General features: G+C 39.2%; 6 protein-coding genes and 2 long non-coding RNA genes across 14 annotated transcripts; 4 read left to right on the top strand and 4 right to left on the bottom strand.

Moving 5' to 3' along the window:
* Positions 1 to 1,303: 1,303 nt before the first annotated feature.
* LOC144651183 (uncharacterized) lies at positions 1,304 to 14,182 on the bottom strand. Its single transcript, XM_078511082.1, is given in 6 exon segments — positions 1,304 to 6,778; positions 6,781 to 7,029; positions 8,048 to 8,404; positions 8,881 to 9,476; positions 11,219 to 11,414; positions 14,076 to 14,182. Coding segments are annotated over 5 exon segments (5,127 nt in total). The 5' UTR covers positions 11,242 to 11,414; positions 14,076 to 14,182; the 3' UTR covers positions 1,304 to 2,876.
* A 5,360-nt stretch (positions 14,183 to 19,542) lies between these two features.
* On the bottom strand, positions 19,543 to 38,529 carry LOC144651347 (uncharacterized). Its single transcript, XM_078511293.1, has 5 exons — positions 38,311 to 38,529; positions 34,873 to 35,064; positions 31,226 to 31,821; positions 26,547 to 27,071; positions 19,543 to 26,005 (listed from the first exon to the last, which is right to left on the bottom strand). The coding sequence occupies exons 2-5, from the start codon at positions 34,893 to 34,895 to the stop codon at positions 21,795 to 21,797; spliced, it is 5,355 nt and encodes a 1,784-aa protein (XP_078367419.1). The 5' UTR covers positions 34,896 to 35,064; positions 38,311 to 38,529; the 3' UTR covers positions 19,543 to 21,794.
* Positions 38,530 to 41,189: 2,660 nt separating this feature from the next.
* LOC144651182 (uncharacterized) lies at positions 41,190 to 64,646 on the bottom strand. Of its 5 annotated transcripts, XM_078511081.1 has the most exons (7): positions 64,475 to 64,646; positions 52,529 to 52,720; positions 49,926 to 50,521; positions 49,110 to 49,336; positions 48,962 to 49,046; positions 48,749 to 48,814; positions 41,190 to 47,125 (listed from the first exon to the last, which is right to left on the bottom strand). In XM_078511081.1, the coding sequence occupies exons 2-7, from the start codon at positions 52,549 to 52,551 to the stop codon at positions 43,029 to 43,031; spliced, it is 5,094 nt and encodes a 1,697-aa protein (XP_078367207.1). In that variant the 5' UTR covers positions 52,552 to 52,720; positions 64,475 to 64,646; the 3' UTR covers positions 41,190 to 43,028. The 5 variants fall into 5 exon arrangements, with proteins under 5 accessions (XP_078367207.1, XP_078367206.1, XP_078367204.1 ...); XM_078511080.1 differs by having other exon boundaries at positions 48,962 to 49,336; XM_078511078.1 differs by having other exon boundaries at positions 48,749 to 49,046.
* On the top strand, positions 53,213 to 58,831 carry LOC144649227 (uncharacterized). Its single transcript, XM_078508682.1, has 2 exons — positions 53,213 to 54,915; positions 56,851 to 58,831. Exon 2 carries the CDS (start codon positions 57,616 to 57,618, stop codon positions 58,435 to 58,437), a length of 822 nt encoding a protein of 273 aa, XP_078364808.1. The 5' UTR covers positions 53,213 to 54,915; positions 56,851 to 57,615; the 3' UTR covers positions 58,438 to 58,831.
* Positions 64,647 to 65,130: 484 nt separating the features above from the next.
* Positions 65,131 to 68,968, top strand: LOC144649226 (uncharacterized). 2 transcript variants are annotated; one of them, XR_013569860.1, is made up of 3 exons: positions 65,131 to 65,269; positions 65,462 to 65,530; positions 67,658 to 68,968. It is a non-coding gene; the product is annotated as an uncharacterized LOC144649226 (long non-coding RNA). The 2 variants fall into 2 exon arrangements; XR_013569861.1 differs by having other exon boundaries at positions 65,462 to 65,534.
* A 17,269-nt stretch (positions 68,969 to 86,237) lies between these two features.
* LOC144651284 (sulfotransferase 1C2-like) lies at positions 86,238 to 92,141 on the top strand. Its single transcript, XM_078511224.1, has 4 exons — positions 86,238 to 86,451; positions 88,906 to 89,250; positions 90,911 to 91,005; positions 91,732 to 92,141. Exons 1-4 carry the CDS (start codon positions 86,268 to 86,270, stop codon positions 92,011 to 92,013), a joined length of 906 nt encoding a protein of 301 aa, XP_078367350.1. The 5' UTR covers positions 86,238 to 86,267; the 3' UTR covers positions 92,014 to 92,141.
* A 2,177-nt stretch (positions 92,142 to 94,318) lies between these two features.
* Positions 94,319 to 98,424, bottom strand: LOC144649225 (uncharacterized). The gene is made up of 3 exons (XR_013569859.1): positions 98,151 to 98,424; positions 97,265 to 97,385; positions 94,319 to 95,759 (listed from the first exon to the last, which is right to left on the bottom strand). It is a non-coding gene; the product is annotated as an uncharacterized LOC144649225 (long non-coding RNA).
* Positions 98,425 to 99,257: 833 nt separating this feature from the next.
* Positions 99,258 to 109,460, top strand: LOC144651297 (sulfotransferase 1C4-like). 2 transcript variants are annotated; one of them, XM_078511237.1, is made up of 4 exons: positions 99,258 to 99,510; positions 102,962 to 103,309; positions 108,464 to 108,558; positions 109,034 to 109,460. In XM_078511237.1, the coding sequence occupies exons 1-4, from the start codon at positions 99,330 to 99,332 to the stop codon at positions 109,301 to 109,303; spliced, it is 894 nt and encodes a 297-aa protein (XP_078367363.1). In that variant the 5' UTR covers positions 99,258 to 99,329; the 3' UTR covers positions 109,304 to 109,460. The 2 variants fall into 2 exon arrangements, with proteins under 2 accessions (XP_078367363.1, XP_078367364.1); XM_078511238.1 differs by lacking the exon at positions 99,258 to 99,510 and adding an exon at positions 99,558 to 99,743.
* Positions 109,461 to 115,837: the final 6,377 nt, after the last annotated feature.

Here is a 115,837-nt window from a genome sequence, read left to right as displayed (position 1 = left end):
TAGGTAGATAGGTAGGTAAGTAGGTAGGTAAGTAGGTAGGTAGGTAGGTAGGTAGGTAGGTAGGTAGGTAGGTAGGTAGGTAGGTAGGTAGGTAGGTAGGTAGGTAGGTAGGCCGGCAGGCAGGTAGGTAGGTAGACAGGAAAGTAGGGAGGCAGGCAGGCAGGTTGGTATACAGGTAGGTAGGTAGGTAGGTGGGTAGGCAATCAATCGATACTCGTCGTCGTGCCCAATGCCACACTGGTTAAAAATTTGACCAATCAGAAATAAATGTGCTCGTAGCAAAGTTGTCATGGCAACACGTGCAAGGCCAACTTCGGCCTCAAACGTCTTTGTTTTTGATTGGTCAACCAGAGGTTCTTTTGTAGAAGTTCACAACAAAACAATTCTCAGTGTCATCCAAATATTTTATTTTATTCTACAATACCGTTAAATGTGATACTTTTTTCTAAAAGTAGAAGCTCGTAACAACTGTCACATATGTTGTATTTATAAAAATAAAGTTATGAAGAATGTAAAACTATCAACTTAACAAAATATTTAGTACTACCTATTTTACTGCTTCTAAGCCTTAACACGTCATACATATTTAATTATCTAGCTGACTTTAACTTAGGTTTGAAAAAAATTTCAGTCCTCTCAATTGTTCCCACGATGCATGCTTCGTAAATTATATCTCTAAAAATATTCTAGTAATACAGTCGAACCTCATTATTTCGAACCGTCAGGGAAAACCGTGCAAATTCAAGGGAAATGGGTTTTAGCTCGAAATAACGGGTAATTGGAAGTAACCGAGTTCCAATTAGTGAGGTTCAACTGTATATTTTAAATGTATAATCTGCTGTAAGTTATCAATGTACCTAGATAAAAAATACTTTATCTACGGTGCTCGAGGCACCTGACAATTTTAAAACATATCAGCCCATTTACTATAATAATAATAATAATAATAATAATAATAATAATAATAATAATAATAATAATAATAATAATAATAATAACAACTTTATTTAATGAGGGTTACACATTACAGTTAAAAACTGAAAAACCTGTGGCCCTGCCCTAGAATAAAAGTTAATACTACTACAAATATATTATCAATAAAAAATGAAAACAGATAAAATAGATAAAAACTAGATAAAAATACAAACAGTAATTTGGGTGTGACAGTATAAAAATTTAAAAAATTATGACATGGGAAAGCTATCTAAGTCGGCATAACCTTCCTTAATAAAGTTACTATAATTATGTTTAAAGGCCTTAATGCTAGTGCTAGTTCTAATGTATATAGGCAAATATATTACAGGCATAAATCTTAAAACTAAATTAATGGTAATGTTTATTAAACTTTTTTTGTTGTCCCCTAACACTAATATGCCTGCAGTAAAAAAACTGCACCTTCTAGTTATACAGAATTTACTTCAGCGAAGCCTTTAATTTACTCAGTTGACAATTAAAATATATTAATTTAGGGATGAACTATTTTCTATTGGCTCTAGTTCTCAAAACGGATATAAATTTATAACTTGCACTTTTGTTCAAATGATATATACGACTGATTTTTTGGAAGGTTCTTTGTTGTTTTCACAACTCATGACTCCAAACATTTTAATTATACGTTGCAGGTTTATCTACTGGCTTTGAACCCAGTCTAAGAATGCTTTTATAGCACTAACATTTCCTTGAGCTTCACAAACATCAATTAATTTCAGGCGCACGAGTTAATTTAGCACATATTTTCACACACACACTTTACTATTCCCACAAGCTTAACTAGTCGTCTACATTTTGTACCTACACAGCACATGAGTATAAGAATAAAACAAAACAATTCAGAACTATCCTTAAAAGAAATGTTAAGTAAGCAATAAGAAGAATAAATCTTTTGAGCTTGGGGCTGAAAAAGTTGAAGAGACAGCATTCAAGTCCAGGGACGCTCGATCTTATTATGCACGTGACCAGCTAGCAACACCATCGGCTTGTGTTCTTTTGTTTTGGTATATATGATTTTCAAAGCATACGCCAACACCAGGTATTTTTTATGTTTTCTTTCAGGCAGATACAAAAATAATACCAAGAAAAACACGCGCCACTCAAAATGCGCATGTATTCAAAGCTTGTCCTGACTCTTTTTTTATTCATTTAAGAATTCAGAAAGAAAAGTCAGCCAAAACACCCTCCATTCGATCAAGATCATTCTAAGTTAAAACAGAAACCATTAATTGGAGATTTACTGAGACTTATCGTTTTTACTGCATGAACCTAGCCTTGATAGCTACGTCTTGTATATTGTGGTGTAGAATGATCATTTAATACGAGTGATCCATTCTTTGCTACCTGGGACATGATGTCAAATATAGAAGACCAAAAAAATAGCTTGGCAAAAATTAAAGGAACTGTGTCACCGATTTGTGCCAAATTCAGACAAAGGAAATGGCCACCAGATTCGGTGAATCATAAAAGTAACCGCTTAAAAAAGTGAAAGAACATTCCAATAACATAGCAAATACATAAGAAGGTACGGATGGCCAAAAGTAACGAAGATTGCAACGGATTGCGATATAGGTTTTTGAAATACTGTTAAGCTGAACAGTTTTCAAAGTTAATCTTGTTTGCTTGTAACGTTTTAAAAAAAACCCATGTGACATATTTGGTTGCAATGAAGCTATGGTAGTAACCGTAATTTCTAAGCGATAGTGCGCGTTGTTTAGTTGAAGAACGTTATAATAAAAAGCTAATGCAATATGCCCACAGAAACCTTGTTAACGACTCTTGAAACGACTTCGAAGTTTCACTTTGAAATCTAGTACACTTTGTAGTCGTTGTGAACATGACTTGACGACACGGGTCCTATCAAGATAAAAACAGATGCTCGATGCTCAGTCCTGTAATTCATCCGGTTCATCACTGTCTTCACTGTCATCAGAATACAACATGAAATCCATCTCTTCTATCAGTTCAGCAACATCCAAATCCTTAGACACATCTGTGTTGACAAGACAGCTAGGACTCTGAATTGTTGCCGTTGGTTCTCCTACTTGTCCACGAGTTTCATGGGTCATCCTTTCACTGCCTATGACCTTGGACAACTGAAATCCTGATAGCCTCGTACACTTCAATCCGCAAAGTTTTATTTCGTTCAATCGACCAAAAGAAGTAACACAAAAAACCTTGTCTTCTTCTGGGGCCACAGCCATGCCAACGATGCTTTCCCGCCCTTGGCCAATTTTTGCGTATGCAATGGCTTTCCACTCACTTAAGTCCCACAAGAACACAGTACCATCTACGCCATAGGAAATCAGATAACGGTTTCCTTTTAGAAACTGACAAAATTCGATTTTGCCTAAATGCGCACGGGGTAGTTGAAGGACAGATTGATTTGTAAGACTGTTGAGTTTGTATATTAGAATTCTGTCCACAATGCAGCAAGCCAGCAGGTCACTTTCTGGCGAAACTGTACAGTGAGTAAACTTATCAACCTCAGTGTAGAGGCCGAGCACATTCGTTTCCACTTTTGTCAACAAGCGACATGGGCCCGAAGCGTATTCCCAGACCTCAAAGCTAAACTCACCGCAGATTATCAATTTCGTGTTGTCCGATGAAAAGCAACAGCAATCTATAGACAGCGGTCCTGATGGCGAGTCGAAAGATGCGCTGAGAACCCTGTTCTTGACATCCCATACATAGAAATCATGATCATGAGTTCTTAACCACCGCCTCTTTTGTTGGATGAAATAAAGAAGCAAGGTGTTGTCAGGGGAAAATGTTAGACATGATACATCATCCTCATCATACCGGTCATCGCAGAATGAGCAAACAAACTTACCAAAATCAAACAATAATATCTTGGTACCTTGATGGGTGACAATTAGATTTCCATCCTGAGAAAACACACACTTCTTCACTGGGAACTCCTGAGTTATTTTCCAAGACGTAGGTACCGCGTCTGAAATACTGGAAAGAATGGTGCTAGCCGGGATAAATATTGATTTGACTGAGCTCTTCCCAGGTTGAGATAAAATAAAACTGGGAAGACTGCTGCGAAAATTTTCGGCAAAACTGACTGTTTCTTCGTCTTGGACATAGAAAATATACCCCAGTTGTTTTTCAGGTACGAATAATAATGGGCAGAACCCTGACACATTTAACATACTGATACCAGTCTCTAGATGTATGGCATGCAGCGATTTGTCTTCAGTGGCATACAGGAAAACAGTACTGTCATCGGTAAAAGCAAACTGCTGCACGTCCTTGCTAACATGTGCGGCCTTTCCACCAAAGCGTATTGTCTCAAACAATTTATAATTAACTGGAGACGAAACGTCAGGAGTACAATCTGAGCTGGCACTTTGACTTCTTTCCCTGATAGCGATCCACTTGCCATCTAGTGACAGCTTTAACTGCATCTTGGTAGGGCGATTGTGAAAATCTATTGGTACCTCTGTGAAAAAGGACAGGCCACCCAAAAATGAATCGTCGGGGGATACCGAGGAACGCCACTCATTTACATTTGTCAAAAGAAAGTAAACGACGATAATAAAGGCAAGACTATGAAATGACAAAGTTTTGTCTATGTCAAGAAATAATTCGCCATTGAAATCCTCGAGGGCAGTCATCATGTGACACAAATGGAAAAACGGGCTCAACACAACATCCGAGGAAAAAGCTTCCTCCAATGCAGGCTTTCCAGTCCTTACATTCCAAACCTGATATTCGAATATTTCTGGGTACAGATCAATAACGCGCTGACGAACAACTGCCAGGGTTCTTTTTCGGTGATTACGGTAGAAATTATCACAATCTGGGCAGAGCGGAATAGGAGCTAGAGCATGCCTTCCACCACCGTCACCAGAATCAAGTACCTGTTGAGAAGAAAGATGGCTTTCCAAAAAACGGCACCAGTCAGGTATGTGTTTAGTTTTCAGAACACTCAAAAGATCCTGTAAGGACTTGATGGTATATCCTGAATACCTAAAATGTTTTGAATAGTCGTTTGCCCGATAGGGCAAAGTAATTTCACTACTTCGGACCCGCAGAAGCTCCTGCGTGGCCCACCTACAAAATATATTCACCAGGCAGGACAAACTGTGGCTTTGTTTTAGAGGATGTTCACCTTTTACTACTATATAGCTACCAAAAGAAGCAAAACATCCCCATTTATAGCACCTTGTTTTTTCCCCTGAAAACTGAGAAAGCGTGTTGACACATTTTCCTTTCACGGAAAACCACCGGTCAAGTCTTCCAAAAAACACATACTCACCATCTGGGGAAAATTCTAAATGATTTATCTCGTCTCCTGATTCGATCACTTTGAAAGGGCCTTGTATTTTTCCAAACGAACAAGCATCAAACAAAGTGATGTATTGTTCTTTTCCTCCAGCCAACAACTTCTTATCAGGTGACAAAGCAAAGCACCTCACGTCACAAGGGATTTCAGAAGCAGGATTAGGGTGCACTTTCCTCTCCATCCAAGTGGTTGAGACACCATCAGGAATTACAACATTCACTTGGACAGCTTTGGATGCATTGCGTAAACAGTAATGTAGAAGATGAGGACATTCTTGAAGAATATGGACGTTGCTTTCAAGAACTAAGCATATCTCTTGAAGAATATCTTTTTCAGGGTTACTGAGCCTTTGACAACCAGTTGCAAGCTTTAAATCAGCAATAACAGAATAAATCTCAATCCCGTTATTCTGTATTCTCTTCCAGATAAACTGGTAACTTGTTAAACAACTGAAAACGATCTTCAGTGAGTCCTTCTCGCGGTATTCACACAAAAAGCGAACGCCAACACGAAAACAGTAGTCAAATAGGTCAGCTTCAATGGATGGAGGTTTTCCCGATTGTTTGACAACGGCAGCAGAGAGAATTTCAACGATAACATCCCTGAAGTACTTACCTGCTTTAATCCTGTCTATAAACAATGTGCGAGACGCTTTCTTCTTGTCGGTCAACCACGTTGGGATTAGGTTGTGAAGAAACGTGAATGTCTGATCAGAAGTTCGCAACACCACGAATTGCGAAACAGCATCGATTACTTCCTGCTCGTCAAGAGCCGAATTCTCTCTTTGTAAAATGAAGGAGATAAAAGAGACAGGAAGCGGCGAAGGAGCGACTATGGCACAACCAAACAATTTATTGTAGAGATTCGCTCCCACCTTATCAAAAACCCGCTTAAAATTCTGGCGAAAGAAATTGTCGATATCTCTAGGGAAAACACCACCGACTTGATCAATCTTACCTGAATGTACTGGGTCTTTAAGTACTCTTGCAATGTAGAAGGCATACAAAAACAATCCATTGCACTTCTTTGTTATGTCTTCCGCCGAATAGGGGAGATGGGAGAAATCTACACTCTTCTCCAAAAATAGCTTGATGTCCTGCTCGTGTTGTTGATAGAAGATGAGGTCTTCGCAACTTCCTGCACATATTTTAATACAGGGATTGTATTTGTTCAGTCTAAACTGCACGGTTTCTTCAGGACGACTGGTGATAAAGAACACAAGCCATTTTGGAAGCAGGGGGAAACGGTGCATTATAAGATCAAGAAAATCTTCCCTGAACTCATGCTGTGTCTCATCCAAAGCGTCAATAATGACTAACTTCCTCTGCTGACAAGGAGTGGACCTACCCAGTGGCTCTTGTAATAATTTGGTAAACAACTCCTGAACACCCAGATTAGAATTGCCTAACAACTTTCTTACGCCACCCTCCCCTCCAACAATATTACTGTACTGACTATTGGATTTACAGAGTTGACAAGCAATAGTCCCCAGAAGGGATCATTTCTTGTGCCATCATTATGACGGCAGAAGTAGGCAGCACCTAGGTCCCCAGCCTTCTTCGAGCGCTGGGCCAAGACTCCAGCCATCACACTTTTGCCGATTCCTGGATCACCAAGGAGAACATATGCTCTAGAATCGCCAGGATCACTAAACCATTTGTCAAAATCTTCCAACAGCCATTGTCTTGTATCTACATCGTGACGCTCGGCAAAAAAGGTGATGTCTGCTTCACAATTGGCAATTTCTGTAAAAAATTAAAGGCAAAAAGAAATATTTTATCTTTGTTGACCCCTTTCATTGTAAACTCGCAGAAAATAGAATCAAATTTTAATGTGTTATAAAGCTGGAAGGAAAAAAACTTAGGCTGCATGGTCGCGGGGGCAAAATTTTGCTTGAGTTGCGTCTTTTAAAAGCCTTATATTTCGGCTGTTTGGGTGTCATTGAGCTCACATTTTACAGACTGAGACATAAAGGAATGATGGAAGTTTACGATCATGATTCGGTTGTCTTGTATTTAGTAGATTGCGTGAAATTGGAAAACACATGATTTTGTGTCCAAGTTTGCGGATCGAAAAAAAGACAGCACTGTGATTTTATGAAAAAATTATCAACTGGTCAAAACCACTAACAAGTCATGTTACTTATGAGTAAACATTTTGTTCGCAGTGTTCGTGCCACACGTGAACATTTCAAATCACGCGCTCATATATATATTTCATCCAGTCATTAATATCTCGTAAACCTGTAGATGTCAGCCGTTGCACTTCGTGCATACGCTTTAAATAAATGCAACATGATCAGCCTAAGGTGTCCACCACAACCTTAACTGGATGTTCTTCTCGCACGGTGGAAAAAAAATAGTAAAGCAACAGCACGGGAATTGGTCATTACGGGAGTGAATATCAGTAAAAAACATTAGCACAATTTCTTGCGAAGGTCATATTTCGTTTTCTTAGACTTTCAGTATATAGTGGAATTATTCAGATTGGATAAGTGTAGCTTGGGCAAGCACTTCTGAGATGTAAAGGTAAAAACAAAATAAAAGTAAGAACTCTCTTTGTTGTAGTTTTATATCCCTTTGGGGAGGGGGGTGAATAGTCCGTCTCGCACTGACTTCCACATTGATCAGATTTGAATTTGAATGGATTTTGTTATCACTGAATGCTGTCGAGGCTCACTTTCCTCCACATTTAGACTAGATACATCATTTGTCTATATTTGTCCTACAATAGTATATTGAATTAATTTCTTTTTCAAATTACCATAGTTGATTTGAGGTTGGGTTGTGTTCTGCTGATCTTCCAAACACGTGACACGTCGTTGCACATCTTCTTGTTCAGATTCAAGTGCACTTATCTGGCCTTGTGTTGCGTTTACTTTGTCACACAGAGTGCTTTGATTCTGCTTGATAACCTCTTGTTCGTGCTCTACCATGACAACTCGGTTTCGGAGTTCTTCCAGATCTGTTACAACTTCCTGTAGTGCCTTCTTTAAATTCTCTCTGTTTACATCTCCTTCAAATGTCAGCTTGTCTACATCATTCTTCAGTGTATTGACATCTTGTTGCACCGTCTTTACCATATCAGGGTCAATAGTGGCGCTCAAGCACAATATAGCACCTGTGGGAGAAACAACAATGCATGACCACTGTACGTGCGGCTTACCTGTATACTTCAGTTAAGTTACGTTTAGCAAACTCCATACACTAAATTTACATGCAGGTGGCAACGTGCTTTGCACGTGGGTGACGCGGGAAGGTAGGGCTTTACTTTCCGTTTGTTCTGTTTGTTTCACAATGAAAGAATGATTTACAAGGTTACCATTAAATCACCATCACCATTGAACTGAAAAGTGTTCAATCTAATTTGCACGATATCAGTAACCAAATATTAAACATTTCAGAGTTCTGCATCAATTGACCGTTATCACTTGACACTGATGGGTTTTGCAGTAACTGACCCAATCAAAATGTGTTGGTGTCATCTCCACCTTCATACACCTTAGATTTTAATCGGTTAACCATCAAAAGATGTCGAACATCAACTTTTGTCATTAAGTGTCCACAATATGTGTAATATCAATATAAATAAAATACCTTTCATTTCCCAGTCTTTCAGTTCCTGTAAAAGGTTGCTCTCATCAGCACTTGGCAGACCCAGGGCTTTCACCAGCTGTTCCATCTCAGCGAAGCTCTGCTGAAAGTTTAATGGGTCCCAGTCACTGAACACACAGTGTGCCCAGGCATTTCTAGCTTGTCTGACATCACCAGCAGCACTCTGTACAGCATGAGAGAAGACTGAGACTTTACCAAGCAGTGTAAGCACAGCAGATGCATCACAGTGCTCATCAAAGGCGTTAAACTTGGCCATGTGGTTCTCTACATAGAGCTTGGCAAAGTCAACATGTGATAGCACTCGGCAGTCAAACAGGGAGTAATTGTACCTTCCACCTGGCAGCCTGGGATGTGCATCATTACCATTGATGTTCTCATACTTTAAGAATGTTGGCCAGTTCTTCAGTCGCCCAGATGTGCTCTGAGTATGAATGCTGTGGCTGGTTTGAAGATTGCCATACTCCTTCTGAACTTCTTGTTCTAGAAAGGGGCGTATTTGAGTAACCAGGACCTTGTTCAGTGCGATTCCAAAGACAAGCCATCTTTTATGGTTGTCAGTAATATTCTGTAGTGTGGACCTAGGTATCAAAGAAATAAAACTATAATTTTACAGCTTAATTGTTATCAGTGGTATAATATTCACAATCTAAGTAATTGTAGTGAACCCTTTACTGATAAATCACGGCCCGGGGGGGGGGGGGAGGGCACTCCTATATAAAATTGACTGGGTTGCATGTCGGAAATTTCCCTAAAAGAAACCAATCTGGGTGTGGCTCAAGCTTTTCTTGACCCCTAAAAGATACCAAAAAAAAAAAAGAGAAAAAAAAAGGTGGAGGAGGGGAGGGAAAGGAAGGAAAGGGAAGGGAAGAGCAGAGAAGAGAAGAGAAGAGAAAAGAGAAGAGTAGAGCAGAGCAGAGAAAAGAGAAGAGAAGAGAAGAGAAGAGAAGAGAAGAGAAGAGAAGAGAAGAGAAGAGAAGAGAGGAGAGAAGAGAAGAGAAGAGAAGAGAAGAGAAGAGAAGAGAAGAGAAGAAAAGAGAAGAGAAGAGAAGAGAAGAGAAGAGAAGAGAAGAGAAGAGAAGAGAAGAGAAGAGAAGAGAAGAGAAGAGAAGAGAAGAGAAGAGAAGAGAAGAGAAGAGAAGAGAAGAGAAGAGAAGAGAAGAGAAGAGAAGAGAAGAGAAGAGAAGAGAAGAGAAGAGAAGAGAAGAGAAGAGAAGAGAAGAGAAGAGAAGAGAAGAGAAGAGAAAAGTGTGACTGGTAAACAATTATAATAAATATGGTGTGGCCAAGAACAAAATAATTAATAATCCACCTGGGCTTAATTAAAGTGGAGGGATGGCTGAGGGCTTGATGGCTGGGACCTCTGCATTTCAGGACTAAAATCATAACATTCAGACATGCTGGGTCCAAAATTATAATATACTGTTATTTAAGAACCTATTTTGTCCCTTCATAAAGCAATGAAAGGACAAAATAGGTTTTTAATTAATGAAACATTTTAAGCACTAATAAGCCCTGGAGAAACTCACAGAGTTTCTTTCCTGGCCTTCTCAAAGCCAACAAACAACTGCACTGGAGAAATTGAAACTTCCAAATTTCATTTGACAATAAAATATCTACTCCACTCAGCAGTTTTCACTGCATGCACAGAAATTTTTTGTGGTTTCATTAGACACACACTTTGCGGGTACTGATTTATTTGCAAAATGTATGTGTATAGCCATCGCATTTACCTCTTAGAATTTTTAATTGTTTTTGAGTTAAAAACAATAAAAAATTCCAACGGGCAAATGCAACGGCTAACTGCATATGTTTCAAAAAAATGCACCCTTTGATAATTCAACGTACAAGCTTCAAAAATGCCTTTGTTTACCTTGAAGAAAAATAACATTGCCAATTTTTATACCTATAAAGTCCTACATTAACATTGATCCTAGGTTCATAATACTCCACTGTATTTTTATGTGGTTAAATGTAATTTAAGCTAAGATAAATGCGAACAATGCTGGTCAGCTGTCTCCCCTGTGATGGGCATGTGCAGTGGCCTATGTGCTAGGCTCTTGTGCTCGAGGCTCCACCCTCTTTCTCAGGCACCTTCCCCAAGCTCATCTATTGTTGATGAGTTAACGCTATAATGATATAATTACCAGGGTATATCCATGAATACACCATCGCATTTGACACTAACATTTTGAACTGGGAAATGATTTCAGGAGCATGGAAAAACACTGTCTGCTATTGATTTTGCTACATTTTCATTTTAAAACATTTGCAGACTTCATCAACCTTGAAAAGTAATATTTAGAGACTAAACTCAACTCACCCTGTTCCTGCAGCAGCTGCCATTGTTGCTTAGAGAAGCTCTTTCCTTATATGTGTACACGGCACAAATCACTAGCTTCACTCAGATTATCCATGTCAAATAATCTCTTTGTTGCAGCCAGATTGACTAGCTGTTTCTTGGCAGAGATACTTTATTTTAGACTGGGGACTCAAGCTGATTTGCAACCAAATGACATCTACAAAATTAAGTACCGGTAAACAATTATTGAATTTAATACCATTAAAAATAATTTGTCAGTTATTGGGGTATATACAACTTTGTAAGGGGTTTAGGTGGTTATCTCTTTACTCGAAGATTGTGCCAAGGAGTATGAACAACATTAAAACATTAAAATTTTATACACCCTTTTAATTAGTCGAGACACCATTTTGAATATTTAACTTTCTGCAAACGACGTTGTTAATGAAATATTCATCTGCGCCTTGACATATTAAAATAAAGTATCTACCACTGTAATAAGCCGAGGTTTCATTTTGAATATTTTATTAATGACATCATTCACGGAAAAATAAAACTTCAAAATGGCCCCAGCCCTCGACTTATTAAAATGGTGTATAGGAAGAACTGTCCTTAAATTGATCACTGCATCTTTTCAACCCTCCAACTCATGGTGCGTCCGTATAATCGAGTGTTTTTGGAGCATTTTTAAATTAAAAACTTTAAGGACGGTGCCTACTAATAACGAAGTTATTTTTCCTGGCCGAAGACCATGCAAGGAATGTAGATGTTACAAAGGGCTATTAAAATCCAAAAAGAAAATTAGGGGTAGCCACGCAAATTTTCGAGATAATTAGGTTTGAAAACTGGAAAAAAGTGCTGACGTGGCATTTTAAAAAAAAACTTAAACTACCGTAAACTAAAATTTTCTTGCAAATTCTATTTGAAATTGATTTTTCATGAACAAAATCAATATAAAATAAAGCAATCTTTAAAATAAGTAACAAATAATGTCTTTGAAACTGCGTGATCCACGATTTTATTAACAAAATAATTGCGTTTGAACAATTTTTGACTCTAACAGCTCTCACTTGCACGGCCAGAAAATCGGCCTAATTTTTTTTCGCTTAATCACAAATTAAGCATGTGCTCTATAGACTTGCCACTTCCATTTTATAAAATAAAAAGCAGGGGTCACCACGCGTTTTTCAAAGTTATACGAGTTTTTTTTTCTAGCTCTATCGACTCGTTTTTTGGGTCTGTTACATTTTTCCTTTCCCCTCCCTAGCGAGTAAAATATTTGCATCTCGCACGCGCACGCCAAATATAGTTAGCAGTTTGCGAGTTTCGTTTGAGCGCTTAGCGATTTGTTCTTAACTGTTAATGTGAGTCATTTTTAGAGGTCAGTGATAACTAAAATGTTGCTTTTCCGCTGCACCTGGCTTAGTATATGTCCATAAACTGGATTTCGTCGCAGCAGAAATCTTTCTTGATTTTTAGTCGCGCGCTTGGTCGCGTAGTTGAATTCGTCATTTTGAGCGAGCAAATCAATCAAAAGCGCGCGCGTCCAGTTTGTTCAGTGCATTGCGTGATGCGCAGAACAAGTGCGCAGTTACAATAGGAGGCACCGTCCTTAAGCGTAATGAAGTTGCCAAGTTTCGGGTGCGTCTTATAACCGAGTGCGCCAATATAACCGATTATTATTCAACAGATGCGCGCGCTGCCCATATATGGTCAAAATGTTAACGATATCTGTCATCCGTACATAACAGATATCCTGCGATATTCGTAGGTTGCGAAGATTTGTCCGAAATCTTGTAAAGCGCGGCACAATTACAGTTTTTCTATGTGCGAAATGTGTTTCGTTGACAATTTGTTGAATAATAAAACAATTATCCTGCTCAATCTTGCGAAATATCGTCTGATTTTAGCCAACTCGGCCTACGGCCTCGTCGGCTAAGTATCAGGCGATATTCCGCGCAATTTCGCAGGATAATTGTTAAATAAATACGGTAAACAATTATTTATTTTAATTCCATTAAACAGGCAAACAGACGGATTATCGGTCCAGACCACCTATCTTCATAATTCGTCTGCCAAGACGAATTATTATAAAGATAGTTGGTCTGGACGGATGATCCGTCTGTTTGCCTGTATTTATACACAGACGAATTATCGGACGAACTAAAAAGTGCTCGCCTAATTAAAATGCAAGTTCGTCCGGACGGATCATTCGTCTCTAGTATAAATTGGGCCATTGCCTTTCTTTATTTGCTTATTTTGGGGTTTGGGAGGGGATACAATTGGTACATATTTTTCATTTGCAGAAAAATGACTCTATAACTGACTTTAAAAGGGAAGAGCCTTATAACTGGCATTTTACCACATAAATTATACAGGCAAATTATACGGGCAAATCTCCTTGTCTCCCATAATGAGAGGCAGTGACATCATAAGTTCTCCCAGGGTAGGGATTTTAACATCTAAAATGGTCTGCTGGGTTAGAAATTTAAGAGGAGATATGTGAAATTTGACATTCACTAGCTGCGCAGGGGTGGGGAATTCAACTCTGGATTCCGAAAATTTTCAAATTCCCCTGGGTTCCCCCCCCCCCCCCATCCTGGGGCAAACCATTGATAGGTGCATTATTCCAGAGTGTAGAGCCCAGGAATTTTGGCGAATGTTTGCCAAAGGCAACTCTTTCAAATCTCGGCACATAAAACAGGTCTGTTTTTATTTGCATCAACTCTCAATCAGATTATGCCATGTTGGAAGTACTTTGTAGCAAAGCGATTCCTAGCCTAAAGTAAATAATTTCGTTTTCTGATCGTTTGCAGACATCATCAAGCTCATGCTATAAACATGACATTAGTGGCTAAGAATCGTTTCATTCGCTCACCTTTACAGAAGCACGGTATCTCTGCGTATCTGTAGTTTATCTTGAGAACGTTTTCTGTCAATGGCGAAAAGTGTAGCTATGAAAAATAAGCCAAAAGACCCTAGACGAGAACAAACAGTTATTTAGAAGGAAACCGAAATCCTGCCATACGGTCCGCGCCATCAAAATTTAAATTAGCCAATCAGAGGCCGGCTGCGGGGAAAAACTGAGTTTTCCTACGTCACTGAGGTTTTGCGCTCTCTGATTGGTTGCGGTGAACGAGGGAAAAACAGAGAAATTACATGAAGTGAGGCGCGAAAAATGTTCAACATGGCTCGAAGTCGAAGCGTTGGTTTCTGTTGTCCTTCCTTTTTTTATTTTACTGAGTTCACAGTCTTTCTCAACGAAGTGCAGCGACTGATTTTGATTTAGTGTGCGATGCTGTCCGTGTCTGACTTGCTGGAATGGCGATCGCTGGGTGAGATTCATGCTGCATTTGAAAACTGCGACGCTATGGTCGATTGGAGTTGACATCGAGGGAAGCTCGTTAAACTGCCTCCCAGACCAAAGTACATTTTAACGAGAAAGCGAACATCATTCCCTTTCTCCTTCACCTCATTTAAAAGATTGATCGCTGTTATGTACGCCGCTCTAACCAGCGTTGGGTAGAGTACTACTGGTTTGTTCCTGTGGAGATTGTTCAATTCGCAACTGTGATAATGCTATAACTGAAGTCATGAATAGTAAAAGGACATGCTGAAGTCTAGATTTTCAAGGTTTAGGGCCTTCGCTAGATTTGGATGCCTTTCATACCGTTGTAGCATTTCGGGTAGACTGGTCTTGTCAGGTAGAAACTGTAGTGTAGAAACTTTGTTTTGTTTGATTTGTAAATATGGTGTCTTGAGTGTATTAAATTATTACGGAATTAGAGAATCTGTTTTGTTTTTGTGACTGCATGTAAATTTCTATGTATTATTGAAATCCTATCTTTAGAAAAGATAAATCTTTTAGAGTGAAATTTACTTAATTAAACTTTTCAACTGTTGAACTTAAGCTAGAGTCAGGCTTCTCCAGTTTAAGGATTGTAATAATTTTGCTGTGAATTGCTATGTTTTGTCTCATTTCATTTGGCAAGAGCTTTTAATTTCGTTTAGGACTATAAAGATTCATTCTCATTTAAGGTCATTAAATACTAGGAAGTCCTTATTAAGGGGCTGTTAAATTTCAGTATAAAATAAATATCACTTCAATTTTAATACAAAGGTTGACTATAATAATTTAAATTTTGTCTATCAGGGTTTGTTTTGTTTGTTTCTATTTCTAGGATTAGATTTTCAGGCGTGTTAATTAAGACCCTAATACAAAACAATATATTTTCATCTTAAATGGATAACAACTTGTGTAAATCCAATTTTAAAAATAAGACTAGCCTTGCCATTATCCTTGTAAAGGATGTAATCCAGTTGCAAAAAAGCTTAATGATTTCAGAATTTGTAGTTCTGTAAGTTGATAGTGGCTACTAAAAGAGTTTAGAAACCTTCATGTAAAGATCTGTTAAGATTTATGTGCAATATTTTCGTGGTTTTCTTAGTTACTAGATTATGCTGAGCACTTTAGTGCTGCTTCATCAGAAACAGGTGCAATATTTTGGAGTTGTAACTGATTAGCACTGTTAAAACATTGTTGATCACTGAATTTTATCTTAGTTGTAAAAGCACGGTCCCTTAATAGTACACCATAAATTTCAGATATTTTTTAAACGGTATTAATATTTTGTGTCAAGGTGTTCTGATACCTTAGTGAAACAGCCACTGTTATTTATTCTCTTACCTATACCTTAGGGCCAGTTTTCTCCACAAACCTTTTTCCCCAGTGACCTCTGAAAACTGGATTCAACTGGTTTTGACTGATACTGACAGAGGCTGCCTTATCGTAGTAGGTGACTTTATAATTATAGCACACCAGTTAAAAGTTGTAAACTTTTCAGTTGAAGTAAATTTTATTATCCAAAAAAGTATTTATTTTCACTCCATTTTTTCTTCAGTTGTCCTGCTTGCTATAGAGTTATTGTTACTGCTTTTTCACGCCGAATTTGCACATCGTTTAAAGTCGTTTATTTGTAGTTCGATATCTTCAGGGATGGACATTTTCGTGATTTCTAGTGGACGAGCAGCGGCTGAAAATTGACAATTATGCTAAAGAAAGCCTGGCAATTTTTTAGTCGAGGCACTAGCCAACCTATTTTGTCCACTTCTGTCGTCCTCAAATCGGAGGAATCCCCTTCAGGTGTACACATACCTTACAGATCGGATGGCGAATTTCACATAATTTGTTAAAAGCCCAAACCAAAAAAAAAAAAAACAGTGCCGCAAAAATTCAGCTGACCGGCAATCGACGACGCGTTTACTTACCAGCTTTTTCGCTGTGAGTGTTTCAACGTTTTAGAATGCCATTCGTTAAATGAAGTTCAATATCAGTGAGGTTAGTTCCAGAAAGGCAGGGAAAAGGTTTGTATTGGGCTTTAATTTTATTGACGTCGGAGAAATAGACGGCTTTCGAGTCCTCTCGAGTCGCGAAAAAACAATGATAGTTCGACATATATACTTCATTTAGTCGAAAGTGAAGTGTCACTTAATGTTTGAAGCGATGACGTAGGAAAACTCAGTTTTGCCCGCCGCTCGTATTGCAGGCTCAACCTCCGTATGGCAGGCCATACATTTCAGCTTCTTCTCGCTTCCGGGATGATCTGCACTTTTCCCATGCTCCTTCGCGTGATCGGTGACTCGCGTGATCCTGGTGCTGACCATCGAGCGTACTTATGCGTGACTACAGTATCACGCTACTCACGTGCATCTGTCACGCTTAATACCAACGTGACAAATAAGATAAGATAAGATTTTATTTACCTCTATTTTCCTCTCCTCCCACTGTGTCGTATTAAATAGTCAAATTTCTAAAAAATATATTCTATTTTCTCTCTTGAAAATTTATATCTGTGTCAAAAAGTGTAGGTAAAAAAGTATGTGACTTTCGTCGCAGTAGCAATTTATTAAAGGTGGCTCCATAGGGTTTTGTGACCGCGCGCGCTGATCATGATGCAAGCATTCGGAATCTGCGCGCGCGAGCTGACGCGAGCTCAGACAAAAATGATCAACCACGGATTTATGTTAAACATTTCAAACGATAACTTTATCCGTAATAGATTTCCAAGGCCGTACAATGCTGTTTAATCTTCCAAAGATCATGAGTTTGTAAATTTTCTTCATGAAATTACATCAAACGCTCAGTAAACACTGTAATCAAGCGCCTAGTGGTTTCAACGTTGACGCATGCTCAAATAGCGATCTTGGTTAATTAACAATTATTCTTTGAAATCGAGATGAATAGTGGTATAATATATGTTTTAGTATATACACACGAAGTGATCTCAACAGCAGGCGATCTCAAAGTTTTCAGAAAGAAACCATTTTAAGTCGATTTAGACTGCTTGCAGTCTGTTTTTCTCTCGAAATTTAGTAAGGGAGTACGAGTCTAGGGAGGGTTTAAGACGCGCGAGGAAGGATTGGGGCGAGACAAGAGTGCGCGCGCGATCGGATCGCGCGATCGAGGAAAAACTTTTCCCGTCTCGCCCCAAGCCCCTTCTCATCCATCCGCCAGTTCAACCAGTTTGCTCGCGTTCCTGATATAACCGCGCGCTCCGACCCTAAGAGACCTAAGAGAAAAGACAGACTACCAGTAGTCTAAAGTCGATTTAAAACGTACATACAAGCGGGACTAACCGACATGCGCGAAACAGTTTACAGAATAATCTTCAAACATGGCAAATCTAGTTAATCTTCGATAAAATGCTCGTCACAATCTAGCAAAATGGTCCTTTAACACCACTCAAACCTGCAATCTGAATCAAAAACCTGCTTGCAAAATATTTTGACCGTTGAATCAAAGCTTTTGAAGCTCACTTGAATTGAAAATTGAAAGAGCAGTTGGCGAAGGATCCACCTGAAAGTTTGGATTATACTGAATGTGTGCAGAACTGTGGTGAAAACTGGATGTTTTCTTGCACAAAGACGCTTTTCTGAATATTCGTGGAGGATCTTGGTTGAATAACACTTGATGTTGCTGCCGATAAATCTGCGGTATTCATTTCTGCCGATGCCGGGCGAAGAGCGACTTGACGGTAAGCAATTGTTTATCGTTTTAGTACTCGAGTTGTGTGGACATTGTGCTGCAAATTGCGAAATATGTAGTCTTCTCTTACTTTGAAAACCACGAGGCCAAATTTCTTAGCCTTTTTTTGTCTTTTCTGGTTCAGCATCTTCTTGTATTCTTAGTATTTGCGATTCAGAAACGCCGGCGAAACGCGAGTTTACGCCGGCCATTTTGTTTCAGTTTGGATCAAGCATTATTCACTCCGTAGGGAGTGAATAATGCTCATTAGCCCGAGATAGCGAACCAATCAGATTGCTTGAAATACCAAGATCACTGAGTGTGTATATACTAATTTTTATTCTACTGACGTTTTTGTAGAAAAAGGTCTGGGGAAAAATAGCAACTATCGTCAAGCTTTTCTTGAGTTTCCTTCGGTGAAATTTCGTAAAAGTTGGCAGAGAGGTTATAATTATTTTGCCTTAAATGGCGCTCGTTTTTTACGCAACAACCCTTTTTTCCAGGTTGTATCCATGTACTGTAAAAATTTCGGAAGATTTCACCGAAGGAAATTGTAGAAAATAGCACTCAAAGCCAGCTAACACAAAAAGACGCATTTGTTTGGGTTGTCTTAATTCTCGACTAAACCCATTATTTTAACAGAGATGGTTGTAGAGCACTATTTCAACATTGCTGATTGCATTTGATAAGTTCTAGCGAACTGGGACTAAAAACGAATGCAAAATCACATTTCAAAGTATGACACTAGCAAGCGCCACATCATATGTAATTACCCTATGGAGCCACCTTAAGCAGCTTGAATAGCCCGAGGAGCTAATAGGCAGACACTAGACAGGCAGGTAGAATCCGTTCCAGTCGATCTCCTCGGAGCCACGAGGCTCCATGTTATCTTTAAGATCCTCGTTCCAGTCTCCCCATCCCTTAACCATTCGCGCTTCCGAGAGTAACAGAAGTATGAGACACATATATACGTTTGGAATTACAGAACCGTGGTTATTTTCAAATACATCGAGGTAGGAATAACTCAATACAGTGGGCGGTGCTCGCTGCAGTGCCCACTGCCTCAATGATTTAACTTTTTGTTTTGATAACCTACTGATCTGTTATGTTTGACTTGACCAATCAGAAAGAAGTGTGTAACAGAATTGTCATAATAGCGGAAAAGTAACATTGCGCCAAGCCAACTCTGCCTAATGGTCAACCAAAAGGCTATTTTGTAGAAGTTCACAACAAAACAATTCTTATTCTCGTTTTATTTTTATCCACCAAAAGTGGCATTTTTTATTCTAAAAGCAGAGAATCATAACAACTGTCACATATTTTGTATAAAATCTAATATACATAAAAATAGAGTTAAAATGAATGTAAAACTTATGTAACTTAACAAAATTTTAGAATTACCTATTTTACTGCTTCTAAGCCTTAATAAGTCATACATATTTAACTATCTAATTGACTCAAACTTAAATTTGAAAAACGTTCAGTTCTCTTAACTGTTCCCAAAATACATGCTTCGTCTATTATTTCTCTAAAAAATATTCTAGTTATATATTTTGAATATACTATATACTGTAAAATATCAACATCACCTAGATAAAAATTACTTTATTTCAATGCTTAATAACAGGCATATTAGAACTAAAGCCGTGATACTAACAACAAACAGAACTCGTTCACACAAAATACATATTGTGATCGAACCTACATGAAGCTAACTGCATGCAGGCACAGTGTTTTTAGAAAACACTGGCATAACAAACAACTAAATCCTAACAATATACTATACTAGTTTATTTTGATGAAAACGTTTCTTAGTGTTGGCTAACACCAATATGGTTGCCGTAAAAAGACTGTACATGGCTCTTAGTTGTATACAATTTACTTCAGCAACGCTTTTAATTTATTTTGCCATCTAAAATGTACCAACTTAGGGAAAAACTAAAAGACTCTCCAACCCTATATGAATCTCACACTGGCAATTTTGTTCAAATGAGATATACGACTGATTTTCTTGGTAGATTCTTTGTTGCTATCACAACTAATGGTTTCAAACGTTTTGATGATACATTGTAAGTCTATCTACTGCTGTCAAACCCTCTTAAAACGTTTTCATTATACTAACATTTCCTTGAGCTTCACAAACATCAATTAACTAATTTCAGACAAAAGAAAGTGAGTATATTTTTTAACACACACATTTTTTATCCCTTACTAGCCCCCCCCCCCCCCCCCCCACATCTTGTTTTCATTAGAGTACATTTTTTAAGTGGATAGGACATAAGAATAAAGAAAAATAATAAACTTGGAGTTATTGACATGATCAAAAACAAAGTTCTAATAGTAATAATAATTTATTTATGCGTTTTCAATACTATCCTTAAAAGAAATGTAAAGTAGGGAATGAAAAAGTTGAAGAGACAACATTTAAGTCCACGGGCGCTCGATCTTATAATTCACGTGACCAGCAAGCAACACCATCGGCTTGTGTTCTTTTGTTTTTGAATATGATTCTCCAACCACACCCAGACATAAAATAAACAAGTGGAACTTTTTTCTTTCAGACCGATACAAAAATAATACCAAGAAAAACGCGCACCATTCAAAATGCGCACAAACAACATTAATAATTCAGAAAAAAGGTCAGTCAAAACACCCTCCACCAATTAAGATACTCAGCGTTAAAACAGACGCGGCAGGAGACTTACTGAGACTATTTCTTTTTATCGCATGAAACTACCCTTGATATCCACGTCTTGGATATTGTGGTCAATCAATCAATCAATCAATCAATCAATCAATCAATCAATCAATCAATCAATCAATCAGTCAATCAATCGATCAATCAATTTATTTAAGTCATGGCGCGGGATGAGGTTGCCCTCTCTATCTGAGCCAGAGGCTGATGTGAAAAGCCCATGACAATAATTAAAATACATTATAAAAACAATGGAATAATTAAAAATTAAAAATTTAATTTGGTGTCGATTGATCATTTAATACAAGTGATCCTTTCTTTTCTACCTACCACACGATGCCATATACAGAAAACCAAAAAAACAGCTTGGCAAAATTAAAGGAACTGTCTCACGGATTTTAGCCAAATTTAGACAAAGGAAATGGCCACCAAATTTGGTGAATCAAAAAAGTAACCGCTTAAAACAGTAAAGGATCACTTCAATAACACAGCAAATACATAATAAGGTACGGATGGACAAAAGTGAAGAAGATTGAAACAGATTGTGATATGGGTTTTTTGAAATACTGTTAGACTGAACAGTTTTCAAAGTTAATCTCGTTTGATTGTAACTTTTAACAACAACGCCCATGTGACATATTTGGTTGTAATGAAGCTATGGTAGTAACAGTAATTTCTAAGCGATACTGCACGTTGTTTAGTGGAAGAACGTTATAACAAAAAGCTAATGCAATATGCCCACAGAAACCTTGTTAACGAGTCTTGAAACGACTTCGAAGTCCCACTTATTTAATCTTTGAAATCTAGTAGACTTTGTAGCCGTTGTGAGCATGACTTGACGACATGGATCTTATCAAGATAAAATGGCTGCTCGATGCTCAGTCCTGTAATTCATCCGGTTCATCACTGCCTTCACTGTCATCAGAATACAACATGAAATCCATCTCTTCTATCAATTCAGTAACATCCAAATCCTTGGACACGTCTGTGTTGGCAGGACGGCTAGGACTCTGAACTGTTGCCGTTGGTTTCCCAACTTGTCCGCCAAATGCCTCGGTCATCCTTTCACTGCCCATAACCTCCAGCAACGGCAATTTTGACAGCATCGTAGACTTTAATCCACAAAGTCTTATTACGTTTAATCGACTGAAAGATGTCAAACAAACAACTTTGTCCTCTTCCAGGGACACAGCCATGCTAACGATGCTTTCCCTCCCTTGCGATATTTTTGCGAAAGCAATGGCCTTACGCTCACTTAAGTCCCACAAGAAGACCATACCATCAACGCCATATGAAATCAGAAAACGATTTCCTTTCACAAAATGACAAAATTCGATTTTGCCTAAATGCGCACGTGGTAGCTGCAAAATGTGTGGATCTGTAGCCGTATTGAGCGGGTAGAGGAGAATTTTGTCTGCAATACAGCAAGTCAGAAGGTCATTTTCTGGCGAAACTGTACAATGACTGAACGTGTCAACCTCAGTGTAAGGTACATCGGTTCCCACTCTTTTCAATAAACGACATGGACGCGCAGCGTGATCCCAGATCTCGATGTGGAAATCAGTGCATATTATTAACTCCTTATTGTCCGATGCAAAGCAACAACAGCAATCTCCAGGCATCAGTCCTGGTGAGTCAAATGATGCCGAAATAACTTTCTTCTGAACATCCCATACATGGAAATACCGGCAATTGTTTTCCCTTAGGATACAAAACACAAGTAAGGCGCTATCAGCTGAGAAAGTGGAATGCACAACATTGAACTCGTTTTCTGTTTCATAAACTGAGCATAGACACTTACCATAATTAGATCCTAGCACTGCACTATGCAACAGTATCTTGGTGTCATGGTGAGTGACAATAAGTTTTCCGTCCTGGGAAAACACGCACTTCGTCACTTGTCTTAACTTACCACACGGTTCTGTTAACCGTGTCTCGGAAACTATGGTCAAAGCGCACCCCTTATCTTTTGTCTTTATTAAGGTAAGCACTGAGTCAGTACAGAGGACCAGAATGGTGTCAGCTGAAGCAAAGGATGCTTGGATTGGTCTCTTCACAACTGGAATGAAGAAATACTTAAGAAGAACGGTGGGAAAGTCTTTCACAAAGACAATAATATCCACGTCATCGACACGAAAAAGATATCCAGCTTGCCTTTCAGGAACGAAAAACAAGGGTCTAATGCCCGACACACTAGTTAGAATGGTACCAGTTTGGAGAGATAGAGCGTGCAGTGACTTTTGCTGAGTCAAATACAGGAAAAACTCACTATCATTAGTGAAAGCAAAATGCTCGATTTTCTTGATGGCGCGTACCGCGTTTTTCCAATCAAAGGTGTGTTGGCGTTCGTTTTCTCCTGGGTACAAGTGAACTGTTGTCTTGTTACCATCAAGTCTCCTAGCCATCCATTTCCCATCAGGTGACAACGCTCCCTTCTCTTTTACATCAGGGAGATATTGCAGTTCTAGTGGCGCGTTTGTGAAAATGGTCCCGTGTTGTTTAAGAAACTCAAACCAGTCTAGCTGGACCGTGAAATTAAACGGATCATTTTCAAATTCTTCCCACATCCTGCGGTAAGCTTTAAAGAAAGTAAAATGATAGCAAACAGTGTTGAGTAAAGCAATGTTGCAAAGTGATAGAGCTTTGTCAATACCAGAAAACAATACCCCACATTCCTCGAGGGCATTGCCAACATGACAAAGAAAATGAAATGAGCTCATCTGAACACCTGAAGAAAACGCGCGCTCAAGAACAGATACACCAGTCTGCACTTCCCAAACTTGATATTTAAATATCGTATAGTAGTGATTGATGATAAAGTCCCGTACAACTGCCAAAGTTGGTGTATCACGGTTCATTCGTGATGCACAATGACCGCATTCTCGGCCTCGAAAGGGTAATCTCTCGAGTTCTAACTTTTCCAACAGACAGCACCATTCATCGTGTCCCGTTCTTCTCAGAACATTCAGCAGTGGTCTCAACGCTGGCACACGAGAATACTGATCATCATTTTCAAAATGCAGACTTTGCACAGATAGTCTGTCAGGAAAACAACCACAAATCGATTTACGTTCCTGGCCCGGACCAATTTCAGCTGTGGCCCACAAACAAAGGTAGTTTAATATACACAATTCGCAACAGCTTCCAGCTAAATCACGCCGGTAAAATTGAAGGCCTAAAAAACGTTTTTTCACTGCAATACACTGCTGGTCAAGAGTAAATATGCCCCATTCATAACTCTCGTTAATCCCTGAAAACTGAGGGAACTCCTCGACACGCCTACCTTCTAGAGAGAACCATTTATCAAGCCGCCCATAAAACACAAAATTGCCATCTGGAGAAAATTCTAAATGCTCTATATGCGATGGCACCCTAACGGGGCCACAAACTATTTCCAGTGAAAAAGAATCATACAAAGAGATAGAATCCTCGTTTCCTATAGCCAACAACATCCCATCAGGAGACACTGCATAGCAGCTCATGCCACCCTGACGTCTAGCACTAGGTAAAGCCCAAGAATTCCACTGTAACCGAGTGGTTGACACATTATCTGGGACAAAAATGTGTTTTTGGACAGCTTCAGGACCATTCTGTAGACAAGAATACAGAAGGTAAGGACACTGCAGAAGAACGAAAATATTGCTATCAAGGGCTGAGCACATCCCAAGAAGAATCTCTTTCTTTCCGTCTACGTCATCAAGACAGTCGGCCGCAAGCTTAAAATCCTCAATAAGAGAATAAATTTCAATTCTTCTGCTTTGTATTCTATGTTGAATATATTTGAAACAAGTCAGGCAAATGAAAACTGTTTCCAATGAATCCTTCCCTGGAAGTCCACACAAAAAACGAATCCCGACGCGCAAAACGTAGTCAAGCAAATCAGCTTTAATGAGGCAAACGTTTTGCGATTGCTCATGGATGAAACCAAAGAGAATTTCAATGATAATATCTTTGAGGTAATTGGCTTCAATGTTCCTATTGATGAACAGTTCTCCAGCCTTATCTTCGTCACTCAGCCAAGCAGGAATCAGATTGTGCAGGAAGGTGAAAGTCTTGGTTAACACCATAAACAGCGAGAGAGCATCTGCCACATGCTTCTTCTCAATACTTGATTTTTCTTTCTCGAGGACGTACGAAATAAACGAGACAGGAAGTGGAGCAGGAGCGGCAATGGCACAACCAAACAACCTCTTGAATAGACCAGATCCCACTTTGTCAAAAATACGCTTGAAATTTTTTAAAAGATAACTGTCAAAGTCTCCAGGGAAAAGATCAACCAGCTGAAATGACTTACCTGACTGCATTGCAACTTTAACATCTTTGGCAATATAGAAAGCGTACAAAAACGATCCTTTACACTTGTTCGCCACGTCATCCACCGAGAAGGAGAGGCGGGAGAAATCCACATTGTTTCTTAGAAACAATTTGATGTCTTGGTCATGCTGCTGATAGAAGTTCTGCTGTTCGACATTTCCGGCACAAATCCTTACACAAGGGTTGTACCGTTTTAATCTACACTGCAACGTGTTTTCAGGGCGGCTGGTAATGAAGAACACAAGCCATTTTGGAAGCAGGGGAAAGCGGTTCATTATAAGATCAAGAAAATCTTCCCTGGACTCATACTGCGTCTCATCCAGAGCGTCAATAATGACTAACTTTCTCTGGTGACAAGGGTTGCACCTACCCAGTGGCTCTTGTAATAACTTTGTAAACAACTCCTGAACACCTAGATTATAATTGCCTAACAAATTTCGTACACCATCCTCCCCTCCCATAATACTACTGTACTCACTATTGCATTCACAGAGTTGACAAGCAACAGTCCCAAGAAGACACCTGGGATCATTTCTTGTGCCATCATTGTGACGGCAAAAGTAGGCTGCTCCTAAGTGCTTTTCTTTCTTCGAGCGCTGTGCCAAGACTCCAGCCATCACACTTTTTCCGATTCCTGGATCGCCTAGGAGAACATATGCTCTAGAGTTGCCAGGATCACTAAACCACGTGTCAAAATCTTTTAACAGCCATTGTCTTGTATCTTTATCATGACGCTCGGCAAAAAAGGTTACTTCTGCTTCACAGTTGGCAATTTCTAAAAATAATTAGAAACAAAAAGGGATATTTTAACCACTTTTACTGACAATTGTTACTATATTACGTTGCTGCAAAACAGAAATCAATTCAAAACAGCTTGTGTATCTGGCTGTTCTTCTAGTCAAAAAAGTCTGATGGCGAAATCACTAAGTAGAGGAATTTGCCATTGCGGGAGAATCGCCAGCTACGCGCCCTTTTAAGAACATAACAAAACCACACCGGTATCTTTTTTTGCGAAGCTTATATTTTAGGTTTCTTCGATTTTCACATACAGTTGGATTATTCAAAGTTTTTCAGCTTCTCGACCTTGTAGTTTTAACCCCTGGGGAATGGGTTGGGGTTGGATTGGATTTGTATTTGATGGATTTTGTTATCATTGACTGTTGTCAAGGTTCATTTTCCTACAAAATCAGAATACGCGAATCATTTGTCTATATGCTCAATTGTCGATGTAAAAACTGGAAATTAAAATGATCAATTAATTTCATTCACACTGTTCTGCTATCATAATACACATCGGATGAATTTATTAAAATTACCATAATTTATTTGGGGCTTGTCTCGGTTCTGCTGATCTTCCAGATGGCAAACACGTTGTTGCACATCTTCTTGTTCAGATTGAATTGCACTTATCTGGCCTTGAGTTGTGTTTACTTTCTCACAGAGCTTGTTTTGATCCTGTTTGAAGACCTCTTGTTCCTGCTTGATCACCTCTTGTTCCTGTTGTACCGTGGAAACTCGTGTGCCCAGATGTTCTCCCAGATCACGGACACGTTTTTGTTCAGATTTTAGATCACTTATCTGGCCTTCTGTAGTCTTCATTTTTTCACACAGAGAGCTTTGATCCTGCTTGATGACCTCTTGTTCATGCTCTACCACGGACACTCGTTTTTGTAATTCCTCCAGATCTGTTGCAGCGTCCTGTAGTGCCTTCTTTAAATTCTCTCTGTTTACCTCTTCTTCAAATGTCAGCTTGTCTACATCATTCTTCAGTGCATTGACATCTTGTTGAACCGTCTTTACCAGATCAGGGTCAATAGTGGCGTTCATGCACAGTATAGTACCTGTGGAAGAAGCAACAAGGCATGACCACTGTACGTGCGGCTTACCTGTACTACATATTTTACGTTTAGCAAACTCCATACACTAAATTAACATGCATGTGGCAACGTGCTTTGCACGTGGATGACGCGGGAAGGTATGGCTTTACTTTCCGTTTGTTCTGTTTGTTTCACAATAAAAGAATGACTTACAAGGTTACCATTAAATCGCCATCACCATCAAATTGAATCTTCAATCACGATTAAGAATGCCGGTCGCTTAGAATCCAACATTTCGTGGCAAGAGGATGGAACTTCGATTTCTTTCATACTTTTATGTTAGATAGGCTAGGGTATAACTTAAATCACTGTATAGTTCTTTCGATTGAATATCCTTTTATTTTAAAGAAAAATACAAATAACAAAAATCCGTTAAAATCGTCATTTGAGGCGCTAACTTATTCATGATTTTTGCACGAGTTTGAGAGCCTCGCGTGCAAAAACAAATCACTCAACCGTCTTTTAAACACTCAAACCATAGTTAGCAATCTCTAAACATCTACTGAAATGATTTTGGGAAATATTGCGTTGTTCTTTGTAGACAAAATAATTTTATTTCGAAGGCATACAATTCACTGCCGTAAAAGTACTTGGTAAATAAAATTAATTTTCACCATGTGCGAAACCTTCAAATCGTTTAAGCTTCTGGTGGTTGAATGTTAGAAGAATGGTGTATAAATCCCTGTAAAAATTTCTCCGGGCAAATGATTAAAAGCGACGTGAGATCTTTTCGAATTCGGTTAAATATGCAAATATTTGACCTTCCGCGGTCAACTTTGAAGTTACGGGTCAGAAATAATTTTTGTTCCGTGTTCCAAGTCCTAACCCATTTAAGACCAAATTAAGCATATGAAAAAAATATGTAATTTTCTAACCTTTATCTGCTGTAAAAGGTAGGTTCGAAGGCCATTTTAGCATGATTACGGCTCTTATCATTCGTCGCATCTGAGCTTCGTTTTCCTTCCGCGGTCAACTTTGAAGTTACGGGTCAGGCATGAATGACATGAATATTTCAACTCGTGCACAAGTCTTAACCCATTGTGGGTCAAAATAATCACACACAAAAACATTATGAAATATTCTAACCTTAATCTGCTGTAAAAAGCAGGTTCGAAGGCCTTTTAAGCACGATTCCGGCTCTAAGCATCCGTAGTTATTTGAGCTTCGTTTGTGCAAGTATGTCATATTTAGTGGTCGAAATCCAACCTGTGATCAACTTTCGGCGCTTCTCGTCACCACTGCATCTTCTTCGACGGCATACGCCGATTGTTAGTATTGCCTCGTTAATAGTACACAAAAAAATAACATCTGATCGCTAGTCCCATCTTGCAATGGGCCGTCTGTTCGTCACGCAATACTGTGTCATGGACATTTTTTTAGGGGGTGGTAGGTGGGTGTGGGAAAGGTTGAATATGCGGAAATGCTTGATTTAATACTTTATGACAAGTACGTACTCGAGCCAGCAACAGCAACAACAACAACAACAACAAGTACAGTGATATCTTTAGGCAGACAAGATAAAGCACACGTACTGTCAGTTGACAAGCGTTTGGTACAGTGTAATGCAACTGTTCGCGAATTCTGTTGCTCGCGCGGGGTTGGTTGTAATACCGGGGGTGGAAGGAGGATATAAATCTTTACTAAACAAGTAGAGTTTTTAAGTAGTTATTCCCTTTTTTACTGTAGAACCGAAAACGAAGAGAAAAACTCGCGTCTATGTTTTTTGGGGGGCGAGGGGGTGGGGGCCGGGGGGTTCTTGGTTGGTTGGTTAGCAAAGTTTTATTTTTTTTCACAAAGATACCTAACCAAATATCGCATGTCCTGTATAAATGGTTAATGATAGAAGTAACGATAAGTTTTGATTTTTTTTTCGTAATCGAGTGGCAACTTAATAAAAACATTGCATCGCAATTTTTTTTTCGCCCTACGGTAAATCTGGGTGACCTGTGGCTTCGGGTGGTCATTCGTCAACCTGTAACAAAGTACTTTCTTGGGGTGCCGTTTTGAACATGCTGTCGAATTCATGATGTCTAAATTCAACAATAACTAATTTGAAGTTTAAACGAAATTAAAACATGTTTTAAAAAAAACTCAGTGCTAAAACTCTTTCCTAAAAAGGATAAGCAAATTGCTATGGCAATTCGGCGTGTGAAAAAATCGCCAAATTTAATTTAGTGGCTTCCTAAGTAAACAAAACCTTGGTCGTGCTAGTTATTGGCACCGTCTGTTTGCTTAAAGGCAGCGCGTGAACATTTTTTTCAAAGTTCAGTTTATTTCACTGGAAATGGAAGGTTGTTGTTCTTTTAAGGCCCTTGTTCGTGGAGCTCTTGACAACCTCGTTATACATATCCTCCTTCCACCCCCGGTATTACAACCAACCCCGCGCGAGCAACAGAATTCGCGAACAGTTGCATTACACTGTACCAAACGCTTGTCAACTGACAGTACGTGTGCTTTATCTTGTCTGCCTAAAGATATCACTGTACTTGTTGTTGTTGTTGTTGTTGCTGTTGCTGGCTCGAGTACGTACTTGTCATAAAGTATTAAATCAAGCATTTCCGCATATTCAACCTTTCCCACACCCACCTACCACCCCCTAAAAAAATGTCCATGACACAGTATTGCGTGACGAACAGACGGCCCATTGCAAGATGGGACTAGCGATCAGATGTTATTTTTTTGTGTACTATTAACGAGGCAATACTAACAATCGGCGTATGCCGTCGAAGAAGATGCAGTGGTGACGAGAAGCGCCGAAAGTTGATCGCAGGTTGGATTTCGACCACTAAATATGACATACTTGCACAAACGAAGCTCAAATAACTACGGATGCTTAGAGCCGGAATCGTGCTTAAAAGGCCTTCGAACCTGCTTTTTACAGCAGATTAAGGTTAGAATATTTCATAATGTTTTTGTGTGTGATTATTTTGACCCACAATGGGTTAAGACTTGTGCACGAGTTGAAATATTCATGTCATTCATGCCTGACCCGTAACTTCAAAGTTGACCGCGGAAGGAAAACGAAGCTCAGATGCGACGAATGATAAGAGCCGTAATCATGCTAAAATGGCCTTCGAACCTACCTTTTACAGCAGATAAAGGTTAGAAAATTACATATTTTTTTCATATGCTTAATTTGGTCTTAAATGGGTTAGGACTTGGAACACGGAACAAAAATTATTTCTGACCCGTAACTTCAAAGTTGACCGCGGAAGGTCAAATATTTGCATATTTAACCGAATTCGAAAAGATCTCACGTCGCTTTTAATCATTTGCCCGGAGAAATTTTTACAGGGATTTATACACCATTCTTCTAACATTCAACCACCAGAAGCTTAAACGATTTGAAGGTTTCGCACATGGTGAAAATTAATTTTATTTACCAAGTACTTTTACGGCAGTGAATTGTATGCCTTCGAAATAAAATTATTTTGTCTACAAAGAACAACGCAATATTTCCCAAAATCATTTCAGTAGATGTTTAGAGATTGCTAACTATGGTTTGAGTGTTTAAAAGACGGTAGAGTGATTTGTTTTTGCACGCGAGGCTCTCAAACTCGTGCAAAAATCATGAATAATTTAGCGCCTCAAATGACGATTTTAACGGATTTTTGTTATTTGCATTTTTCTTTAAAATAAAAGGATATTCAATCGAAAGAACTATACAGTGATTTAAGTTATACCCTAGCCTATCTAACATAAAAGTATGAAAGAAATCGAAGTTCCATCCTCTTGCCGCGAAATCGAGAAATTGTCTGATTCTTAGAGACCGGTATTCTTAAGTGTTCAATCTAATTTGCACGATGATCAGTAACCAAATATATCGCACTGACAGATTAAACTCCCATACTTTATTTATTTAAGAGTTCTGCATCAATTCATTGACCGTTATCACTTGACACTGAAAGTTTTGACAACTTTTTTGACAGCTTCCAGATGGGTTCTGTAGTTACTGACCCAATCAAAATGTGTTGGTGTCATTTTCACCTTCATACGTCTTAGATTTTAATTGGTTAACCATCAAAAGATGTTGAACATCAAATGATCAAAATTTCATCAAGTGTGCAATAATTGTGTAAGACTGCCTTAAACGTGTAATTCCACTACAAATACAGTACCTTTCATTTCCCAGTCTTTCAGTTCTTTTAGAAGGTCCCTCTCATCAGTACTTGGCAGTCCCAGGGATTTCACTAGCTGTTCCATCTCAGCAAAGGTCTGCTGAAAGTTTAATGGATCCCAGTCACTGAACACACAGTGTGCCCAGGAATTTCTAGCTTGTCTGACATCACCAGCAGCACTCTGTACAGCATGGGAGAAGACTGGCACTTTACCAAGCAGTGTAAGCACAGCAGATGCATCACAGTGCTCATCAAAGGCGTTAAACTTGGCCATGTGGTTCTCTACATAGAGCTTGGCAAAGTCAACATGCGATAGCACTCTATAGTCAAACAGGGAGTAATTGTACCTTCCACCTGGCAACCTGGGATGTGCATCATTACCATTGATGTTCTCGTACTTTAAGAATGTTGGCCAGTTCTTCAGTCGCCCAGATGTGCTCTGAGTATGAATGTTGTGGCTGGTTTGAAGATTGCCATACTCCTTCTGAACACCTCGTTCTACAAAGGGGCATATTTGGGTAACCAGGACTTTGTTGAGTGCGATTCCAAAGACTAACCATCGTTTCTCGTTGTTTGTAACATTCCGCAGTGTAGACCTAGATATTAAAGAAATTTAAAACACTGTAATTTTAAGCTTGTTATCAGTTACCTGAATGGTCACGTTTGTTGGAAACCCTTTACAGATGGAGTCAAATAAACAAATGAACATGTATGTAAAGAAATTTTATTTATTTACCCACATGACATACCGTAAAATTCCGGTTATAAGCCCCCCCCCCCCCCAGTTATAGGCCCATCAACCTGGAAACAAAAAAATACATCCAGTTATAAGCCCCCCCCCCCGGATATAAGCCCCCCCTCTACCGGATGACAGTACTGAACAGGGCTAAATGTTGCTTTTTTGTGCGTTTTTAACTTTAAAACGTATTTCGATCAACACTCCCGAGGTTCGTTTCGAAACTTTTTTTCCTTCCGCTTATAAGCCCTCCCGAATATAAGTCCCTCCGCTTATAAGCCCACCCAAAAACCCTTACGAAGTTGTATAAGCCCAGGGCTTATAACCGGAATTCTACGGTAGACAAGTAGCCAATATTCTTGGTTATTATGCATAGCATATGCATAGCATAGCATGTGGATAAAAATGATATCCACACGTGTGTGATATCATTTTTGACCAATCAGCTTGCAGAGTTTGCTGCCGCAGCAATCTTCGGTAATCTTCGGAAAATGTTCTGAATCATTCGTACGACCTTCGGACAACATTTTGAAAATCTTCGGAAATCTTCGAAAAATGGTTGGAAATCTTCGGGAAATCGTCAAAACATCGTAATCAGTAGGTTTATATAACTAGGATTAGTTCTCACTAAAATTGCCCCGCTTTTGGCTAATCCTGCTTTGAAATTGATTTTGCAATACCGTCTTTTTTGCGGTGGCAGGGAAACAATTCAGTTAACCGTCCGTCTTTATGTGAATTTATCTTGAATGTTCCTGAAAAGGGCTTTTCACCTGAAAACAAGTAAGTACTCTATGGTGCTTTTATAGCCGTGAGACAACATCTTACAATGAATGCTCACTAGTGAAAAGTAAACAAAAGGAAACGATAAGATTAGTGGCTATATATAGTTGAGTAGTAACTATTTCTCGGTGGAAATGAGTAAGTCCTTGTATTCGTTTCTTCGAGAAAATGATGATCTTTTTGCAACAACTATCAAACAACTGGGCCTGACTAACTGTTTAAAATAAATTTTCTTGGCCTGAAAGCGAAATTCTTGACAACTGACGTGTCAAAGAATAAAGATGCAGCAGAATTTTCTCTCCTCTTTTAATGAAAATTTCTCGCGAGTCTCTGTACTCAATACCTCTTGTAATATCTCTTTTACAAATGGTCTCAGTTCATGTTTACTTAAATATAATCTCTGGACTGATCGTGTTTCGCCAAGAACTGGCAAATTTCGGTTGTAGCTGGGTAATCTGTTTTGATTGTGACTGAGTCTTTCGGTCTGTTGTGATTTGTGTTTGACAAATCGCGGTTTACAAATGAGTCTTTCAAATCAGCAAACTTATCTTAAACAATATACCCATCTAGCTTTGAACTGCAAATTTTAAGACGTTTCAGTCGCATCCTTCTGCTTGTTGCTCGCAGTATGGCGGCGAAACACCCAAAAGCCCTTGCGTGGTTGCCGCAAAATTAACCGAGACCACCGTGCGCACCTAGTCTCTTCAAATCGGGATCGCCTCGCATACTACGTTTCTTGTACATTTCTTTATATATTCTCTATTTTTTAAATCCCTTATATATATACATACATGCTGGGACTTTTATGATGCCTCCTCGGGTTTTGGCCTCTGGGCCTCTGGGCCAAAACCCTGCGGGGGCAATAAACAGAATAATGTAATACAATGATAATAATATAATAATAATACATGGTTGCTTGGATATATGAAATTTATCTTCTCGTGTTCAAAACCGATATCGATTTCAACACTCCAAGATAAATTTCATATCTCCGCGCAACCACGTATTATCCTCTATATAACAATATGATATGGCCAAGAACAAACAGAAAATCAACTGGGATTTATTAAAGTGGTGGGATGGGCTTAGGGCTTGATGGGTGGGACCTCTGGATTTCAGAACTAAAATCATAAAACATGTAGAGTGGTCGGCATGCTGGGTCCAAAATTAAAATATAGTTGTATTATTTTAGAACCTATTTTGTCCTTTCATTAAATAATGAAAGGACAAATAGGTTTTAAATTAACCAAACATTTAAATAATTTATGGTTGCTGTCCATTAAAAGCACTAATATTATTAGCCCTGGAAAAAACTCACAGAGTTCCTTTCCTCAGCCTTTTCAAACCCCACAAAGTGTGGAGAAATTTAAATTCTGGCTTCCAAATGTCACTTAACAATAAAATATCTACTCCACTCAGCAGTTTTCACTCTGTGCACACAAATTTTCTGTATTTTGAAGACACACACTTTGGGGCTATTTATTTGCAACATACGCATATAGCCGTTGCATTTGCCCATTGGAATTTTTAATTGTTTTTGAGTTAAAAGTCAATAAAAAAATTCTAACAGGGTTATGTGACAGCTAAACATGTATGTTGCAATGACCCACCCTTTGATAATGTGCAAATCCGATGCCTTGGTTTACCTTGAAGTAAATTAACATTTGTCAATTTTTATACCTTCAAAGTTCCACATTAACACTTCCAATGTTTATATACCTATAATTAGGTTCATAATACTCTGCTGCATTTTTCACACTATAATTTATATAATAATTATCTTGTATGGTTCTAGAAAATATCCATACCTCCCCCATGGAAGGTTTTTTTGTTTGAACCCTCCCTCGCCCCTGGAATTTCCAATAAAGCTCCATACTTTCCCTTATAAATTTTGGCTATTGAGACCCCCCTCCCCCTTAGAATTTCCAATGACCTTCTATGGGGTGGGTATTTATGCACACATTGGTACACATTTATGCATACTGATACACCATCACATTTGCCACTGACATTTTGAATTGGAAAATGCTGTCATGAGGATTGAAAAACCCTGCTGGCTACTTATTTTGCTATATATTTTTTAAAACATTTGCAGACCTCATTTTTTTAAGAAAAGTAAAACTCAACTTACCCTGTACCTGCAGCAGCTGCCATTGTTGCTAAGAGCAGCTCTTTCCTTATATGTGTACACGAGACAAATCACTAACTTTACTCAGATTATCCATGTCCAATAATCTCTTTGTTGCAGCCAGATTGACTGTCTCTTGGCAGAGATAAGTTATATTAGACTGGGGACTCAAGGTGATTTGCAACCAAATGACATCTACGAAATGAAATAAACAGTTCCTGCATTAATGCTGGTGAGTAAGGTAGAATTTTTTTTAATTTTGTTTAACCTGTGTGAAAGAATTTGATTCCAGATCAGGACCATTTCGCATTCTCAAAACACCTTCTCAAGAAAAGGTTTTGGTGAATGACGCATTCCAGTTTCAATTAAGCAAATCAAAGATCATTGCAGTAATGTTCTCAAATTAAGCAGTTGATAAAAGTCGAGAACGGGGAATCGAACTCGAGTTCAATTCCCGTTCAAGCCTGAACTCGAGCTCGATTCCTGTTCAAGCCCAGGGCTTGAAAAAAACTTGGATTACAGCTTGCCCAAGTAACTCTCAAATTTTGCTTGCCCAGACACTATACCCCAGCAAATGTATTAAAAATTCATGATGATGGTTTGCCAGGGCCCTTGCCCATCGGGCAAGAGAGTATGAAAAGTCACTTGTCCAGCAGGAAAAACTACTTGTCCCGGACGACCGGACGGGGGTTTTGTCGAGCCCTGAAGCCTAAAGGTTTTTCAGGCTTGCTTTTCTCAACTGCTTAAGTTGAGAACATTACTGTGATGATCTTCCTTTTGCTTAAAATGTATATCCGCAGTACAAATATATAAATTTCATATATTCATTTCATAGTTTCAATTAAGTACAGCAACGAGTGGGCTGTGAACATTTTTGCTGAATGGCCGAGGTTAAGAGAGGGTAAAATTCCAGTAAGTTCACACACGATAAACTGCCCGTAGGTATATCAACAGTTGCAATAAAGTTTTGCCTGAAATGTGCATGGTGGCAGGCTTTCATCGAAAAAAAGGTTATAGTCTGTGTTACTTGTATTTCGAATTCCTCCCTGTTCAATGCTGAGATACGCATAAAGGATGTTTGTAAATAATGAAGATGGTAAATTTTAAGCTCGGTAATAAATAATGAAGAATTTTTCTTTGTTCCATACTCGTGTCATGTTGAATACCTCATCTTAGTCCGGCGGCTTAGATCGAATTTTTAGTTGAATTGTGCACTTTTTGATACAAGCATGAAACTTGGCACAATGAAAGTGGTTACCAACAGAATTTTTTTCAGATATAGTGCCAAGCCCGAAAAACACCGGTTTCCATGGAAACCTTAATTTATTAACCCTATTCAGACCGGGCTTTTTTGGATCTTTTCAGACCTCCGTAACGTCCAGAATATTTAAGCAATCACAATGAAACTTAGGGAATAGATAGTATGTCCAAACACCTATCTTTTGGTATACGTCACGTGGGAAGATGACGTCACATCACGTGACAATTACATCATAATGTCAAAACAGCCGCCATCTTGGATCCGCCATCTTGGATTTCGAATTTTTTCCAAAACGTCATAAAACCGCCCAAAATTACTGCAAAGTACTCAAAATCAATAAAACTGTGCTTAAGAACCGTAAAAGGATGAAAATAATTGCATTAAAATTATTTTTCATTAATAGAGACACGAAAATTACAAAATTGGGAAAACATGCCTGTCAAAATACCGTTGCCATGGTGACGTCAAGTTCCTGACACAACAACTTATCCTACCAAAGTATTTCCAGATAAATTTTAGATAAATTCGCAAAGTTTGGTAGCGTTTGGTTGAATCTTGAAAAAGTTATAAGTGTTCAAAGTCAGCGCGGCACTTTTCGCCCCTCCCGGTCCGGATAGGGTTAAAATCAATGAAATTTCGTGAAATATTTGTTTGTCCTGGTTTATAGACAAAAAAACTATTATGCCAGGTAGTGATACCAGGCCTTCTGATAGGGTGCGGCAAAAAAGCAGAAATTATGCGGCATTTTTAGGGCAGATTATGCGGCAAAAAAAGTACTATTATGCGGCAAATTATGCGGTTTTATCTGAGCGATTTTAAGCTTGTTTTACAAGGTTTCAGGGGATGAAATTCCATTTTATGCATTTCAAAAAATAATAAGAGCATTAAGGAAAGAAAAAATTTCTGTATTAGAATGAAATAGATTATTTTCACCTCATTTTCGTTTATTCCAAGGGCAAATTGCCTTCCATGTACACTACATGACGTAGTAGATCGTTGAAGACTTTTGGTGACATAATATATGAAGTGTGACAAGATACCGCTGACTGAATTAACGAGGGAGCAGACGCGAGGGAGCAGAGGGCGGGGAAGGAAAAATCTTTTCCCATGCAATAATTTCCTATTTAATTATTGGTATCAAACAGATGGTAAAAAATAACAATTGTAAGCCTAATTAAAAGCATTCATATCTGTATTTATGAATAAAAATCAACAATAAAGGTTTATAAAAGTACAAGAAGAAATACTTCGTGGGGAAGGGGCAGGGGGGCCTCTCGGCTGAAAATTTCATTGCTGTTTACAGCTGAAAATAGGAAATTGGCGTTGGCACTATATCAAGAATTGATGAGTATGCGAATGCTTGTAATCCTGCAAAGTTTGGTGCTTGTATCAAAAATCGCACAATTCAGGAGCTAAGCCGCCGGACTATACAAACTTGATGAATTTGACATTGCTGATCCTAGCAGTATGCGGGAGGCGTGTCACTTATCAACCTACCGTAGTTAAATGGCCCAGCTCACAACGAGTCTCTCATAGCTCAGTTGGTTAGATTAGTTAGATTAGTTAGTTAGTTAGGATCTTTTGAATGCATCCAGCGATAGATGGTTCCTTAGATCTGTTCGGATATTATTCCAGAGCATAGAGCCCAGACATTTTGGCGAATGTTTACCGAAAGCGTGAAAGGTAACTCTCTTAAATCTTAGCCTGCATAGCAGGCTGCTCAAATCTCGGTACATAAAACAGGTCTGTTTTGAAAAGATTTCCGCACAGCTGCATACATTAATTATGTATGCAACTATTTCATACTTTTACTATACACAAACAGCAATCATGAAAAGAACGGGCTCATCCTCGGTGTAAGAACCTGTGAAACTCACCGGTGACGTAAAACAAAGAACGAACAAAGCAACAAAGAGCATCAAAAACAATACAGAGCAGGAAAACAAAAGCGCCAAAACAAAGAAAAATATCACAGGTTCTTACACCGAGGTAAACCCAAAGAACGAGTCAGTCAGAAAATTGCATGCATAATTGGAGCGATTTTACAATACCGGGCCACTTATTTACATATCTCTGAACGCTTTAAGAACGAAGCATAGTAGAAACAAAAGGAACCATTCAAATTCAATGAGATGCAAATTAGTGGCCTGGTATTCTACAGTTTCGTTTTATTCGCTCACCTTTACAGAAGCACCATATCTGCAGTTGATCTTGAGAACGTTTTCTGTCAATTGAAAAAGCGTAGTTGTGGAAAATACGCCAAAAAGACTCGGGACGCGAACAAGAAACCAAAAAGTTCTTCGAATTCCTTCAGGTTCTTCCTCACTTTCGGGATGATCTGTTCCCATGCTCCTCCGCAGGATCTGTGACTCGCGTGATCCTGGTGCTGACTGTCGAGCGTGGGTAATTCGGGAAAGGTTCGGAAAAAGAAGCACAAAAGTGCACGCGACAAGACCAAAAGGTAGTGTGGGTAGAAGTAGAGACCTACTGCACCTGCAGAAAGAAGGTACCTCTAAAAAGGTACTTTTAGCCCCCTGAATATTGGAAGAATTTCAAAACTCAAAGACAAGCGACAGTAATATTTAAAGTATTAAAAGCTACAGTAAAAGGCCTCCTGAGAGGAAAAACACAATCTTGACGTGCAAAAATACAAACTTGTACATTTCAGTCCTAGGCCAATATGTAAAATTCAAGTGAATACCCAGACCACCTTTCGGTCAAGTCGCTTGCACTGTCTGCACTTTTGTGCTTTTTTCCGAAAACCTTAGTCACTTGAATTTGTCACACTTCATTCCAACGTGACAAATCCACCCGAACTGTGTCGTATTAAAATCAAAGGCTCTTCGAGCAACCTCATGGTAATTCGATGAAGTACCGACCTTCCCATTTTTTTTTATAAATAAGTGTCCAATAAAGTAATGCAAACCTCACTTTGTGAGTTTGAATGTTTCATTTTTCCACATGAGTTGCGTCATGATGGTTCGTGCTCTCAGGTGTCGTAGCGGGAGAGTTGAAAACACTGACCCCCGATCCGCGGACTACCCACTGACCCCCCACTCCGCGGATCACCTACGGACTACTCCGCGGACTACCCTTACGGAGTACCCCTACGGAGTACCCTATAAAATGAAACGAATTTATGTTTACGGGAAAAAAAAACAGGAGAAACTTACCTGTGCCACTTGCACGATCGATCGAAACAGCCGCCATCTTGTTTACCTCGATCCAGTCCTAACGGGACTAGGCTAGTACTAAAATCAGGAACGCCGGAACGCCGGAATACTAAAACCCGGAACAGATAAAATATATCGTTTAGTACTGGCCAATGAAGTCCCGTTTGAGTTTGTAACAAGATGGACTGGATCGAGGGAAACAAAATGGCGGCTGTTTCGATCGATCGTGCAAGTGGCACAGGTAGGTTTCTCGTGTCTCTTTCCCCCGTAAACACGAATTCGTTTCATTTAATAGGGTACTCCGTAGGGGTACTCCGTAAGGGTAGTCCGCGGAGTAGTCCGTAGGTGATCCGCGGAGTGGGGGGTCAGTGGGTAGTCCGCGGATCGGGGGTCAGTGTTTTCAACACTCCCTGTCGTAGCGCTATTCAGTTTTCACCACCAAAACATTTACCGATTAGTGTGTTACCTTTAATACTTTTTTAGCATTAGGTGAGTTTGTTTTGTGGATATGTTTACTTTTCTGTCAGCACGTATAGCGTTATTTTGAGCAGTGAATATAATTTGAGAGAAAGATGTGCGTTTCTGCACGACTCAAAAAGATGACTGAAAAACGGATGGCATGTGTAGCGAAACAAAATCGTGCAGCAGAAATGTTGTGTTTACTTAACCGCCTCACATGTTGCATGAAGCTTATAGCTGCTATCAGTAATGTCACAATCTCACTTCATTTGCCTTTGAATGCTTTTTACGTGAATGGGTCATTGATAGCGTATGCCCTGGGGCTTCGTAGAGCGAATTTTATTCTCTTTTATCACCAGAGGATAAGTGTAATTCACCAGAGGATAAGTGTAACTGATCCTCTTTCGATTTGTTTTGTGAAAATCCAACCTTGTTCCTTGGAAGAGAGAGAGAGAGTCCTGGGAAGAAGGTTGTAGAATTATTTGTTTTTGATTTACGTGTGCTGATTGGCATTTTAAAGAACCTTCTGTCAGCACGTTCACCGTTAAATGCATGAATTAATTGCGGTTTAATATCAGAATGGAGTAAGCGAGTGAGTGAGTGTTCGAGTGAGGGAAACACGTGACTTCGAGAATGATCACTACAACCTCATTACCATGAGGTAAAAAAGTATGTTGTTTTCGTCGCAGTAGCTAAAAAGTAGGCAGGCAGGCAGGTAGAATCCGTTCGAGTCGATCTAGTCGGAGCCACGAACTGCGTTCGCTTGTTCAGATTTCTTTTTAAGAATTCATAAAATCTTTTCAAATTCTTTACATGATTTCTTTATGATTCCCGTTCCAGTCTCCCCACCCTTAACCATTCCTGCTTCCGATAGTGACAACACATACATTTTGAATTTCAGACTAATATCATCAATATGATAACATATAGAACAGTGGTTACTTTCAAGGTGGGAATAACTCAGTACAGTGTTCGATGCTCGCTGTAGTATCCGCTGTACACTGGTAAAAAAATTACATTTTATTGATAACTTACTAATGTGTTATGTTTGACTTGACCAATCGGTGTAACTGAGTTGTCTGGCAGCGGAAAGGCAACATTGCGCCGGGAAACTTTGACTCCAATTACTTTGAGTTTGATTAATAATAAATAAAGGGCAGCCTCGAGCTAAGTGCTGCATACTGCCGGAGCCTATCCCGGTTTCAATAGCATTAACAGCTAGGAATATTTCTACTCTCCCTCGATGGGATGATGGTCCATCGCAGGGTACCCCTGCGCCTCCCATACTTTGAGTTTGATTGCTCAACCATAAGAAGAAGTAGAAGTTCACAACAAAACAATTATCAATTTCTTCCACAATATTTTATTTTTATCCTACAATACCAACAAAAGTGACATCTTATTTTCTAAAAGTAGACTCGTAACAACTGTCACATATTTTGTATCTAATATATATATAAAAATAAAATGAATGTAAAACTATTAACTTAACAAAATATTTTGTACTACCTAGTTAACTGCTTATAAGTCTTAATACGTCATACCTATTTAATAAGGAAAAATATATCTAAAAATATTTTAGTAATATACTTTGAATACATAATATACTGTGAGTTATCATTGTTCTTAGATACAAATTACTTATTTACGGTACTCGAGGCAATTGATAATTTTAAAACATAGAGCGGTTTTCACTTGAGTGTCGAAAGTAAATTGCGTTTGCTTTGGTTTTACATTACTACGCTTAGTTATTGACTTAAAAATGTCGCGCCACTTTCTCATCCAATCAGAACTAAAACAAAAACCAATCGTGACTCGCTCGCGCACGTTTTCCCGCCCTTCGTGCCAGCTACTTGTAATTGCTTCGAGTTTTGGTTGGTTCACTGGTTTGTCTGTGTCCTTTGTGATTGGCCAGAGTAATAACTTTGGTTTTGGTTTTACAACATCCAATTGAAAACTGCTCTATCAGCTCATTTATAGGCATAGTACTACAACAAAACTTGAGCTGCGCTGTAATACTAGCAACAAACAAACCTCGAGTACCTCGTGCACACAATAAGCACATATTATGATCGATATTTATACAAAACTAACTGCATTCAAGCACAATGTCTCTTCATGGCATGCAACTAAATCCTAACAATAAACTACTGTCTGATAACATATTATAGGGTCATTATAATAGAGACAGAGAAGTTCCAATTGGGAAACGAGTTATTTTAATGAAAAGACTTTTTATTACTCAGAAAAAATTGTCCAACCTCCCCCCACCCTAAAACATTTATTGGTCCGTCCCTAAACTACATGCTGAACTAGTTGTCAACATCTTATTTTTCTTACAATACATTTTCTAAGTAGACAGGGCATAAGAATAAAGCTAAATAATTAACTTGGAGTTAACGTCATCAGTATCAAACACGAAATTCTCATGATCATAACTATAAAGCTATTCGACCTTTTGACCTTAATACCGGAAAGGTTTAAGGAGACAGCATTTGAGTCCAGGGTCCCTTGGTCTTATAATTGACGCAACCAGCATGCTACACTATCCTAATAGGCTTGGGGTTTTTGTCGTTTTCCAGTCTTTAATCTTCGATTGGTTACTTTAAAAAAGCGGTATCATACCCATTGAATCATCACTGCAGTATGGCACACGTGGGCCGAACGGTAGTCAATAGCCGCGCATAGTTAAGAAAAAAAGGACTGTATTTGCAGTTCATTTTCCTTATAAGCATTTTCATTGACAAAAATTGTAATGCATGAACAAACAAACAAAAAATACAATTGTGCACTAGCTTTAAAATGAATGAATGAGAACTTTATTTACCCTCGGTATTATGAGGCGTGTTGGCCTTCTAGCAAGTGGTGCTAATGAAATCGAGTAAATAAATACAATGAAATAAAATAAATAAATGAAAAAAGATTTTTAAGTCCTTAAGTAACTCCATCTACAAGGTTGTCTTCATAATTTGTTTATTATTACTTGAAGAAAGAACAACAAATGAAGCAATAAACGACTAGTTAGCGCGAAATTTGGTGCCAGGATTTGAGGGTACGCACTGAGGCTTAGATATCTTTGTTGAAATTGTGAACAGTTCACCGACAATCTTGTCCTAGTGAACTAACTTTAGTTTTCTTTTTCAAACCTGGAAGGTTACAAACGGGAAAAGTAACCTTGGGGACGAGAAAGGACATCTAACATTTTTCTTTGGCCTGACTGTTATGACATGACGCCATAAATCAAACATCCCGGACGTTCATGAAAGTCATTCATCTGATTCGTCTTCGTCACTGTCGTCACTGTTGTCAGAGACAGTGAGCATCCAATCGTTGGAAAAAATATCCTCAGAGATGTCTTTGTTATCAGAAACGGTTGCACCCTTAACTGTTGCTACAGTCTGCCCCCCAATCTGCGGTCCACGACTCGCCTCAGCCAAATTTCCATTGCCCAGGATATCTAGTGACGGGAGCTTTGACGGCATCGCACACTTCAATCCACAAAGTTTTATCACACTTAATCGACCAAAAGAAGTCAAACAAACAACCTTGTCTTCCTCGCCAGACACAGTCATGCTAACAATGCTTTCCCGCCCTTGCGCTACTCTTGCATATGCAATAGCTTTCCACTCGCTTAGGTCCGACAAGAACACAGTACCGTCGACGCCATAGGATATCAGGTAACGAGTTCCTTTCAAAAACTGGCAAAATTCAATTCGGCCTAAATGACCGTGTGGTACTTGCCGAGGATTTTGTTGTGTCCGACAGCTGAATGGGTAGAGGAGAATTCTGTCTGCCAGGCAGCAAACCAGTAGCTCATTGTCTGTCGAAACTATACAATGAGTAAACTTGTCAAACTCATTGTAAGGCCCAAGGGTTTTCAGGATTCTTAATCGGTGACACGAATTCCCAGCGAACTCCCAAATTTCCACGTTCAACTCACCGCAAATCACTAGTTTCTTCTGGTCTGATAAAAAGCAACAGCGATCTACAGAAGGAAAATTTAACGAGTCGAAAGAAGCTGACTTTGCCGTGTTCTGAACGTCCCACACATAGAAACGCGTACCAACATTGCTTCTTTGGATGCAATAAAGAAGTAAGGAGCTGTCGGCTGAAAATGTAAGACAGGGAACATTGTACTCGTAGTCTTCATCAAAGACGCACTCAAGAAATTTGTGACAATTAAACAACAATATCTTGGTACCTTGGTGAGTGGCTATTAGTTTTCCGTTCTGGGAAAACCCACACTTCTTCACATGGACTACTTCAGGGGAAGGATCCCTTAAGAAAACCTCAGAAGAAAATGTTAAAGGCCGATCAAAATCTGTTGTTTTCCAAAACGTAAGCATCATACCAGAATGTAGGGTCAGGATGGTGTCGGTTAAAGAGAACTTTACCTCAAGTGGTGTCGTTTCAGATGGAATCGAGAAAAACTTGAGAAAGTCGCTTGGAATATCTTTCGCAAAAATGAATCTTTCTTCGTCTTCGGCACGAAAAAGAAATCCAACCTGCTTTTCCGGTGTGCAATACAATGGGATGAAACTTGACACACTTGAAAGGAGTCTGCCAGACTGAAGAGAAAGAGCGTGTAGCAATTTCTGTTTAGTAGAATAAAGAAAGACACTGCAATCATTCGTGAAGGCAAAGTGCTTCACTTTCTCAATAACTCGTACAGGTTTTTCATAATCAAAGTGCTCAATGTGGCTTTCTTTCTTGAGCAAATAAACGTAACCTTCATAGACATAACCACCTCCTGCCATCCAATTCTGATCTAGTGATATTCTTGAGCTCGTCATGGCATTCAAAAACACTGGTGGTGCGTTGAGAACACAGAACGAGCCATATGACTCTTTCCTCTTGGCAGCAATCAACTCACTCTGGAAATGAGTAGAAGTGTAAATCTTTTCCCCCACAAAATAGTACTGACAATTGTTAACCTCTTTACCAAACGCGTGGCTGAGATCATTGCCGTAAGGAACAGAAAACCCCCTTTCATTACACTCCAGGGCAGCGGTATTGAAGCAAAATTTGGAAAACGTGCTCAAATCGACACCCAAGGAAAACAATTCCTCCAAGAAAGGTCTTCCGCTCTGTACATCCCAAACCTGGTACTCGAATATCTCAGGGTAAAGATCAATGACACGCTGACGAACAATTGCCAGCGTTGGTTCTACGTGATTCCGCTGGAATTTCAAACAGTCATTGCAGAGATCTGGAGGATCAGAGTGGCTGCGAAAACGATCACGTTCCCTAAATGGCCACAGTTGATAAATGTTCGGACTGTTCAGAGCAGAACAAAGATCTAAGGTATCAAGATTATGTCTTTGTGAACCTGTGGACTCATTACTTGGCTGACGAGACTCCTTTGAGCTCCACATACGAAAGATATTCAACTCGCATGAAACATTATGCATTCCAATCCAAGGCCTTTCTCTTTGCACAAAAATAAAACTTCCATCGAAAATAAAGGAGCTCCATTTGTAGCACCTGAAATTCTTTGAAAATTGAGGATACTCCTCGACACATCTTTTCTCCACTGAGAACCACTTGTCGAGCCTTCCAAAAAACAAAAACTTACCGTCTGGAGAAAACTCTAAATGATTAATGTCATCGCTTGCTTCTGTCACTTCCATAGGACCAAACACCTTTTCAAATGAGCACGCATCAAACAAAGAAATGCATTGCCCTTTTCTTCCAGCCAACAACTTCTTATCAGGGGAAAAAGCAAAGCAGCTCATGCCACGAGGGATTTCCCAAGCAGGATAAGGGAGGCCTTTCCGCTCCATCCAAGTGGTTGAGACACCATCAGGAATTGCAACATTCACTTGGACAGCTTTGGATGCATTGCGTAAACAGGAATGTAGAAGATGAGGACATTTCTGAAGAACATGGCAGTTGTTTTCAAGAGCTAAGCATATATCTTGGAGGATTTCTTTTTCCGGGTGACTAAGCCGCTGGCAAACAGTTGCAATTGCAAGCTTTAAATCAGCAATAACAGAATAGATTCCAATTCCGTTACTCTGTATTCTCTTCCAAACAAACTGATAACTTGTTAAACTACAGTAAACGATCTTCAGTGAGCCCTTCTCGTGGTATTCACACAAAAAGCGAACACCAACACGAAAACAGTAGTCAAATAAATCAGCTTCAATGGATGGAGGTGTTTCCCATTGTTGATTGACAACGGCAGCAGAGAGAAATTCAACAATGATATCCCTGAAGTACTCACCTGCCTCAATCCTTTTGATAAGCAATTTGCGAGAGGCTTTCTTCTTGTCAGTCAACCACGTTGGGATAAGGTTGTGAAGAAAGGTGAATGACTGATCAGAAGTTCGCAACACCACGAATAGCGAAACTGCATCAATTACTTCCTGCTCGTCAAGATCCGAATTCTCTCTTTGTAAAATGAAGGAGATGAACGAGACAGGAAGCGGGGAAGGGGCGACTATGGCACAACCAAACAATTTTCTGTAGAGATTAGCTCCCACTTTATCAAAAACCCGCTTAAAATTCTGGCAAAAGAAATTGTCGATATCTCCAAGAAAACGATCACTAAGCTGATCAATCTTACCTGAATGCACTGGGTCTTTAAGTACTCTTGCAATGTAGAAGGCATACAAAAACAATCCATTGGACTTCTCTGTTATGTCTTCTGCCGAATAGGGGAGATAGGAGAAATCTACACTCTTCTCCAAAAATAGCTTGATGTCCCGCTCGTGCTGTTGATAAAAACTAAGATCTTTGCTATTTCCTGCACATATTTTAATACAAGGGCTGTATTTGTTCAATCTCGACTGCACGGTTTCTTCAGGACGACTGGTAATAAAGAACACAAGCCATTTAGGAAGCAGGGGGAAACGGTTCATTATAAGATCAAGAAAATCATCCCTGGACTCATACTGTGTCTCATCCAAAGCGTCAATAATGACTAATTTTCTCTGCTGACAAAAAGTGGACATACCCAGTGGCTCTTGTAATAATTTGGTAAATAACTCCTGAACACCCAGATTAGAATTGCTTAACAACTTTCTTACGCCACCCTCCCCTCCCACAATACTATTGTACTCGCTATTGCATTCACAGAGTTGACAAGCAACAGTCCCAAGAAGATACCTGGGATCATTTCTTGTGCCATCATTATGACGGCAGAAGTAGGCAGCACCTAGGTTTCCAGCCATGTTCGAGCGCTGTGCCAAGACTCCAGCCATCACACTTTTGCCAATTCCTGGATCACCAAGGAGAACATACGCTCTTGAATTGCCAGGATCACTGAACCATTTGTCAAAATCTTCCAACAGCCATTGTCTTGTATCTACATCGTGCCGCTCGGCAAAAAAGGTGATGTCTGCTTCACAATTGGCAATTTCTGTTAAAAAAGTTCAAAAAACGAATATTTTATCATTGTTGATCCCTTTCAGCGTTGTAATCAAGCTCGCGGAAAATAACATCGAATTTTAGTAAGTTATAAAGCTGACAAAAAATAACTGACAGAGCATAGCCTGCTTAGCCCGCTGTTGTCCTCGCGCGATGGAAAAAAGACAGCAGAGAAAACAGAACGGGAATTTGTCATCGCGGGATCGTCAGCTAGCTATGCAGACGTTCAAAAACTATTAAAAACAGACTATTCGTAAAGATTTTAGGAAAAACGACAATTTTTTTAAGTTTCAAAGACATGTTTCGACAGAGCATCTGTCATCTTTAGTTGAATGGTTTACAAAGTACAGTGAGTTGAATAATGAGTAAGTAGTAACAACAGAATGTGAAAATGTGTGAATTAGAAGGATAATTTTAGATTTACATGGTGTAATTGCTGATTGAGGCAAGGTAGTTCCTTTTGAATATGGATAGCCTCCTTTATCTTAAGTTGAAAGCTGGTTGAGGCGTGATCTAAAATATGGAAGCAATCTATTGAACACAAGGAGCGACAACGTTCAGAGTTCTGAAGGTGTTTGAAAATGTGGGAGGCCTTATCACTGGCTATGTGCTCACGCACGCGTGTGGCAAAATGTCGGGTGGTTTCGCCGACATAACAGGCATTACAGCCCGCACATGCAAACTTATAAACCACACGCGAACGGAGACCGCCGGGGATATGGTCTTTCACTCCAAAAAGATTACCGATCTTAAAAGAAAAAACTAGTTTGATATCTAAATCATTACAATAGCGCTTAATTAAGTGTCTAATCTTTTTCTGAGTGACGACAGAAAAATAGCCTACGTACGGCAGCTTAAAGTAAAATGTGGGCAAAGTAGTAGGGAGGGAGCCCCGGGGACAATGGTTGCTATGGATACCAGTGATGTAACGGTTAACTACTTTTTCAATTAAATGGGCAGGGAAAAGGTTCTTTTTTAGAATTTCAGTAAGCTTGGTTATGTCCTCGTGTAACCCCAACCAGGTGTTATTGATCTTGTAGGCCCGGTCGACAAGAGTTCTAATGAGACCTACTTTGTACGAGTACGAGGTGAAGCTAAAATAATTAGTTAATAGCCCAGTAAAGGTTTTCTTGCGGTAAACTCTAGTAAGGAAAGAATAAGGGTCATTATTATCAATACGAACATCAAGAAAGGGTAATTGGCGATTAAGTTCTTTTTCCATTGTACCTTTTTTGCGAAGGTCATATTTCGTTTTCTTAGATTTCAAGTATATAGTTAGCTTATACAGATTGGATTAGTGTAGCTTGGGCATGCACTTCAGAGATGTAAAGGAACAAAGTAATAGTAAAATAGAACGAAAAGCTAAAATGAACGCTTTTCGTTGTAGTTTTATAGCACTCTGGGGAGGGGGTGAATTCTTTATATCGCACTGAGGTAGATGACAGTAAGACATACTTGTCTTTCACAGTGATAATCTATTTTGTACAGATTTGAATTTGAATGGATTTTGTAATCACTGATTGCTGTCGAGGTTCACTTTCCTCCACATTTAGACTAGATAAATCATTTGTCTATGTTTGTCCTTCAATAGTATATTGATTTTTTTTCAAATTACCATAATTGATTTGAGGTTGGGTTGTGTTCTGCTGATCTTCCAAATGCGTGACACGTCGTTGAACATCTTCTTGTTCAGATTCAAAAGCACTTATCTGGCCTTGTGTTGCGTTCACTTTGTCGCACAGCTCGTTGTGAACCTGTTTGATAACCTCTTGTTCCTGTTGTACCGTGGAAACTCGTGTGTCCAGATGTTCTCCCAGATCACGGACACGTTTTTGTTCAGATTTTAGTTCACTTATATGGCCTTCTGTAGTCTTCATTTTTTCACACAGAGTGCTCTGATCCTGCTGTAAGACCTCTTGTTCCTGCTTGAAGACCTCTTGTTCCTGCTTGAAGACCTCTTGTTCCTGCTTAAAGACCTCTTGTTCCTGCTTGATAACCTCGTGTTCATGCTCTATCACAGAAACGCGTTTTTGTAATTCCTCCAGAACTGTTGCAACGTCCTGTAGCGCTTCCTTCAAGTTCTCTCTGTTTACCTCTTCTTCGAATATCAGCTTGTCTACATCATTCTTCAGTGCACTGACATCCTGTTGAACAGTCTTTACCAGATCAGGGTCAATGGTGGCGCTCATGCACAGTATAGTACCTGTGAGAGAAGCAGCGAGGCATGAGCACTGTATACGTTTTGGCTTACCTGCACTTTAATTTATGTTTAACAAAACTATATATCCATTCACTGAATCTGCATCAATCAGAATGTTCACCATTCTTTCACGTTTCTCACGTGAGTTTCTCAAAAAGGTTAAGGCTCTACTTTTTTTTCGCAATCATGATTTAGTTGGTTAGGTTACTTACTGCATTTGTATAAACTTTGAACTTGATCTTTGATTAAGTGCTCAACCTAACTTACAAATACCACGCAAGCCAAATTTAACACTTCAAACTGACAGATTAAACTGCCGAACTTTATTTAAGAGACTGAGTTCCGCATCAGTTTACCGTTATCACTCGACACTGAAAGTTTTGATAACTTTTTTGACAGGTTCCAGATGGGTTCTGCAGTAACTGACCCAATCAAATGTGTTAGTGTCATTTTCACTTTCATACGTCTTAGATTTTAATTGGTTAACCAACAAAAGATGTCGAACATTAAATGATCAAAATTTCATCAAGTGTGTGATAATTGTGCAAGTGTAAGACTGCCTTAAAGTGTAATTTCAATACAAATACAGTACCTTTCATTTCCCAGTCTTTCAGTTCTTTTAGAAGGTCGCTCTCGTCAGCACTAGGCAGACCCAGGGCTTTCACAAGCTGTTCCATCTCAGCAAATCTCTGTTGAAAGTTTAATGGGTCCCAGTCACTGAACTTACAGTGTGCCCAGGCATTTCTAGCTTTTCTGACATCACCAGCAGCACTCGGTACAGCATGAGAGAAGACTGGAACTTTACCAAGCAGAGCAAGCACAGCAGATGCATCACAGTGCTCATCAAAGGCGTTAAACTTGGCCATGTAGTTCTCTACATAGAGCTTGGCAAAGTCAACAGGGGATAGCACTTTGCAATCAAACAAGGAGTAATCGTACCTTCCACCTGGCAGCCTGGGATGTGCATCATTACCATTGATGTTCTCGTACTTTAAGAATGTTGACCGAATCTTCAGTCGCCCAGATGTGCTCTGAGTATGAATATTGTGGCTGGTTTTAAGATTGCCATACTCCTTCTGAACTTCTTGTTCTACAAAGGGGCGTACTTGGGAGACTAAAACCTTGTTGAGTGCAATTCCAAAGACTATCCATCTTTTATGGTTGTCAGTAACATTCTGTAATGTAGACCTTGGTATCAAAGAAATAAAACAACTATAATTTTACAGCTTAATTGTTATCAGTGGTAAAATATTCACAACCTGAGTAATTGTAGTGAACCCTTTACAGATGGATCACGGAGTCAAATAAACACATGTATGTAAAGAAATTTTATGTTATTTATCTACCCACATGACAGTGACCAGAAATTAAATTTTTGGTTAACATGCACATGTGCACCAGGAAAGAAATACTTGAAATGAACACAAATGCAGGTCAGTTAATCCCAATTGCAAATGGCAAGGATGAGAGGAGAGGAGGGGAGAGGAGGGGAGGGGAGGGGAGGGGGGGAGTGAGGGGAGGGGAGGGGAGGGGGGAAGTGAGGGGAGGGGAGGGGAAGTGAGGGGAGGGGAGGGGAGGGGAGGGGAGGGGAGGGGAGGTGAGGGGAGGGGAGGGGGGGAAGTGAGAGGAGAGGAGGGGAGGGGAGGGGAGGGAAGGGGAGAGGAGGGCAGAGGAGGGAAGAGAAGAGAAGAGAAGAGAAGAGAGAAGAGAAGAGAAGAGAAGAGAAGAGAAGAGAAGAGAAGAGAAGAGAAGAAAAGAGAAGAAAAGAGAAGAGAAGAGAAGAGAAGAGAAGAAAAGAAAAGAGAAGAGAAGAAAAGAGAAGAAAAGAGAAGAGAAGAAAAGAGAAGAAAAGAGAAGAGAAGAAAAGAGAAGAAAAGAGAAGAGAAGAAAAGAGAAGAGAAGAGAAGACAAGAGAAGACAAGAGAAGAGAAGATAAGAGAAGAGAAGAGAAGAGAAGAGAAGGGAAGAGAAGAGAAAAGAAGATAAGAGAAGAGAAGGGAAGAGAAGAGAAGAGAAGAGAAGAGAAGAGAAGACAAGAGAAGACAAGAGAAGAGAAGAGAAGACAAGAGAAGAGAAGAAAAGAGAAGAGAAGATAAGAGAAGAGAAGGGAAGAGAAGAGAAGAGAAGAGAAGAGGAGAGAAGAGAAGAGAAAAGAAGATAAGAGAAGAGAAGGGAAGAGAAGAGAAGAGAAGAAAAGAGAAGAGAAGAGAAGGGAAGAGAAGACAAGAGAAGAGAAGAGAAGACAAGAGAAGAGAAGAAAAAGAGAAGAGAAGATAAGAGAAGAGAAGGGAAGGGAAGAGAAGAGAAGATAAGAGAAGAGAAAAGAAGATAAGAGAAGAGAAGGGAAGAGAAGAGAAGAGAAGACAAGAGAAGACAAGAGAAGACAAGAGAAGACAAGAGAAGAGAAGAAAAGAGAAGAGAAGAGAAGAGAAGAAAAAAGAAGACAAGAGAAGGGAAGGGAAGAGAAGAGAAGAGAAGAGAAGAGAAGAGGGGATGGGAAGGGAGGGGAGAGGAGGGCAGAGGAGGGGAGGGAAGGGAAGGGAAGGGAAGAGAAGGGAAGAGAAGAGAAGAAAAAAGAAGAAAAAGGAAGAGAAGAGAAGAGAAGAGAAGAGAAGAGAAGAGAAGAGAGAAGAGAAGAGAAGAGAAGAAAAGAGAAGAGAAGAGAAGAGAAGAGCAGAGAAAAGAAGAGAAAGGAAGGGAAGAGAAGAGAAGGGAAGAGAACTAGGCTTAATTAAAGTGGTGGGATGGGCTAAGAGCTTGATGGCTGGGACCTGCTGGACATGCTGGGTCCAAATTTTAAATGTGTTGTGTCCTTTCATTAAGCAATGAAAGGACAAAATAGGTTTTAAATTAATGAAACATTTTAAGCACTAATGCAACAGCTAAACGCGTATGCTGCAAATATATCCACCATTTGATAATGTACAAATCAAGTGTACAAGCTTCAAAAATGCCTTAGTTAACCTTGCATTAAATTGACATTGCAATTTTTATACCTATAACCACATTAACACTCCTAATGTTTCATACTTATAATAATGAACCTAATTATTAGGTTCATAATTCTCCACTGCATTTGGGGATGAGGATGGCGAAACACTGTCTGCTACTGATTTTGCTAGATTTTTTATTTTAAAACATTTGCAGACCTCATTGATTAAGAAAAGTAATATTTAGAGATAAAACTCAACTCACCCTGTACCTGCAGCAGCTGCCATTGTTGCTTAGAGCAGCTCTTTCCTTATACGTGTACACGAGACAAATCACTAGCTTGACTCAGATTATCCATGTCCAATAATCTCTTTGTTGCAGCCAGATTGACTGTCTCTTGGCAGAGATAATTTATATTAGACTGGGGACTCAAGGTGATTTGCAACCAAATGACATCTGCAAAATGAAATAAACAGTTCCTGCATTAATGGTGGTGAGTAAGGTAGAATTTTTTTAAAGAAATTTACATAACCCGTGTGAAAGAGTTTGATTCCAGATCAGGACCATTTCGCATTCTCAAAACACCTTCTCAAAAAAAGGTTTTGGTGAATGACACATTCCAGTTTCAATTAAGCAAATGAAAGATCATCGCAGTAATGTTTTCAACTTAAGCAGTTGATAAAAGTTGAGAACGGGAATCGAACTCGAATTCGATTCCCGTTCAAGTCTGAACTCAAGTTCGATTCCAGTTCAAGCCTGAATTTTTTTTCAGGCTTGCTTTTCTCAACTGCTTAAGTTGAGAACATTACTGCAATGATCTTCCCTTTGCTTAAAATGTATATCCACAGTACAAATACCGTATTTTCTCGATTAAACGCCCCCAGCGTTTATTTCAAATTTGGCCCGATAGAGCCGACGTTTATTTGATTCCGGGAGTTTGTTTAAGTGCATCTGTCACAGTGAGCCGACCAGAGCCGTGAAAATTGAAATAACCGATTTCGACGAAAGTTGGTGTGGTTGAAGTACTTCTTATGGCCATTAACGTGACACAGTTTAAAATTTGTCAGACCTTTATATGACAAAAAAAGTGAAGGTCAAATGTCAAGCCTAAACTGTAGGCGATTCATCGCCTTCAAAAAAGCAAATATTGACAGTTTTTAAACATTTTTTTTTACAACTCCAAGACGCAAGGAATCAAAATAAAGTTAATAGCAGTGAAGAATAATGCAAACTGAATAAGACTATGTAAGAATTTATTTTGTATCTGAGGAATTTCATTTTCATAACCTTCGTGAATAACGTGTCATTGTTGGTCGGTTTTTTTTTGCCTTAAAAGTGGTGTTTTTTAAAATCCTTTAATTATGCATTCCAGCGTTCTATTAATAAAACGAATGCTCCGAGACAAAGATAAGGAGCTATATTTTAAGATAAAAAAGAAAAATGCTCGGGCAATTTTGTTTTCTAGGAATTTTTCATAAGTACTTTTAGACTATTCAGCCAGCTTCGCGTTGCGTGACACTAAAGATAACGGTGTTTGTTTCATTTGTGTGGAATATATTTATTTCGCTATAATGAGTATTCAGGCCTAAGGATGAGTAACATTATTTTATTATTTAGCAATACTTTTATAAGCGTGCCAAAAATGTCCTTCGCACGTTTAAGGATGGTCATTCAAAGTCTTCAAAAAGGTTTATAAACGACGAAATTATAAAATCAATATTCAACAGACACCTCACCTCACGAAATTATTCCTGCGGCCTTCAATTAATCCTTTACAATTTTCAGCTCTTTTTCGTTATTTTGTGCATATGTACTAAGGATGGATCTAGGAATGTAACAATCTTCCTTAAGCGGTTTACATAGTTATTGATATAATTACGGCGCGTGAGCCGCGGTTGTAAAGCGTGGGAACAAAGACCTCTCATTGGCTGAACTTGATTTTGCGTTTCGCAGCTAAATTTTACGATTGATAAAAGGGAAATGTTATTGGAATCCGTTTGTTAGTTATTTTCTAACCAAAAGGTAGCATATACACAAGAAGTTTCTTAGATCTATATTTTTTTCAACGATTTGACGGTGAATGCAGGAAAGAAAAGATGTTTTGTTCATTTGCGCGAGCGGCAAACTCAATTCCTTGTGGCAATCGACAAGTGAGAAAAGGAAACGACGAACTTCTGCTGACTTCGCTGGAGACTTTGACAGCTCAACTTGAAACATGGAAAATTCAAGAAAAGATTTACTTCTAAACAGAGCAGGTAACCGTTTTAAACGTAACAAGCCGACTGAATTGCCTTACTTTTGCACTTGAACTTCTCATAAATTAAACATCACTATTTACAAATTACCTAATGTTAAAGTTTAAGACTATTTTATTCCTAGAACTGAACCCTGAACAAAAATTTAATTAGACATACTTTATATTATTTTAGGCATTCAAGATGTAAATGATGAACAAAAAAATGTCTTGACAATATGTTCGGCACATCGCTTTGAGCTTGCCAAGCACTGGAGACCTTCAACCGCTTGCTGTCATCCCGAACATACTCAAAGAACTCAGAAACGAAAGGTTTCAATTCCTGATAGATACATCACACCGGATATGGCGAAAGAAATCATGTTAATGTATGGTTTACACTGTATTATTGGATCCCGTAAGTGTTTCAAGTAGTATCTTGTAATTAATCTGTGTATACAGTCGACTCCCGATAACTCGAACCCTCTATAACTCGAACCTCGCGCTAACTCGAACCAAAATCGATTTCCCCTGGATTTCTGTCATACATTTACTGTAATTTTACCCTGGGTAACTCGAACCCTCGATAACTCGAAACTCCCGCTAACTCGAACCAATTTTCGTTTCCCTTCAGGTCATTTTCTATATAATTTTACCCTCGATAACTCGAACCATGTCTGCCAATTTGTGACAGGTCAAAACAAACAGTACACTGTAGTCCAAAATTTTTGAAATAAAAACGAACAAGAGTTAGAGCCGTCCCCGAAACGCCCCTCAAAACACGAAATGTGCCACGTCATTGATGTGCTACAGACGTTTAGTTTCTTGGTGCAGGTTGATACCGTTTCTTTCAAATCCAACCTTAGAAAACTTTAAAGGATTATCGACAGGACGAATTAATTGAAACCTGCAACGTTCGCAGCTGATTTGCTTTGTTTTACGTTACGTTACGTTCTGGTCTATACAGAGATTTAGAAATATATTGTTCCTTTTTCTTTTGGCTTCTCTCTACTCTAATTAAATTTGTTTAAAATGTACACTGGTATACATTGTAGGAATAGAAAATCAGTAAAGGCCTTTTTTTCCTTATTTCTTGTCATTTGTTTTCAACTCTCAATAACTCGAACTCCCGATAACTCGAACCATTTTTAATTTCCCTTGAAGGTTCGAGTTATCGGGAGTCGACTGTATTTGTTCGGCGCCGTTACACTTGCCAATGTTTCATGCAACATGTCTCGCATTTTTGTTGCGCCTTTGCGACAAGTTCCAGGAGGCGTTACAAACTCGTGTAAGGTGTTACAGCGTTGTTGCTCGTTATTAAAAGAGGCTTTGATTCCTTTCGTGCAAGGGTTGCTACATCGTATACCGAAACATGTCCATTTGAGTGGGTGTCACGGAAGTTATTTTTGCGTGTAATCTATCGCAGCGAGACAAGTTGCAAGACAACTCGCCTCGTGCCACCGTGCCCGAAATTTGCATACGGTAAACCAGCAGCCCCCGGGGGGGACTCCCATATCAAACAGACAGGGATGCTCCTCGGAAATTTTGAATTAAACCCCGAAAGGAGACCAATCTGGGCGTTACTCACGCTTATTTGACCTCTAAAAGATACCTTTTTAAAACATTTTTACACTAAAAGTCCAAAATCCGAAATTTACACCCGCAGGCGAGATGACGAGCATCCCAGTCTCTTTGATATCGGAGTCCCCCCCCCCCCCCAACCCCGGGTGCAGAACAAAATAATGTCTCTTTTTTGCCAGACACTGATTTATTGTCAGTTCGCGCACTACACGCGCTCTCTCCCTAAACTTCTTTATTCACCTATATACATTCTTCACACACTTTAGGGGGGTTGGGGTTAGGTGCAGAAGGGGGGGGGGGGTTCCAACTTTTTTATAATTGTATGCTATGACGGTAGTTGCCAGTAGGTGGTGTCGAGTTTGTAAGGGGAATAGGGTCCCTAACTATGTATAAACATTTCTGCTTTTATCAATGTTGAGGCGTGTTGTGTTATCTGTTAGGGGACTGGGACAAACATAAGACCACATGGTCGAACTATCCAACCAGGCGTAGTAAAAAAGATCAATATCGTCGAATTTTCTTCACAATCTGGCATTTTTTAATGCTAGCTTGACATTCTGCATGGAGGAAAGGAGATGTTATACAGTTTCTTCTCTGATCTTTGGGAAGGTAGATTTAGGTTAGATTGAGAGTGTGCTATCATTCGCAGAATTAAAGGAAGCGTAAACAACGCATGTACCGCCACCCTTATGTTTTTGGTCAATGAACTTAAACATATATCCGTTTATGTGAAATATGAATCTTATACCCGTAATTTGTATACATTTCATAGGTGTGTGCCGTCAGTGTCGGGAAAAGCACGCTTGTTATCTGAAACAATTTCAGTCTTCACAGAGCCATCTTCAGAGAATATTGCAGCTAAAAGCATCACACCCCGTAAAAGGTTTCCTATTCCACCTGAAGTGTTAAGCAGCCCGTCTGGTATGGAAGATTCTTTAATAAGCGATGAAGATTACAAACAACCACTTACACCAGCCACTGCAAAATCAGGCTACAACCAGTATGTGTACAAATTACATGAAGCGACTGGGATAAGTGAGCCATTTAGACATCTGGATTCTGTTCTTATGAAAGAGTGGAACGATTTGCACCCTCGTACTCAACATCATTATGCATCGTTCGCTAAACAAGGAGTAAGACCAGTTTTGGAATCAATTGCCCTTGGCCAAGGTGAAGAGCTTTGGAATTACTTGAAAAACAGTTCAATAATGGTCTTGGCAACAACGATAACGACGATGAAGATGAAGAACTTTCTCTTAACACCCTCTCGGACAGCACTTTACGGAATCTCATTGATGCCTATAACAATGCACAGTCTTCAAAATCGAGAAAAGAAATTCTGTCAATATTTGCCCAAAATTTTACAAGAAAGCAATTGAAAGACCTTATTCCTGGTTTGACAGATTTCCGTATAAAGGAGGCTAGAAAGCATTGTAAAAAACATGGACCAGGCATTGCAGTGCCTACAGCTCCAATTCACAGGTTCTACCTCAGTGAAAACAAAGTTGACCATTTTTTAAGGTTCATAACAAGCGACATGATTTCGCAAGACACAGCATACAGTACTTCTAAAATTACACTTGACAGTGGAGTGGAACTAGTGGTTCCAAAACCAATACGAAAATTGATTCCAGCGCGAATCATCGCCCAGTACACGAAGATTTGTGACGAAAGTGGATTTAAACCGGCCAGTGTAAGAACTTTGTTCAGAATTCTTGAAGTCTGCCCCGCATCGACAAGAAAATCTCTTCAAGGTCTGGACAACTACACTGCGGACGGATCAGAGGCATTTGAAAATTTAGAAGAAGTTATCAGCAAGCTCTATGACGGAGGAATGCCCGATAGTAAGGCTGACAGACTGCGTTCATTGGCCCTATCTTGCAAACGTTACCTTAAGCAGGACTACAGCACACATGTCGTGAACGATTTAACAAGCGACAATTTCTCTGTGTCTCCAGACCATTGTCGATTCTTTGCACTAAGCGACCCTAAGAAAGAACAATTGAAGCAGAGCTGTACACATAGCCACTTACTCGAGTGTGATAGGTGCCAGGAACTACGTGATCTATTTTTGTCGTTAGAGGAGGAAATAGGAAAGATCTCTGAGCAGTGCACCATGGCTAGTGACGACATATGTGATCTTCGTTTCCTGCTGGATGACAGTAAAGACAAGATAGAACAATGGAAAGCTCACATTTTGAGAAGTGTGAATCAAGAGGAGGGAAAGCAGGAGGTCCTTGATCAGTTACAACCTACTGAAGCCCTTTTGGTGGAAGATTGGGCGATAAAATTTTTGCCACTGCACTTCAGGGAAAAATCAGCTGAGTTCTATGGAAAGCGTGGTATGTCACAGCAGTGATACGAAAAACACAAGAATGCTCATTATCAGTAGAAGTTTTTGTCCATGTCTTCGACAGTTGCGATCAGAACCAGATCACAGTGGCTTCAATTACCCAGAACACGCTCTTTACACTTGAAGAGCTGTATCCGGAGCTAACAGGAGTTTATCTAAGATCAGACAACGCCGGTTGTTATCACGGGGGATATCTTCTGACAAGCCTCCCCAGTATTGGTCATGAAACTGGCATCAGAGTCATTGGCTATGATTTCAGCGAAGCTCAACATGGCAAAGATATATGCGATCGAAAGACAGCGACAATGAAGCAACATGCAAGACGCTTTGTGGCAGAGACGAAGACCGACATTCTGACAGCACGTGATCTAAAAAAGGCCCTGGAAAGTAATGGTGGAGTGAAGGGATGCCGAGTAGGCTCGCCACAGCGATCCAGCCAAATTGACGTGAAAAACGTGAAAATAAAAGGAATTAGTCAGATTCACAACATTCGTTACGAAGAAGGTGGCATGCGATTTTGGAAGGCGTTTGACATTGGAAAAGGAGAACGCATGTTACAAGACGATTTGCCATCAATTGAAATTCCAAAGGTTAAGGTACTACAGGCCTTTACGGAAACATGCCGTTCCAGCGGAGCAATGGCAGGGAGTTCCAAACACACTGAAGGGGAAACGGCATCTCCTACAGGTACTGAAGACGTTGAAACGGATACGTTATTTGAATGCCCTATTGACGGGTGTATCTGCTCTTTCGATATTGAAACAGAGCTCCAGAGGCACTTAGATTTCGGTAATCACGTTCGTCGCTTACATAGGGAGTCTCAGTTTGATCACATAAGGCGTCGCTGTGCTGATATGATAAATGACGAACTGTCAAAGCCACTTTTCGCCGCTAACTTTTCATGTGAGTCTGAGCAGAGTGGACAGGGGGTCAACAATATTACCATGGGATGGGCATTAAAAACACACAAGTCTGCCCGGTTTTCTGACACAGTTAAAGCGTATCTTAATGACAGATTCCTTATTTGCGAGGAAACAGGAAATAAGGCATCGCCAACTCAAGTTGCTCGGGAAATGCGCAGAAAACGAGATGTTAAGGGTAATCGTCTATTTTTTGGAAGTGACTGTCTCAGTTCTCAACAGATTGCATCATACTTTTCCCGTCTTGCAACAGCAAAAAAGAAACACGGTTCTTAAAACGCAGCTGCCAGTCTAGAGGAGGTAGAAGAATTTTTGGATGAAGAGCAGATGCAGGAACGCGAAGAGGACATCACACGTAGAAAGAAGGTTGTTTTTGGCAGCCTGCATTTGGAGCATCCCATCACCTACAAGTCCTACAACCTGTGCAAGTTAGCTGTAGACGGGAAACTAGAAAAGAAATTCAGTATTGCTGATCTGAAAGACATAGACATAGACACTGAGAACTTTAAGCGTCGTAAAGCCCCGTACAAGGATGCTTTAACAAATGTTTTAAGTTGTTGTACTTGCAATAGGAAGTAACATGGAATGGAGTACTATGATGTTGGACTATTTTGGCCACATTCTGTCTAAGAAGCTTAGAGTTTAGTTCAGCTAGGTACGTATTATTTAAGACATGCACGATGGCGACAACAAAGTTGCATATTTTGCTCGCTGACATCAATTTTCGCCATTATTCAGATTGTTTTTCAATTTTCCAATAGTCCAGTGTTTTAGATACGTAGTATGACTAAAACATTAACACATTTCCGCATATTGACCCCACCCTATCGATCATACCCTCATGGTTTAATTTTCGCCTTCAAAAGATTTTAAAAATTAATTTCAGTTTCTTTTAAAACTATTTCAGACTTTTTGTACGTAAACCTTATTTTCCATTTTTTATTCATTTTTGCAAATTTCTAGATATTTTCTAACAATCTTAAATTTTGAAAGTGAAGATTTTGAAGTTGATGACGTCATTTTGACGTTATATGACGTCACTGCTAAAACGTTACCACGATCAACCTACGAGGTTTAGGGCGCTTAGCATTCCAAAAAAGTTTCTACGCAATAGCTTAATTACTTTTGATAGTAAAGAGGAGGCTCTTTCTGCCTCCCCTCCCCACCCCCTCCCCCTCGCCTTACCAATTCAAAACACTCAGGTTTTTAACGTTATTTGCAAAAAAAGTAAGAGAAATGATGAAACAGTGTGATTGTGACAGTAAATGTCTTGTCAAACGTTATGGTTTTTTAAATCTCATTTAAAACTTCTCACCGACAACAAGTTGTTAAAACATTAAAAATACCCATTTTTTACAAAATAGAGGTAGAAGCAGCAGCGCGTGAGATCCATAATATGCGATTGCCCAATAAGTTCTTCACAGCTTTTTAAAGCTGGGGCCATCTTCTTTACATCCATATATGAATGGAAGCCCAAAACTGCTGGAGCATGGAGAAGTGGCATTTTAAAAAAAGTGAAAATATGCTGGTGTCTGACAATTAAAATAGATACTCACTTTTGACCACCCCTGAATATTTTACCTTGATATGGCAGGCAATTTTAATGATATTGCCTAAGAGCATATACCACCCCCTTTCCATATATTGCCAAAGAAGGATGCCTTCTTTTTATCACTTCATGAAAATAAATAATAAAATATGCATTATTTTTGTTATTTTTGAAGATAAAATTTTGTCCTCGGATCACGGAAAAAAGGCTGCCCAATTTCTTGGCTTATTAAAAGCAGCTAGTCAAACTTTTATGCTCATTGTGATCGGCACATGTAATGCTATCATTCCACAAAAAATAGTGGGAATCAAGGATTTCGAATTTCATAACCTCCATACATAGATGGTCGGTTTTCTGTGACAGATGCACTTAAGCCCTATGTTTCTAAAAAATGATTTTTATTCATTATTTTTGACAGCTATATGTATAATAAGACATAATTTTTAAAGCATATTTAACCTTAAATTTTTTTTTATTTTCAAATACAGCTTGGAGACCCAGCGTTTATTTGGGGCCCGGCGTTTAATCGAGAAAATACGGTATATAAATTTCATATATTCATTTCATAGTTTCAATTAAGTACAGCAACGAGTGGGCTGTAAACATTTTTGCTGAATGGCCCAGAAATATTCAAGGTTAGACGATTTGTACTAAACCACGAAGAAAGTTTACACAAGTCCTCGTTTATAAAATGTTCTATCTCGGTAACGCACAAGCTGCTGAAGTAGATCACTGTGTCGTCAGCGTAAAGGGCCAAAAATATAACCGTGTCTGAGAAGGAGTAACATGTTGCTGTGCTGTTGTTGTAATTAATGAGTCAAGCGGGAAATATACGGTAATTAAAGACTGATTAAAATTCAAGTTTCTTGATCAGTGTCTTGATCAGCTTTTGAGCTAATGGAATGTGTCTTGATTGTTATGTTCATTGGCAGGGATGTCGCTAAGGGCCGGCTGCCGGCTAATTTAACCGGCTGAAATAGAACTTAAATCCGGCTGAAATTTCACATGAAAACAAAGGCTTGGGTAAACTTTTAGAGCTGCCCAGGCCAGAAAAGCCAGCTGGGCTTGTTGATGAGCCGGCTAAGTGTTTTCTTAGCTACATCCCTGCATTGGGTGTCAACTGTGAAACATGCACCTGACCTATAAATTGATGCAACCTGATTGGGTCATAAACTCATGAAAACTGAAAAGTCCACTAAAAAGGTTAAAAGTCCCCACAAAGGACAGACATTGGTATACCTGCCAACTTTTTCTGGGTCAAAGGCGTGAGATTTTTATCCAGCAAGTGCCAGGATTTCCGAAGACAGTACGATACGACCATGTCCGAAGTTTTCCGAAGACGTCTGAAGTATTCCGAAGACATTTTGAACATATCCCGAAACCAGTCCGTGGACGTATTTTGCTAAACACGACCTCCTTCCTAATGCTTTTCTTGTCAAAACTCTGAGATTTTGGGGAAAGTATCGTCATTTACTCACTTTACATGGATTTCTCGTCTCTCACATTGGTTTGATTTTAGATATTTTGGGAAAGTGTGTCGGTTATGGTTGTAATAACTCACATTTTTCAACTAGGTGTGAGAAATTGGTTCGTAAACGCGAGTTAACGTGAGATCAAAGTTTTCAACTTGCAGGCGTGAGACTCACGCCTAAGGCATGAGACTCACGCCTAAGGCGTGAGAGTTGGCAGGTATACATTGGTGTCAAATCCCCTGGGGGGGGGGGGAGGCCAGGGATAGCCACACATGCATAAATAATTAAAGATACAAAAAGAACAGCCAATTTTTTTTTGCATGCATTGCTTATTAGCTGGTGTAATCCAAGTTCTTACAGATCTTTTGAATGCATCCAGCGATAGAGCATAGAGCCCAGACATTTTGGCGAATATTTACCAAAGCGTGAAAGGTAACTCCGTAAAATCTTACACTAAGATTTAAGTCGTCTTAAGTAAGATAAAGTCCCTCTAAAGATAAGATGAGTTCCATCTTATTATAAGACTTTGCTCTTTTGCAGTAAGACAAATCCATCTTAAATTAAATTGAAGCAATTCTGTTCCTCTTAATTTAAGACTGACAGAGTCTTACCAAATCGTAAGAAGTAAAAACGTCTTGCTTCAAGATGGTGTACACGTCTTAGAGCAAGACGTAGTTATCTTACATAAGATTTTGTCCTTCTTACCAAAGAAACTCCTGTCTTAATTTGAGAAAGAGAATATTATTTTAAGATAAGTATTTTTAAGACGCTTGGAACTTTTTAAGTTGGTAGCATCTTATTTAAGACGCACAGCTTCTTACAATCAACAACGATACGATTTCGCCACCGAGAGGACACTGGGGACGAGGTTGGCGAAAGGACCAACGCGTTTCAACAGTTTCATGACTTTACGTACGAACTTTCAAGCTGCGAACATGGAATGGAGCTACACGTATATAAACTTCTTAAAAATGCGTTGAATTCGACTCGAAACTTGACAAAGGATACCCTAAAGGTTTCTTTAATTGCATTTTAACAACTGGGAGAAGTGGCTTTTTTCATTAGCAACGAAACTCATGGAAACTGAACGGCGGCTAAAGATGGCTAACTGCGAGGACTGCGAGTATAGCAAAAGACACCTGCATGCAGAATATCACTGTGAAGGAATTTGGGCAGTAAGAAAATGTCTGGAGTTGAATTGAATAAATGACTGCATGAAGAATTCAAGCTGACTGAGCTGAAGAAGCGGTGCATTCAATGAATTCATTGACTCCGTAACACAACGTTGGATCCGCCGATAACAGCTAAGACTTAAGCTTATTATAAATTCTTCTGTGAATTCTTTTTATTTATCCTTGTTTGTATGTTTTTTAATGACTGAATTAAATTAGGTGTTTTTGCTTTACATTTGTAGTGTTCTCGTTTCTCTTGGGCTGTAAAATAAGGTAAACTTCAATTCAAGTATATTCTCCGAACGCGCTTGCGAATACAAGTGACGGTTATATTTTTGAAAAAGTCTTATTTAAAAAATAACCGTCGTTTGCGTGTTAAGAAGGATCCACCTTAATATTAGAGACAAAAACATCTTATACAAAGATGGTTTAAATCTTAATTTAAGACGAAAATGTATCTTACCTCAGAACTCTTCATTTAAGGGATACTCATCTTACATTAAGATGATTTTAAAACTTACATTAAGATAAAAGAAACCTCTTACCTCAGAACTACTTAATTTAAGATTTTAGTTTTTACGGAGTAACTCTCTCAAATCTTAGCCTGCATAGCAGGCTGCTCTAATCTCGGTACATAAAACAGGTATGTTTTGGAAAGATTTCTGCACAGCCGCATACATTAATTATGTATCAAACTATTTCATACTTTTACTTTTCACAAACAGCAATCATGAAAAGAACGAGTCAGTCAGAAAATTGCAGGCATAATTAATGTATGGGGCTGTGCGGAATTCTCGATTCCTAGTCTAAAGTAAATAACTTTTGTATTCTGATCGTTTGCAATATGCTTACTCAGAATGCGTGTCATCAAAGATCATCAAACCCATGCTCACATGAAATAAGTGGCTAAAAATCATTTCATTCGCTCACCTTTACAGAAGCACCATATCTGTAGTTGATCTTGAGAACGTTTTATGTCAATGGAAAAAGCGTAGTTATGGAAAATACGTCAAAAAGACTCGCGACGCGAACAAGAAACCAAAAAGTTCTTCGAATTTCTTCAGGTTCTTCCTTACTTTCGGAATGATCTGTTCCCATGCTCCGTCGCGACAAGGCGGAAAAACCGCTGATTGGCTGAGCGAAATGACGTAACATTGCCCGCTCGACGCTAATGCGCTTGCGCGTATTTTTCAAATTTTGATATTCAAGATGGCGGATAACCATGAGGTTCGTTCGTGTGAGTCGAAAAGGTGTCGGTTCCTCACTGATCTTTCAAAGCTATTTCGATTTACTTTATGGGAAAGATTATTATTTATTGGTCATTGACTTTTGCATATTGAGTGGCTTCTAAAGAAGCCGTTTTTGATTGTCGTTCGTTGGAGTTCCACACGATTTTCAGACAAGGCAACGTACGGTACCAATGCAGCTTCCAGTGCTCGGCTTTCACCTCGATTTTACGACGTGGTTTTCTCATATCTGTTGAGTAACCGATAGTCACGATGGGGTAATTCCTGGAACCGGGTAACAGCTTTCTGCTGGAGCTTCGAAACTTGCTCTTTGAAGAACTGCACATCAAATTTTGAGTCGTTGTTTTCATCATCAGTTTCATCAGGATCGGAATCGTTGTCGTTTCCATCGTCTTCGTCAGTGGCGTCGATTTCATCGTCTTCTTCTGCCAGATACCTATAAAACGATTGGATACGAGACACCTCGTCAGTGAAAAAGGTCAGTATACCTACAGTAAATAATGATTACCTTTTTAAGTGCGATTTTAATTCTAATTTAACTTCGGAATCGAACTGATTTAACTTTTTCTATTATAAATTAAAAGACTTAGGAGTGTAATTTCTGAGAGTTTTGCATGTTCATTGTAAATACAACAAACCTCTGCAATAATCTTCTTGTTATATTTCCAAGTTGGGAAGTCCCCTGTTAGCACCACAAGGTTTTGCTTCAAGTACTGACTCAGCTCAGGAGCTTCATTAAGTAGGTGATTCATAGCACTGCGATAATTGGCCACACTTTTTAGATTTTGTTCGAACTCATCTATTAACCAAGTTGTGCTTATCAGCTCTAACTCATGTCTGGCTTCATCTGAGTATACTCTAAAAATATTCAGAAGTGGAAACAAGGTCAGAATAATAATGGATTTCATTCAATTTTACAGGGATCCATATTCGTTTTTTCTCCAAGTCATCAGCCGGGCAAGTATTTAAGACGACATACTTGCCCTGGCAAAATTTTACTTGCCCGCTCAAAAGTAAAGAATGGTGACTGTACAACAAGTTAATGAAAAGTTGACTTTTTTATGGTTATTACATGTAACACTGTATACAATTGTCATGAAATCTACGAGACAACGTGTCAGTTATAATAAAGTTTGATGCTTAAGTATTTGTTAATGAGACTTTCTACTAATGTCTACTTTGGCTGCTGACCTATAAAATTTCACTAAACATCGTGCCCCCAAGCGGCTTGTGATGTGGAGCTGGCGGAAGCGGACGATGCAGGCACAAATGAAAGCCAGGGCCTCTTTGACTGCCATGACAGAAGAAAAGAACACTTTCGCTCTTCTTGTTCTATTGGTTTGCTTTTCTGAAGCGTTAACATTACTTTTTTCTTTGCTGGCGGTGCCATACCAAGATAAACAGCGCATTTTGATCACAACATCAGCTGATGCGATCGCCTCGTGTTTTCACGGATGCAGCTGCAGTACAAAATATCAGCGGTTGACAGCTTGAAAATTGAGCCTGCAATGATTTCATTCATGGAAAATACCGCATCATCCAAGATGGCGGCCAAAATTATGATTTTATCGCGAAAGAAAGTTGCAAATTATTCTCTGTTTTCTTAAAGTTACGAATGAACGACAAGTGGTCAGAACGCAGGTAACTCATAAGAAAATTTAATAAATGTTTTTTTGTTTCATTAAGTCAAACTTAAGTCGTCCAGCGGACGAGTTTTCGTAATGTTTTGGTCGTCCGTACGATTTTTTAGTCGTCTCGGACGACCGGACGACTGTGAATATGGATCCCTGATTTTAAATCACAGTCTTTGAATGCTTTCTTGGGGACCTACATGTATCACTAAAAAAATGTATGTACTATTCTCTAGCCCTGCTTTTTAACTTTCATACAAGGGAATATCGTTGGAGGTTATGTCAAGTGTTGCAGCAATTTAATGTTTAGAACATGTGGCAATTTTTATAATCATTTTTATTGCCCAATAAAGGACTATAAATTCATTTACTCACTCACTCACTCACTGCCCATTGTGCCCACTGGCACGTAGGGCAGCAACAAAGGTCCTCCACTGCTGTCTGTCTTTGGCCAGCTGTTGGATGGTGTTCCAGCTTTGGTTTAAGCCCCTCAATTCTGTCTCTACTGTACGTCGCCATGTATTCTTGGGCCTGCCACGCTTGCGCTTTCCTTAAGCAATAGCGCCTCATTTCAGCTGTTACTTGTGCCAGTTTTCCCGTTTGATACAGGGTTCGCACATTCCAAAAACCTATTCTGGTCTTAGTCTTTGTGCCTAGGACTTTCATAATCCTGTCAGCGGCTTCCTTGCGGATTTCACCACTGCCATTCATCCGTGTCATTCGAGGTGACTCTGAAAGGCCATGGCAATCAGTTGTGGTTGTATCCTCTGTTGCTGTTTCCGTAACATAATCATTTTCTACAGGACAGGGTTGTTAGCCCTGTGCCGAACCCCCAACCTGGAGGACCAGGGGATCACTTTTTGTCAGGCCCCTACCCTTCGACCTGTCCGGCATGGGTGGCCCTACCAGGAGTACAAGACTCCAGCCGGCATAGCTCTCCGGGTTGCTGGGACACGCAAACCACCCTACCACGATAAGGTAGTGATCCCATAAGGGTGGAAATTCATTTAGATATGGTTTTTAAGACCAGTCAGATTAATTACAAAAAGTGAGCAACGTTTTATCATTTATACTCATAGCTGGACTAGATTATTTTAATTAAATGTAAGCAACACTTGGTTGCTATTCAGGTGCTGAGTATCAAGTCCAAGGGGCATAGTATCTTGTCCAGCACCTAATGCAGTAGTGCTTTGCTATAGAGAACACAACTAATTTTTTTTTCCTTTTAACCTTAGATTTGCACAGCTTTGCTTCACATTGGTCATGTTCAATCTTCTGTGCTCTATTGACAAGATGCTCAGGTAGCTTGACACAAAGTAGTCATGAAGGGTGGAAGAAAAATTCTCCAGAATTGATTTCACGTCTATTCCTCCTCTGCACTGCTTGAAAACACCATTTTTCATGGTCACTGGGACTGTCCGATGGAGCTTGTTGATGTCAGGTGGCAAGGATACAGCTGGTATTTTCTCCTGCACATCTAACAACCCTGTGCACATGTGCCAGGCAGTGCTTGTGGTGGCTGTTGTAGGATGATGACATGTGTGAATAAAGTGGATGTCGTCTTCAATTAAGAGCAAGAACTGCTTCTTCTGAAAAGGATCGGAACACTTGTATCTAACATACACATGTAGCACTTTAATATGGTTAACCCAATTGAGTAAAAGTACATGTACCATGATTGTAATGATGCTAGATCGAGGGTGAAGGAAAACAATTTAAATTCTTAGGGTTGAAAAATCAAAAACTTGCTTTGTACATGTACATGTATTGTACATGTAGAATACCATGGCCAGCTGTATGATACTTAATGTCTGTTAGCTAATTACATGTACATGTATCTTTCACTCAACCAGGATGTCAGTAAGTACTGGGCTATGATTTTTTTCAGGTGTCACTATTCTGAGACCTTTACATCTTTTATCACCACTGCTAAATAAAAAAATTGGCTGCCACTTATGTTATTTCAATTTTTCCACTAACATTTGACATAAATTATTTCTTTACTTTGTATCATTATTTTTTGACTCAGTAACTTTTTTGAAGAAAGTAAAACTGAAAAAATGACATGTACAATGTAAGAAAAAATTATTATTCTTACTGCCATAGCTTCCATGATTCTCTTCTTGACCTCCTTCTTGTTAGCCTTTGCTAATGCTTTTTCATAGTTCCAAAGAGTTTTTGGATGGCAACTATATCCGAGGACCATCCCTGACATCAGTGAATTGTAACTGGCACCAGACATTTTAAGATTCAGGCCATTTGCCTTTTGCATAGGACAAATTTTCTAAAAAGAAGCTTTGTGTCTTAGTATATTTCTATTGTATGTCTTATGAGGAAGTTCCCTTCCTGAGTGTTTAACCTGGTATAACCTGACCCTGTCAAAACTTTCTTTCAATTTAAACCTAGTCAATTTCAAGCAAGAGCAAAAGTCTTAAGAGTGTAAAGAGTCTAACTGAAAAGAAAGGTATTGTGTTGTCAAGGGGAACTTTTAAACAGTACCAGTTAAGTAATACTGTTGAAAGCTCAACTAGTCCCCAGTGAGCTCATTTTCTTTCCAGTCCATATTGGTGGGTAGAGCTTTTACACTAGTGTGTGCTGCATGTATTTGTACGAGTTAAAAAAGGAAAACATGAGGAAGGTTAAATAGTACTTGTAAGTATAGTTGCAGTCAGTATACCAGTAATAAAATACATCTATTTTGTAATTATATATTTCAAGAAAAATACCTGATTGCGAAAAAAAACAAAGATTGTGAAGTATAGCAACGGTCCTAACTTTTTTGCAGCTCCATCCTTTTTACAGAAGGCACCTCCTTGGAGTCATTAAGTATTGCTGTGTATACTTGTTTGAATAAACCAGGAGCGTGATTGTTACAAAACTGCTCCATATCAGTGGGGTCGTACAGATGTGCTCCACCCATTGTGTAATGATGTGCTAGTGCCTTGTGTAATTGGTTAACCAACTTGCTGAATGTTGATTCACCTAAAAATAATTTTCGACCTTATTTACATTCTGTCATAGGGGTGTGATAAATTCCTTGGACTTGAGGACTTCGTTCTATATCATTTGTTAGATGCTGCTTTTACTTGTTTGGTTGAATTTTATACACAGTATTTTTTTAAAAAAAAAACCAAGCAGTATAAAATTATTGCACATCATAATGGTTTTTTTTATTATATTTACTGGTGTGCCTTTACTCATGAGAAAATAACTGAATTAAAATTTTTTAAATAGACATCTTGATTTGACTAAATTCAATTATTGCATCTATTTTCCTTGCTTGATGTTAAGTTATGCTCTTCAATATCTGCCATTTAGAATTACTAGTACAGCATATACCTCCGAAGAGTGTTATTCTCAGCTTTGACCTCATCGATATATTTTTGTTGCCGGGCATTTTCTTCTTCAAGCTCCTTGTTTTTCTGTTCAGTATCTGCAAATGTTATTGCAATCCTTACTAAATATCTTGTCTTCGGAAACCTATTTATAGTAATAACATTATAGCAATAATAAAAATAATTATAACTTGTAGTATTTCCATTTGTGGTACCAGTCACAGGGTTCTCATTCATTCTTTTCAAGTGAAGTGTAAGGTTACATCTGAATTAAACAACTGCAGTTATAAATGGTGTTTCTATTTATTAAGCTTAAATATTTTTAATCAGGGTAACTACTGATACAACATCTTGAAAAAGATGCTTGGAAAACCATTTCATTGGGAAACCCATTTAAAAATAAAAGCCATTTAAATTCCACACACCTTTAATGCGGTCATTCAGGTTTGAATTTTAAATACACAACTGTTTTTACCTTTCGAATTTTCTCTTCAGTCTTGCATTTGATCTTTAAGTTTACATTTTAACGCTCCAGACTCTCGATGTGTTTTAGCAGTTCACTCCAGGTAGGGGGATCTTTTGGTGAAACCTTCACTGTTTGGGTGTCTTTGCTTTCACTTTTTGAACGTCGACGCTATTACAAAAAAATATTTTCTCGACTTTTGCCCTCTTGTAGAAAAAAGAACGAAATTTAAATGAATTATACACAAAAGCGGACTCACCTTTCTGGGAGAAATATAGTTTATGTTTCCAGTTATGCGAGTGTCGTTGTCAGCCTGAGTTAAATGTGTTTGACAAATATTTCGGCCTGACAATTAAACACTGAAACAAAACGCTGTGGGCAAGTGGTGAGTCTTCCAGAACACTTGTCGTCGGGGCCGGAACATATCGGAAAACAGCAAACATTACGATTTTTCTGTCTTAGCTCATCGTGATGTCGTACACAGAGGTACACACTTTCTTAAAACCCGTAGTTAAAGACTCAGTTTTAGCCAGCCACACAGGAAATTTTCCCCCAACAATAAATATTTTCGGGCCTTGTTACGAGATTTTCTTTATTCCTCAAAGCTCTAAGAGCCTTCACACAGAACATATGTAAACACAAAAATCTTGCGTTTGTGTTGCAGTTTAGCCGAAAACCGGCTAAATTGATATTGACATTAGCGGCTACACGGCAAAAAGGCGGGAAAATCGTGAGGGAAGCCGGCACAAAATGGCCGTGTCAACGAATACAAGAACAACGACAAGAAATAACTTGAACTCACAAATGTTTATTCATACAAATTAATTCTAAATACAGTACACTAGTTAAGAAAGCGCTTTTAGGAAACGAGCTATTTACAACAATGAGAAAATCGATAACACAAACAAAAGCCATCACGATAAACAAGATGAACTGCTTACCGTTCGCTAAACTGCTCATCGAAAGGGAGTGAGGTGATGAAGACAAACGCCAATGTAGACTCCTTCGCCCGAGCAGGAGGGCATTTTGCGTGCGCATGCGTCGATATGGGCTAGTGCGCACGACAGAGAAGTTCTGCTATCGATTGTTTACATATTTTCACAATTTATGGCCTAATTTTTAGCTCAAAATAAAAGGTATTTCAAGTTTTATTTGCTGTATACGATACTAAGAGTCCTTGCTTTATCTTCTGACAACAACAAGCATACTTTGGTGTCGGCGTGCCGTTTATCTGATCGACTTTGGCTATGTGTATTAAACATTGCGCGTGGACAAAATGGCGACCGAATGTCGAGAACCTAAATACCTTGCCCATGTTTTTAATAGCCGGGAGATCTAAACGGAGAAAGCGCTACGGCTACTTAGTACTAAAATATAAAACAGCAGTTTTAACTATACGATGTTATAATCAAGTATCCCGGGTTTGAGCAAATGATCATGATTTTGTTCAGATTTTTCATAAAACTGCAATTTCATCGTTCTCACGATGCGAAAATCTCAAAATCTAACCTTGATCTCCAGCATCTAGCGATGATATATGGAGCCTGAAGTACTTGAACTATCGTCTAATGCTGCGAAGGTAGCGTTAAAAAATGGTCTATTGTGGTAATTTTTAGCTTTCTTTAACGTACGTTCTCGCTGGTTTATTCTAACAGAGAAACTATCGTTTGTGATTATTTCCTTAAACTTAAGCATTGGTCAAAATAACTTCACATTTCGATGTACCGCAATTATTCCGTTGAACAAGAAAAGAATTTCTGAGATCGGTCTTAATTTTAAAGTGTTATGGTAATTCTTTGCTGGTGGACTATTTGTTTACATTTTACTATGTTAATTAGTACATTTTTGGCTCCTTTATCAAAATCTAGCCTTGATCACCAGTCAAAAAATAGCATGAAACGAACAAGCGATATATATATTTTTCAGAATCGTTCTAATAACTGCTGCATAAAATGTCTTAAGAAATAATTTTTAACCATAAATAAAGTTATTTTCAATTTTTCATTCAACGTTTATTTCTTTAAGATTGATGTTCGTTCTGTTATATCGACTGTTTTACTTCTGTGTCGCCTAAATGTGATTTAAAGAACTGCAGTTTTTGTTCCAGGAAACCCTGTTTGCCAGTCGAGGGCAAGTTGGCTTTGCTTTAGAGTCATCAGTGAGCTGCATTATTATGTGCAGAACACCCAAACATGTCATTCCCCTCAGGGAAAACCCTTTCCTTGGTGGCCGTCCCTTTAGGCAAAAAATCTCCCGACAAGCTATAATATATTGCTCGCACTCTGCCTGTATGACAGCAATTGATTTGATGTGAAGTTTTAATCCTAATATATCACACTCCAGCACACGAATAAATGTTTTCCCCTTTTACGGTCTGTTTGATTTTTGTCGGTGAAGGCTTTCCTACCTGTCCCACATATTTTCTCATTATTTGCAACAACGATCCCGAAGCAGGCAGGAAAATCTGATTTATAAGAGCCTTGCCACACACAAAACACTTTTTCTTAGCGAAATTTACGTCTATATTAAATTATGTGACGATAAACAGTACAAAAAACAAAGTTTGAATCTTCCGCGCCATTTTTATTCCCAAGATCACGCGGTCTTTGTACAGCGGTTGCACGCATGCGCCCGCAAAATGCCCTCCTGCTCTTCGCCCGTATTTGGATTTCCATCTTTCAAGGGCGTTTAAAAAAAGTCATTGCAACGAAAAAAAAGTCATATTTGATATGTTCTTTGAAAATGTCCAAACTTTCGTCCACGGAGTTCCTGACCTTAACAATTCGCGTATGTCCTTAACAAACGGGAAAAACCACGGTCGATTGGGCTCCTGTTGTCATGTACAGCTGTCGCTTTAGTCCTTAGAACAAATGCCAAAACTTTTAGGAAAACTAAGTCCGATTGCCGTCAAAAATGGCCACCCGAAAATTAAGTGATCGAACTTTGAAATGCAGTGAGAAGCCGCAGTCTCAAACTCATGTAAGCGGCCGTAACTGGTTCCTAAATACGTGGCAAAATGCTATTTGTCGCCCTGCACCGTCCGCCATTTTTAATTCGAAATTGGCGGGATTTTGCACGCGCATGCTCAGTGGTTTTTCCGCCTTGTCCTCCGTCGCAGGATCTGTGACTCGCGTGATCCTGGTGCTGACCGTCGAGCGTGGGTGGAAAAGGTTGTCGAAAAAAACTTATTCAAGTGCACGCGCCAAGACCAAAAGGTAGTATGGGTATACGTAGAAGTAGAGAGCTACTGCACCTGCAGAAAGAAGGTACCTCTAAAAGGTACTTTTAGACCCCAGAATATTGGAAGAATTTCAAAACTCAAAGACAAGCGACAGCCGGATATTTCATGTTAAAAGCTACGGTAAAAGGCCTCCTGAAAGGAAAAACACAATCTTGACGTGCAAAAATACAAACTTGTACATTTCAGTCCTCTAGGCCAATATGCAAAATTCAAGTGAATACCCAGACCACCTTTCGGTCAACGGTTAGCATGTGAAGCGAAACAAAATCGTGCAGCAGAAATGTTGTGTTTACTTAAACGCGTCACATGGCAAGAGTAATTGTTTGAAGCTTATAGCTGCTATCAGTAATGTCACAATCTCACTTCATTTGCCTTTAAATGCTTTTTACGTGAATGGGTCACTGATAGCGTATGCCCTGGGGCTTCCCGTCGTAGAGCGAATTTTATTCTATTTTATCACCAGAGGATAAGTGTAATTCACCAGAGGATAAGTGTAACTGATCCTTTTTCGATTTGTTTTGTGAAAATCCAACCTTGTTCTCTGAAAGAGAGAGAGACCCTGGGAACAAGGTTTTAGAATAATTTGTTTTTTAAAGAACCTTTCTGTCAGCACGTTCACCGTTAAATGCATGAATTAATTGCCGTTTAATATCAGAATGGAGTAAGCGAGTGAGTGAGTGTTCGAGTGAGGGAAACACGTGACTTCGAGAATGATCGCTACAACCTCATTACCATGAGGTAAAAAAGTATGTTATTTTCGTCGCAGTAGCTAAAAAGTAGGCAGGCAGGTAGAATCCGTTCGAGTCGATCTAGTCGGAGCCACGAACTGCGTTTGCTTGTTCAGATTTCTTTTTAAGAATTCATACAATCTTTTCAAATCCTTTACATGATTTCTTTATGATTCTCGTTCCAGTCTTCCCACCCTTAACCATTCCTGCTTCCGATAGTGACAACACATACATTTTGAATTTCAGACTAATATCATCAATATGATAACATATAGAACAGTGGTTAATTTCAAGGTGGGAATAACTCAGTACAGTGTTCGATGCTCGCTGTAGTGTCCGCTGTACACTGTTAAAAAAATTACATTTTTTTGATAACTTACTGATGTGTTATGTTTGACTTGACCAATCGTAAAGAAGTGTGTGTAACTGAGTTGTCTGGCAGCGAAAAGGCAACATTGCGCCGGGAAACTTTGACTTCAAATTACTTTGAGTTTGATTAATTGCCCCCGCAGGGTTTTGGCCCAGAGGCCAAAACCCGAGGAGGCACCCTAGGACTCCCCGCGTGTATACATACAAGGACAAAGAATATTTGTTGAAAAAGTAAGAAATGTGTTTGTAATGGGCGAAGCGTTCTCGATTTGTCAAAACTAGGCGCGCACGGTCGTGACGGGTAATATTTTAGCAAGCGCGCACGGTGGTGTCGGGTATTTGCAACCACGAGGTCGCGTTTGGTCACCTTCGCGTTTCGAGCTTCGCCATCTGCTAGCAGCGTTTTGTTTTCCGGATTTGGCCTACGCGTGTTCACAGATTTGTTCGAGCGGTTCCTCTGCTTTGGTTGTGTTAAGTGATATTTGAAGCAAATGTTAGTAATACGTCGAAAGATTTCGAGCAATTGGTTTCGTGTTCTTGGCTACGTGCCGGCTACCTATGTTCCAAGCGTTACATTTGTAAGGTTTGCTTTCGGAGGTTTGTTGTATCGTATACATCTTACAAGTTACAACGAGTAATAAACAAACGCGTGAACTTTGTCATGTAGTACAAGGTACAACGTAATTCGTATCGCTAACAAACTGTCAGATTATTTGATCCAAAGAGTGGGTTGTTTTCTCGAATCTTTGAATGTGCCATATTTTGTTACTCGAGGAATTTTTTAGGCTTTTTGGCCTGGAAATTATTGTAAGTTTATTTTGAATGTTATAAGCCCGGGAAAAAGCTTGTGTGTTGTCATCACGAATAATGTGTTATGTGTTATTTCCGCTAGGTGTTATTTCCGCGCGCTAGGTAATATAATTCAACTTGAACTTGTGAATATTTTTAGGACGCAACGGTGTCACACAACAAGAAATTCCGCATGACACAGTAAAAAAGAAGCCTAATTGTGCAGTCCATCGGCATTAATAATTAAAGGCGACAAAAAACAAATTATAAAAAGGCGGGGGCAGCTTTATAGTGAGAACTATTACTAGTAATAAATAAAGGGCAGCCTCGCGCTAAGTGGTGCATACTGCCGGAGCTTATTCCGGTTTCGATAGCATTAACAGCTAGGAATATTTCTACTCCCCCCACGATGGGATGATGGTCCATCGCAGGGTACCCCTGCGCCTCCCATACTTTGAGTTTGATTGCTCAACCATAAAGCTATTTTGTAGAAGTTCACAACAAAACAAAGAAGATGCTAGATGACCTTTTTAGAGTAAAAATCCGTTAAAAATGAACAATTATACCATTTTTTAGATATTCGAAAATCCTAGGAAAGGCAGGCAAGCAAAAAAATTTACAATGAATGTTACGAAAATTCTAGATCTTAAATCGTCTTCCGAACAGATATTTTAACGAAATATTCCGTTGGGTGCCCCTGACATATTATAGGGTCATTATAATAGACAGAGAAGTTCCATTTGGGAAACGAGTTATTTTGATGAAAAGACTTTTTATTACTTAGAAAAAATTGTCCAACCTCCCCCCACCCTAAAACATTTATTGGTCCATCCCTAAACCACATGCTGAACTAGTTGTCAACATCTTATTTTTTCTTACAATACATTTTCTAAGTAGACAGGGAATAAGAATAAAGCAAAATAATCAACTTGGAGTTAACGACGTTATCAAACACGAAATTCTCATGATCATAACTATAAAGCCATTCGACCTTTTGAGCTTAATACCGGAAAGGTTTAAGGAGACAGCATTTGAGTCCAGGGTCCCTTGGTCTTATAATTGAAAATAATGTGTGATTGAGTCCTCACTTGCCGCTGACGCCCCCTACTAATACACGTCCCAAAACCTCTCAAAATCACACAAAAACAGACAAACAACAATAGGTAAGTAATCTTTATGGCTTACAGTTAGTTGTAATTTAGGAACGAAAGATCTCAAATTCGTCCATTTATGGCGCATATTTTTCGATCGCTTGAGTCGAACCGACAACGACCCATGGACGGCGGAGCCGGGGGGGCTTAAGCCCCGAAAAAAATAAAGACTTCCGAAAAAAATAAAGACTTACTAAGAAAAGAGTCTTTTAAGCCCCCCCCCCCCCCCCACTTTAAGTCACTAAAAAGTCCCCCCAGTTTGAAAAATTTCTTCGCCGTCCCGGCGACCGTTGCAAATAATTACATGATGTAACAAATAATTAACGAGAGAGCCTGGGCTGCCTGTGATTATATCACAGATAAAACAACGGCAAAGCAAATGATTCCAGCAACGGTTATTCTCGAGGAATTCGTTATATATAACACTGACAACATAGCGAGTTTATCAACCGAGGAAAATCACATCTCAATTCACACCACGTGCTCGACTACACTTCACAATCAACTGTCAATCAAAAAACAACTCTGACTGGTTCGCGGCCGGTTCGCGGCAATTATTAAAGCGTGACGCGTTGCTCGAAATAATTGTCTTTAATTTTGTTCAGTGATTTTTCATTAATCGCGCCACGTTAAGGGACGGACCATTATTTTCTTGGAGTGGGGGGGGGGGGATGAAAAATTTTAGTTTATGCAACCTCTGCAAACATTTTTTTTTCGAAATTCTTACTATTTTTTGTTATACATATCGTGTTTGCAAACAATTTATTTTGTCTTTCCAGGCCGTGCAAACAATTGTTTTCAATATTTTTCATCCCCCCCCCCCCCCCCAAAAATATTAATGGTCCGTCCCTAACAAAAGGCAAGCACAACATAGCGAGTTTACCGACTGAGAAAAACACATCTCAGTTCACAACGAGTGCTCGATTACACTTCACAAAACTGTGTAATTAACAACACAGATTGGTTCGCTGCAATAGGAAATGATAAAAACATGCATTCCTTGCGTGACGCGTTTCTCGGAATACCATTGTCTTTTGTCCATTTTATCGTGGGTGTGGGTAAAAGTCGTGGGTAGCAAAAAAGACTAAAATAAAAAAAAATACTAAACTAAAATTTGTGAAAAAATAGCTCTTTCATGGCTAGTCTGAGACAGACGTTTTGTCACGGCCAAGGGACTCTTCAGAGGGGTTTCTGCTTAACAAACTTATTGGCTTGTCTGTAAAACAAGGAAGTAATACTACGTGCTTGTTATAAAGTAAGCACAATAATTTGGAAGAGGTAGGCGCAGAATTATTTGCAGTGCGTCGGGTGACTGTTCATAAGAAAGCTTTCGCAAAAGCTCTCACGCTTAGTTCTCGCAATTCCAAGTGTGTAATAGATTGTAGTAAAAACGTTGGCTGCAACATTTCTGAGTCCGAATCGCACATCTTGTCGCTTTGGCCAACAAGCGAGGCCATTACATCAGTTTAATTAGTAAACAAACCAGAAGCGTCCTTTTGTAATCGCAAATGGGACCATCAAAATTTCCCACGGAAAAAATGCTGCTCAGTCTGCAACGCACAATGTCATTAAAAGTCACCGTTCTTGTGGGGTAGGGGGAGTGTGCGAGCGCGAAATGCTAATCGCAACTCAGAATAAAATGAAATTTAATATTAATTGCCATGGAATGTTGTATTTACTGTACAACTCTTTTCTTCCGCTGTTCTTTTCTCTGACAAGAGGCTTCGCAAATGTTGGGACTACAGACGGCTTCGGAACTTTTCGTTAACATTACCACAATTACCAGAGATCTTCAGTTTGAGTCCACTTGTGAGCGATCAATCTGATCGAAAACCTCTATTAAAGCACTGATCATGCTTCATTTCATAATACTTTTCTTTAATATTTTTACTTTATTTTAATTTTTTTAATTTATTTTAGTCTTTTTTGTTACCCACGACTTTTACCCACACCCACGACTTTACCCACACCCACGACCCACGACTCCCACCCACGACCCACGACAGTTAGCTATGCTCCACAGCCAAGAGTAGCGCCGCTTGATAAGTTGCTTTATTGAAGTAAACTTGGAATTTGAGCCAGCAGCTGTTGCTTAGGCGCGGTGGTGAAGTTCTCGGAGAATCTCGTTTCACTACATCCGCGTACGAAATAGAAGAGTCGCTATCGGAATCCATTATCGATCGACCTAAATATACAAATCTGAAAAGGGTAATTCTCAGGATAACTCGCAGCACGTTGTTTTCTTCCGGATCGTCGGTCGAAAAGGCGAATGATTTAAGTTTTACTATCCTTTGTTCAGTTACCATGACGCCTTAAAAATATCGATATGAGCGTGCAGTGGCCGTGGGAAAGAATGTCAACCTCAAAAAAGGACAGACAGAGGAATTGGAACCTAGGAATCAGAGAAGCCGGTGCTCTGTAATAAAAGCCTAGCCCTACCGTTTAAAAAGTAGCTTTGTTTTACAAAGAGAAATGTTTTCAGAGTGAAATAATGTTTTTCTTGTGTCTGTTTTAATTTTCACTTCAAAAGAAATAAAATACTATAAAGCTCTTTAAAGTCTTCCTCTCTTTTACGCCACCCCCCTCACTCCCTCTCTAAGGGACGGACCATTATTTTGGAGAGGGGGGGGGGGTGACAATATTTAAAAAAATGTTTGTCGGGCCTAGAAATCCTCAATAAACTGTTTGCAAACACGATATTTATAACAAAAAAATAGTTTGCATTTCGAAAAAAAAATGTTTGTAGAGGTGCAAACACTTAGAAAAATTTTCATTTCCCCTTTTCAAGAAAAAAACACTCCGTCCCTCATTAGCCTCGGTCGGGAAAATAGATTTTTCCAGGAGCCCATCAACTGGAGCCTTCATCTCCCATACTAACCCTTGGAGTCAACCCTTTCCCGTATTAATTTATTTTTAGAACTAATCTCCCGGGGTCTCGCGCGGGAGATTTCGCACCTCTGTCAATCTTTTGTCGCATTTCGCTGTGGCTACGCAAGCTGTGATATCTAAAACAATAGCGAAACGAGAAGGAAAGACTGCAGAATGTTGTTCCTTGTCGGCCTCTAAATTCAGTGTTTCTTCGAAGGAAGACATCAAGTAATGCTATGACTAAAAAACTGCGGAGTTTTGTACAGGTCTGTCAAATCAAAAGCCCTCTGGGCTTATTGTCTTGTGACTCTTTTCAGAGTTTAATTTATTTGAAAATAGACCGCTCTTCACGTCTATTTATTGCTTGTAAAGATATCGAAAATTAAAAAGCGTGCATCTAACATAAAGAAACATTTAGACTCCTCACCCCTAAACAGTTTAAACTAAAACTAAAGCTACTTTTGTCGCTCGATAAAAGTTGTGACATTCACAACACGAGGTACGAAACTCTTTATTCACTTGTCAATTCAGAAACCTTTGTCGTGAATGCTTGCGCTGAACTTCACGATTTCACAGTTAAAGATAAAAACAAAGGTTTATTCCAACTACAAAAGGTTCTCACGCGAAAGGCTTAAAATCCAACTAAAAAATATATATAAGATTTGGGACCTGAAAGACAACAACACCGAATTTTCGATCATGTGGTCCATTGTCACGAGAGCAAGCGCTTACAGCGGAAACCCGTCACGCTGCAATTTGTTTCTGACGGAGAAGCTCTGCATGCTATCAGCTGACAGATCCACCTTCTTGAACAAAAGATCTGAGCTTGTTACCAAGTGCAGGCACGAAAACAAGTACTACACGGCCAATCAGAGACAGGATCGTTCCAACCGTCCTCCATGAACGTAGTTTAAATTGTATTTCACCGCATCTAACGACACAGTCTGATGATCGCTTCGTGCGTGAAACTCTGAGTAACTGTCCGTGAAGTTTCTATCTTTAATTATTGTATAAGATTACATGCTTAAAGTTTTGAAATCGATGCCTTAATAGTATCCATTCCGATCACAATCACGGTAATTATTAAAGCGTCCATCTTGATTCATACTAATTGATCGTTGCTATTTCTGTCAGGCGGATAATGTTTGTACTTATTATTGTCACGCGACTTGTTTCCGACACCTTATCAAAAGCGATTTTTCCAAGCAGGCTTGACTTAAATTCAAAGTACACTCCAGCATGTAGCCGTTGAACAGTTATAGGACTCCGATAACAGCACAAAAAGAATACAGACACACACAGATTCATAAGCATTTATCTGTCACAGATAATTCTTAAATATCTTAAAAAGGTCAACAAAGTCACAGATTCTCCTTTGTTGTTTTGTGTCTGTGACTGATAAGAACGTTTTCAGCCTCACGTTTCAATAAACTCACGCACACTACCAAGCAAAGTTTCATGGTTGACCTTTCGCGTGTGTCTTCGAGTGATACTCAAATTGAAGACACACAAGGAAAATAATGTCCACGGGATCAGTTGTTTTGAACTAGTTTAATCAGCACAAATTCTAACTTGCCTAAGCTAGCTAGTCAACTGAAGTAAAGGCACACATGTGGTTCGACTACTACGGTCTATTACATCTTTGAAATCGGATCTAATCAAAAATGGAAACGGCAAAAAAAGGTTTTCCTGACATATTGTCGGTCGACATACCTACAGTTCTGTAAGGCGCAATCCTGTTTAAGACACGCTTTTCCCCTATTGCTGTACCAAAATCATAAAACACATTGTTCTCACGAAACGGTAGCTATTATCTGATTGACTAATATGACTAGAATGGTGGGAATCTCGTGTGATTGCTTTTATCACTAAGAAAAACAAACAAAAAGCTTAAAAATAAACGCAACTGTCAGTGTACGTGTAAACAGCATCTGCAGACCTCTCAAGTCTCACGATTTTGTCCTGAGACTCACGGTTTTCACTTCAATCTCACGACGAGAAACAGAAATCTCACGGAAAAACTGACAGAGTAACAAGTCATTTGATTAGCGCCTGGTTTTAGGACTCTTTTAGTTATTTTTGTCCGTCAGTTGATCAGTCTCCCGGTTTTTACTGAAATCTCCAGATTTTTTTACCTCAATCTCCAGATTTCCAGTGCTTTGAGGTTGAGAAGTCTGCATCTGTTTTGTTTAAATCTGATGATCGCATTTTTCGGCATTTACTAAAAAAAGAAAATTTTGACATGGCGGGAAAAATATTGACATGGCGGGAAAATTCCGCGGCCTCAGAAAGCAAATACGCATGGAATGCACCTTGTCCCCTGTAGTATTATCTTGTGTCGTCATGACTACGTCATGACGTCACAAGACAAAGACCGATCTCGCAACTGCGAAATTACGAATATATTTTGAAAAGAGGATGGATAGGCGCAACAGATCGGTCAATATTATTTGCCGTGTAATTCTTCCGATAAGAAGGCAGCTTGATAAAAGGTTGATCGATTCTAATCGTTGTTGTGAACAATAAATTTTACTGGGTTGTAAACATTCACACTAAACGAACGTATCAATGGTATAAATTTATAAACAAGGTACGCACTTTGGCCTGTACCAACACATTGCAAATCAAATTCTACAAGACATTCAAAACTCTGAGTGACAATAAAATTCAGACAAGCGCTAGCTTGTGAACCCTTCGTGGCGAAGACACAAACATTAGAATAAAAATCTAAACAGCCGTTCCGGCTAAACGACCCATTCGACTTTAGATAGTACAGGCATAGAGTTCTCTTTGGAAACATACAAAGCGAAAGAAATGTACGGGGATTAAAATAAGCGGATCACACGGTCTCTAACCGAAGAAAGATGTAACATTCAGGCCGTTGGCCTGTACGCGTATATTTTTAAAATTGTAAGATGCGCAATATCTCACCTCTGCAACAGCGACTCAACGATCTCTGCCATAATATTTCCAGTTGCAACTTTAGAAGAAACAAACACATATCATTTTCCTGAGGTTTTATTCGAAGCATGATGATCTTATATTGGCTGGATCTTGGAGCATACGGATAGTCAAAATGTGCATCGAAGTCATCACGTTTGTAGTGTTCGTCGCCGTATCAAAGAACACGCGTTTGCCACAGCTCGGCCCATATTAAATTATTTCTGCTTTCGTTCGGGAATAGATCTTACAAATCCAGCGTCAAATCTCACAGTACTGTTTACGTCTAACACTGCATGTAATATTAAAGTCCGTGCAAACCAGAAATCGGTAAGATTCAAACAAGCAACTGATTTTCCGATCAACGCCATGACTAAACTGACTTCATTTTCAAGGACAAAAAAGTGGTTTATTAATTAACTTTTAACCGTTATTCATTCACGAGTAAACCAGGCTCTCTCGGCTGTAAAATCAGGAAAGAAGCAAAATTATAAAGGAAAACGGACAGGGAATGTGTGTACGACATTGGCCGCCATTATTTTTTTTTTACATCGTCGCCCTAGCTACGCTGCATGTGGTCTGACCACAGGAGCAATGTTTTCGCGGGAAATGTGTTTCTAAACATAAAAATATACGGGAAAGGGTTGACTCAAGGGTACAGTACGTATGGAGGCTCCAGTTGATGGGCTCCTGATTTTTCTGAATAAACCATCGTGGTCATAAAGGTATTATATTATTTTTATTTTATTTTTTGTTTACTCACGACTTTTACCCACACCCACGACTTTAGCTATACTCACAAAAGAATTGTGACGAGTATAGCTAACTGTCGTGGGTCGTGGGTCGTGGGTGGAAGTCGTGGGTCGTGGGTGTGGTTACAGCGCGAAGCGCGCTACCGTTGCCACTCGAGCAAAATTTTTGATGAATTTTTGACACTTTACTAATCAAAGTGGGCGGAGACAGTCTAACTTGGTGCGCGATTAATAAATCTTGTTGGTGTATTTTTAGTTTGTCGGTCGGCTCGCAAAATAAAAAATATCAGCCTCGTAGATCGCCGCTCTTCAGTTTCTAAATGATTGTATCTAAGGACTGAGCTGTAAGATATCACTTTTTCCGCCGTTGTGTTCATGTTGTGTTTAAATTTGGTGATTTGTGGATTGTAACCGACAAATGTTCATGTATATTATGCATGCGCGGCATTTGTTTACATTTCGGTGTTTTCCTCTGTCGCTCAGCTACTGGTGATATCCTGACAGTGTTCTTAAAAAGTCTGCTTGTTATATTTTATTCAGTTTATACTACAAGTACTTGCAGGAATATTGCATAAATACCATACTGTTGCGTGAAATGTATCTCGAACAATTGGCAAGGTCTTTGTATATTCTCACGCGTTATTAGCTAAAAATAGAAACTACATCCAGACGGGAAACAAACCTGTGACCTGCATATTTTATACACCGTAAATAAAAATAGACTCGAAATTATAGTAGATACTAGTTTTTTTCTCGATGATCGCGAATATTTACAGCCGTTTTCAGTGTTTCGTAAATAGCCGCTACTTTCTTTCTATTCAGACATGGAAACATGATGGATCGAAACCCACCAATCATAGTCCACTAGCGTGACCTTTTGAACATTGTTAAGGTTCATCTGGTAAGCTGTGATTGGTGGATTTTGATCCGTTTGCTTGTTTTGCATTGAAAAAGTACTATTTTCGTCTCCCGGCGGCAAACGAGAGACCCGAGCTGGACATCTTGATATGACTTGTAGGTAACGGTTAGATATTCGTCTTGCTGATCCACTGCTCCTGGTTTTTCTGCTTCAAGCAGACACACCGTCAGTTTCTGTTTACTGGGATGGTAAATTAGCGTAAATTTGAGGTTCAGGGAAATTAGCTCATGGTGTACGTATCGACGAATTTGTTACATCGTATTTGCTTATTACTTTTTGTACAAATTTATGACGTCCTGACTTCTCTTGCAAAAGCGCGTTGACCTAATCCTTGGTGGTTCAAGTCTAATATCCGCTCACGAACAAGAAAAAGGTAATGCTCGTCCATTATCGTTTATGCCGCCGTTCGCATTTTCACGAAGTTGTATGTTTGCTGTGGACAAAAAATAAATTTGTTATTTCAATTTGAAATAAATATGTTTTAGTAGCTTCAGACTTATTGATTGCTTCTTTTCATACGAAGGCCTTGGAAATTTATTTTCTGGCTGCTAAATATATTTTTGTAGCTTGATTTCATTTTCTGGCTGCCCCCTAACAATTTCCCGCGCACGCGATTAGCAATGGTCTGATTAACTCCGCCTCTCAATCAAAATAGTGTCACAAAAGTGTCAAAAAAATGTCAAAAATCTTGCTCGGGTGGCAACGGTAGCGCGCTTCGCGCTGTAAAAGTCGTGGGTAACAAAAGAGTATAGCTAACTGTCATACAAAATACTGAACAAACATTTGTGAGGAAATAGTTCGTGTACGGCTAGTCTGGCGCAGAGTTTCGACCCGGCTCAGAGGTCTTTCTGCTTAGCAAACTTGTTGGGGTGTCTGTAATACCAGGAACACACTGGAACACCGAAAATGTTTAAACACAGATGAAAAAAAAAATGATTTGAATAAATTAAAATAAACGTTAAACTGGATTAAAACTGAAGAGTTTGGATGATATCAACGAAAAATTCCGTAGTCGTCCGAAAACTTCCAAGACTTACCCGAACATAACCCAACATTTTGAGAAAGCTGCCGAACATTTCCGAAGTCCCGTGACGTCGGTTTTCATTCCAGAGACGGGAAGAACATGGGCAAACATTTTGTATTTTGTCTGGATACAAATGTCTCTATCATAAAGACGGGTACAGGATTCGTTACCCGTCTAGATGAGTTACCTTTCGTAATGCGTCACTCAGAACGCAGTACATATTTTAACCTAGTCCTCAGCCCGTAGCCCGCGTTTCACTTCTAAGTCCGTGAGGTGAAAAACAAACAAACAAACTAAACACTCAATTCAAATAGAGCAATATACTAGCCTGTGTACAGCCGTCCCCCTCCTTGTTCCCGATTTTTTTAGGGGAGGGGGGCGGTTGTATGCAGGCTACAATATACATGCTCGTTATAAAAATAAGCACAATAATTTGGAAGAAGTAGGCACAGAATTCAATGCAATTCGCCGGGTGTCGATTTAAAAAGAAAGCTCTCACAAAATCTCTCACTCAACTCTAACAATTCCAAGTGTGTTATGGTTTGTAGTAAAAATGTTGGCTGCAACATTTCCTCGTCCGAATCAAACATTTTGTCGCATTGGCCAACAGGCGAAGCCATTGTATCTACTTTTAAATATTAAAGCGCCTTTTTGTAACCGCAAACGCGACCATTAAAATTTCCCACGGTAAAAATGTCGTTCAGTCTGCAATGCACAATGTCACGCAATATTTTTAAGTCACGGTTCTTGTGGGGTGTGGGGGGGGGGGGGGGGGGGAGCTGCGAGGATGAAGTCCTAATCGCAACGCAGAATATAAAATAAAAATTCCTATAAATTTTTAAATTTAATTGAACTGTTTTGTTGATATGTGTTTAAACATTTTCGGTGTTCCAGGGGTGTTTCGTGGTCCAGGTGTTCCTGTCCTGGTTTTACAGACACCCCGACAAGTTTGTTGAACAGAAAAGCTTCTAGAGGGTCCCTTGACTGGGTCGAAACTCTTCGTCAGACTAGCCATGCACGAACTATTTTCCTACAAATGTTTGTTATCCTCTCTTGATTTTTTTTTATGTTTTTTTTTTTACCCACGACTTTTACCCACACCCACGACTTAACCCACACCCACGACCCACGACTTCCACCCACGACCCACGACCCACGACAGTTAGCTATACTCAATTGTGACTGTTATAGTCACGTGCATTTGTCACACTTCATCGAACGTGACACGTCCTCCCGGATTGTGCCCGCGGCGTGTAAGATTGTACAATGATGGCGAGTTTTCCAGTCTTTCAGGAAATAGAAGGGGAATGGAGATCTGTTAAAACGGTTGAAATTTTAGGCTTAAGAATTCCAGCATATTTTACTAGCGACCCTCAGTTGCTTTGCGACTTTATTACAAATTTCCAGACGAAGTCAGATGACGTATTCATCGTCAGCTATCCGAAATCAGGTAAGCTGTGCTTAAAAATTTGCATAGTAATTACAAAACGTTTACTCGCGGATAATAACTTAAGTTTGTCGAATCGTCAGGAAAAACTTTCTGAAAGTCAATCAATGTATAAATTATCAGTTGTCTTCATCTAAATCTTGTCTGGATTGTGAACATATATATACTATATGAGCAATTTGCTCAGAGCCCGCGGCAACCTTAATTAAAAGAAATTGATTCATATAAATTAAATTTAGATCAATTCCCTGATAGAAAAGCTTATTATTGGAGACAGCTTTTTAAGTCCGTTTTATTGCTCAACGGGTAAAATAAGAATACAGGATTTTTTGATAAAGTACGTTCCAGAGAATTCAAGCAGAATTTTCGCCCAGTAGCAACAACAAGCGAAAACAAAAAGCTTCGTGGGGGCCAGTGGATATGTTAAACTTTGTTTACACGATCGCCCCTAAGAAAGACTGCGTGGGAGGCTAGAACCTGCACTATTCGTGGTGAATTGAATTTATCACAATTTATGACCCCATTGACCCCATTTTATATTGCACAATTGGTCCTTTAAATTAACCTAATCCGGAAACAGAAACTTCCAGCTGTCAGCTGAGTTGTGTCGTGTAGCCGACCGTGAAGGGAAGGGGTGAAGGGGTTCAGCCTCAACTTTCTTACTTGGGAGCTATTTTCAACCACAACCAGTCAATGTTTTCTTTCTGTTTTCTTTCTTTGAATTTCCAGGATGGATTATACAAATTTATTTTTATGCATTTTGAATGTTGTCAGTCCTCTTTATAGAGAGATATGGGGGAATATATACTTTCTAGTTTATGCTTTTTTTTTCCTTGTTCATGCTACATGGGTATGTGCTTTCCAGGGGGGTGGGGGGGGGGGTACTCGGCATTTCAAGTGACGGGGATGATCAAAGGATTTTTTTGGGTTTGAAATTTTTGATTCTGGGATTTTTTTGGGTAGGAAAATTTGGCAAGTATTTTTTATGTAAGAAGGGATGTTTTTGGGTATTTAAAATAATCTGAAGATTTGTAATAGTCCTTTGGCTGCATAGTGCTGCGAATAAAGTGACAAACGTGTTTTGCTGTTGATTTTTAAGGGGTCAATTTTTGATCTAGGGATTTTTTGGGGGGTTATGGTAGAAGCCCTAGGGAGTTTTTTGGGTCCTGATTTTTGCCCCCATTCGATCATCCCCGTCACTTGAAATCCCAAGTGCCCCCTGGGATGTGCTGTTGAGTGGAGTCCCATTTTTGACTTTCCATGTTTTTCATGGAATAATTCCAATTTTCGTTTTACTCAAGGATAGGATCGCTGATCGCTAGTCAGTGAGATAGGATAACAAATTTTTGAGCTTTTCAAGGGTGGGAGTTTCTAGAAACCAAAGTTCAATGGTCGTGGCCGAGTGGTTAGAGCATCGGACTTGTAATCCGGAGGTCGCGGGTTTAAGTCCCGTTCTGACCACTTGCTGGTGTTGTTTTCGGTAGTCCCGAGTTCAACTCCTTGGCTGCGTTTGTAAATAGCCAACTGGTCTGCCTCTTGCCAGTTGGGATTTTTAACCATGTTATGTTCATTTGAAATATTTGTTTCACATTGGCCCTGAAAACCTCTATTGGGGAAGTGGTTAATTAAGTATATTATTATTATTAACTAAACTTTGTAACTAGAACCTAGCATTATAGGTATGCAATGTGTACAAAGTTCTATGTGACTGTCAACCCATTGTATGCATTACAATTTACAGGCCTAAAGTCATATGATTACAATTATAATGTATATCACAAGACATAGACTAAGTGTATTAAATAATTATTTAAGCTGGTACCCAACTTAGATAATTTGCATTGATGTCATTATAGGAAGCTGACTGTCAGTATAACCTTATTATGGGAAATTAACGCATCATGAAATAAACGCGAATTTAAAACTTTCGCGTTAATTTAAGTCGTGTTAATTTTTTTTAACGTTAATTTTCCGCGCCGTTAATTAAGTGGAGCGTTAATTTCCATTATTTTGGCCCCAATTTTTCATTACAGTCCAGATGTTCTTGACTCCAAGGAAAAAGCATAATTTATCTGCCACTATCAATGATACTGTGAAGAACGCTTAAAGTGGGAAAAGTAGCACGAACATTGTTTTCGTTTAAGATTACACGCCTACAAGTGTTGAAATAAACTTGTTCCTGTTGTGTACATCGCGTTAATTTCCTTCATTTTGAAATGTTCCCCCTCTTTCGCGTTAGTTTCCTTTATTGGGAAGTAATTTTTCCTTCAATTCGCGTTAATTGAAGTCGCGTTTATTTCAAATACCTTAATTAACATATTCCTACTATAAGGTAATTAGGCATGGTTGTACTATCGTTGCATGACGTTACCCTGGTAGTCATCATTGCAGACTGCATTGGTGATGGAAACAATACCAACTGAACATTAAATTTAGTTGACTTTTCATTTCTTGTAGGGACTACATGGGTTCAAGAAATAGTCTGGCAGATTTATCACAATGGAGCAATCAATAGTAAAAGAATTGAAGATCGAATCCCATTTGTAGAAGAGGCAACAAATCCAAATGCTTCTCAGCCTGACATCAAAACTCTGCCAAGCCCTCGTCTTCTAAAGACACACCTGTCTTATGATGCTATTCCTAAAGGTGAAAATGAAGACACAAAGTGTAAATACATTTACATCGCTCGCAATCCAAAGGATGCTGCAGTGTCAAATTATAAATTCCTGACAAGCCTGGGGGCAGATTCTGGATTAAATGCTCCATGGGAATTTTATGCTAATTTGTTTATTCAAGGAAAATGTAAGTACCGGTACCATAAATAATTACAAAGATAATGACTTGTATTTATTGATTTGGTACATCCAACTTACTCTTCGTATTACTAGGAAGGCTTTCAGTCCAGTCACAAGTGAACACATCTAATTTGAAATCAAAGGGTCCAGCCCTCGAGGGGAGGGGGCTACTAAAAAATAGTTATATGGGGAGAGCAGTGGCGGATCTAGGGGAGGGGCCCGGGGCCCCACCTTATTTTCAGGCCAAACCTGAAGGCCTGTATGGCTGAGAAAAATCATTTTCAAGAGCGGGCCCCCTTATTCTTGGAGACTGGATGATCGGGCCCCCCACTTACGTGGTGGTCTGGATCCGACACTGGAGAGTCCAAATCTTTGCTCTTTTATATTCCAATTTTTACAGAAAAGGTAACCCTTTCAAAATCCTACAGGCGGGATACTGCATAAATTTCAAATGAATTTTAAATATACCGTTTTCTACCTTAAGGTTACTATTGTTAGCGGCTACTAACTCTAGTGATTTTAGCAAGTTGGGCTAAAAATGCTAAATTTAGTACTCGCTAAAATTTATCTCAGTCAAATTCAATACGCGTTAAATTAATACCCCCACCCGTCAGAGGAATACAACATTAAATATAGTGGCCTTGTTCGACTTTATGACAACGTCAGACGGTGGGGCAACAATAAAGAAGGGTTGGGAGAGAGCTGGGATCGTCGGCATGATGGAGAATATGACTGAATTTTCTTGACGAGGACCCACTGTTTAACATTTGCAATTCACTTTGTTCTCTCTGACAGTGAAAATGTTCGCTCAATTTTAAGTGACTTTTTTCTATTACTAAACATTTGTTTCCATCTTAGCAATATATTATTATTATTATTTTAATTTTTGGAAAATTGCTAAATTAAATAGTCGCTAAATCTTGCTCAGAAAAAATCGCTAAAATTAGTAGTCACTAAAAAAAGTAACCTTAAGGTATACTCCAACACATGAAATTCCTACACTTTTATATTATTATAGCTTCAGCCTGAAACAGGCACCACTTTTAGGTGGAACCTCCCCATAATAGTCCATTATAGGTTGTACCCCCATCCCTGTTGCAATCTTTAGAGCAAGGGTTACCCCCTGCATTACTTTGCCAGTACCCATTTAGACACTTGGATGAAGAGTGGCACTATGAGAGTAGAGTGTCTTGCACAAGAACACAACATAGTGACCCTGCCAGGGTCCGAACCTGGACCCTTCGATCCAGAGTCCCGCGCACTAACAATTAGGCCACCGTGCCTCCCATAATAATGCTTTATAGAGCGCTCAAATTCTCAATAGCTGACATTGAAACATAACACTACTTATTAAGACAACCACGGCAGGCACTGTTACACAACACTGCAAGACAGTCACATTCCGCTCGTAGCACCTATCTATAAGCTTCATTAATTTATAACAATTTTGCCTTGAATATCATGAGCTTGGGATGCCTGTGGTGCAACCCTTGCAAAGGAGACCCTGACAACTAAAAAATTGAGACCAAAATTGATAATTTACGCCCCAAGCATGATGACAATCATCCATGTACCCAGGGCTTACCCCCATTCATTCTAGCCACACCTTCCACCCCATTCACAATGTTGCATGTATTTTACTAATTATTAAATGGCTTATACAACAGCTACTTGGAGTCACTGGAGTGATCATGTTCTAGGATGGTGGCAACACAGAAATGATCGAAACATTTTGTTCCTTAAATATGAAGACTTACAGAAGGTAACAGCAATTTACAGTAAACCAATAACTAATTTTCCTGTAACCACCTACTGTCCTAACTGTATCCACCAAGGGGTTACAGTTAGCAGGGCTCGAGACTAACGGTAGCCAACTAGCCAAAGGCTACTAAAATTTAGGTTTTGGCTACCAGGTTTAGCATTCCCACTAGCCATTTGGCTAGTGAAAAACTCGGAAAAGTCAATTGTTCTTGATAGAAATCAATATACTTTTGAAAAATTACTTTTGGCTAGTAAAATCTGACATGTTACTAGCCAGTAAACCAGTGAGTTAAAAAGTTAGTGTCAAGCCCTGGTTAGGAAGGGGAGCTCAATGTACCAATGCAGTGCCAAGTGCCACTGATTGATTGACTGACTGACTGACTGACTGACTGACTGACTGACTGACTGACTGACTGACTGACTGACTGACTGACTGTATAACTGCACATAATTATTTCATACCATAAGTGCAAATTTATTATGTCACAACTCCATAGGGGTTGCCCTTTCAATTAAACACCCATCAACTATGGAAGCTAAATTATGTGCTCTTATCATGCTTATCATGCAACCATACATAGTTTATCATGCTTTCAATTGTTTGTTATGCTGTTAATACCAGTGTCAACAATATTCTTCTGGCATTTGTAGTTGTTGTTTAAAATAATTTACGTCACAAACCTGTTTAAAACCATGAAAGTAATATTTATGAGGGTATCTCTTGTAGGATCTGCTTTCCCATGTCAGAATGATCGCCAACTTCCTCAACAAGTCCCTGTCAGATGATCTGATCAGTCTCATCGCTGAACAGTGCACTTTCAATGGAATGATGAAACTGAATAAGCCAAGTTACTTGTTACGAGGAAAGGAAGACGGTCCAAAGCTGCTGCGAAAGGGCGTGGTCGGGGACTGGAAGAATTACTTTACTCCAGAGTTGAATGAGAGATTTGAGAAGGAAGTGTTGGCAAAATTGAAAGGAAGTCAGTTAGAGTTTGATTTAGAGATATAGAAGATATTTACCAAGACAATGAACTGTTGAAAACGAATGTTTGATAGAATTTTTCGTTATAATTTATACCAACATACATACTTAGTGGATCTGTCAAAAAAGTGATATTAGAAAAACAAAAAACAGCATTTGCTTGACGTTTCACTTTTTTTAAGAATGGTGGAATTATTTTATTATTTTTTTTAAGAAATTTAAATGTTATATGATCAGACGCATTAGCAAGCTGACGTCAATATCGTGGCTATTAAATTGGATGGGTCGGGTTATTTGTACCCCTTTATAAATTTGGTGAACTAAAACTAGTTAGCATACAGGAGGCAAGCGTGGCCGAGTGGTTTAGGGCGCTGGTATTGTAATCTGGAGGTCACCGGTTCAAGACCTGCCCTTGCTACTAGCTGAATTTGTTTCTCGGATGTCCCGAGTTCTAATCCTCGACCACGCTTTGTATATAGCCAACTGGTCTGCCTCCTGCCAGTTGGGATTTTTAACCTTGTTATGTTTATTTAAAATTATTTGTTTCCTATGTTTCAGTGGCATGCCTGTAAACTAGCTATCTCGTTGAGATATGAAGCTAAGTGCATGACCACTATAAACATATATTTATTTTTATTTTTTTTTTTATACAGTAGAATCCCGATTTTTCAAACCCTCCTTTTCTCGAATCTCCTGATTTCTCGCGGAACCAATTTTCGTTTCCCTTGGATTCAACTTCTCTGTTATTTTCCCCCGATTTATCCAACCTCCTGTTTTCGTTCTCCCTAGATTGCTTATCATCCTACCACCCTTTCTTGAGTATTTACGCAAACCGAAGCAGTTCCTGGGTTTCGGTGTGGTCTCTAATATTCCTGTTTCAGGTGTTTGGTCAGTTGAGTAGCGGCGCGAAAAACGACGAGTGAAAAATTTAAATACAAGGAAGTGTCCTTCTCATTTTTCCACTTGCCGCTATATTCGTGCTAATCCCGTTTTCGGCTGCTCTCCAACAAACCAAGTGCCTGTAACAGGTCTGATTCTGGAATAGGTCAGAAAATCGCAGGAAGCGTGCCGCACAACCTAGAGTTTCCCCAAATATGCGCCGCATTTGGGACAAAAAAGTTAATAAGCGCCGGCTGCGCCGCAGTCCCGGCGCGGCGCTTATTCGAGGAATTCCGTATGACTAAAAAACCATTACAAAGCATTTCTAAAATAGCATTGGAAATTTCTTTAGTGATTATGATTTATATTTCACCGCTCGCCCATTAAGTTCTCTTTGCAAAATTCTTTCACCGGTACATGTAGTTCTGTTGTGAAGACTGTAAGCTTTGGCGGCGCACAACAAGCCCAACTTCTCTCTTCCTTTTTCCAGTTACCTGTGCAAGTAGCCTGTTCTCATCGTTTGCTTCGTACAGATAGTCAATATACTGTTAATATATAAATTTAGGCAAGCCTAAAAGCGGAGCTCCCCAGTTAATTATTTTGCACTTTATTGAACTCTGAATTCTGGCCATTGTAAAACTTTAAGGCTAAGAATTTTATATTCGTTTTATTTTTTTAATAAATAATAATTAATATTTTTCCTTATTTCTTTTTTACCGTGTCCGGGGTGGGGGGGGGGGGGGTACTCCCTAAAATTTACTATGGGGGTGTGCCGTTGAGTTGCTGAGACTCTGGACCTGTTCCAGAGACAAAAGGTTCAATTTGCGACCCTGTTCCAGACAAACACTGCAAAGTAGGTACCCTGTTCCAGCAATATCCACAATGGAAATATATGAAGATAGATATAAAAACACTACCGTACATCACAAAACTCTCACTTGACTTTCGTCTGTGGCTTGGAGATAAAGCGATGAAAGGAGCGGAGTTTCATAGCTATATACTTGATAGTGTTTAATCAGGATTCTGGGAAAACAATCAACCCTGTTCTAGAGTCAAAAGGGTGATTTGTATACCCTGTTTCAGAGTCAGAGACAAAAAGCATACCATGTTGAGCGGCACATACCCGTATAGCTCTTATATGGGAGTACCATCCCCCCCCCTCCGGGTACCGTGTACAGCAACACCAAATAAGAGAACAAACAAAATCAATCAAAATGTTATAATTCCACCGAAAGCATTATCATAAAGAAGTCTGGATGGGAAATTATGTTGCAAAACGGGCAATTATGTTACCTTCATGTAGAAAAAAAGGAGGGAGGAGTAGGGCTGCATGTCGGGGTAGATAGGCATATCACATGGCAAATAAGGCATTTTTGTTGTTGCTTTACCAGCTTTAAAAGAAAGAAAAAATCACTTTACATTTAGAGTATAAAGGAAATAACAAACATCTACATTTATAATAAGGTTGATTTTAATTTTTTTCATTCACTCATTTATTCATTTTCATTTTCACTATTTGCCGATATTTTAATTTTGAATGGAAATGGCAGAGGTTATAGCTAATGGTTTACAGCATGTTGCCCAAACCAAGCTAACTCCAAGCAAACCAGAGTGAAAGCTAACCACAAGCAAACTAGAGTGAAAGCTAACCGCAAGCAAACCAGATGAATAAAGCTAACTGCGAGCAAACAGGGGTGAACCTAACTCCGGAAACAAAGAAGTGACATTCTGTCATTCCACCGAACAGGGTCACCCCATCCCCAACCCCCCCCCCCCCAAAAAAAAAAAAAAAAAAAGAAAAGAAAAGAAGAAGATAGCACCTTGTTCACTTTTACATGTCTTTTGACTCCCCTTCCTCTTAAGGGGTTTCACTTCACTTACAGAAAAAAAGCAAAAATTCTGGGAAGCTAGAATATTGTTTGTGAGTCTCAAACTCAGTTTTGCTATTTGATTACCCAGAAAAAAAAATAGAATCATGTCTGCTTGTGTATAAAACTATGCAAGAAAAAATATAACATCAATACTTTGACTACTCTTTTAAAAATTTGTTTGTATTATTGTCCACATCTTTATGGAGTCATGTTGCCCATTTGTCATGGAGTTCACAAAGTAAGCAAGTGAGTCACAATTTGGTTGCTACATGGTACCTTATGGATACTGCAAATTTTATCTGGCTTTAGAATATTTCACTTATTTTAAAAATATAGCTGTTCTTATAAATTGTACACAGCATACAATACATAAGAATGAAATTGGTAATGCATATTGCTTGCAATAACGGTTTTAAACTCACCTATACTTTAGAATTACAGTACCACCAGTTTCAGCATAACTAATCCAAATTCAAATAATTACATTGCTTTGTAACTCCACTGCCTCCCCCAAAGTCAACCAAAGATCTTATCATATAATTAGACAACTACATGTAAGTCCTGTGTAGTTGAGGGCTCAAAACATTTGGACACTTGCAGGTCATGTTAACTGGCCAAACAGATTTTAGCTTGGTCACATGTGGTTTCTTACCAGTCAAAACATTGAAAATAGCAATTTTAAACTACCACCTTTTCTGCTGTTACTGTTTTCGCTGCATATTTTTGAAAAGATCACTTCATAATTCCCTTGTTACATCTAACAAGATGTGAAAGTGACAGGTCAATCAAGAAGTCGTTTTCTGAAGTACACTGTAAATAGGTTAACATTTAAAATCTAAATTTTGCTTATTTGCAGCTTTTCTTGATTTTAATTTACATGTAATTTACTAGTCTCTTAAAAATAGCATCATGACGACACCCAAACATCGAGCTGGATTTAATCTTTCCTGTTTTCTATTTATGTCCTTGTCTTTGTCTGTTTTTGTGTCTGTGGCACTGCAAACTCTGCAACTCATGTTAACCCTGAAAAAAGTCAAATGCCACAGATTAAATTAAAATTGATTAATTGTCATCAATATCAATAATTTATAAAACAAAACACTTAACTTGAGCTTGTTTAACTGAAGCCAAACCACTGGATGCAAAAGGATCCATTAGATATTTAACATAGATGGATCAGCACAGACTATTTTTTTTACTGATAACTGCAAAGTCAACTAAATATTTTAATAAACTCAAAGCATCACTGCAAACCCTAACACCCCCTCTTACCGGTAATTAAAAGGTTTGGCCTTTAATCAACCCCCCTCCCCCTCTCCCTCCCGCTAGCCCTTTTGGAACTTCCATTGACCTTACATGGGATGGATCTGAATATTTGGGTTTTCCTTGGTATAAGAACCTGTGAAAAATGTCTGTTTTGAAGCTATTGTTTTCCTGCTCCATGTTGTTTTGAGGCTCTTTGATGCCTTGTTTCACTGGTTCATACACTGAGGATGAGATGGCCATGGATTTCTGCCATAACCACACATTGGAATTTGTGAGAAGTTTGTGAGGGGAGGTGGCATTCAAACCATTTAACCTTCCACAGCGAGGATAGGGTATAGATATTTTCTGGTACAAGATCTAGGCATTTCATGAAAACATACTTTTAGTGAAATATTAATTATTTAAATTGTCTACTAATACATTGTAGTTGTTTTGAATGTCATTGAAGAGAGACAAACTAACTCCCGAGTTAGGATTTCGAGTTAGGATTTCGAGTTGGATTTCTGAGTTGGATTTTCGAGTTGGATTTTTGAGTTAGGATTACAAGTTGGATTTTCGAGTTGGATTTTCGAGTTGGATTTTTGAGTTAGGATTACGAGTTGGATTTTCGAGTTGGATTTCGAGTAAGGATTTCGAGTTGGATTTCGAGTTGGATTTTCGAGTTGGATTTTCGAGTTAGGATTTCGAGTTGGATTTTCGAGTTAGGATTTCGAGTTGGATTTTTTTTGACAAAGCAAAACCCATTACAATTATTGAAAGCTAACCATAAACAGGCTAACTGGAGTGCATAGTAGGCTAACCAAAGTGAATAGTAGGCTAACAGGAGTGTGTAGTAGGCTAACCGGAGTGCATAGTAAGCTAACTGGCGTGTATAGTAGGCTAACCGGAGTGCTTAGTACGGTAAGCAACTTGAAAATCCAACTCGAAATCCTAACTCGAAATCTAACTCGAAATCCAACTCCAAAATCCAACTCGAAAATCCAACTCGAAATCCTAACTTGAAATCCAACTCGAAATCTTAACTCGAAATCCAACTGGAAAATCGAACTCGTAAATCCAACTCAAAATCCTAACTCGAAATCCAACTCGAAATCCTAACTCGGTGAATAGGCAACCTCCATTGAGGAGTTGAATAATGAATGCAAATATTTCACAAAGTAAGAAGATCAGCAGCAACCAAATGCAGATTAAAGCAGCTGGGTAAAAAAAGAACGAAACTGAATAAAAACATATTTCAATTATAACTAATATAAACTAGATACCTGATTTACTTTGCTGTTGTCCACTTTGCACAGAGCATTCTATACCAAGTTCAACAAAACTTGACTGTAGCCAGTAGGTATTCTTCATTCATTGCGGCTTAATGGCAGAATATAACACTACCTAAAAGAAGGATTGACATAATAATCTATTAAAAACCACCACACTAGCTCTAATTAATGGCCCTGTTTATAAAAAGAATTTATAAAAAATTCTGTCTTATTTAATGGATCTCATCAAATATAATAATATTAGCCTCTTTCGTTTATACACTCAGTGTAGTGACCCTTCCTTCCTACAATGGGATATTTAGCTTTTCTTCTTGGAGATTTCTTGTTAACTTACTTGTATAGAAAAAACATTGCCATTGCAAAGATACACATTCAACACTGTCATAGTGATAGTCAATGTAAGTTTGCATACACAGCTGCATACAGTGTCTAAAATGGCATGAATTACAAGTAGAGCGAACAATTGTGTTTTGTAAAATTACTAAAAATAATTAACTAAGATAGTTTTATGTGGAAATAAACTGAGTTTTTTTTTTTGTTTCTGCTAAGGTGTGGTAAAAACGTGTCAACGCAAGAAATTCGCAACGAACGATCTCTTAGCGTATTCGTCCACGACCCTAAAATAGTTCGTTCAAACGAATTCCAACAGCGAGTAAATAAGAATAAATAGATGAATTAAAAAAACTAAAACACTAAGTTTAGCTGGGAGTTTAAATAAAAACATTAAGTCATTAACAGCTCATGAATTAATCGGAGGCGAAGCGGCCGCAGTTTTTCGTATTATTATCCAACCGCGTAGTACATGTGTAAGCATATAATTACAGATTTTCACAAAACACATGGACTTAGTGTATTCAGTAAAGTCAAAGTTTGTTACCTCATATTTGAAGTCGGAGAATGCTTGTCAATTCACAGCAATTCAGCAGGACAAAGCTTTCAACCAGCTCATGAATTAATCGGAGGCGAAGCGGCCGCAGTTTTTCGTATTATTATCCAACCGCGTAGTACATGTGTAAGCTATAAATTATAACTTACTCCAGCACCACCGACCTTTGAATTATCTGCGAAGGTCTATTTCAGCCTTTTCCATCCGTGTAGCTATTGACACTTCTTTTTTCCTTCACTTCAGTTAATTGCGTTTAGCTCAATTACTAGAGCTGATCAGCCGCCGAAACGGTAGAAACTCGCTCGCTCTCCACCTGTGCCATTTTTTCGGATCTCCCCGTAAGCCCTTATCGTTTGCCATAACTTCCATGATGTGTAAAGCCTTTAGACGGGGTAGACCGAGAAATATTTACGTAGACATTTCTTTTTCCTGCTCGGTTTCTCCTTGTGCTTCGTTCAGCTTTCAAACTGACCGGGTTGTTCACTTTGTCCTTCATGTAAATCTAAATGGACTGACCATGGAAAAGTACTTGCGCCCGCGGACCAATAGCAATGCTATCACTTGGTCAGCGGTCAACTTAAAAAAAACACGCGACCTTGACTAGTTCTAAACCTGAGCCCGCGATATGGTCATGTGATACTGGTCAGCGGATACGTTGTTTTGACAGCTGTCAATTGACCATAAAATGGATGTCCAATATCAAAGATCTTAGTCGATTACCTCACTCATTTCTGGTTAACGAAGGAGGCAGAAGATTGTCTCCCCTCCCCCCTCTGCTTGGGTTGCCTTGGGACTCCCCTCCCCCTCCCCGAGAGTCTGTACGCGCGCGCGGTCGGTCGGGCGTACGCACCAAATTTTTTCGGCCTCCTGGGTTTACAAAAATTCTCTCGTACCCGCATTACCCATGGTGCTCCGCTCCGCGCGCTGGCGCGCGCTGAAGAGCTCCGCTAAAATAAAGTAAAAGATTTCTTAACCGTGTCCAATTTTTAAATAAGCGCCGCATTTGAGACGCGAAAAATTTTATAAGCGCCGCGGCGCTTATTCGAGTAAATATGGTATTACGTTATCAAATCACAGTTGCGTGACTTACTACACAACTGAGAAACCACATAAATTTACATACTGTTCAGTATAGTTGTGTGCCCTGAGTTGTAGAGTTTGCTATAAATCATGGCGAGTTCTCCCGTCTATCAAGTAACAGAAGGTGAATGGACATCTGAAAAATTCATCGATATTTTGGGCTCAAAAATTCCGGTATTTTTCACTCCCGATCCTCAGTTGCTTTGCGACTTTATCTCGAATTTTCAGACGAGGCCGGATGACGTCTTCGTGGTCACATACCCCAAGTCAGGTGAGTAAAATTAACATGTCCTGTGGAAAATCACATCAGAGACAATTCAATTAAAACAGTTAGCGTTGAGCTAGTAATCAAATCGTTGCGCGTGTTAAAGGTAGAGACCCCCAAACTCTGCCAATTTGAAAGTGGCTTTTCTTTGATGTCATTGTTTAGACATCTTGCATCAGTTTGGAATTCAACCGATGAACACTACTCGTGTGCCCGCACAGGTAGCCGAAGCTTAGTATGTGAGTGTTGAATTTTTTCACTTTATGAAATAGCGACATTGAATATATTTAAAGCGTACTAGAGTTTCGGTACCGCCGGTATAGCTTCTCGACCTCGGGCGAAGTTAATAATCAGTCACGCATCGTTGCAAGAGATTGCGTGTTAGCGTTGTTTTTACATGATGAAATAATGACAGTTCTTTATAAGAGATTGCATGGAAAATATTCCTGTTCTTATAAATGTAGGAAATTAGCAAAAAAGATTTTTCCTTTATCCTTTTCCTTTCTCACCTAAGTTGTCTAAGTTTCTTGTGATTTTAGCGAAGCGAAGCTTCGCTTCTTCGGGTGGAAAACCACCCTGCTGAGAAAAATCTTTCAAAGCAAGTAGGTCACGTAATACGCCCTAAAATCGCAAAACAACTTACGTGAGTTCAAAGAAGAACTTTATTGCTAAGTTCGTACATTTATAAGTAACAGTAATATTCTCCATACAATCTTTTATAGTCATAGAGAACTGTAACTATTTCATGTGATAACAACAGTCTGCTTGCTGATCTCTCTTGCAACGAAGCGTGACGCTAGGACAACGCATCCTAAAAAAGTTGCGGTTCCACTAGACCTCTGCCCGAGGTAACCCCGTGGGTAATTGCCTTGGGTTGGGATCGGTTTGGGTTTCCGGTCAGGTTAACACCTCCGGTTACATTGCAAATAATTACCCGAGGTCAACTTTCGATCTTGCAGTGTATGGCGGCAACGAAACGCCTGGTTTGCTTTCGGTCGTTCTTCTGCTTCTTATACGGCAATACCCGGTTAATTTAGCTATACAAAACTTCGTGTTAAGAAGAATGCAGAGAAGGCGTCTGCGATTACGATTACTACAATCTCTTCAGATGCTGTATTTGTTTTATAGAACCCGTCGCCTACAAGTTGCTCGCCGGCCAAGACGTGCTTGGGTATTCCCTCGTAAAATATACTCACAGTGAACCTCGAAAGTTGGCCATGTTTGATGCCGCGTGTCTTGTACAGTCGAAGCTCTCTTAACGGACACTCTCGTAAGCGGACAGCTCTACTTACGGCCACCTTGTTAGAAACCCCGTTTTTACTCCCATACAAACTCTGTATTTTTACATTCTCGTAAGCGGACATTCCCGTAAGCGGCCGCGGACACTTTTCGAGATTACCACTTAGACTTTTTCTTTGTTTTTAAGCTCCCGTAAGCGGACACCGCAAAGAAAATCATATAAAAAAACCTCTGTATCTTGTATTAATCAACCAACTTCACATCGCCGTTCGTCACAATGATTTTACTGTAATTACAGTATCATATTTCAGTCTTTGTTTTGTCGTCATCCACGTTCGGTTACATTTCGAAACACAACTAACATGCATATTACCATTATGTTAGCTGGGCAAGCTCCCGTAAGCGGCCATCTATCCCCTACACCTCTAGTGGCCGCTTACAAGAACCATTCTCGTAAGCGGCCAGCTCCAGTTGCGGACACTTTTTTCGCATCCCGAGGGTGTCCGCTTATGAGAGCTTCGACTGTATTTAAGTTATTTAGTACTGCCAGGATATTTGCCGCGATATTTTTGCGCAACACCACAAAAATGTGCCCAGCATGTGCTGCGGTTTCCGGATTTACTTTTTTCTTTCACCCGATTGGCTGAACTACTCTTGTGGTTAGATAAACCACTGATAAACCCTACTACTTGGTTCGGGAAACGTCATGGGTAATTCTTTTGTTCTTTTTGATGTATCCATAGTGATTTTCCATGGGCAGAATCACTCCGGGAATAGAGGTCACACACAAATACAGAGTTCCCGTGGGTAAAGTCTCAGTTTCCCGTGGGTAAAAGCTCTGGTGGAACCGGTTGTCCTGTGTAGTCAAGGAGAAACCTCTCTAGACTGTCCACAGCCCCTCGATTTTTCAACGCAAAAAAGCAAAAGGAAGCGAGGCCCCCCCACCCCCTTGCTTCTTCTGTTTTGCGCTGGCGTCCAGTTCTCTCGCCGTTCTCACCGCGCGCTCATCGATCGAAAAAACACGAAAAAAATAGAGGGCTGTGGACAGTCTAAAACCTCTCCGAAATTTCAACCATTTCGGCGCCATCTTGAATAATTGCTTCTACTCATTACATTCATAGTATAAACTGAGGAAAGCAAGTAATAACTTTATTTCCGTGTCTATGTATTTATCACTAAGCGTCTGCGTTACACCGATTCAGTAAGGATGCGCCGATTTTCAATACCAAATATTCGATACACTGATATTTTGACAATTTTAAAAAGTATCAATACTGTCGGAAAATATCGCACTTTCGATACGTTTTCGATACTGCACATGTGACCTAAGCCTGCGGTCTTCTGGTCAGCAGCTGGCAAATATCGTATGGATATCGTATCGTTTTAAAACTTGTATCGGCCCATCCTTACGATTCTGCCCAAGCAGGACGTTGCATCGAAACGAGGCGTAAGGGCCCTCACCAGCTAAAAGTTATAGCTAGTTATAAAGTTTTTATTAGCGTGTGGGTCGTTTCGAGGTGGAAAAAAGCATTCCCTTCACAAACTAGCCACGAATCTTGTTCCTTAAAAGTTCAAAAGTATAAAAAGAAGAAATTCAATGTCTAGCAGGCTAGAGAAGAAATTCTAACAGCTTAGCAATAAGATTTTGTTGTCGACTTCTCTGGAATCGAATATATCTTATATTACCTCATCAAACATGACCTGAATTTTTCCTATTCTTTGTTAATTTTGAATTTTGTTGATCAATAAAACGACACATCCTTATGATTCACTAGAACTTTAACTTTTGAGAAACAAATTTTGGAATGAGACACTCATTGGTTTTCAATCCGAATGAAAAATTTTAGGTATCCGCAAAGAATCGAAGAAAAACTGGCGTAAATATGTCTCACAAATATTTTCAGGTATCTAAATTGTGTTGGTTAAACATTGCCAATTGTATAATCATTACTTTATTTTTCCATTAAGGGAATTAATATCCATCAATATCTCATTAGCTAACTGTTAGCTCAATCACGAATTTGACAGTCATTTCTCGATGTCATGAGTCATCATACATTCACAGTACTGTTCCCAAAAATTTTTAACGGTCATACTTTTGAAAATGTATGTAGCTTAGCATACGAAACGTCAAGTTTAGTAAAATGCGATTTTTCATCATGTTTATCACCGATGTTTGTATTATATTTTTAATCAAATTTAACATAATTTTATTTAGGTACAACCTGGGTTCAAGAAATTGTCTGGCAGATATTTAACGAAGGACAAGTCAAAAGCAGCCATATTTCGCAGAAGGTTCCATTCCTTGAAATTGCAACCAATACAAAATTTCCCCAACTTGACATCAACACTCTGCCAAGCCCTCGCATTTTGAAGACCCACCTTCCTTACCATACCACACCTAAAAGTGCAACCGAAGACACCAAGTGTAAATATATCTACGTCGCTCGCAATCCAAAGGATGTTGCAGTATCTTTTTTTAAATTCGCGGAAGCATTGAAGAGCGTTGGAAATGGATATAATGGGCCATGGGAATTTTATGCCAAGTTATTTGTAGAAGGAAATGGTAAGTTTGTTTATGCATTCAGTCCTTATGAGTCTAGAAAACAAACTGACATTTGTATTCTACTTATTAATCTCAACACATTTCTTGTAATGTTAGTCGGGAGCATTTAAAGCATAACATGCAGACATAGCTCACATCGGAAAATTAACTTTGGTGACAAATTCTTTTTTCTTGTCGACGAACAGAAATCGTATATGTATAAAGGTGTGACAACGCATTTTAACCAACTTTTTTTTTCTTTCCTTGATCTTCCCGTCTTGATTTATTTTTGCTGACCCGTCTCTTCTGCTTTCACTCAATGCTCCTCCTTGCGCCCTACACTGAGGGTCTTAATGGAATTAAAGGAGAAGTTCACTCCAGAATTATGGCCATTTATTTTTTTTTTACGCCAATAAAAGGTTTATACAAAGATATGTTATTCACCAAAATTTCAGCCTCCGACGTGCGCTATAACCCTACGAAATCTTTCCCAAAACTCGACAACTGAACGACGCCATCTTGGAGCTGGTAATGTATGTGTGACGACAAAGAGCTCAGCTAGACTCAGCTATTTTTCCATGAAGTCGTAGAGATCGATCGTTCAGTCCGACAAGCCATCTTGGTTTACGAACGCGAGCGAAAACTGGGGAGAGTGCAAAAACCCCGTGGGTGGCTGGGCTGGATGCCCCGCCACACTCTCCCACCCCCCCCCCCACCCACGGGTTTTTTTGCACTATCCCCATTTTTTGCTCGCGTTCGTAAACCAAGATGGCGGCCCGTCGGACTGAACGATCCATTTCTACGACTTCACGGAAAAATAGGGGACTGTGAAGTCTAGAGCTCAGCCTGAAGTTTGGCGGGAAAATTGAAATACTCGAAACTCCTTGTTTCTTCGTAGTGGCTTTTGTTTGTTAAAATGCCTGTTTCTGCAACTCCATTTTGCTCAAACAGAGCTCCAAGAAATACAAAAAACAAGGAGTTTCCACTATTAAAATTTTCCCGCCAAACTTTTAATCTCGAGCCCAGAGTTCATCTAGTCGGTCAGCGGTATGGGATGAACTCTGGGAAACTGGAATTGATCAGATCAATTTCAGGTCGATTCCAGGTAGAACCTTGGTCTTCCGGTTTTTATTGCGCATGCTCGTAGTTTTAAGCGGAAGTAAATTTCCCAGAACGGAAGTAAATCGAGAAAGTTGAACTACAGTATTACTGGTGTTTATTGATTCAACAAAAGTAACAATAACGTCCTGCAGTTAACAAAAGAGAGAGTTAACAAAATTGCGTCTGGTGTTTTGATTTCCTTTAGTCTCTTTCTTGAGAATTCTGCTATGTTTGTTTTAAATCAAAGGTGTTGTTAGCCTTCCAGGATTCCGTCCGTGAAGACTGCGTGCGTGTGTCCGTTGTTGTTTTGCCGAGTACAGCTAAGAAATTTACGTAATACACAGCGCACAGACAAGCTATTGTTTTGTTCATAAAAAAATTTTGTTTGGCGACTTTCGCATACTTTTGTTTGGCGACTTTTGTATATTGGAAAGGCTTCTCGCTGTATGCTAGTCCGAACGTGACAAAATATCAAGTGGGATAATGTTTTATTTTAAGATATATTTTTATACATCATCCTTTTTATATTTATGTTCTAGTTGTCATTTATTTATGTCAAAAAACATTTTCCTTTATCATTGTGTTTTTTGCTATATCAAATGATGTTTTCATTAAAACAAAAAACACTGTTTCATACATAACGTGATTGATCTTGATGTCAAGTTGTCACGTCCATGGAAAAGGTCTGGTTACGGCCCTGAATCGACTTCGGGTTGGGGGCTAATCGACATCGTTGGGGAAATCGACCAGGGGCTAAACAACCTACGTTCGAACCGATTATTGGCCGCCATTTTGTTCGTGCCCAACTGGTCATACCCAGACTCCTGCCTGACCGCGATATTTGCTGATCAAAAGATTATCTCTCCTTTCTTGATATATAAAAATGTGCGACAACTTGACATGAAAAAATTACTTACGTCATATAATAACGTTCTTGATGTCTAAAAATGTGTGACCACTTGACATCAAGATCAATCACGTTATGTATGAAACAGTGATTATTTGTTTTAATGAAAACATCATTTGATATAGCAAAAAACAGAATGACATAAGATAATGTTTTTTGACATAAATAAATGACAACTTGACATAAATATAAAAAGGATGATGTATAAAAATATATCTTAAAATAAAACATTATCCCACTTGATATTTTGTCACGTTCGGACTAGCATATCGCTGACAGCGCATCTTTTCAGAATAGGTTGCATGTTTTCGAGCAAACAATTTTTTCCTCGTTGAATGGCGGTGATATTAATAAAGACGTTGAAGGCCACACGCACACAGGTCAACGCTATTCAAAAGGCGCAATTAGCATTTTGGCGACTAAGCACGTGCACACGTGTGTTATAATTTTTGTACAATTATTTTTCTTCAGCAAAAAAACAACGCGTTTTGTTCAAATTCTGCGTCATTAGTAATTGTTTTAAATCGTGCACTGTCTGCCATATTCATGAGTTTTTCAACCGGAACGGAGATTTGAATGAAAACAGTAGTTCTAGCGAGATTTGTAAGTCAACTATAAATTGATTTTTCAATCGACCTTGTCCTTGGTGACGCCGTCGTTTGTTGTTTAAAAACTCCGTTCAGAATCAACGTTTAAAGGAAGTCCTTTTTTTATTCATGGTATCTTTTTCGTTCAAAGAGAAGGGAAGAATTAGAAAATACTTCATTTATTTAGAGCCATATCACGATTTCTTAGGTGTTTTTACAAAATTAAGCTGATACTTCTGAACATTTGACCATCGAAAACAAAAATATGTTTTTCCAGGGTTTCCGGTTTGGTTTACTTCCGGGAAGATTTTCAGACTTCCGTGTTGATTTCTATTGTTCTGTGAGGGCCAATAGAGAAAGAGAAATACATTTCAGTTTCCCAGAGTGTCTACCGGCGACCCTACCGCTGACCAACCGCTGACGGACCGCGGAGCCGGGAGACACTCTGGGCTCGAGATTGCCAAACTTCAGGCTGTGCTCTTTGACGTCACGCATACATTACCAGCTCCAAGATGGCGGCGTTTAGTTGTCGAGTTTTGAGAAAGATTTCGTAGGGTTAAAGCGAGCGTTGGAGGCTGAAATTTTGGTAAATAATATATCTTTTTGTAAACTTTTTATTGGCGTAAAGAAAATAAATGGCCATTCCGGAGTGAACTTCTCCCTTAACCGTTAGCCGCAATATGGCCAAAAATTTAATTTTTTTTAATTTTTTTTTTAATTTAGCCGAAAGACAAAAAAAAATTAAAAAAATGTTGAAATATGAAAAAAAGTTAACCGTAACGACTGTACCAGAATGTTTGACCAAGGGCATTTGACCTGGAATTTAACCGCCTTGCGGAAATTAGCGGCACAATAATTTTAATTAATTGGCTCGATTACTTTATCAACACAGAATAATCTTAAGACCTCAAAATATGTTTCAACAACGTAAATTAACTTTTACCTTTTAAATGTGGAAATTAATTTTTAACTTTTACGGAAAGAAATTAACTGGAAAGAAATTTAAGTTACCACCGTCTCGGTGACGTGGGAGGCCCTTTGGCCTAATGGTTAGCGCGCTCGGCTCTAAGTCGAACGGCCCGGGTTCGAGACCTGGTTGGGGCGCTGCGTTGTGTTCTTGGGCAAGACACTTTACTCTCACAGTGCCTCTCTCCACCCAGGTGTATAAATGGGTACCGGCGAATTTACTGCTGGGGGGTAACCTTGCGATGGACTAGCATTCCAGGGTAGCAATACTCCTAGTAGTCGCTTAATGCTACGGAAACCGGGATAAGTTCCAGCTGTATCGGCCACTTAGGCTCGGACACATACTTTTTTTTTTACCTTTACCGTCTCGGAGACGCGTCTCAATTTTTCTCAAGTGGCAAACGATAAGAATTACTTTAGGAATAATCAAGTTTTGACGATTAAGTGGCAGTTTCTCTTAAAGCGGTCCATTGCATTTCGGGTCGGAAAATAGTTTTCCCTCAAACTTTTCCCAGTGAACTATCTTAGGTTGTAAGTAAATGCAACGACTTTAGTTTTTGGAAATACGTTAAAATATATTTTTTAGAGCTCTCGACAGTGAAGGCTGCAAAAGGCCTAATTTTGAGCTTGGCCAGAACGAGAAATTTCATAAGTTGACGAGCTCGCCGCTCAAAAATAACCAAACGCACCAAATTATTATTATTATTCCTAAGTTAAGTGGTTCTTCAAAGGTTGGAAATGCATGTTAATTTTGATATATTTTGATTTACGGGTCCGTGAAAATTTAAATAACAGCAACCCTTAGATCGCTTTTTGTAAACATGCAAAAGTATGGTGTCTTCGCCGGCCTTTATTTCACGAGTGCAGACCAGACCATTCTAAATTTCAACTGAATCCTACTAAACAGATGTTAGGAAGCTTAGAAATATAAAAATACCTTGCACTTTTTATCTTCCTTTGCCACAGCGACTTCGAACATTTCGTGCTTATGCGAGTATTTCATACACATTATGCAAATGAGCTTACTTACTTGCATAAGCACGAAATGTTCGAAGTCACTGTGGCAAAGAAAGATAAAAAGTGCAAGGTATTTTTATATTTCTAAGCTTCCTAACATCTGTTTAGTAGGATTCAGTTGGAATTTAGAATAGTCTGGTCTGGACTCGTGAAATAATGGCCGGCGAAGACACCATACTTTTGCATGTTTACAAAAAGCGATCTAAGGGTTGCTGTTATTTAAATTTTCACGGACCCGTAAATCAAAATATATCAAAATTAACATGCGTTTCCAACCTTTGAAGAACCACTTAACTTAGGAATAATAATAATAATTTGGTGCGTTTGGTTATTTTTGAGCAGCGAGCTCGTCAACTTATGAAATTTCTCGTTCTGGCCAAGCTCAAAATTAGGCCTTTTGCAGCCTTCACTGTCGAGAGCTCTAAAAAATATATTTTAACGTATTTCCAAAAACTAAAGTCGTTGCATTTACTTACAACCTAAGATAGTTCACTGGGCAAAGTTTGAGGGAAAACTATTTTCCGACCCGAAATGCAATGGACCGCTTTAAGAGAAACTGCCACTTAATTTGTTTAATCATGTTTTTGTTTCATACAGTGACTTGGAATTTCTGGAATGACCATGTTCTGGGATGGTGGAAGCACAAAGATGACTCCAATGTCTTGTTTCTGAAATATGAAGATTTACAAAAGGTTTGTTGCAGTGAAGCCTGCATTTTTGGCCGATCCAGACTCTTAGTTTGGAGAGCACACTGTGTTTTGTTGTTTTCCTCAAGCGCAAGCGCGTTCCAGACGTTTAGTTAATTAGTGACAGCGAGAGCCTGAAACAGGACGGTTCTGCATTTCAATTCTGTTACCCATCTTCTTGGCATAGCCCTTATCGTTTCTCTTAGCCGGCGAAGCCTTGGCACGAAAAACTAAGGGCTCTGGGGACATAATATTTTGAATTAATTCGAATTTTTTTGATTGGCTGTTTGAAACAAAGAATTCTCAAACGGAAGTAAAAATCGTGTCCCTACTTATCTGAAGGTCTGGATTAATTCGCCACTGCACTGAGTCAATCGCACACTTATTGGCATTTCTCTTGGTAACTTAACAACTTATGCAACTGATCAGAAAGATTCTGTTTGATAAAAGCTCATAAAAGCAATGATTTTTTCTCCTCTAGGATCTGCCTTCCCATGTCAGAATGATCGCCAACTTCCTCAACAAGCCGCTGTCAGATGATCTCATCAGTCGCATTGCTGAACAGTGCACTTTCAGTGGAATGAAGAAAAATCCTGAAAGTTACGCGATAAAGGGCGAATCATCGCTGCTTCGAAAGGGCGTGGTCGGAGACTGGAAGAATTACTTCACTCCAGAGTTAAATGAAAGATTCGAGAAGGAAGTGTTGGCAAAATTGAAAGGAAGTGGATTAGAACTTGATTTTGAGATATAGAAGACATTTGTCAGGACAATGAACTGTCCAAAACGAATGTTATAATTAAATTTTTAGTTAAACTGTAAACGATTATACTTACTGGATCTGTCAAAAAACGTGATATTAGAAAAGAAAGCTTGTGGAAAGAATGATAACAGAAGTTTTACGCACCGTATTTTAACGCGCTATATAAGAAAAACATTCATTTGTTCGAAATTGTGAATATATGTTATCATATATTTGAACTGCGGTTAAAGAATAAATGAAGAGAAGATCCTCGCAGTTATGAACACAACTTAAGCAGTTGCAAAAAGAAAGCCTGAAAAAAATCAGGCTTGCCAGGACTCGAACCCTGACCTCTGCGATACCGGTGCAGCGCTCTAACCAATTGAGTGTCTAACTAATTGTGTACATAACTGTGAGGATCTTCTCTTCATTTATTCATTCGTTCATTCATTCGTCCGTCCGTTCGACTTTGCTTGATTGGTTAGTTGGTTCGTTTATCGTTTAGAGCGGTTTTTTCTTGAGTGTCGAAAGTAATTTGCATTTGCTTTGGTTTTGCGTTCACTCCGCTTAGTGATTGGTTTAAAAATTTCGCGCCACTTTCTTGGCCAATCAGGAGTAAAACCAAAACCAATTGTGACTCGCTCGCGCACGTTTTCCCGCGCTTCGTGCCAACTACATGTAATTGCTTCGAGTTTTGATTGGTTCACTCGATTGTCTGTGTCCTTTGTGATTGGCTAGAGTAATTATTTTGGTTTTACGACACTCAATTGAAAACTGCTCTATTCATTCATTCGATCATTCAGTAACACTTGGCACTAAACAATTCACCAATGATAACAGAGGATATGGCGATTATAAACTGGCCGGGAACTGGGCACCATATTGTAAAGCTGGATGAGCTCAATCCTACCATAGCTTTGAGCAGCCGGGTCCAGATGGAAACTGATCCATCACTGCTCGTGCGACAAATTAATATTAGAGATAACCTTACGTTCTTTTTCAGGCCGGCTCACGAAAGAGAACGTTCCACGGGTTTTTCCACTGCTGATGGTCATATCTACTTGACGTCCCACTTTTTTTAAGAATGTTGAAATTATTTTATTATTTTTCTTAAGGAATTTGAATGCCGTTATATGAACAGACGCATTAGCAAGCTGACATCAAATTCCGTGGCTATTAAGGTAGATTGTATGGGTCGGGTTATTTGTACACCTTTCATAAATTTGTTGAAATTAGTAGTTTCTTTACAATAGAACCCCGATTTCTCGAACCCTCGTTTTCTCCTGATTTCTCGCGGAACCAGTTTTCGTTTCAATTGGATTCAACTTCTCTGTTATTTTCCCCCGATTTATCCAACCTCCTGTTTTCGTTCCTCCTAGATTGCTTATCATGCTACCGCAGTTATTCTCTTTTTAACAGCCACACTGGCCATGGGGGGGGGGGGGGGGGGCACACTACTGATGACTGAACTTGGTCTAAAAGATTACTGTGTGAATGTAACATTTCGCCCTGTGAAATGACTGAACTGGCCGTTGAAACCGGAAATGCGAGCGTTTCTATAAGGAGGTGTGTTCTTAAATGGGTATCATGACGTTGAAGAATTGGCGCCCGGTGGGGTACACGTACTCTGTAACAGACCCGGTGGAACCCGGTCCAGTGGATTATTTCCCCCATACACAGTAGAAATTTAGTCTCCCCGGTACCCAGCAAATATTTTGATTTTACCCTGCTATTCTTATTTCTTCCCCAGTGACTGTGCGGTGTGAATTTTACATACCCAGCGTATTTTTGCAAACAAACAAAGAAAAAGAAAAAAAAAACAACAACAACAGCTACTGCAAAAGTCGAAAGCTAACGCCAGTTGATAAGGAATACTAGTAGGGGGAGTAAAAACAGCGGAATAAATTTGACCCATGTGACATATTGCATATGTTAATCAAAAATAGAGTCGACCCTTATTTTGCTGATTTGGACTGGCCGAAAACTATTTAAATCGTACGTGAAGCAACAATCAACGCAAAACCCTCCAAATCGCCCAAATTCGCCATTTTGAGCCGCAGAAACGACAAAATACAACAGTTGAGGTAGGTTTATGTTTATTTTGAACTTAAACATAGACATTACTCGAAATAAGTTAACGATAATAAGACGCTTTCAAAATACTTATACATCTGTTTCTTTATATTTTGAACATACAAACAGTCACGCCGCTTGTATGGGTCGCTTGTATGGGCCCCCTGTGGGCAAATTTTACAGTAAAATGTATGGGACGGAACCCCGATATAACAATCTTCGATATAACGATATTCCCGATATAACGATGCGAATTTAGCAGACCGAACGTAAAATCTTTCCCGATATAACAATATTATCAGTACACAGTCACAAAACATCGAATTTAATGCAATAACATTACAGTAATCGACTAATCTCTAACGTTTCTGTAAACAGACTTGCACGATGATATACGAAAATGATACTGTGTCCTAAGCCTCTTTATCAACTTTACCCTCCTTATCCTCCTTTAACATGCACTAAAAAGTACTTGTTAGGTTTACCCCGATATAACGATATTTTCGGTTATTTTACGGCCATATCGTTATATCGGGAGTTTCGATATAACGATTCCTCGATATAACGATATAATTTTACTGCTCCCTTGGCATATCGTTATATCGGGGTAACACTGTATATGGGCTGAGAGCCCGAGCATGATGAATGACATGGGAATGGTCAATCTTTAGAAAGAAAAGGATGTTCAAAGAATTTCTTATCACAATGCATCTCGAGATCTCTTTTGAATTTCTTTTCTTGATGCCGCATATCATCTTGTAAAATTAAAATTTCGTCCGGAAGTGGACCGATGAAGACTTTTGAAGTGTTCTCCATTCAAGTAGTTTGTGTCTGGTAAATCACCGTCAGTTGGACAAAGGCTTTCTTATCGTAAATCACGCTTCATGACAACGATCAACTTTTTAAAAGGAAAGGATACCGAAAGAATTTCTCACCTTTGACAATGAAAACGCTTGACTTTCTAAAAGTCGCTCGCTTCTGGTTTCCGGTTTCGCCTGCCGCAAGTCTTCAACAATTATCTCGAGATCTTTTTTTAAATTTCTTGTAAATCTCGCCCGGAGATAGACTGATCAAGGCTTTCTCCGTTCAAGTAGTTTGCGCTTGGTAAATCGCGGTTTTGGACTAAGGCTTGCTTATCGTAAATCGCAGACAAATTTGAAGATATGGCTTGATATGTTCGTACGTGCAGTACTAGACATATTTCTTCTTCGGCCACTCAGATGTAAAAAATGTGGATTTTCTTACTTCTCTGCGAGTTACTTAGTTAATTATCGCGAAGTCTTTTCAACAATTGCATTGCTTTCGGCTTTTAGACCGTTGTGAAATGGATAGGCCTCGAATAAAACCTCATATTATCTTTTTCAAAATTCTGCCCAACTGCAATCAACCTTTACAAGCTTCGTTTGTTTACTTGTTGTCATCTGTACACGTGCTCACGCTTTGGGTTGTCATCAACACCCAGTCATCGTTTACTTGCGTCATCATTGACCAATCACCGTACAGGCAATTTTATCACACCTCCCGATACCCACTTGCGGGCTTTCAACCTTGTCGGCATTGCACAACTCCCGATACCATTTGCGCGCTCACTTTGGTCAAATCGAGAATTTTCCTGGTATATGCAATAGTAATTGGACTACATGCTGTCCAATTTGGAAATAATTTGATGAAAAAAATTCCGAGGGCAGCCAAAATTGGACGAGGCCGTAGGCCGAGTCCAATTTGGCTGTCAGAGGAATTTTTTGAATCTAATTATTTCCAAAATTGGACAAGCATGTAGTCCAGTTACATATTAATTATATAGCTTGTAGTCAGTCAATTCAGCATAAACAATAAACTTATGTCCAGAACGGGAAAAGCAGTCAACAATAGTGGGCATAACACAGCACATGCAACTCACTCAGAGCATTGTCTTCACAAATAAAACTTAAACAAAACAGTGCAATTTTATTCACCTGAGTTTGCGAAGCTTGCTACAAAGTGAGTGAAAACACTGCATCAATCAATGAAAGTCGTAAACAAAGTGTCCGAAGAGCTTAACAACTTCTTGAATCTGACATACTCCTTTCCACTATATCGTTCGTACTTCATCGCCGTCTTTTCTTTTCGAATTTCAACAAAAAACGACAAAGAATTGCATCTAGCTCATGCCTCATGGTGAATGAATATCTGACAGATTTCTTGCTTCGCTGCGCTGCACTTACGTTCACCCAAGTTTTGTACTATTGGAGTTGTTTTGCTCTTGGTTTTTGCTTCTTAGTGTAGCTAGCTCCTCTTCTGACAACGTAGAAAATTTCTCTTTGTTGTTTCTATTGCTGAAAAGCTTAAAAGGAATAGAAAAACGTAGCAAACTTGCTCTATAAAATTCCGCCATTGTCGACTAAAACAGGACAAGTTTACAGGGCTGACGCTATGCTTTGTGCTAATTGGCTAATATCCGTCACATGTTGTTTTTCCTTCGATTTGATTGGCTGAGATAAAACTGTCCAATTTATCTTAAATTGGACAGTTTGTGCATTTTACCTGAAAGTCCTAATCGAAACTATCCAAATTTAATCCCAAATTGGACAGTTCCCAGAAATTAAGGAAAAATAGCTGTGCTGACAATATAGGATTTACTGACGGCTATATAATTAACTATATATATACTCTATATTCGCGCGGATTACAATGATGCCTCCTCGGGTTTTGGCCTCTGGGCCAAAACCCTGCGGGGGCAACAAGTTAAAAATTCTGAATGATTATTTGAGGGAGAAGAACCTGGAGGAAACACAAGATAAAACCGCTTTGGACAATGTTCTGACGAAGTTTTACGCCGGCGCTAGAAAAAGTGATGGCATTTTTTTTTGAAAACGTATAATAAAACAATTATTGAATTCGGTTTTCGCATGATATCGTGAATTATCAAAACCTCGTGTCTGTGTTATCTGCCGAAGGCTGAGGCAGATACCACAAACACGTGGTTTTGATAATTCACGATATCATGCTCGAGGAGGGTGTTATCCGCCGAAGCCGGAGGCTGAGGGGGATAACACCCTCCGAGATCTGCATAATTCTTCATATCATACGAAAGCCTAATTCAATAATTGTTTTATTATTCAGTCAAAATATTTCCATAGCTCCAAATGCACAAAATGAATTTAATAGGGTTTTGACAGTAGGCAAAGTACACAAATACACAACAACGTTCGCTTTTAAATTTGGTTCAAACTTGTCCTTTATAATGTCGATATTTAGGTGTCTATTGAAACTAAATCTGATGACACAAAGCGATGTTTTTGAGTACAGGTTTCCATCGTTCTAGCTTACTTCGACGTAGAATTTTCGTAAAACCGCTCCAAGTCCCTCGCTGTGGCTGGATCAGGGATTTTTTCCTCTTGAAGATACGCTTTCAAAATCGATCGACTCTCCTTCGTTGCTTTTTCCGTGTTTTGACTTTCCTTGCCTTCTAATAACTTAAATATTTTACCTCTTCGTAATGCTCAAATCTAGCGGCCATTTTTGCGCTTTCAACCTGCTCGGCAGCAAAGCCGTTCAGTTGCGTGACGTCAGCGATCCTTGGGAGCGAGGTTGCGATCGGTTAATCATCCTTGGGAACGAGGTTGCGATCCATTAATTTTTGATATTGGACGATGACGTCATTTAATTGGACCTTCTTCCAAATTTGGTCGGCGCTAGCCGGTTAGAGAAGTAACCGGGAATTGAAAGCCAATCAGAAACAGAGAAATATTTTGAATGAATAATAAATTAGATTATTATTATTATTACATGCGTAATACTGCTTATCAGTTCCTGTCAACCTTAAGACTCACCGACATTTAAATTTAGCGCAGTGAAAACTAAAGGTAGTGAAACTCAAGTGAACAGTGATTCCCCGACCAGTGACTGCCTTCTTAGAGGCTCTTCCTGGCGATAAAAGACAGCCGAGCGCGGAGCGCGACCTGATGAGCTGGTAACGAGCGCGGAGACTTGTTTGTGGTTGCCGTATTTACTCGAATAAGCACAAATAAGCGCCGCCCTCAAATAAGCGCCGCATTTGGGACAAAAAAGTTAATAAGCGCCGCCCCGATTAAGCGCCGCAGTCCCGACGCGGCGCTTATTCGAGGAATTCCGTATAACTAAAAAAACATTACAAAGCATTTCTAAAATAGCATTGGAAATTTCTTTACTTTAAAAGCGATGTTCTTCAGCTTAAAGTGATTATATTTCACCGCTCGCCCATTAAGTTCTCTTTGCAAAATTCTTGTGAATTTGTTGTGTGAAGGCTGTAAGCTTTGGCGGCGCACAACAAGCCCAACTTCTCTCTTCCTTTTCCCAGTTACTTGTGCAAGTAGCCTGTTCTCATCTTTTGCTTCGTACAATATACCGTTAAAATAAATTAAAAGATTTCTTAACCGTGTCCAATTTTTAAATAAGCGCCGCATTTGAGACGCGAACAATTTTATAAGCGCCGCGGCGCTTATTCGAGTAAAT

Source organism: Oculina patagonica, chromosome 4 (genome assembly GCF_052425735.1).
Source record: "Oculina patagonica isolate OP01 chromosome 4, crgOcupat, whole genome shotgun sequence".
Lineage (NCBI taxonomy): Eukaryota > Metazoa > Cnidaria > Anthozoa > Scleractinia > Oculinidae > Oculina > Oculina patagonica.
The sequence above is the reverse complement of the archived record's forward strand: the minus strand, read 5'-3'. Positions and strand labels throughout refer to the sequence as shown.

Bases quoted from the DNA above. Each gene is read 5' to 3' on its own strand.
- LOC144651284 (XM_078511224.1), top strand. From the start codon at position 86,268: ATGATGGCGAGTTTTCCAGTCTTTCAGGAAATAGAAGGGGAATGGAGA. The intron at 86,452-88,905 runs GTAAGCTGTGCT...CATTTCTTGTAG, and splicing joins CGTCAGCTATCCGAAATCAG to GGACTACATGGGTTCAAGAA. The intron at 91,006-91,731 runs GTAACAGCAATT...TATCTCTTGTAG, and splicing joins AATATGAAGACTTACAGAAG to GATCTGCTTTCCCATGTCAG.
- LOC144651347 (XM_078511293.1), bottom strand. From the start codon at position 34,895: ATGGCAGCTGCTGCAGGTACAGG. The intron at 27,072-31,225 runs GTACTGTATTTG...CTTCTTCCACAG, and splicing joins GAAAGACTGGGAAATGAAAG to GTACTATACTGTGCATGAAC. The intron at 26,006-26,546 runs GTAATTTTAATA...AATTATTTTTAG, and splicing joins CAAGCCCCAAATAAATTATG to AAATTGCCAACTGTGAAGCA.
- LOC144651182 (XM_078511076.1), bottom strand. From the start codon at position 52,551: ATGGCAGCTGCTGCAGGTACAGG. The intron at 50,522-52,528 runs GTGAGTTGAGTT...TTTGATACCAAG, and splicing joins GCAGCTGCTGCAGGTACAGG to GTCTACATTACAGAATGTTA. The intron at 47,126-48,748 runs GTAATTTGAAAA...CTTTTTTAACAG, and splicing joins CCAACCTCAAATCAATTATG to AAATTGCCAATTGTGAAGCA.
- LOC144651297 (XM_078511237.1), top strand. From the start codon at position 99,330: ATGGCGAGTTCTCCCGTCTATCAAGTAACAGAAGGTGAATGGACATCT. The intron at 99,511-102,961 runs GTGAGTAAAATT...AATTTTATTTAG, and splicing joins GGTCACATACCCCAAGTCAG to GTACAACCTGGGTTCAAGAA. The intron at 103,310-108,463 runs GTAAGTTTGTTT...TGTTTCATACAG, and splicing joins GTTATTTGTAGAAGGAAATG to TGACTTGGAATTTCTGGAAT.
- LOC144649227 (XM_078508682.1), top strand. From the start codon at position 57,616: ATGATTTCGCAAGACACAGCATACAGTACTTCTAAAATTACACTTGAC.